The sequence below is a fragment of the Macaca nemestrina genome, chromosome 20, assembly GCF_043159975.1.
Source record: "Macaca nemestrina isolate mMacNem1 chromosome 20, mMacNem.hap1, whole genome shotgun sequence".
NCBI classification, from domain to species: Eukaryota; Metazoa; Chordata; class Mammalia; order Primates; family Cercopithecidae; genus Macaca; species Macaca nemestrina.
The window spans coordinates 44,342,154-44,461,731 of record NC_092144.1 but is presented as its reverse complement, the minus strand read 5'-3'; the positions used below and the strand labels follow the sequence as shown (position 1 = coordinate 44,461,731).

The 119,578-nt window shown below is 53.4% G+C and overlaps 5 protein-coding genes and 1 long non-coding RNA gene across 20 annotated transcripts; 1 reads left to right on the top strand and 5 right to left on the bottom strand.

Moving 5' to 3' along the window:
* Window positions 1–11,425: 11,425 nt before the first annotated feature.
* On the bottom strand, window positions 11,426–23,211 carry LOC105495545 (zonadhesin-like). Of its 2 annotated transcripts, none has more exons than XM_011765242.2 (4): window positions 23,106–23,211; window positions 15,995–16,184; window positions 15,586–15,703; window positions 11,426–14,428 (listed from the first exon to the last, which is right to left on the bottom strand). In XM_011765242.2, exons 1-4 carry the CDS (start codon window positions 23,209–23,211, stop codon window positions 13,892–13,894), a joined length of 951 nt encoding a protein of 316 aa, XP_011763544.2. In that variant the 3' UTR covers window positions 11,426–13,891. The 2 variants fall into 2 exon arrangements, with proteins under 2 accessions (XP_011763544.2, XP_070942406.1); XM_071086305.1 differs by having other exon boundaries at window positions 11,427–14,515.
* Window positions 23,212–26,402: 3,191 nt separating this feature from the next.
* On the bottom strand, window positions 26,403–39,741 carry LOC105495646 (uncharacterized). Of its 3 annotated transcripts, XM_071086306.1 has the most exons (6): window positions 34,389–39,741; window positions 33,739–33,854; window positions 28,476–28,595; window positions 27,781–27,976; window positions 27,662–27,700; window positions 26,403–27,467 (listed from the first exon to the last, which is right to left on the bottom strand). In XM_071086306.1, the coding sequence occupies exons 4-6, from the start codon at window positions 27,953–27,955 to the stop codon at window positions 26,758–26,760; spliced, it is 924 nt and encodes a 307-aa protein (XP_070942407.1). In that variant the 5' UTR covers window positions 27,956–27,976; window positions 28,476–28,595; window positions 33,739–33,854; window positions 34,389–39,741; the 3' UTR covers window positions 26,403–26,757. The 3 variants fall into 3 exon arrangements, with proteins under 3 accessions (XP_070942407.1, XP_011763705.2, XP_070942408.1); XM_011765403.2 differs by having other exon boundaries at window positions 26,758–27,467; window positions 27,781–28,595; XM_071086307.1 differs by lacking the exon at window positions 28,476–28,595 and having other exon boundaries at window positions 26,758–27,467.
* Window positions 39,742–41,445: 1,704 nt separating this feature from the next.
* Window positions 41,446–67,941, bottom strand: LOC105495546 (hepsin). 5 transcript variants are annotated; one of them, XM_011765250.2, is made up of 13 exons: window positions 67,763–67,941; window positions 67,115–67,184; window positions 59,740–59,841; window positions 59,615–59,656; window positions 49,256–49,385; window positions 49,062–49,184; window positions 48,891–48,931; window positions 48,548–48,713; window positions 48,244–48,434; window positions 42,675–42,770; window positions 42,339–42,481; window positions 41,987–42,151; window positions 41,446–41,770 (listed from the first exon to the last, which is right to left on the bottom strand). In XM_011765250.2, exons 2-13 carry the CDS (start codon window positions 67,128–67,130, stop codon window positions 41,732–41,734), a joined length of 1,254 nt encoding a protein of 417 aa, XP_011763552.1. In that variant the 5' UTR covers window positions 67,131–67,184; window positions 67,763–67,941; the 3' UTR covers window positions 41,446–41,731. The 5 variants fall into 5 exon arrangements, with proteins under 5 accessions (XP_011763552.1, XP_011763548.1, XP_011763547.1 ...); XM_011765246.2 differs by having other exon boundaries at window positions 67,115–67,329; window positions 67,763–67,915; XM_011765245.2 differs by lacking the exon at window positions 41,446–41,770 and having other exon boundaries at window positions 41,777–42,151; window positions 67,115–67,329; window positions 67,763–67,903.
* A 1,240-nt stretch (window positions 67,942–69,181) lies between these two features.
* LOC105495548 (sodium voltage-gated channel beta subunit 1) lies at window positions 69,182–79,806 on the bottom strand. Of its 2 annotated transcripts, none has more exons than XM_011765252.2 (6): window positions 79,415–79,806; window positions 77,574–77,740; window positions 76,511–76,751; window positions 70,367–70,508; window positions 69,924–69,995; window positions 69,182–69,833 (listed from the first exon to the last, which is right to left on the bottom strand). In XM_011765252.2, exons 1-5 carry the CDS (start codon window positions 79,452–79,454, stop codon window positions 69,929–69,931), a joined length of 657 nt encoding a protein of 218 aa, XP_011763554.1. In that variant the 5' UTR covers window positions 79,455–79,806; the 3' UTR covers window positions 69,182–69,833; window positions 69,924–69,928. The 2 variants fall into 2 exon arrangements, with proteins under 2 accessions (XP_011763554.1, XP_011763555.1); XM_011765253.2 differs by lacking the exon at window positions 79,415–79,806 and adding an exon at window positions 78,489–79,005.
* A 92-nt stretch (window positions 79,807–79,898) lies between these two features.
* On the top strand, window positions 79,899–83,616 carry LOC105495547 (uncharacterized). Of its 5 annotated transcripts, none has more exons than XR_011617440.1 (4): window positions 79,899–80,328; window positions 80,693–80,945; window positions 81,665–81,752; window positions 82,258–83,616. It is a non-coding gene; the product is annotated as an uncharacterized lncRNA (long non-coding RNA). The 5 variants fall into 5 exon arrangements; XR_011617441.1 differs by having other exon boundaries at window positions 80,689–80,945; XR_011617439.1 differs by adding an exon at window positions 81,477–81,541 and having other exon boundaries at window positions 79,899–80,945.
* A 133-nt stretch (window positions 83,617–83,749) lies between these two features.
* LOC105495550 (GRAM domain containing 1A) lies at window positions 83,750–114,605 on the bottom strand. Of its 3 annotated transcripts, none has more exons than XM_011765255.3 (19): window positions 114,322–114,605; window positions 100,765–100,975; window positions 100,650–100,670; window positions 100,121–100,205; window positions 99,897–100,000; window positions 99,713–99,808; window positions 98,540–98,620; window positions 96,774–96,886; window positions 96,451–96,601; window positions 95,796–95,994; window positions 94,211–94,354; window positions 91,018–91,136; window positions 90,794–90,936; window positions 88,888–88,991; window positions 88,629–88,802; window positions 88,456–88,543; window positions 87,141–87,248; window positions 86,937–87,057; window positions 83,750–84,170 (listed from the first exon to the last, which is right to left on the bottom strand). In XM_011765255.3, exons 1-19 carry the CDS (start codon window positions 114,588–114,590, stop codon window positions 84,078–84,080), a joined length of 2,424 nt encoding a protein of 807 aa, XP_011763557.2. In that variant the 5' UTR covers window positions 114,591–114,605; the 3' UTR covers window positions 83,750–84,077. The 3 variants fall into 3 exon arrangements, with proteins under 3 accessions (XP_011763557.2, XP_011763559.2, XP_070942396.1); XM_011765257.3 differs by lacking the exon at window positions 114,322–114,605 and adding an exon at window positions 110,108–110,272; XM_071086295.1 differs by lacking the exon at window positions 114,322–114,605 and adding an exon at window positions 109,761–109,911.
* Between the last annotated feature and the right edge of the window lie 4,973 nt (window positions 114,606–119,578).

Genomic DNA, 119,578 nt, shown 5'->3' with positions numbered 1-119,578 from the left:
GCCTCAGCCTCCCAGGCACCGGTCACCACACCCGGCTAATTTTGTATTTTTAGTAGAGAGGGGGTTGCACCATGTTGGCCACGCTGGTCTCCAACTCCTGACCTCAGGTGATCCACCTGCCTTGGCTTCTAAAGTGCTGGGATTACAGGCATGAGTCACCACGCCCGGCCTAATATTTTTATTTTTGTAGGGTGGAGTCTCACTGTGTTGCCCAGGCTAGTCTCAAACTCCTGGGCTCAAGCAATCTGCCTGCCTCGGCCTCCTAAAGTGCTGGGATTACAGGCGTGAACCACACCTGGCTCCTGAGTTCAGATTTTTTTTTTTTTTAAAGGTGGAGTTTCACTCTTGTTGCCCAGGTTGGAGTGCAATGGTGTGATCTCTGCTCACTGCAACCTCTGCCTCCTGGGTTCAAGCGATTCTCCTGTCTCAGCCTCCCGAGTAGCTGGGATTACAGGCTCATGCCACCACACCTGGCTAATTTTTGTATTTTTAGTAGAGACAGGGTTTCATCATATTGGTCAGGCTGGTCTCGAACTCCTGACCTCAGGTGATCCGCCTGCCTCAGCCTCCCAGAGTGCTGGGATTATAGGCATGAACCACCATGCCTGGCCTCAGACTTTTAAAGACTGCGTCTTTACTCTGCCTGCTGTGGGTGGGGACATGGCACTAGTGATACAAAGTTGACTTGACTTTGCAGTTATATGTTTTATTTATGGACTATTATTTTTAATTTTAAATGTAAATTTTAAATAGAGATAGGGTCTTGCTATGTTGCCTAGGCTGATCTTGAACTCCTGGGCTCAAGCAATCCTCCTGCCTCAGCCTCCCAAAGTGCTGGGATTAAAGGCATGAGCCACCACACTTCATCTGTGCTATTTATTGATTACATGCTTTTATGCCCTTACTAAATGCCTTCTCCTAGGCAATTCACACCTCTTAGTCCTCACACACAGGTAGGTCCCATTCACTTCCCTTTTACAGATGGGAAACTGAGGCACAGAGATGTAAAGCCACTAGGGCCAGGTCCACAGCTAGCAAATGGCACAGTGGGATTCAGTCCTGGCCCCCTGGGCCCATCACCACAGGATTCACCGTGTTACCACATGGCCAGCTAAAGCATCCACTGAGCCCCAGGTGGGCCCAACGTGCATCAACCCTGTGGGGCTCAGACAAGAGTAGAAATGGAGGCGCACACCTTATACATCTTCATGTTAAAATTACAAATAAAGCTGTCACACTATTACATGGAATATGTTCTATCCTCCCGCCTCGATGCATAAACCTCCCTAGTGTCCTGGTGGTCAGGTGCAAAATCAGAATTTCCAGCTTTTCCTGGATGGGATCTGGCATCCAAGGAGAGGCTGCCCTGGGCCCATCTCTTCTCTGTGCAGCCCCAGCTCTGGCCCTCTCTGCAAGAGGCACTGCATCCCCATACACCCAGCCTATACCGCTCTGCCCAGCTTGCTCCACACCTGCTTCCTGCAATGCTGCCTAGAATGTATCACGTCAGCCACATGGTCCACTCTTGTGAGGATGGACGTGGGGACGAGGCCGGCGTGGGCCCTGGAAGCAGCTCTGAGCCTCTTAGGCAGGGAATCCCCGTTCCTGAAGCATGGTCTAGAAGGGGAGGGCCATGCAGGGCCCAGACTTCAGGAGTCAGGGGCATTTCCCAGAGGACTCTAAAGCCCACGGAGTGGGGTGCAGCCAGCAGAGGCCAAAGTGGGTGGATCCTCTGAAGCTCAGGACTGGGGCCCTCTGCCCTGTTCTAAAGGTAACAGAGTCCTGCTGGGCGCGGTGGCTCACGCCTGTAATCCCAGCACTTTGGGAGGCCGAGGCGCGTGGATCACAAGGTCAGGCTTGTTACCTTCTGACAAATCAGATCAGGCAAGATGGTGAAACCCTGTGTCTACTAAAAATACAAAAATTAGCTGGGCATGGTGGCGGGCACCTGTAATCCCAGCTACTCGGGAGGCTGAGGCAGATAATTGCTTGAACCCAGGAGGTGAAGGTTTCAGTGAGCCGAGATTGCGCCGCAGCACTCCAGCCTGGGCGACAGAGGGAGACTCCATCTCAAAAAAAAAAAAAAAAAGAAAAAGAAAAAAAGTGACAGAGTCCTAATAGCTCTTTCTCCAAAAAAAACTGCCCTCAGGCCACCACCATTTATTTCTTTAGCCTGTTTGTGTTTTTCTTTGAGGTAGGGTCTCTGTTGCCCAGGCTAGAGTGCAGTGGCACAATCTTGGCTCATTGCAACCTTGACTTCCTGGGCTCAAGTGATCCTCCCACCTCAGCCTCCTGAGTAGCTGGGACTACAGGCACGTGCCACCACTTGTGGCTAAATTTTTAAATTTTTTATAGAGACGGGGTTTCGCCATGTTGGCCAGGCTTGAACCCCTGGCCTCAAGCGATCCTCCTGCCTCAGCCTCCTGATTGTTCTTGATGAAACTTTTAACCATGTGGTTTGTTATGCATGTCACGCCCACAGTCCACTTCAAACTTGTAGCACACAGTGAGCAACTCGGACAAATCAGGATCCAGTGTGGGGAGGTGAGAGGTAGGATTAGGAAGGGCCCAAGGGGAGCCCTGGTCTGGCTTGAAGCTTGGGTTAACATCCCAGGCAGGGCTGGGGTCTCCCTGGGGAGGAGGGTTTCTGATTCACCGGGGAAGGGGACATCCTAGCTAGCCAAGTGGGGAGGCCCTCGTTGGAGCTGGGGGCAGCAAAAGCAAAGGAGCACGTACTGCCTCCCAGGCTGGCTCGCCACGAGGGCAGGCGGACGTGGTGCTGGGCGCAGAGCTGGACGTAGGCCTCCAGTGCGGTGCACAGCATGCTGTTGCCTGTGCCATACTGCAGAGGTCAAAGACGCACGCCTGCGTGTAGGACACGGGGCCCTCGTACCTGTGGCACTTGGCCAAGGGCCCGGAGCGGTTTGTCAGAACGCTGTAGAGCTGCTCCCCTCCGGGCCTGTCCTGGCAGGGCTCAGCGCCGCCAGGGTCCCGCCCGCAGCTGAGGGATCACAGGACTCAGCACCGCCACCTCCAAGCCTCTTCCTCCTCCTGCCTCCTGCCTGGCCACCTTCGGCCAGTCCTCCTCCTCTGCCCTAGCCAGGCTCTCCCTCCCAGCTGCTGACAGCTCCTGATGCAGTTTTAGACACGTTTAAAAACCTCAACTCCGGCCGGGCGCGGTGGCTCAAGCCTGTAATCCCAGCACTTTGGGAGGCCGAGACGGGTGGATCACGAGGTCAGGAGATAGAGACTATCCTGGCTAACACGGTGAAACCCCGTCTCTACTAAAAAAATACAAAAAACTAGCCGGGCGAGGTGGCGGGCGCCTGTAGTCCCAGCTACTCGGGAGGCTGAGGCAGGAGAATGGCATGAACCCGGGAGGCGGAGCTTGCAGTGAGCTGAGATCCGGCCACTGCACTCCAGCCTGGGCGACAGAGCGAGACTCCATCTCAAAAAAAAAAAAAAAAAAAAAACCTCAACTCCGTAGTGACAAAAGATTTTCATACAGTCACTCAACATGAGGGAGTCATTAATTTCTTTTTTTTTTTTTTGTGATGGAGTCTCGCTCTGTCACCCAGGCTGGAGTGCAGTGGCACGATCTCGGCTCATGGCAACCTCTACCTCCCGGGTTCAAGCGATTCTCCTACCTCAGCCTTCCAAGTAGCTAGGATTACAGGTGTCTACCACCATGGCCGGCTAATTTTTGTATTTTTAGTAGAGAGGGGGTTTTGATATGTTGGCCAGCCTGGTCTCGAACTCCTGACTTCAGGTGACCCACTCACCTCAGCCTCCCAAATTGCTGGGATTACAGGTGTGAGCCACCTCACCCGGCCAGGATAGTTATTAGTTAGATCATGGATTCCGGAACCAACTTTGTTAGCTTCAGATCCCAGCTCTGCTACTTGGACGAATTCCCAAATCTGTGCCATCCAATACCACAGTCACTAGCAACCAGAGGCTACTGAGTATTTGAAATATAGGTAGTGTGACGGAAGATATTTAATTTATTTTACACATAAATTTAAACAGCACGTGTGATTGGTGCATTGGACTTTGCAGGACTAAGGTCTCAGTGAAGGGAGGCTGGCAAAGGGACTCATGCCTGTAATCCCAACACTCTGGGAGGCCCAGGTGGGTGGACCACATGAGGTCAGGAGTTCAAGACCAGCCTGGCCAACATGGTGAAACCTTGTCTCGACTAAAAATATAAATATTAGCCGGGTGTGGTGGCATGTGCCTGTAATCGTAGCTACTCGGGAGGCTAAGGCATGAGAATTGTTTGAATCTGAGAAGCAGAGAATGCAGTGAGCCGAGATCGTGTCACTGCACTCCAGCCTGGGCGACAGAGCAGGACTCAAATAAAAATAAATAAATAAATAAATAAGGTCTCTGTGGCAGGGAGTGCTTCCTGTCTCCCCTGTGAGAGGTGGGGGAGTGGAGTATTTAGGATTAGGGACCCTGAAGCCAGGATGCCTGGGCTCAAATCCCTGTTCCACCATTTTTTTTCCCCTCTTTTTGTGACAGGGTCTCGTTCTGTCACCCAGGATGGAGTGCAGTGGTGCCAGCACGGCTCACTGCAACCTCGAACTCCTGAACTCAAGTGATCCTCCGGCCTCAGCCTCCAGAGTAGCTGAGACTACAAGTGTGCACCACCACCAGGCCTAGCTATTTTTTTTTTTAAGTAGAGACGAGATCTTGGTATGTTGCCCAGACTGGTCTCAAACTCCTTAGCTCAAGTGATCCTCCTGCCTTGGCCTCCCAAAATGTTGGGATGACAGATAAGAACCACCATGCCCAGCCTGTTCCATCATTTCTTATTGTGGGAACTTAGACAGATGCTTCTCCCTTCCATGCCTCAGTCTTCCCCATCCGTGAATGGGTATAATCATTGTTCCTGATTCTACAGAGAGCCGTGTGTGCAGTTCGCACCCTCTTCTTCCACCTGTCTTTCCTCGAAGGCTGCCTGTCTGCCCACTGCTTTCCCCGAGTCCTGGATTTCTCCCAACCCGGGCCCTTCCTGGTCCCAGGCAGCCACTCACCCAGGCCGGCTGTCCTGGGTCCACCAGGTGTTGTCAAAGACGGCACACTGAGGGCGGGCACCCCGCTGGGCAGCACCTTGTCAGCACTGGGGTTGCCATTGAAGTTGCCACAGAGGCCACAGAGGTGGCCCCGGAACTCAGGCCCCACGCGCACCAACAGCGTATTGTGGCCGTTGAACTGCACCTGGAGCTGGGTGCCCACCTGCAGGAGCACCAGGCCCTGCTCCCGCCACACGCGGGCCACAGGGCCCAGCCGCACCGGGAGGCTCACTGCCTGGCCGTCCACCTGCAGTGCAGGGGAAAAGCTCAGGATCCACCTCCCCCACCACCTTCCACCCCCTAGTGCCGTCCACACGCTCCTCATGACCCCACGGCAGGTAAGGTGTACGAATCTCCGAGCCCAGCTGTCTGCTCCACGCCACCAAGGACCTCACACCTCACACTGCCGAGCTCACCTTAGCCCCTTCCCCTTCCTTTCCCCTCCCTTAGTTTTCTCATCCACCTGCCGGGCTGTAAACCCCAGCGGTATTCTGACAGCTCCCAAATGTCTACCGCCAGCCCTCACCCGTCCTAGAATTCCAGGCATCCGCATCCTGCCGCGCCCCAGCTCTGGGAGAAAAGAGGCACCTCGAACTCCCCACGTTCAACTCTGAACTCCTGATCTTACCCCAAGCCTCTTCTCCCACCTTCTCCATCTCAGGCAGAGGCAGCTCTGTCCAGGACACGGAGTTGGAACCTGCCCTTTCTCTCACCCCACAGCTGATCATTTCAAAATATTTCCAGAATCTAACCATTTCTCACTCCCTCTACTGCCCTCTTCCTGATTCCAGCCACTGCCATGTTCTGCCTGAACAATCATGTCAGCCTCCTCTCGTCTACCTGCTCCCCCCAGGTCCTCGGCCATCCGTCCCCTGCATGAAGCCAGAGGGATCTGCTAACACCTGAGTCAGATCAGGGCTCTCCTGGGCTCAGAGCCCTACCCGAAATCCCTGGAACTCCCAACCCATTCTGAGTGAAAGCCAAAGTCCTTACAGTGACCCACAAGGCCCTACAGGATCTGTCCCCATTAACGCTCCAACCTCACCCTACTCTCCCTGGGTGCCTGGGTTTACTCCACTCCAGCCACACTCGCCACTGGCTTCCCTTCCTTTCCCTTCCCTCCCCTTCCCTCCCCTCCCCTTCCCTTCCCTTCCCTCCCCTCCCCTCCCCTCCCCCCCCTCCTCCCCTCCCCCTCTCCTCCCCTCCCCTTCCCCCTTCCTTTTTTCTTTCTTTCTGTCTTGCTCCATTACCCAGGCTGGAGTGCAATAATGTGATCTCAGCTCACTGCAACTTCTACCTCCCAGGTTCAAGCGATTCTCCTGTCTCAGCCTGCTGAGTAGCTGAAACTACATGTGTGCCACCACTCCCATCTAATTTTTGTATTTTTAGTAGAGACGGGGTTTCACCATATTGGCCAGGATGCTCTCAATCTCTTGACCTCGTGATCTGACTGCCTCAGCCTCCCAAAGTACTTGGATTACAGGCGTGAGCCACCATGCCCAGTCTTTCTTTCTTTTTTAAAATTGTATTTTATTTTATTTTAGAGACAGAGCCTCACTCTGTCCCCCAGGCTGAAGTGCAGTGGCACCACCATGGCTCACTGCAGCCTCCAACTCCTGGGCTCAAGTGATCCTCCCATGTCAACCTCCCGAGTAGGTGGGACTACAAGCACGTGCCACCATGCCCGGCTAAATTTTTAATTTTTAGTAGCGACGGGGGTCTCACTATGTTGCCCAGGCTAGCCTTGAACTTCTGGCCTCAAGTGATCCACTTTGGCCTCCTAAACTGCTGGGATTATCCTGTTCTTTCTTAATAAGGCTAAGGACATTTCTGCATCTGGACTTTGCACCTAAGGTTCCCTGAGCCTGCAGGGCTCTTCCCTCATTGCTCATAAGGCTTCTCCTTCCCTCCAGCAAGTCTCTGCTCCAAAGTCACCTCCTCAATGAGGCCTTTCCCGCTCACTCTGTTTAAAAATTATGACTCCCACCCCATACGCACATGCACTCCTGGTTCTCCTTTCCAGCTTTATTTTTCTAGGATTCATCACCATCTGAAATATTATGTATTTCTTTTTTACTGTCTCTCACTATTATAATGTGCACTCTAGGAGAGAAGACACCTGTCTCTTTTGTTCTCTGCTGTGTCTCCAGGGCCTAGAACAGGGCCTGCTACAAAGTAGATACTCAGAAAAATTTTGTGAATGGATGGATGGAAGGATGGATGAGTGGATGGATGGATGGATGGATGAGTGGATGGATGGATGGATGGATGGAGATGGAAGGATGGATGAGTGGATGGATGGAAGGATGGATGAGTGGATGGATGGATGGATGGATGGATGGATGGATGGATGGAGATGGAAGGATGGATAAGTGGATGGATGGAAGGATGGATGAGTGGATGGATGGATGGATCGATGGATGAGTGGATGGATGGAAGGATGGATGAGTGGATGGATGGATGAATGGATGGATGGATGGATGGATGGATAAGTGGATGGATGAAAGGATGGATGAGTGGATGGATGGATGGATGGATGAGTGGATGGGTGGATGGATGGATGAGTGGATGGATGAAAGGACGGATGAGTGTATGGATGGATAGATAGATGGATGGATGGATGGATGGATGGATGAATGGATGAATGGATGGAAGGATGGATGAGTGGATGGATGGATGGATGGATGGATGGATGGATGGATGGATGGATGGATGGGTGGATGGATGGATGGATGAGTGGATGGATGGATGGATGGATGAATGGATGGAAGGATGGATAAGTAGATGGATGATAGATGGATGAATGGATGGATGGCATGGGCCAGGTGGTAGGTGCAGGTGCCCTGGAAGTGGGCTATGGCCCCATTGAAGGTGAAGTAATGAGGGTCTCCAGTGGCCACGCAGGTGCCCAGGGGGCTCCGGCAATCCAGCTGGCTGCCCTGCAGACCACAGATCTCCCCAGTGGGGCAGCACGCCGGGCTGCAGCAGAAATGCCCTGTTCCGTCACAGCTGCAGCGGCGGCGGGTGCATCGGTTCAGCCAGACCAGGTCCCCTACCTGGGGAGAGAGGCCAGATCAGCTTGCCCTGCCCAGCCCAGCCCAGGTGGACCCAAGCAGGGCCTCGTGGAGGCCCGAGGCTGGCCTGGCAGCTGACCCAGAAGAGCAGAGGCTCAGGGGCTGGCTCAGCATGGGATGGGCATGAATGCCATGCCCAGAGTCAACAACTGGGGTCTGACCATCACGACAGGCTACTGCCTTACCCAGAGGGCAGCAAACTTGTGACACCTGTTTTCTCTTAGTGGAAAGCACAGCCTAGTGGTTAGCAGCACAGTTTTGGGATCAGAGAGACCTGGAGTCCAGACCTAGCTCTGTCCCTTGAGATCTCTGTGCATCTTGTAGCCTCAGTTTACCCCTCTGCACATTGGGGGCAATCAAAGGCTGTTTGAAGGTCAGTGCGGTCATACGCCTGAGGCTCTCACCACCCCGCTAGCCTACAGTAACCAAGTTCTTGACATATATCTGATACCTTTATTAATAACATGCTGGCCCAGTGCTCAGGGCATAATATGCACTCAGAAAATATTACCTTTGATCCTGATGACAGGATTACACACGCAGCAAAGGACCAAAATATGTTCACAATGGTTATCATTATAGATCATTGAGTGGTTAGCACAGGAACGCAGCAAATGCCTGGTACATACTAGCCATTATTGTTAATATCACCATTATTTTAATATGCTTACACAAGGCACATTGTAAATGCCCAAACTCTTCATATATTAGCCATTATTATTATTACTATTCATAAAATGCTTAGCCCAGGTATGAACACAAAGTAAATATCCAACACATTATATTGTATTTTATTTGTTTACTTTTTGAGATGCAGTCTTGCTCTGTCACCCAGGCTGGAGTGCAGTGGTGTTAGCTCACTACAACCTCTGCCTCCCAGGTTCAAGCGATTCTTGTGCCTCAGCCTCCCAAGTAGCTGAGACTACAGGCATGTGCCACCATGCCCGGCTTAATTTTGTATTTTTCAGTAGAGACAGGGTTTCGACATGTTGCCTAGGCTGGTCTCCAACTCCTGACCTCAAATGATCCATCCACCTTGGCCTCCCACAGTGCTGGGATTACAAGTGTGAGTCACTGTGCCCAGGCCCCAATACATTTTAATTTTTTTTTTTTTTTTTTTTTTGAGACGAAGTCTCCTTCTTGTCCCCCAGGCTGGAGTGCAATGGCGCAATCTCGGCTCACTGCAACCTCTGCCTCCCGGGTTCAAGCAATTCTCCTGCCTCAAGCCCCCGAGTAGCTGGGATTACAGGCGCCTGCCACTAAGGGAGGAGACCACCACTCATGCTGTCTTATGCCCAACTTCTGCTTCCAAAGAAAGAAGAAGTAAAAACTAAAAGGCAGAAATGGAATCCACAGGCAGACAGCCCAGTGCCACACCCTGGGCCTGGCAGTTAAAGATTGACCCCTGACCTAATCGGTTATGTTATCTATAGATTACAGACATTGTATAGAAAAGCACTGTGAAAATCCCTGTTCCTGTTCTGTTTCATTCTTACCAGTGCATGCAACCTCCAGTCACGTACCCACTGCTTGCTCAATCAGTCACGACCCTCTCACGCAGACCCCCTTAGAGCTGTGAGCCCTTAAAAGGGACAGGAATTGCTCACTCAGGGAGTTTGGTTTTTGAGACGTGAGTCTTGCCAATGCTCCTGGCTGAATAAAGCCCTTCCTTCTTTTGGTCGGTGTCTGAGGGGTTTTGTCTGCAGCTAGTCCTGCTACACCACCACACCCAGCTAATTTTTGTATTTTAGTAGAGACGGGTTTCACCACGTTGGCCAGGTTGGTCTAGAACTCCTGACCTCAGGTGATCCACCCACCTTGGGATAAAGGAATAAAGCCCTTCCTTCTTTTGGTCGGTGTCTGAGGGGTTTTGTCTGCAGCTAGTCCTGCTACACCACCACACCCAGCTAATTTTTGTATTTTAGTAGAGACGGGTTTCACCATGTTGGCCAGGTTGGTCTAGAACTCCTGACCTCAAGTAATCCACCCACCTTGGCTTCCCAAAGTTCTGGGATTATTGGCGTGAGCTACCATGCCTGGCCACATTTTATTTTTTATTTTATTTTTATTTTTATTTTTTGACGGAGTCTCACTCTTATCACCCAGGCTGGAGTACAACAGCTCACAGAAACCTCTGCCTCCCAGGTTCAAGCAATTCTCCTGCCTCAGCCTCCCGAGTAGCTGGGATTACAGCATCTGCCACCATGCCCTGCTAATTTTTGTATTTTTGTAGAGACAGGGTCTCACCATGTTGGCCAGGCTGGTCTCGAACTCCCAGCCTCAGGTGATCCACCTGCCTCAGCCTCCCAAAGTGTTGGGATTACAGGCGTGAACCACCGCTCCCAGCCCACATTTTAATTATTATTAGTAGTAGTATGGGACCTGATGTGTGATCACTATTCAAATGTTGGCCATCAAAATAATACAAACGGTTTGGGTGTGGTGACTGACGCCTGTAATCCTAGTACTTTGCGAGGCTGAGGCAGAAGGATACCTTGAGGTCAGGAGTTTGAGACCAGCCTAGGCAATACAGTGAGGCCTCATCTCTACAAAAAATTTAAAAATTAGCCAGGCATGGTGGCACGCAACTGAAGTCCCAGCTACTCAGGTGGCTGAAGGGGAGGATCATTTGAGCCAGGGAGTTTGAGGCTGCAGTGAGCTAAGATGACGCCCCTGCACTCTAGCCCCAGCAACAGAGCAAGACCCTATCTCAAATAATAATAATAATAATAATAAAATACATAAATAAATGAATAAAAATAAATAAAAATAAAAAATAAAAAAATAGAAAATAGCACTGACCACAATACTAAAACATGTAGGACAGAGTCTTGTACCCATTAATGATAAATAAAATGAGCTGTTTTGATTATTGTTATTATTACTACTATTACATTGCCAAAGTGTGTAGTGGGGCCATGCACTCAATAAATAATGGCTAATATTTTAAAAAGTCAATAGTGCTAACAGTAATAATAATAATACATATATTTTTTGAGACAGAGTCTGGCTCTGTTGCCCAGGTTGGAGTACGGTGGAGCCATCTCGGCTCACTGCAGCTTCCTCCTCCCGAGCTCAAGCGATTCTCCTGCCTCAACCTTCCAAGTAGCTGGGATTACAGCCGTGGGCCACAACATGCAGCTAATTTTTGTATTTTTAGTAGAGACGGAGTTTCACCATGTTGGCCAGGCTGGTCTCAAACTCCTGACCTCAGGTGACCGCCGGCCTCGGCCTCCCAAAGTGCTGGGATTACAGGCGTGAGTCACCGCACCCAGCCAATAATAATATTATTAAGCACTTAGCACACAGGTAATGACCTTAGTAATTAGTAGCAGTATTGGAATCATCAGTAATAAAGCAGGTCAACACATTGTGAACCCACAATGTGCCATCCGCACAATTGAATATAGGTGTCCCGGATTGGGCGCCCATCCCTGGCATGTTTTGGGGGCTCCCTGACCCCCATGATGGAACGACCGCCTCACAACAGCAAGACCCTGCCCCCAGCTCACCTGGCCCTTGGCCACAGGTGCGCGTTATCGCAGGCGCTGCCCTGGGAGCAGGCAGGGCGGCCGCGGGGCGGAAGCAGCGCCGGGGGGGGGGGCACGCAGAGCCGCGCCCTGCGCGGATCCAAGCATTGCTGGTAGCTACTGTGCTTCGGACACGTGGCGGCTGTGCAGGGAGGAGAAACGGCGCGGGTAAGGAAACAGGATCTGCAGGCCACACTTGCCCAACTCCCTGACCGCGTGCTTAAAATCCCGGCTCTGTAGTGGTGCTTAACCTCTCCAGAACTCCGTACCCATCTCTCCAAAAAGAGTACTGACCTCAAACTGGCTTTGAAGGTTAAGCAAGTTAAAATAAATTAAGTGGTTGGGACAGCGCCCAGCACCCTGGCAGCCCTGGATAAATGCCACCTATTGTTATTCCAGAAATAACCCCTAGGTGGCCCACCTTTCTCACTCCAAGAACACTGTCTTACCCCCACTCCCCTACTCCAAACCCTTTGAGGGTTCCCTACGGCCCAGGTGTCAGAGATTCACATTTGGCTCTAATATAGGTGGGTTAGGACCTGGTTTTAGGGGTGTCCTGACCCCCAGGATGGTACCGGACAGGCTTTTGTTGCCTGTTGGTTGAGCAAGAAAGCGGCACCTTCCACCCCCACCCCGTAGAACATGACCTTGCCCCTATTGCGCACCTAATGTTGGAACCAGCTAGGAACCCTTAATGGGCAAGCATCAGGGGCCAGCAAAGCTTTGGTGCAAGGGAGGAAAGCAGGATGTTTTAGGAACAATCAGAAAAATCTGAACATGGACTAGGCTTTTCATGACATCTGGGAATTACTGCTTATTTTATTAGGTGTGAGCAAATCACAGCAGGTTGTTTTGTTTGTTTGTTTTGTCTTTGTTTTTTGAGACGGAGTTTCGCTCTTATTGCCCAGGCTGGAGTGCAATGGCGCTATCTCGGCTCACTACAACCTCCGTCTCCCAGGTTCAAGCTATCCTCCTGCCTCAGCCTCCTGAGTAGCTGGGATTACAGGCATGTACCACCACGCCCGGCTAATTTTGTATTTTTAGTAGAGACGGGGTTTCTTCATGTTGGTCGGGTTGGTCTCGAACTCCCGACCTCAGGCGATCTGCCTGCCTCGGCCTCCCAAAGTGCTGGGATTACAGGCATGAGCGTGAGCCCCGCACCCGGCCGCAGCAGGTTTTTTTCTTTTTAAAAGTCCTAATCTATTAGAAAATCATGCTGGAGTATTTACAGGTTTACACGATGTCTGGGATTCGCTTTACACAAAATGAATCAATAAGGGAGGGGTGGAGGTGGACACAGGTGGGCCACAACTTGGCTGTTGTTGAGGCTGCCTTCTGGGTACAGGGGCATTCAATAGGTTATTCTCTCTACTTTTATGTTGAAATTTTCCATAATAGTTAAATAAGAAAGAAAGAATTGGAGGATATGGCTATTAACAAAACTTGTCTCTAGAGAAAGAAAGTCTTGGTTCAAGTCTCAACTCTGTCTGTTGTGATTAGCTGTGGACAAATGGCTTTACCTCTGGGAGCCTCTGTTTTCCCAAATGTAAAATGGGAATAATAACAGTTATTGCCTCTCACTTGCAGGGTGGTTCTGAGACCGTGGTGGCAAGAGGTACACAGAACCTTCGGCCCCATGCCTGGAACATTGTAGATGTTCAGTAAGTATTAGCAGTTGTTGGGATTATTATTGTGGCATCTCAAGTCAGGCTTTCTGAGGGTGGAAAAGGACATCCCCTTGATGTCAGGGATCCAGTCACCCCAGGGTGGTATTCAAAATACATAGCGGACTGGTGCCATGGCTCATGCCTGTAATCCCAGCACTTTGGGAGGCTGAGGTAGGTGGATCACCTGAGGTCAGGAGTTCAAGACCAGCCTGGCCAACATGGTGAAACCCCATCTCTACTAAAAATACAAAAAATTAGCTGGGTGTGGTGGTGGGCACCTGTAATCCCAGCTACTTGGGAGGCTGAGGCAGGAGAATGGTTTGAACCCGGGAGGTAGAGGCTGCAGTGAGCTAAGAACATGTCACTGCACTCCAGCCTGGGCAACAGAGTGAGACTCTGTCTCAAAAACAAAAACAAAAAAAATAGCAATCAGTAGCAAACAGGCCCCCTACCAATCCACATGCATCCAGCTGGAGCCTAGGAGGAGGGCCCGGAAGACCTTCCCCGTGCTGGAATTGGAATATTGGAAGTGGCTGGGGCACTCAGGCAGCCCAGGAGGGCGGAAGGATGTCAGTCTGTGTGTGGCCGTACAGAGCATGCAGATGAATTCCTGCCCTGCTCAACCATGACACGCCACAGAAGGAAGAACTCCTCCCGTGCCTGAAGGTGACGTTAGCGCCCTGGCAGATGGCGGCATATGTCTGCACGGCCAGGCAGAGGATGTGGTCGTTGCCTCCGGCAAGACGCAAGTCATCGACACAGCTGGAAACATACGAGTCTGGGTTGATCTCCCAGTGGCAGTGGCTGAAGCATCCCTGGGGGTCCTGTAGGAGCCAGCACTGCCTCCTGGCTGACACAATCTGCCCCTGGTCATTGCAGACTGAGACTGGACAGGCAGCCCCACAGTTGTCCCTACAAGCCTTGCTCTGCTTCTCCAAGGTAATGTCAGCCTCAGCGTCGTCACTGGGGTCGCTGTTGAAGTTGCCGCAGAGCCCACAGGTGTGACCCTCGTAGAGGTGGGGCAGGGTGAGGGTGAGGCTGTAGGTGAGATCTGTGCTGAGCCAGTGGCCAGAGTCCCACTGCAGCAGGGAGAAGAGGCCATTCCAGTGGACAGCAAGGCTGCCCCCATTCAGACTTACGGGGAGCGCTGTTGTCTCACCATTTACCTAAGGAGCAGGCAGAATCAAAGGAAGGCTTGGGGGCATAGGACCACAGTTGGGTCAGTGTTGCTTGGCACATAGTAGGTGTTCAAATACATGTAAAAATGTTGGTATATTTTTGATATAGGGTCTCACTCTATGCCCCAGGCTGGATGCAGGGGCATGATCATGGCTCACTGCAGCCTCGAACTCCTGGGTTCGTGCGATCTTCCCACCTCAGCCTCCTAAGTAGCTGGGACTACGGGCATGTGCCAAGACACCCAGCTAATTCTTTTTTAGAGACGTGGTCTTGCTATATTGCCTGCTTGAGACAGGCTAGTCTTGAACTCCCGAGCTCAAGGGATCCACCCGCCTTGGCCTCTCAAAGTGTTAGGATAACAGATGTGAGCCACTGCACCTGGCCCAAATACATGTAAAACATTTTTAGATGATGGAACAAAGACAGAATTATAATAGCGACCATCTCTTGTTTTATCCTGCTCTGCATTCATTTCTCCTTTCTCTGGATTTCCCTGAGAACTCCCCCCTCCAAAATCAATCCATGTGGTTCACAGAAAGTCAACCCCACCCTAACTTCCAGCACATGACCCAGGCCCAGCCAATCAGCTAGTCCACCAGGGATTCAGGGGTGGTCACATGACTCAAGCTGGGCCAATGAGGGACACTTTTCTTCCAGTGACATTTGCTAACCTGGCAGCTGTCCTTGTCCCTACAAGGTGGGATGGGATGTTGCATGTCTGAAAATGAAGGAAAGGAGAGCCCAGAAATTGAGACAGATTTGAGACATATTGTTCAAGCATCTGGATCCAGCTATGCCTGAATCCATACACCTATAGTTTTTTTTCAATTGTGTAAATCAATAATTCTTTTTTTTTTTTCTTAAGCTGGTCTGAGAGTGTTTCTGTTATTTTAACTGAATGCATCTGATGGATATAGTAAAAAATGGGTGTATAATCAGGGAATAGAGGTAAAATGTAGAAATAATAGAGACAGAATAAGTTTTTCCCTTGGGGCTATGGGTTTGGGTGAAGGGTTGGGGTTCCTAGGAACGACATGTCCCCAAAGCTGGTGCTTACCTGAGTCATGCCTGGGCTGTCCCTCCGCAGGTGGACCTGGGTGCCATTAACCTGGACAGACACCTCCATGATAAGCGTGAGGGGGCTGCTGGATCTGTTCTCCTTTCCCAGCTGTACCCTGAAGAACGGCAGTGAGCTGGAGGAGCCACAGGATTCGGCAAAGACAGACACACAGGTACCCGAGGACTCAACAGTTTTCCCATCAAAGGTGATGATGTGTGAGTGCCCAGCTGCTTGGCAGGTGCCACGGGAGAGCAGGTGGCACCCAAAGATGCCCCTGATGGTCCCACATCTCTGCCCTGGCCCACAGGAGGAGGGGGAACAGCACATGGCGTGGGTGGAAGCCTCACGGTGGCAGAATTGCTCACAGTGCTCCCCAGCCCAGAAGGCCTCCCTGGCCGGGTGGTACCTGCCTCCAGTGGAGCAGCCGCACTGGATGGGGGACACACAGTCCGTGCCACTGAGCACAGACCCTGGGTCACACTGGCAGCCATCCTGGCATGGTGTTGGGCAGCTGTCGGGCAGGGCAGGCTCGGTGCAGGAGCTGGGACAGGAGAAGCCACACAGCTCGTAGTGGCTGTAGCGGGGACAGGTCAGCTCTGGAGGAACACAAGTCATTCAATGCAAGGACGTCAACTCTCTGCCCTACGTTCAAATTATGTTCCCTGCTATCTCCCCAGAGCCCAGCTCATGGCAAACCTCAATGCATATTTGTTGGAAGAATTAATGAATATATCGAAGCCTTCTCTATAGCACATATTTGTTCAACTTTAGCATCCACTATATGCCAGGATCATCCCAGGGCCTGGGGACACAGCAATGACCAAGACAGAGATCCCTGACCTCGTGAAACAGATGTTCTAGTGAGACATTGACAGGCTACACCCCGGGGCCCAAATCTGGCCCTCCACCTGTTTTGGCACAGCCTACAATCCAAGAATAGTCCTTACATGTTTAAGTGGTTAGAAAAAAAGAAACCAAAAGAAGAAATTTTGTGAGGTGTGAAAATCATGTAAAATTCAAATTCCAATGTCTATAAATAATGTCCTAATGGAAGCCAGCTTGTCGGTTCGTGTATTGTCTGTGACTGTTCTTGTGTTACAACAGAAGCTTTGTGTAGTTGTGGCAGAGTGTGGCCCTGAAAGCCTAAAATATTTATTATCTGGCCTTTTATCATAAAAGTCTGCTGACCTGTTCTAGAGTGGGGAAATGGGCAACAAACTAGCAATAAATAAAAGATAATTTCAGATTGAGAAACTGGGTCAGATCTGTGTTACCCAGCTTTAGGTAGCACAGAGTGGCCAAGCCCCATGGGCTGATTTGAGGACAGTGGCTAGGGAGGCCTTTCTGCAGAGGTGACATTGGAGCCGAGGCCTGAATGATGGAAGGAGCCAGCCATGTGTATGTCTGGGAAAGAGCATTCCAGGCCGGGGGGACAGCAGATGCAAAGGCCCAGGGGTGGGAAGGCATCTGGCCTGGTTCAGGGACAGCAGAGAGGCCAGTGTGGCTGGACCCTTGGTGTGGAGTGAGCTAGACAAAGACAGTGTAGGAGGAGGCAGGGTGAGCAGGGAGAGGCAGCCGTGGGGGCCTCTTAGGAAGAGGCCTGGAGGTCATCTTTCATCCCAGAGGCAAGGGGGACCCAATGATGCTTTTAATCAGGAATCTGATGAGATCTGACCTATGCTTTTTAATTTTTTTTGAGATGGAGTCCTGCTCTATCACCCAGGCTGGTGTGCAGTGGCACCATCTTGGCTGACTGCAGCCTCTACCTCCTGGGTTCAAGTGGTCCTCCCACCTCAGCCTCCCAAGTAGCTGGGATTACAGGCGTGCACCTGTTGTGGGAAGTCAGGGACCCCAAATGGAGGGACCGGCCAAAGCCGTGGCAGAAGAACATAAATTGTGACGATTTCACGGACATTTATTAGTTCCCCAAATTAATACTTTTATAATTTCATACACCTGTTTTTACTGCAATCTCTGAACATAAATTGTGAAGATTTCATGGACACTTATCACTTCCCCAATCAATACCCTTGTGATTTCCTATGCTAGTCTTTAGTTTAATCCCTTAATCCCGTCATCTTCATAAGATGAGGAGGATGTATGTCGCCTCAGGACCCTGTGATGATTGCATTCACTGAACAAATTGTGTGAAGAGCATGTGTGCTTGAACAATATGAAATCTGGGCACATTGAAAAAGGAACAGGATAACAACAATGTTCAGGGAACAAGGGAGATAGCCTTGGTCTCTGACTACCAGTGAGCCAGACAGAACAGAGCCGTATTTCTCTTCTTTCTAAAGCAAATAGGCGAAATATCGCTGAATTATTTTTCTCAGCAAGGAGCATCCCTGAGAAAGAGAATGCGCCCCTGAGGGTAGGCCTATGAACAGCCCCCATGGGGGCGGCCGTCTTTTACGGTTGAAGCCAAAGGGATGAAATAAGCCCCGGTCTCCTGTAGCGCTCCCAGGCTTATTAGGATGAGGAAAGTCCTGCCTAGTAAATTTTGGTCAGACAAGTTGTCTGCTCTCAAACTCTGTCTCCTGATAAGATGTTACCAATGATGATGTGTGCCCAAAACTTTATTAGCAATTTTAGTTTCGCCCCATCCTGTGGTCCTGTGATCTCGCCCTGCCTCCATCTGCTTTGTGATATTTTATTGCCTTGTGAAGTATATGATCTCTGTGACCCACACCCTGTTCGTACACTCCCTCCCCTTTTGAAAATCACTAATAAAAACTTGCTGGTTTTATGGCTCAGGGAGCATCACGGAACCTGCTGACATGTGATGTCTCCCCCGGACACCCAGCTTTTTTTTTTTTTTTTTTTTTTTTTGAGACGGAGTCTGGCTCTGTCACCCAGGCTGGAGTGCAGTGGCACCATCTCGTCTCACTGCAAGCTCCGCCTCCTGGGTTTACGCCATTCTCCTGCCTCAGCCTCCCGAGTAGCTGGGACTACAGGCGCCCGCCACCTCGCCTGGCTAGTTTTTTGTATTTTTAGTAGAGACGGGGTTTCACCGTGTTAGCCAGGATGGTCTCGATCTCCTGACCTCGTGATCCGCCCGTCTCGGCCTCCCAAAGTGCTGGGATTACAGGCTTGAGCCACCGCGCCCGGCCTCACCCAGCTTTAAAATTTCTCTCTCTTGTACTCTTTCGCTTTATTTCTCAGACCAGCTGATACTTAGGGAAATAGAAAAGAACCCACATTAAATATTGGGGGTGGAGTTTCCCCCAATATCCACCACCACACCCAGCTAATTTGTGTGTGTGTGTGTTTTTTTAGTAGAGACGAGGTTTCACCTGTTGGTCAGGTTGGTCTTGAACTCCCGACCTCAAGTGATCCACCCACCCTGGCCTCCCAAATTGCTGGAATTACAGGTGGGAGCCACTGTGCCCGGACCTGACCTATGCTTTTAAAGGCCTTATGGCAGGTTCTGGTGACACATTTGTGACCAAGACAGACCCCATCTTCAACCCTTGTCTTTGGGGGTTTCACAGATCAGGGGAAAAAACATACTGGAGGAGAGATTGCTGGGGGTGGGTGTGTGTGTGCGTGAGTGCTGGGGGTGGGGGCTGTCCCCCAGTCTCAGGATTAATAAAGTCAGAAAAGGAGAAATGTCCTGGCGTGGGATGTGGGAGATTTTCTAGCTCAAAGTTCCTCTTGATTTGGGCGCCCAGAGTCTGGGGGCTGGGGGAGATGCCTGCACCCTTCCTGGATGGGTTTCCTGGGTTCCCGCTGCCTGGAATGTCTCCCCTGCTCCCCCAGCTGGCTCGGCTCCCTTTCCCACCTCCTTCAGTCTCCACTCCCAGGGCACCTCCCTGCACTTCAGGGAACCCTGACCCCCTAGTTTAATACTGCATGCCCCTTCTCCAGCACTCCCCAGCACTGCCCCGCCTGACTTACTGTTTAATCACCTACTTATTGGCACTCTTTCTGTCTTCTCCACTGGAATGTCGCCTCCATGAGGGCAAGGTTTTGTCTGTTTGGATCACTGCTGTGTCCGCAGCGCCTAGAATGCTGCCTGGCGCTTAGTAGGTGTTCAGTTAACCTTAGTCAAAGCGTGTGATGCCCCCAGGGCTTGTCTCTGGCTTTGGGAGGAGGGGTGGGCCAGGCAGGCCAGAGGCCAGAGCACCCACCAACAGTCCCTTGTGTTGGCCTTTGGAGCTTGCAACGGGCTGTTTCCTTTGGACAAAGAGAGATTTTGTTTACAAGATGCTGAACTTGATTCCTGCTCTGAGAGGAGTGGGGGACTATGGGCAGAGAAAAGGAGTTGCGCCTCGGGGTCCTGGAAGTTAGGGGCCCAGTCCTTCAGGATAAAGTCCTCACCTTTTGCCTGCCATTCAAGGCCCCACAGACACAACCCATGCCTCAATCTCATCACTCTCCAGGTTCCCCCACCTCTGGCTGAACTCTACACAGCCGCTGGGCTTCTGAAAATCTTGTTCCTTCTCCCTAGAACATTTGGCGTCTCCTTGCTTATCTATTGGCTTTGACTTGTTATTCAGGCCTTAGCTCACGTGGCCCTTCCTCTGGGAAACTTGGCCTGACTTTCCAGGCTGGGCCAGCCCCTCCTCTGTGCTCCCATGTGGCCCTACGCTTCCATCAGCTGAGCCCTGATCACTCTGTCGTGGCTGCCCCACCTCAGACCCGGCCACCCTGGCAGCATGTGAGCCCTACGAGGTCCGAGACCCGGCACTTCTCAGTCCTGCCATGGCCCCTGCATCACCCAGGGCGAGATCAGGCTCAGGGGGACCCCTCCCTGCCACTCCCTGGCTGTGCAGCTCTGTGTCTGCTCTTCATCTGTGAGATGGTCCTATTGTCCCATTCACACCAAAGGAATAAAAAGATGACTCAGGACCATCTCAGCTGCCTGCTGGGCTGGGGAGGGTATAGGCCAGGCTGATCCCAGGCCCTCCCCAGGACAGGCTGACCCAGCCTCTGGGATAAGGCCTGCCAACAGCAGAACCCTGTGGTTCTCAGGACAGAGTGATGTTAACACAGGTTAAAAATCAATTTTAGGCTGGGCGGGGTGGCTCACATCTGTAATCCCAGCACTTTGGGAGGCAGAGGCAGGTGGATCACTTGAAGTCAGGAGTTTGAGACCAGCCTGGCCAACATGGCAAAATCCCGTCTCTACTGAAAATACAGAAATTAGCTAGGCATGGTGGCGTGTGTCTGTAATCCCAGACACTTGGGAGTCTGAGGCATGAGAACTGCTTGAACCCAGGAGGTGGAGGTTGCAGTGAGCCGAGATTATGCCACTGCACTCCAGCTTGGGTGACAGAGCAAGGCTCCATATCAAAAATAACAAAAAAAAATCAATTTCATAATGACAGCTGATACTTGTAGAGCATTCACTATATTCACTACATTGCCAGCTACTGTTTATTTGTTTGGCTTTCACAACAACCCCACAAGAGAAGTGCTATTATCACCATTCTTTCTCTTGTTAAAGGGGAAACTAAGGCACAGAGCGGTTAAGTGACTTCCCCAAGAGCACACAGCTGAAAATGGTGGTACTGTCATTCTAACCAAGGCAGCCAGACTTTGGGATCTGTGTTCTCAATCTCAATGCTATACAGATCGGTGGGAGCGTTCCCTGCTTTGAAAAATGAAATAGAATAGAAAAGAATGTAATGCAAAGTATTGAGTGCATTTTTCTATTTGGTGACACTTTGTGTGCTGTGTATGCATACATTGGTGTGGTCAGCTGAAGAACGGCCCCTCAAAGATGTCCACGGTCTAATTGCTGTATCCTATGTTACATTACATGGCAAAATGGACTTCGCAGATGTGATTAAGTTTCTAGACCTTGGGAAGGGAGAGATTAACCTGGATTATCTGGCTGGGCCCAGTGTAATCACATGGCCTCTTAAAAGTGGAAGACGGAGGCCAGACAGTCCATCAGAAAGAGGCAGGGGATTTCGAAGCATGACGGGGACTTGACCTGCTGTTAGTGGCCTTGAAAATGACAGAAGGGGCCATGAGTCAAGGCATGTGGTTGGTGTCTAGAAGCAGACACCAACCCTCAGGTTACAGCCAGCAGAGAGACAGGGCCCTCAGTCCTATAACCATCAGAAACCGAATTCGGCCAACAATTGAAATAATTAAGGAAACAGTTCACCCCTAGGGCCTCCAGAAAGAAATGCACTCCTGCAGACACCTTGATTTTTAGGCCAGTGAGAACTGTGTTGGAATTGTAAGAAAAAATTTGACATAGCAAGACCCCATCTGTACAAAACATTTTCAAAAAATTAGCTGGAGTTGGGCCGGGCGGGGTGGCTCATGCCTGTAATCCCAGGACTTTGGGAGGCCGAGGTGGGCAGGTCACGAGGTCAGGAGATTGAGACCATCTGACCAACATGGTGAAACCCCATCTCTACTGAAAATACAAAGGCATGGTGGTGGGTGCCTGTAGTCCCAGCTACTCAGGAGGCTGAGGCAGGAGAATTGCTTGAACCCGGGAGGCAGAGGTTGCAGTGAGGCAAGGTTGCACCATTGCACTCCAGCCTAGGCGACAGAGTGAGACTCAAAAAAATAAAAGAAAAAAAAAGAAAAAAAAAATTAGCTGGGTGCAGTGGCTCACGCCTGTAATCCCAGCACCTTGGGAGGCTGAGCAGGAGGATCGCTTGACACTAGGAGTTTGAGACCTGCCCGGGCAACATAGCAAGACTCTGTCTCTACAAATAAAATTTTAAAAATAGCCAAGTGTGGTGGTGTGTGCCTGTAGTTCGAGCTACTCAGGAGGCTGAGGCAGAAGGATCACTTAAGCCAGGAGTTGGAGGCTGCATGAGCCATGATTGCACCACTGCACTGTAGTCTGGGTGACAGAGCGAGATCCTGTCTCAAAAAAAAAAAAAAAAGTGTTTTTTTAAGCTGCTGAGTTTGTTGCAATTTGTTACAGCAGCAAGAGGTAGAAAACTAATAGAATTGGATCCTGAAATGAACTATATTTTGTATTGTGGGTCTCCATCAAAAATGTTTGAAAGACGGCTTAATGCTCTTGACAAAGATCGTTTGGCAGCAGGACAAGGATGAGAGGCAGCAGACATTTGTCCTTTGGGTACTAGCCAGTACTACTGCCCACTGCTAACCTCATCCCAACTTCTGCCTGGGCCCAAGGGCAGAGCCCGGAGTCAGGCAGAAGTCAACAGAGACTCACATTCCCCTGGCCACAGTGAGTGGTACAGGAAGGGGTCAATTAAAGCCACAGAGACGCAGTGCAAATCATGCTGGAGCTTCTGGGACCCACGGAGCTCTCTTTCCTGCTGGGCTGCAAAACCTGAGTGGCTGCAAGGTGTGGAGCCACTGTGGTCAGGGTGAGCCTGTCTGGGTGTGGAACCAATCTGGTGGGAAGCATGAAACCAGGGCCAGTGACGTCGAGCGTCTCACTGGGCCAGGCCTGAAGGAGCTACTCTGAGATCATTAATTATGCAGCCCCACAAAATGAGCAGAACTGGTTTTGTGGACCTGGCCGGGGGAATGTGCTGGCTGGCTGGCACAGAAAGGACACCACTCACCGCAGTCCACCAGGTGTCTCCAGGGCTTCGCTAGGAGGCCATGCAGCTGGCACTGCTGGGTACGGCTCCCCGGAGCCTCGCACAGGATCTGCCGCGAGCCCCTCATGGCACAGGTCGTGGATGCAGTTCTCCATGTGGACTTGGGCCTGGGTCAGCTCATCGCAGGCCTGGAAGGGCCTGTCATGGGCACCCAGCAGCCCACAGAAAGCCAGCAACTGGTACTGGCCTTCTTGCTTGTGGGGGCACCGAGGGACAGTGGAACAGCTGGCTGGGGAGTCTGGGTCCTTCCAGCTGAGTGCAAACACCTCCGGGTCTGGCAGGAGGGAGCTATCAGGGGCACAAAGTCATCATGGGGGTCCCCGTTGAAGTCCCCACACAGGCTGCAGAGAGTGCCAGCGTAGGTCGTGGGCACCATGACGGATATGTGGTGGCGCCAGTCATAGGAGACCAAGAGGCCAGCGTCAGTCTCCAGCATGGCTCCAGAATCGCTGAAATAGACGTGCACTTGGCCGCCGGCCAGGCTTAGGGCAGGTGGGCCTAGGTCCTGTTAACCTGGAGACACACCCAGGGCCATGTCCACATCAGACACCCCTAGGTGGGTCTGGGAATCCCTGAGAACCTTTGGGGTGAGGCTGTGTCCCCTCAAGTCTTCCTAGGATGTGACTGGGTCCTCTCCAGACTCCTGAGTCTAAGCCCACCCTTCTGGGGCCGGATCCCAGCCCCTGCCCAAGCTCACCTGTACCCTCCCAGGGGTCTGAGCCTCCATCATCACCTTCACCCTGTGCACGTCCACCTCGATCCACTGAGCCCCAGTCATGAGGGCTGTGGGGCTTAGGTACTCATTGTCGACCTACACTGTGAAAGCTGGTGCCCCCAGTCTGGCCCGACAGGTGCGGCTCAGCACATAACGACAGGCACCCTGGGCTGTGAAGGCTGCACTGTTGAAGGTGCAGTAACGGGGGTCACCTGACACCCAGCTGGTACCTCTCTGGACCCCACAGTGCCAGGCCCCAGTGCACAGGAGGCAGGCCTCCCTGTCCCCACTCGCCTGGGGACTGCAGTGGGGTGGCTGCCCAGCCTCCCTGCACTCACACAGCTCACCGCAGTTGGGGCTCAGCTCCTGTACCCCCAGGTGCAAAATGTGGCCTTGCCAGGGACAACCACAGAGAGCCAGGGACACACAAGTGCTACCGCTGAGCAGGTAGCCGGTGTCACACACGCAGCCCTCCCGACAGCGGCTGTGGCAGGTCAGAGACAGAGACACGTCCTCCTGGGGGCAGCTGGCCCTGCAGATGTCAGCACACGTCTCCCAGTGGCTGTTTTCAGGGCAGGAGGGCTCTGGGTTGAGCAGAGAGAGGAAGAGAAATGGGCACTTGACTCAAGACAAACACCCACACCCCCCACCCACAGCTCTAGGTCTCTGAAGGCCCTGACTGCTCCGAGCCCTAGAGCTGTGTTGTCTTCAGCCCTTTCCCCCAACCCCAGCCAGGGCAGGGCTGTGTCCTCTCAAACCTCAGGGCCAGATATTTTTGTGCAGTTCACAACCTGTGCAACTGTATGCAGTGGTCTCGAACCCAGCTCCCCTGCCATTTCGTTGCTACCTCCCTCCAGCTCACCACAGAAGGCAGGACTATGCCAGGTGCCCACGGGGATGTCAGTGGCTTGGCAGGCCTAGGCAAAGGCAGCCAGTGCCTGACAGAGGACAGGCAGGCTTCCGTTGGCTGCACACAGCTCCTCGACACAGCTGTCCACGAATGGGCCCACAGGGAGGGCCCAGGCACAGGCTGCAAAGGGGCCCCTCAGATCTGAGAGCCACCCTCACGTGGCCTGAGCAGCCCGGCTGATCTGCAGGTCGGTCCCTCCTGCCAGTTGGCTTGGAATGGCTCAGGCTCCAGCAGGGGCATCCAAGGGGGTCAAGGCATCACACCCACACAGGCCCCTGGTAACAGTGACCTCAGCTTCTGGCACCGTGGGTTCCCGATACCCATCTTGGATCCACAGTTCCAGACCTGTGTCTGTGACCAGGCAGATGGCTGAGCCTTGGAGTGCACGGCAAGCCCAGCCTCAGGGAGGGAGAGGGGCAGGAGAAGCAGGTGCCCATTCACCTGTGAGGACAGGAGCCAGCTCTGGGGTCGGGGTCTTGGCGTGGTGGCGCAGGCTCCCAGTGGGAGGCATTCGGATAGAAATGCACTTGTCAGCAAGAAGGAGAAGATGCCATGAGGCTCCGAAACATAGCTGGGACTACAGGTACAGACCACCACACTTGGCTACTTTTAAAATTCTTGTAGAAATGAGTTCTCACTATGTTTCCCAAGCTGGTCAGGAACTCCTAGACCCAAGCGATCCTCCCGCCTCGGCCTCCCAAAGCACTGGGATTACAGACATGAGCCACTGCACCCGGTCAGGTAAAATTCTTAAGAGGAAAAGTAGGAGCAGATTGGGGTGTTTCCAGCAGAAAGCCTGGATGAGTGCACAGGAATGGGTGAAGGTGGGGAGGAGAGGAGGGCAGGCCGAGCCCTGGGCACTCTGGTGTTTAGTGTGTGGGCTGATGGGGAGGCACGGCTGGAGGAAAACCAGGAGAGTGTGGGGTCTTGGAAGTTGGGAAGAGTGTCTCATGGAGAAGGGAGGGACAGGGCTGCGTCAGACATCACTGGCTGTCAAGCAGGATGTGGCCTGAAGATTGACCACTGTCCTGGGGGGACCTCATTGAGAGTGGTTTTGGCTGCCTGAAGTTGAAGGTGGAAAAAGCCTGACTAGAAAGGGTCAGAAACAGAATGAAGAGAGGAACTGATAGCCAGCCATGGTGGTGTGCGCCCGTGGTCCCAGCTACTTGGGAGGCTGAGGTAGGAGGATCATTTGAGCCTTGGAGGTCAAGGCTGCAGTGAGCCGTGATTGCACTACTGCACTCCATCCTGGGCCATGGCGTGAGACCCTGTCTCTCGAAGAAAGAAAAGAGAGGAATTGGAGGCGGTGAGCCTGACAACTCTTCTGTGTGCTTTTGTTGTACAGGGTGTCTGAGAAACGGGGCAGTGGCTAGAGACAGATGAAGGATTGAGGAGAAAGGTTTTTGAAGATAGCACAAATTGTAGCCTGTTGGAATGCAGTGAGAAAGATCTGGTAGAAAAGGGCAAATTGGCTAGGCGCAGGGTCTTATGTCTGTAATCCCAACACTTTGGGAGGCCGAGGTGGGCAAATCATTTGAGGTCAGGAGTTTGAGACCAGCCTGGCCAACATGGTGAAACCCCATCTCTACTAAAAATACACAGATTACCTGGGCGTGGTGGCACATGCCTGTAATCCCAGCTACTTGGGAGGCTGAAGCAGGAGAACTGCTTGAACCCGGGAGGCGGGGGTTGCAGTGAACCGAGATTGCACGACGGCACTTCAGCCTGGGTGACAGAGTGAGACTCCAAAAAGGGCAAATTGATGGTGTAGCTGCTCTCATCCCCTCTCTCCGCCTCTCTCTCCTTTTCCTATTCTCTGCCTCTCCATCTGATCATCTCACTCCTCTTGCTTGCTGTCTTGCCTCCTCTCTCTTGCCATTTCTCTCCCTGTTCGTGTCTTCCATCCTATTTCTCACCTGTTTTCTCTCCCTCGCTGCATCTCCATGCTTCCCTCTGTCTTTCTGTCTCTCTCTTCTCTCCCCTTCTTTCTATCTCTCTCTCGTTCCCCCATCTCCGTCTCTCCTTCGTGGTGTCTCCTTCTTGCCTAGGAATCCAAGCCCTTCTTCCCCAGAGGTTGGGTCAAACAGCCTCAGCCTGGGCCCTTCTCTGCTACCCGCTTCCTCACCTGGGGACCAAGTGCCCCGTAAAAGGGAATTTGGTCCCACGTGGCCACCAGCAGGGCGCAAGAGGTGGGTGGGGAGTGGGGCAAGGCCGAGGCCAGGTCTCGGGCCGCCTGCTGCAGCAGCTCTGGACACATCGGCCCAGAACGGGACTGCGAAGTCCTGGCCCGTCTCCCGAGGAAACGCCTCCAGTGTGAACAGCGCCACAGGCTCCCCAAAGGACACCAGCCCCTTGGTGCAGAACTGGGGGAAATGAGGAAGGACAAGACCTGCAGGGGGATGTTGGCAGGGCAGGGGGCCGAAGAGGGACAGGGCCCTCCCCAGCAAGACAGAGGATGAAGCCAGAAGGAGCCAGGAGCTATAGATATAGACAGGCTCTGAGTTAAGAGTGAGGTGGGGAGAAGAGAGCGAGCCCAGGGACCGCACGGTCAGGGCCAGTGCACTCACATAGGCCGTCCTGTGTGTGGCCTCGAAGAGCATGAAGGGATCCAGCAGCCACAGCTCCTCGGAGAAGTCATCGTCCTCTGCAGGGAGAACCTGATCCCCATGCTCCAGCCCGTAGGGGTACAGGAGCGAGGCTGGGGACACGAGACCACTGAGGCTATCCTCAGAGCCCCAAGTCAGGGCTGTGTCCCCTCAGTCCCCAAGTGAAAGCTCCAGGTCCCCTGAGGGACTCTGGGGTGGGGCCACACTCCTCAGACCCCTAGAGCCCTCCCTGCCTGTCCCCATGGCCCTGTCCTCTCTCCAGGTTAGGGAGCACATCCGTCCTCACCTCTGATCTCCTTGCTCCAAGTCACTTGTTTCTGTAGGACTGAGGGGAAGGATGTCAGCTAAGGGCTGGGGCCCACGCGCCACAGCCAACCCCCTTCTGGAGCCCCCACTCCTACTCACCCACCAGCAGAAGCCACAGCATCCCCGTGGTGGCTGCAGGTGCTGCAGGCCAGGCGGGCTTATACCAGGGCAGAGGTGGGGCCAGGGTGGGGATGGGGTGGCCGGAGCTCAGCTGCCATTGTTCGTAGGTCCAGGGGGCCTGGGAGTCTCCCAGGGATCCTGGTTCCCATCCCATCTGCCTGAGGCTGGGCCAGGTCTGGGAGTGGTGGGCAGGGCAAGGGAGGAAAGAGGGGATGGACATCTTCCAGGGCTTTCCCAGGGGGCCAGGTTGCCAGACCCTGGAGGAACCCCCCACCCGTTAGCAGGGCTGGGCACAAGTCAAGCAATCCACGGTGGGGAAGCTGAACCACTGCTTGGTGAGGGGCCGCTGCTGACAGACAGCTGAACATGCAGGGAGCCTCTTCCCATGGGGCCCTGCTGGTTCTCTTGGAGCAGGTTAGAGATGAGCGCACAGCGTCAGGGAACAGAGTGGGTGTGCATCAAGCGGGGCCAAGATATGCGGCTGGGCTGCAGGCCAGCCCCGGGGGCCCAGGGGTGGGCATCTGCAGGGCATGGCTGGGGCTGCCATGGTGGATACTCAAGGTCGGGCATTCAGGAGTGTGACTGGGGGACCCAGAAGGGGAGATTCGCCTGGAGAGGTGAACGGGGAGAGGGGGAGGAGGAGCATACAGGCAAGGGGGCTCAGTATTGTGCACCTGTGAGATTCACGGGCCACCCTGGTGGAGGAGGCTCAGAGTTAGGCACTGGGGACTCCATCTTCAAAGCTGTGTCCCAAAGGGGTACTCCAGACCCCCAAACCCCAGACAGCCCTTCACCTGGTCAAACCAGATGGGACAGAGGGTCACCTGTGTTCCCGGACCACGCTGAGGATTGGGCTATTTCTCATGACCCAGTAAAGAGATGCAATTGAACGGGGAGAAAAGGGAGGTGTGTGTTTGTTTGTTTTTTTGAGACAGAGTCTTGCCCTGTCGCCCAGGCTGGAGTGCAATGGCGCTGTCTCGGCTCACTGCAAGCTCCGCCTCCCGGGTTCAAGCAATTCTCCTGCCTCAGCCTCCCAAGTAGTTGGGATTACCAGCACCCACCACCACGCCCGCCTAATTTTTGTATTATTAGTAGAGACGGGGTTTCTCCATGTTGGTCAGGCTGGTCTCGAACTCCTGACCTTAGGTGATCCGCCCACCTCGTCCTCCCAAAGTGCTGGGATTACAGGCGTGAGCCACCGCACCCAGCAAAAAGGGAGTTTTTATTTCTGTAACTGGTTACAGGGCGAAAGCCTGGAACTCATCCCCAGACCAACTCAAAAGGACAAAGTTTTCCAGAGCTTATATACCTTCTAAGCTGTATGTCTGCGTGTAAGTGTGCATTCATCTAAAGACATAAGTGATTCACTTCTTGTAATCTATTATTAAGATCTGAGTCCTGAAGACCTTCCTCTGGAACCTCAGTAAATTTACTTCACCCAAATGGGTCCAGGTCCCTTATTTTGTGTCCTGCTAAATCAGGGAGGTTTAGGGAGCTCCTTCAGACTCCCAATGAACTTGTTTGTAGAGGCCTGGGGAGTTTCTTCAGACCTCCAATTAAACTTGTTTAATCCTTTTTTTTTTTTTTTTTTTTTGAGACGGAGTCTTGCTCTGTCGCCCAAGCTGGAGTGCAGTGGCGCGATCCTGGCTCACTGCAAGCTCCGCCTCCTGGGTTCTCACCATTCTCCTGCCCCAGCCTCCCGAGTAGCCGGGACTACAGGCGCCCGCCACTGCGCCCGGCTCATTTTTTTTGTATTTTTAGTAGAGACGGGGTTTCACCGTGGTCTCGATCTCCTGACCTTGTGATCCGCCCGCCTCGGCCTCCCAAAGTGCTGGGATTACAGGTGTGAGCCACCGCGCCCGGCCAAACTTGTTTAATCCTAAAAGGGTCCTGTTAAGAATTCCTTTGTTGGCCGGGCGCGGTGGCTCAAGCCTGTAATCCCAGCACTTTGGGAGGCCGAGACGGGCGGATCACGAGGTCAGGAGATCGAGACCATCCTGGCTAACACGGTGAAACCCTGTCTCTACTAAAAAAATACAAAAAAACTAGCCGGGTGAGGTGGTGGGCGCCTGTAGTCCCAGCTACTCAGGAGGCTGAGGCAGGAGAATGGCGTGAACCCGGGAGGCGGAGCTTGCAGTGAGCTGAGATCCGGCCACAGCACTCCAGCCTGGGTGACAGAGCGAGACTCCGTCTCAAAAAAAAAAAAAAAAAAAAAAAGAATTCCTTTGTTATCTTGTCATGCTTTAAAGCCCAGGAAAGGCCTGAGCAAAACTCTTGGTGGGCGTTTGTTACATCCCAGCCTCTGTATAGGGCACTGGCTCTATCAGCTTTTACTATTTAACTTAGCCACTCAGTTGGTGCTGAAACAGGTGTTATGGAGGCCTGCGTTAGTGAGACCTGGCCTGCCACGCCTGGGCCCCGTCCTGATTCGAGGGCTCCTTTTTGCACCACCAGTCCAAGAAGTGTTTGGGTTAAGGCATCCCATCTTTTTCCCTAGAACACCCCCAGCATCTGGAGACATGCACTTCCCTAGGGGGCCAGGAACCCCCCTCCAACCCCATCAGGGAGAAAGTGTCCGAACCTGCTCAGCAGAGAGAGACAGGAAGTGAGAGCTCAGTGCCATATCCCGAGCTGGTCCAGCCCCAGGTCCCAGCACCAGCCCTGCCCCTCGGATGTGGACCTTGGACGGACTACGCAGCCCCTCTGTAGGACAGCAAACCCCACAGCCGCTTCTTCCCAGCTTGCATGGAGATGAAACAAGTGTTTCCCGAAGGGCGGCACATGGGCTGCTGGTGGGACACCCCGGGAGAGTACAGGATGGCAGTGAGGAAGCAATCGTTATTATTTCACTAGTATTTGTTTATTTAATACGTTTGTTTTGATTTATATTGAAAAACATATGTCTGCCACCACCACATCAAACCCACAGTTTCATAAACACTGTTAAAAGTCAAGGCTGGGCCGGGCGCGGTGGCTCAAGCCTGTAATCCCAGCACTTTGGGAGGCCGAGACGGGCGGATCACGAGGTCAGGAGATCGAGACCATCCTGGCCAACCCGGTGAAACCCCGTCTCTACTAAAAAAATACAAAAAACTAGCTGGGCGGGGTGGCGGGCGCCTGTGGTCCCAGCTACTCAGGAGGCTGAGGCAGGAGAATGGCATGAACCCGGGAGGCGGAGCTTGCAGTGAGCTGAGATTGCACCACTGCACTCCAGCCAGGGCGACAGAGCAAGACTCCGTCTCAAAAAAAAAAAAAAAAAAAGTCAAGGCTGGCAGGGCGCAGTGGCTTATGCCTGTAATCGTAGCACTTTGGGTTGCCAAGGCAGGTGGATCGCTTGAGCCCAGGAGTCTAAGACCAGCCTGGGCAGCATAGTGAGACCCCATCACTACCAAAAATACAAAAATGAGCCAGTCTCATAACCCGGTCTCAAGATAAATAAATAAATCGATAAAAATAATAAATAAAGTCAAGGCTAAGTTAAAAAAAAGACACACACACACACAAAAGGCAAAGAGATAATTTGAATAAAATAATACAACTGGCACCGGTGGTATTTGTTCATTGTCTGTTTGCTCCTAAGCTCCATAGGGCAGGGATGCAGGTTTGTGTCAGGCCTCTGAGCCAAAGCCAAGCCATGGCATCCCCTGTGACTTGCACATATATGCCCAGATGGCCTGAAGTAACTGAAGAATCACAAAAGAAGTGAAAATGCCCTGTCCCTGCCTTTACCGATGACATTCCACCACAAAAGAAGTGAAAATGGCCAGTCCTTGCCTTCAGTGATGACATTACCTTGTGAAATTCCTTTTCCTGGCTCATCCTGGCTCAAAAACTCCCCCACTGAGCACCTTATGACCCCCCACTCCTGCCCGCCAGAGAACAACCCCCTTTGACTGTAATTTTCCTTTACCTACCCAAATCCTATACAACGGCCCCACCCCTATCTCCCTTTGCTGACTCTTTTTGGACTCAGCCCGCTTGCACCCAGGTGATTAAAAAGCTTTATTGCTCACACAAAGCCTGTTTGGTGGTCTCTTCACACGGACGCCCATGACATTTTGGTGCCGTGACTCGGATCGGGGAACTCCCTTGGGAGATCAATCCCCTGTCCTCCTGCTTTTTGCTCCATGAGAAAGATCCACCTACGACCTCGGGTCTCAGACTGACCAGCCCAAGGAACATCTCACCAATTTTAAATCTGATAATTGGCCTCTTTTTACTCTCTTCTCTAACCTATCTCACTATCCCTCAACCTCTTTCCCCTTTCAATCTTGGCGCCACACTTCAATCTCTCCCTTCTCTTAATTTCAGTTCCTTTCCTTTTCTGGTAGAGACAAAGGAGACGCGTTTTATCCGTGGACCCAAAACTCCGGTGCCGGTCACGGACTCGGGAAGACAGTCTTCCCTTGGTGTTTAATCACGCGGGGACGCCTGCCTGATTATTCACCCAAGTTTCAGAGGTGTCTGACCACACGGGGACGCCTGCCTTGGTCCTTCACCCTGAGCGGCAAGTACCGCTTTTCTGGGGGGGAGGGGCAAGAACCCTGACCCCTTCTCTCCCTGTCTCTACCCCTTCTCTGCTTTTCTGGGGGGCAAGAACCTCCTGATCCCTTCTCCGCTTTTCTGGGGGTCAAGAACCCCCCGACCCCTTATCTCCACACTCCGACCCCTTATCTCCGCATCCTGACCCCTTTCCCGCTTTTCTGGAGGGCAAGAACCCCCAAATCCCTTCTTTCCGTGTCTCTACTCTCTTTTTTCTGGGCTTGCCTCCTTCACTATGGGCAACCTTCCACCCTCCATTCTTCCTTCTTCTCTCTTAGCCTGCGTTCTCAAGAACTTAAAACCTCTTCAGCTCACACCTGACCTAAAACCTAAATGCCTTCTACTTTTCTTCTACAATGCAGCTTGACCCCAATACAAACTCGATAGTAGTTCCAAATAGCCAGAAAACGGCACTTTTGCTCTTTCCATCCTACAAGATCTAAATAATTCCTGTCATAAAATGGGCAAATGGTCTGAGGTGCCTGACGTCCAGGCATTCTTTTACACATCGGTCCCTCCCTAGTCTCTGTTCCCAATGCAGCTCGTCCCAAATCTTCCTTCTTTCCCTCCCACCTGTCCCCTCAGTCCCAACCCCAAGCGTCGCTGAGTCTTTCTAATCTTCCTTTTCTACAGACCTATCTGACCTCTCCCCTCCTCGCCAGGCTGAGCTAAGTCCCAATTTTTCCTCAGCCTCTGCTGCCCCACCCTATAATCCTTTTATCACCTCCCCTCATCACACTTGGTCTGGCATAGAGTTTCATTCTGTGACTAGCCCTCCCCCACCTGCCCAGCAAGTTCCTCTTAAAAAGGTGACTGGAGCTAAAGACATAGTCAAGGTTAATGCTCCTTTTTCTTTACCCGACCTCTCCCAAATCAGTTAGCGTTTAGGCTCTTTTTCATCAAATATGAAAAACCCAGCCCAGTTCATGGCTCGTTTGGCAGCAACCCTGAGATGCTTTCCAGCCCTAGACCCTAAAATGTCAAAAGGCCGTCTTATTCTCAATATATATTTTATTACCCAATCCACTCCCGACATTAAATAAAACCGCAAAAATTAAATACCAGCCCTCAAACCCCACAACAGGACTTAATTAACCTCACCTTCAAGGTGTACAATAGTAAAGTAGAGGCAGCCAAGTAGCAATGTATTTCTGAGTTGCAATTCCTTGCCTCCACTGTGAGAGAAACCCCAGCCACATCTCCAGCGCACTAGAACTTCCAAATGCCTGAAGTGCAGCAGCCAGGCGTTCCTCCAGGACCGCCTCCCCCAGGAACTTGCTACAAGTGCTGGAAATCTGGCCACTAGGCCAAGGAATGCCCACAGCTCAGGATTCCTCCTCTAAGCCGTGTCCCATCTGTGCGGGACCCCACTGAAAATCAGACTGTTCAACTCACCTGGCAGCCACTTCCAGAGCCCCTGGAACTGTGGCCCAAGGCTCCATGACTGACTCCTTCCCAGATCTTCTTGGCTTAGCAGCTGAAGACTGACACTGCCCGATTGCCTCAGAAGCCTACAGAACCATCACAGACACTCTAAGTAACTCTCACAGTGGAAGGAAGTCCGTCCCCTTCTTAATCCATATGGAGGCTACCAACTCCACATTACCTTCTTTTCAAAGGCCTTTTTCCTTTGCCTCCATAACTGTTGTGGGTATTGACGGCCAAGCTTCTAAACCTCTTAAAACTCCCCAACTCTGGTGCCAACTTAGACAAGATTATTTTATGCACTCCTTTTTAGTTATCCCCACCTTCCCGGTTCCCTTATTAGGCCCAGACATTTTAACTAAATTATCTGCTTCCCTGACTATTCCTAGGCTACAGCCACACCTCATTGCCCCCTTTTCCCCAGTTTAAAGCCTCCTTCGCATCCTCCCCTCGTATCTCCCCACCTTAACCCGCAAGTATAGGATACCTCTACACCCTCCTTGGTGACCGATCATGCACCCCTTACCATCTCATTAAAACCTAATCACCCTTACCCCACTCAATGCCAATATCCCATCTCACAGCACGCTTTAAAAGGATTAAAGCCTGTTATCACTCACCTGCTACAGCATGGCCTTTTAAAGCCTGTAAACTCCCCTTACAATTCCTCCATTTTACCTGTCCTAGACCCAGACGAGCCTTACAGGTTAGTTCAGGATCTCTGCCTTATCAACCAAATTGTTTTGCCTATCGACCCTCTGGTGCCAAACCCATATACTCTCCTATCCTCAATACCTCCCTCCACAACCCATTATTCTGTTCTGGATCTCAAACATGCTTTCTTTACTATTCCTTTGCACCCTTCATCCCAGCCTCTCTTCGCTTTCACTTGGACTGACCCTGACAGCCATCAGGCTCAGCAAATTACCTCGGCTATACTGCCGCAAGGCTTCACAGGCAGCCCCAATCACTTCAGTCAAGCCCCAATTTCTTCCTCATCTGTTACCTATCTCGGCATAATTCTTATAAAAACACACGTGCCCTCCCTGCTGATCGTATCCAGCTAATCTCCCAAACCCCAATCCCTTTTACAAAACAACAACTCCTTTCCTTCCTAGGCATAGTTAGCAAGGTCAGAATTCTTACACAAGAGCCGGGACCGCATCCTGTAGCCTTTCTGTCCCAACAACTTGACCTTACTGTTTTAGCCTAGCCCTCATGTCTGCGTGCAGTGGCTGCCACTGCTCTGCCTCAATACTGTTAGAGGCCCTAAAAATCACAAGCTGTGCTCAACTCACTCTCTACAGTTCTCTTAACTTCCAAAATCTATTTTCTTCCCCCCACCATCGCTCAAGACAACGCTTATGCTGATAAGGTAGCTAAAAAAGCAGCCATCAAAAGGCATCAGATCCCGTCTCTCAGGACAATGCTTATGCTGATAAGTTAGCTAAAAAAAGCAGCTAGCGTTCCAACTTCTATCCCTCACAGCCGTTTTCCGCCTTCACATCGGTCACTCCCACCTACTCCCCCGCTGAAACTTCCACCTATCAATCTCTTCCCACACAAGGCAAATGGTTCTTAGACCAAGGAAAATATCTCCTTCCAGCCTCACAGGCCCATTCTATTCTGTCGTCATTTCATAACCTCTTGCATGTAGGTTACAAGCCGCTAGCCCATCCCTTAGAACCTCTCATTTCCTTTCCATCGTGGAAATCGATCCTCAAGGAAATCACTTCTCAGTGTTCCATCTGCTATTCTACTACTCCTCAGGAATTTCTCAGGCCCCCTCCCTTCCCTACACATCAAGCTTGAGGTTTTGCCCCCACCCAGGATGGGCAAATTGACTTCACTCACATGCTCCAGTCAGGAAACTAAAATACCTCTTGGTCTGGGTAGACACTTTCACTGCATGGGTAGAGGCCTTTGCCACAGGGTCTGAGAAGGCCACTGTGGTCATTTCTTCCCTTCTGTCAGACATAATTCCTCGGTTTGGCCTTCCTACCTCTATACAGTCTGATGGCAGACTGGCCTTTATTAGTCTAATCACCCAAGCAGTTTCTCAGGCTCTTGGTATTCAGTGAAACCTTCATATCCTTTACCATCCTCAATCTTTAGGAAAGGTAGAATGGACTAATGGTCTTTTAAAAACACACCTCACCAAACTCAGTCACCAACTTAAAAAGGACTAGACAAATACTTTTACCACTTTCCCTTCTCAGAATTCAGGCCTGTCCTTGGAATGCTACAGGTTCCAGCCCATTTGAGCTCCTGGGTGGACACTCCTTTTTATTAGGTCCCAGTCTCATTCCAGACACCAGACCAACTTTAACCGCACCCCAAAAACTTGGCTAGAGCCTAAAAACTCACCAACCAAGCAAGTGATTATGCTGAACCCCCTTAGGCTCTGTCTAATTAGATGTCCTAGGTCCTCCCAATTCTTAGTCCTTTAATATCTGTTTTTTCTCCTTCTCTTATTCAGACCTTCTGTCTTCCGTTTAGTTTTTCAATTCATACAAAACCGCATCCAGGCCATCACCAATCATTCTATATGACAAATGCTCCTTCTAACAATCCCACAATATCAACCCTCACCACAAAATCTTCCTTCAGCTTGATCTCTCCCACTGCAGGTTCCCATGCCGCCCCTAATCCCACTTGAAGCAGCCCTGAGAAACATTGCCCATTATCTCTCCATACCAACCCCCCAAAATTTTTGCCACCCCAACACTTCAACACTATTTTGTTTTATTTTTCTTATTAATATAAGAAGACGGGAATGTCAGGCCTCTGAGCCCAAGCCAAGCTATTGTATCCCCTGTGACTTGCACATATATGCCCAGATGGCCTGAAGTAACTGAAGAATCACAAAAGAAGTGAAAATGCCCTGTCCCTGCCTTAACTGATGACATTCCACCACAAAAGAAGTGAAAATGGCTGGTCCTTGCCTTAAGTGATGATATTACCTTGTGAAATTCCTTCTCCTGGCTCAGAAGCTCCCCTGCTGAGCACCTTGTGGCCCCTGCCCCTGCCCGCCAGAGTACAACCCCCTTTGACTGTAATTTTCCACCACCTACCCAAATCCTATAAAAGGGCCCCATCCCTATCTCCTTTCGCTGACTCTCTTTTCAGACTCAGCCCGCCTGCACCCAGGTGATTAAAAAGTTTTATTGCTCACACAAAGCCTGTTTGGTGGTCTCTTCACATAGACGCACGTGACAGTTTGTTCTGTCCCCTATATTTCTCCAATACCTAGAACAGTGCCTGGCCTGACTTGGTCGTCGTGGAGCAGAGAGAAGCTGTGCCTGCTATTCCCTGTCCAACTTTCTGAGCCGCAGAATCCGTGAGCATTTACTGTACCCACTAGCTTTGGGTGGTTTGTCATGCAGCAAGAGCCAAAACAGCTCCTCGCTTCATAACTGCAGGACTGAAACAGTGTTACCATTTTTTTTTTTTTTTTGAGACGGAGTCTCGCTCTGTAGCCCAGGCTGGAGTGCAGTGGCCGGATCTCAGCTCACTGCAAGCTCCGCCTCCCGGGTTCACGCCATTCTCCGGCCTCAGCCTCCCGAGTAGCTGGGACTACAGGCGCTGCCACCTCGCCCGGCTATTTTTTGTATTTCTTAGTAGAGACGGGGTTTCACCGTGTTAGCCAGGATGGTCTCCATCTCCTGACCTCGTGATCCGCCCATCTCGGCCTCCCAAAGTGCTGGGATTACAGGCTTGAGCCACCGCGCCCGGCAGTGTTACCTTTTATGCAGAAACTAAAGTCCATCTCCCTACTTATGCCGCTATCTGAATGTTCACAATAATTATTTCTGAATATAAAATGAATGGCCTTCACGGTCATTGCTAATCATGGCCGTGATTTTATGTATGAAATAACTTTTGTGGCAGAGTAGCTGTACACTTCTCCTTCAACCCGACTGGGAGAATGCCAACTTATAACCACATATGGAGCTATCTGTTCCAAGTGACATCCAGAAAGCTTTTCTATATTTGAAAGGGACTATGTAGATATAAGTGCTAAATAGGAATGCAAAGCATGTCTTGGGTTCCTGATATAGTTGCACTAATTCCATAAGATGGGTCAAATATTTCTGATTCTGAGCAGCACCGCAATGACATGGAAGTAATTTTCATATTCAGCTCTTCTAAAGACCGAGACCCTGGCAGGACCTCAAAGCAACCTTGTCACTGTTATTATTCTTTTTTAATATCTTCCTGGCTCCTTGGGGTGAGTGGCAAGGTTGTTGGGAACAGGAGGAGAAACTGAGGCTCACTGACCCCTGGCATACAAGGGAAACTAGTGAATGGCTGTTGAGTGAATCACAATCTCCCCAGCCCCTCCACTCCTCCAACAAAGCAATAATGCAGACAGAACTCAGAATGGCTGTCAGAGGCATTTGAACCAGAGCAACTCCATCTTGAATAGGACCTGGATAAAGTAAGACTGAGACCTACTGGGCCGCATTCCCAGTAAATTAAGGCATTCTAAGTCAGAGGATGAGATAGAAGGTCCGCACAAGATACAAGTCATACAGACCTTTCTGATAAAACAGGCTGCAGTAAAGAAGTCAGGAAAACCCACCAAAACCAAGATGGCCCCGAAAGTGACCTCTGGTTGTCCTCACTGCTACACCCCCCACCAGCGCCATGACAGTTTACAAATGCCATGGCAACGTTGGGGAAGTTACCCTATATGGTCTAAAAAAGGGAGGCGTGAATAATCCACCCTTCGTCTAGCATAACTAAACAAGAAATCAAGACTAAATCAAAAAATAACCACAACAATTTGCAACCAGCAACCCTTGGGACTGCTCTGCCTATGGAGTAGCCATTCTTTTATTCCTTTACTTTCTTAATCAACTTGCTTTCACTTTACTCTGTGGACTTACCCTGAATTCTTTCTTGCACGAGATCCAAGAACCCTTGGGGTCTGGATTGGGACCCCTTTCCGGGAACATGGCCACCTGGTTTTTATTTTCCCAGCAGGCTGCCTGTTGACTTTTAATGACCAAATTTCCATCGGATCCCCTAGAATAAAGCCACATCCCCCCAGACTTCCCAGGGCAGGGCCAAGCCTTCTTCAGTGCCCCTCACACCCGCCCTCCTCCTCACCAAGGCGAACCGTGTCCCTCCAGGACATGGTCACGTCGGTTCAGAACCCCCAGGGTGGACCGTGTTCTCTCAGAGTCCCCAAACTTCCTAAAACATAGGTACAGTACGTTTCTCAGCTGGCAATTACAAAGGAAAACTCAGTCACTCCTTGTTGTAACTCAATATGTCTCCAGCAAAGCAAGCCTTAGGACAGGTCTCAAATTACATCCCACATCCTATGGGTAGAACACGACAGCCAGAGGTAGACGTTTGGGGAAACTGCACTGAGGCTCTGCTAACGAGATGTGGGCCTGGGGGTTCCTGACCAACAAAGCCGTGGTGGGGCTCAACCTCGCCAGGGGTGTGGGGGTCAGGGACTGACGCTGGGATCGTTTTCCAAATGCATAGTTTGTGTTTCTCAAAGGAGTTCTTGTAGGTTGTTTACATTTTAGGAAGTTGGGCTGGGCGCAGTGGCTTACGCTTGTACTAGGAGGCTGAGGTGAGCGGATCACCTGAGGTCATGAGTTCGAGACCAGCCTGCCAACATGGTGAAACCCTGTCTCTAGTAAAAATACAAAAATTAGCCAGGTGTGGTGGTGGACACCTGTAATCCTAGCACTTTGGGAAGCTGAGGTGGGTGGATCACCTGAGGTCAGGAGTTTGAGACCAGCTTCGCCAACATAGTGAAACCCCGTCTCTATTAAAAATACAAAAATTAGCTGGGTGTGGCGGCAGACACCTGTAATCCCAGTGTCAGGCCTCTGAGCCCAAGCCTGCACGCATCCAGATGGCCTGAAGTAACTGAAGAATCACAAAAGAAGTGAAAATGGCTGGCTCCTGCCTTAACTGATGACATTACCTTGTGAAATTCCTTCTCCTGGCTCAGAAGCTCCCCTACTGAGCACCTTGTGACCCCCGCCCCTGCCCGCCAGAGAACAACCCCCTTTGACCGTAATTTTCCACCACCTACCCAAATCCTATAAAATGGCCCCACCCCATCTCCCTTCGCTGACTCTCCCCGCCTGCACCCAGGTGATTAAAAAGTTTTATTGCTCACACAAAGCCTATTTGGTGGTCTCCTCACATGGACGTGCGTGACACTCAGCACTTTGGGAGGCCAAGGCAGGCGGATCACCTGAGGTCAGGAGTTTGACACCAGCCTGGCCAACATGGTGAAAGCCTGTCTCTACTAAAAATACAAAAATCAGCCGGGTGTGGTGGCGCACGCCTGTAATCTCAGCTACTCAGGAGGCGGAGGCAGGAGGCAGGAGAATTGCTTTAACCTGGGAGGCGGAGGTTGCAGTGAGCTAAGATCACGCAGCTGCACTCCAACCTGGGAGACAAGAGTGAAACTCTGTCTCAAAAAAAAAAAAAAAAAAAAGGAAAGTGCTTGGGAGCTGTGGCGGTTGGGTGATGTATTATAATTGTTATTATTGCCGGGCGCGGTGGCTCAAGCCTGTAATCCCAGCACTTTGGGAGGCCGAGGCGGGCGGATCACAAGGTCAGGAGATCGAGACCACAGTGAAACCCCGTCTCTACTAAAAATACAAAAAATTAGCCGGGCGCGGTGGCGGGCGCCTGTAGTCCCAGCTACTCAGGAGGCTGAGGCAGGAGAATGGCGGGAACCCAGGAGGCGTAGCTTGCAGTGAGCCGAGATCGCGCCACTGCACTCCAGCCTGGGCAACAGCGTGAGACTCCGTCTCAAAAAAAAAAAAAAAAAAAAAAAAAAAAATTGTTATTATTTAAAGTCGTGGTGAACAGGCCCCCCGCTGAGCCTTTCTTCAGCAGAACAGCAGGTTTTCAGCAACCCGTGGCCGATTCCAGGCAGAAAACCCCTTAATGTGTCACAATGTTGAGGCAGCAGTGCCCCCTGGTGGCCACCGGGGCTGCATGAGGCTCTGCAGAGGCTCTAGAGAAGGGGGTTCCCTCCCCAGAAGCTGCCCAGATGGAGAAAGGGTTGGCGGGGAGGCTGTGTTCCCAGCGTCTAGTGTCCCTGTCTCCACCCTGCAGGGCCCCATTTTCCGTCCTGGTTCAAGGTAGATGTCTTTTTTGCTCACTGAGCATCTACTTCCACTTCTGGAAATAGCACCCTATTTTTCTTTGGGATTCCCACACTCAGGTCACATGGTTCTTGAAGGCCTAGCTCCTCCCACTCCACCCTGCTCCGCCCCTACCCCATGCATCAGGTGCACAGTGATTTGCCTAGGGATGAGCACGTGACCCAAATCTGTACAATGGGAGCTGGGCCTAGAATTTTGTTGCCTGGGACTTTTTCTGCAGAATTGATTGGGAAAGAGTTTGTGTGGAAGGGGCCATCTCCCTCGCTGATTGTAGGAGAGGCTGCTTGGAAATGAAGCTACACAGAGTAAGGCAGATTTGAGAGAGCAGCTGGATCCAGCTGTACCTGAAGCCAATGTGCTCCAGGAAAATTCCAGTTAAGTGAACCAACTAAAATCTTATATCTAAAATCAGTGGTAACTGAGGGACCCACACTCTCTGCCTGATTTGCGCCAGGTCCTAATTCTTCTCCCTCCCGCCAAAACGTCCTCATTGCTGTGTACATTTGTAAGCTCAGAGGCCGCATTAATCAAAACCATCTTTATTATTTAAAGAGCATCCCGTCATCAGGGGCACCTAGAGAGGAGTCCCAGACAGCAGAACAATATTTACACGGGGGTCAGGAGGGTGAGGTCGGGTGGTCTCGGGGCTGAGTGGGCCCGCCACTGTGGAAGAAATGACCCTGGAGGGAGGGTGTCCTTGGACCTGTGGACCGGGCCCAAGAAGAAAAGTGTCCCATCCTAGGCCCAGCGTGGATCCCACCACCAAGATCACCTCGGGCCCTGGAGGCTGCGCAGCGAGAAGCCACCGGTCAGAGCTGGGTCACCATGCCGCTGGCTTCGGAGTGAGTCTGGGGAAAGACAGCTGGCGGCTCCCGAGGTCTGAGAGGCTTCCATATCCCACCACTGGCCTCCCTTCCCCAGGAGCCCTTCAAAGTCCATCTGTTCCCGAGGGGGGCCCTCTTCTAGGCCTGAGCGTAGGTCTCCTAAAACAAATCTCTGCCTCCCTTTCCCCATTAGAGGCCCAAACATCCCCACCCTGGTTCCCATCTGGGCCCAACTTTCACCTTTATGGCCTGGAAGATCCACTCCCGGAAGTCACTGACTTTGGTGTAGACGCCTGGCTTCTGGGCCAGGGCACAGCCAGTGCCCCAGCTCACAATGCCACACAGCCGCCAACGTGGCGTCCGAGAGATGCTGTCCTCACACACAAAGGGACCACCGCTGTCACCCTGGGAGGGGAGAGGGAGGCCTGGCTAGGGGCCAAGGTGGTTGGACAGGAGGCGCCCCTCGGGATGACCATGGGCTGTGGCCCCAGAGCCCTCAGGCTTTTAGATAGGGAGCCCAACCACCCACTCCCCTGCGTCTCCATCCCTGGGGTGGCAGCAGCCAGGGGGCTGCCCCTACAGAGTCCCTCACCTGGCAGGCATCAATGCCACCCTCGGGGTAGCCAGCACAGAACATCTTGGGCTTGATCTGGTTTCCATAGAAGTCAGCGCCATTGCAGACATCATTGCTGATTATGGGGACTCGAGCCTCCTGGAGTACCCCAGCCTGTTGGCCTGGGGGTGTGCAGGCAAGGCTGGCCAGAGCTGGGGGGTGTACATATCCCCCTTCCCTCCTGGTGCCCACCCCATTCCCCTCAGCATCCCTACTCCTCATGGTCAAGACTCATCCAACCGGCCACACTGCCCATCCCCAGCCCAGTTCAGAGTCTCCCAAACAGTGGCATCAGAGGCAGAGGACAGGACTCACCATAGTACTGCGTGTTGCCCCAGCCCGTCACGGTACAGATCTTGCCATCCACCAGGGCCTGGCCAGCAGCTGGGAGGCACACAGGCTGGATGTATTCTGTGAGAGAGACCATGCTGGTCCAGCCCCCGCTGGGCTGCCCCACCTGGTACAAACCTCTGTCTAGCTCCCACCATGGCCCCTAACACACCCTGCCCTCTGTCCTTTTAAAATAACCACAATAGGCCAGGCACGGTGGCTCATGCCTGTAATCCCAGCACTTTGGGAGGCCGAGACAGGAGGATCACTTGAGGTCAGGAGTTTGAGACCAGCCTGGCCAACATGGCGAAACCTCGTCTCTACTAAAAATACAAAAATTAGCCGGGCATGGTGGCACACACCTGTAATCCCCGCTACCTGGGAGGCTGAGGCAGGAGAATCACCTGAACCCAGAAGGTGGAGGTTGCAGTGAGCCGAGATCGCGCCATTGCACTCCAGCCTGGGCGACAGAGCAAGACTCTGTCTCAAAAACAAACACACAAACAAACAAAAAAACCACAACAGAAGTTGCCATCTACCGAGAACTCATTGCATACTAGGCGCCTTCCTGCACCATTTTCTTTAATCTTCCATCAGTCCAGAGAGGTAAGGTCTGTATTATCCCATTTTACAGAGGGGGAAAATGAGGCCAAGTCATGTGTCCAAAGTTTTATAACAAGTCTGTTTTAACACAGCTTTTCTTTTTCTTTTTCTTTTTTTTTTTTTTTTTTTTGAGACAGAGTCTCGCTCTGTTGCCCAGGCTGGAGTGCAGTGGCGCGATCCCGGCTCACGGCAAGCTCTGCCTCCCGGGTTCAAGAGATTCTCCTGCCTCAGCCTCCAGAGAAGCTGGGACTATAGGCGCCCGCCACCACGCCTGGCTAATTTTTTTGTATTTTTAGTAGAGATGGGGTTTCACCATGTTAGCCAGGATGGTCTCGATCTCCTGACCTTGTGATCTGCCCACCTCGGCCTCCCAAAGTGCTGGGATTACAGGTGTGAGCCACCACGTCTGGCCACTTGTTTTCATTTCTAAGCCTGCAGTGTCACCCAGGCCAGAGTGCAGTGGCAGGAACATGGCTCACTGCAGCCTCGACCTCCTGGGCTCTAGCAATCCTCCTGCCTCAGCCTCCCAAAGCATTGGTATTACAGGTGGCAGGTGCCTGTAATCCCAGCTACTCGGGAGGCTGAGGCAGGAGAATCGCTTGAACCTGGGAGGCAGAGGTTGAAGGGAGCCAAGAGTGCACCATTGCACTCCAGGCTGGGCAACAGAGCAAGACTCTGTCAAAGAAAGAAGGAAAGAAGGAAAGAAAAGAAAGAGACTCCTGGCCGGGCGCGGTGGCTCAAGCCTGTAATCTCAGCACTTTGGGAGGCCGAGACGGGCGGATCACGAGGTCAGGAGTTCGAGACCATCCTGGCTAACACGGTGAAACCCCGTCTCTACTAAAAAATACAAAAAACTAGCCGGGCGAGGTGGCGGGCGCCTGTAGTCCTGGCTACTCGGGAGGCTGAGGCAGGAGAATGGCGTAAAAACCCGGGAGGCAGAGCTTGCAGTGAGCTGAGATCCGGCCACTGCACTCCAGCCTGGGCGACACAGCGAGACTCCGTCTAAAAAAAAAAAAAAAAAAGAAAGAGACTCCTATCTTGAGACATTTGACTTCCACCTGTCAGAAGATCATAATAATAAATACACAGGTCTACACAGAGAATGGCACCCCTGAGATGTGGTGTCCTTGTGCTGTGCACAACCTATGCAAGGGTTCCTGGCAGCCCTGCCTGTTGCCTACAGCCTGCTGATGACATCACCTGCCTGAGTCTTCCAGCTCTCAGACGTATAATGGAAATAATAATCACTTATCCCCAGAAGTTGTAGTGAGAAATTGGTGAGTCATTGAGTAGCATGCCAGGCAAACAGCAAGTGTTCATATAACTAGTAAAAGTATTAACAACAGTAGCAATTGCTGCTAACATTTACCAGTGTTCACTATGTGCCGGCAGTCCTCTAAGCTCTTTACTCATATTAACCCTTTTAATTGTCTCGATAACCCTGGGAAGTCATTTTACAGATAAGGGAAACTGAGGCACAGTGAGGCGAAGCCCTGTGTCCAAAATCACGCAGTTGGCAAATACCTGAATCTGACCCCAAAGCCCATGCTGTGACCCCCTCGGCCCTGTGTCTGAAACCCCAGTGGCTTCCACCTGTCTACCTGTGTCCTCAAAGACACGTTCTTACTTCAGGGTTAACTCCCTCACTCTTTTCACTAAGTCTGAGAAGGGTGTGGCAACAATCTTGGCTCACTGCAACCTCCACCTCCCGGGTTCAAGTGATTCTCCTGCCTCAGCCTCCAGGGTAGCTGGGATTGCAGGCCCCTGCCACCACGCCTGGCTAATTTTTGTATTTTTAGTAGAGATGCGGTTTCACCACGTTGGTCAGGCTGGCTTCGAACTCCTGACCTCAAGTGATCTGCCTGCCTCAGCCTCCCAAAGTGCTGCGATTACAGGCGTGAGCCACTATGTCAGGACAGGGTTTGGTTTTAAAGAAAAGCATGTATCACTCCCTTCAATGGGAAACCAGTATCACAGATCATGAAAAAGAAAATAAACATAAAAATAAACATAATGCCAACCCCAGCATGGCCGGATTCTCCGTCACCACAGCGTGGGGGCCACAAGCACAGATTCCAGTGCCAGTCCACCTGGACGCAAATCTTTCCGTTTACCAGCTGTATGAATTCCTGGCATTGTTTGCCTTCTTTGGGTTGGGACCTTTTCCCAGGTGGTAAAACAGGATCTAAAGAGAACGCCCCCTTACCAGGGTGTGCTGGGGTTGCTGTGAGAACTAAGTGAGTCCATACACAGAACATGTTTTGAATGGTGCCTGGCACACAGGAGGCTGCGTGCCAGCATTGGTGTTCACTGCTATGTTTACCAGATTATTTTACTGTGTTGTGTACACTCATCATGATCGCTATTACTACTTCATGATCATCATTATCACCGTCATTATTATTATGTTTTGAGACAGGGTCTCGCTCTATTGCCCAGACTAGAATGCAGTAGTGTGATCATGGCTCACTGCCGCCTTGATCTCCTGGGTGACCAGCTGATTCTCCTGCCTCTGCCTCCCAAGTAGCTGGGACCACAGGCACGCACCACCATGGCCAGCTAATTTTTTTTATTGTTTGTAGAGACAGGGTTTTGCCATGTTTCCCTGGCGAGTCTTGAACTCCTGAGCTCAAGCGATCCCCCTGCCTTGGCCTGGGATTACATGCCCGGCCTATTTTTATTATTATTATTACAGTGTGGGCTGCTGAAATCTGAAGCCCAAGGCCTGTTTTTAATCCAAAAGGAAGATGTACGTGTTGGAGAGGTGTTAAGGACACATTGGCACCCAAGTGAGTCTTTCTCAGTAAGACCAAGGAAGTACTCCAGGGAATTGCAGAGGGAATGACTCCTAACTTACTTTCTAACTCTGATTCATTCATTTTTTAACAAATTTTCTTCTTATTTTATTAGTTTTTTGGTAACAGCTTCATTGAACTATTATTCACATATTACGCAATTCCTTTCAAAGGAACCAAGTCACTGAATTTTTGTATAGTCACAGACAAGTGCAACCATCATCATGATCGACTTAGAATCTTTCATCACCCAGACAAGAAACCTTGTGTCCTTCACCAGTCACCTCCCAATCTCCCATCCCCACCTCCCACCCTGCCACCATCAATCAACTTTCTATCTCTACCGGTGTGCCTATTCTAGATATTTTTCTCTCTTTTTTTCTTTTTTTCCTTTTTAACAGACAGGGTTTTGCTCTGTTACCCATGCTGGAGTGCAGTGGCACAATCCTAGCTCACTGCAGCCTGGAACTCCTGGGCTCAAGTGATCCTCCTGCCTTAGCCTCCTGAGTAACTGGAACTACAGGTATGCGCCACCTCACCTAGCTCATTTTTTTTTTTTTTTTTTTTTTTTGAGACAGAGTCTCGCTCTGTTGCCCAGGCTGGAGTGCAGTGGCGCAATCTCGGCTCACTGCAAGCTCCGCCTCCCGGGTTCACGCCATTCTCCTGCCTCAGCCTCCCAAGTAGCTGGGACTACAGGCGCCCACCACCGCGTCCAGCTAATTTTTTGTATTTTTAGTAGAGACGGGGTTTCACCATGTTAGCCAGGATGGTCTCGATCTCCTGACCTCGTGATCCACCCGCCTCAGTCTCCCAAAGTGCTGGGATTACAGGCGTGAGCCACCGCGCCCGGCCAGCTCATTTTTTTAAAGTGTTGGGGTCTTGCTATATTGCCCAGACTGGTCTTTTTTTTTTTTTTTTTTTTTTGAGACGGAGTCTCACGCTGTTGCCCAGGCTGGAGTGCAGTGGCGCGATCTCGGCTCACTGCAAGCTCCGCCTCCCAGGTTCCTGCCATTCTCCTGCCTCAGCCTCCTGAGTAGCTGGGACTACAGGCGCCCGGCTAATTTTTTGTATTTTTAGTAGAGACGGGGTTTCACTGTGGTCTCGATCTCCTGACCTTGTGATCCGCCCACCTCGGCCTCCCAAAGTGCTGGGATTACAGGCTTGAGCCACCGCGCCCGGCCCCAGACTGGTCTTAAACTCCTGAGCACAAACAATCCTCCCATCTCAGCTGGCCAAAGTGCCAGGATTACAGGCATGAGCCACCATGCCCAGCCTTGGACATTTCATACAAGTGGCATCCTATAGTACGTGGCCTTTGTGGCTGGCTTGTCTCATTCAGCACTGTTCTCAAGGTTCATCCTTGTGGTAGCATGAATCAGTACCTCATTCATTTCTATGGTCCAATATTCGCCCGTTGTATGGATATACCACATTTTATTTTTTTGTTATTTATTTATTTATTTTGTTATTTATTTATTTTCGAGATGGAGTCTTGCTCCACCCAGGCTGGAGTGCAGTGGTGCGATCTCGGCTCACTGCAATCTCCACCTCCCCGGTTCAAGTGATTCTCCTGCCTCAGCCTCCCGAGTAGCTGGGATTACAGACACCTGCCACCACGCCCGGCTAATTTTTGTATTTTTAGTAGACATGGAATTTCACCATGTTGGCCAGGCTGGTCTCAAACTCCTGACCTCATGATCCGCCCAACTCGGCCTCCCAAAGTGCTGGGATTACAGGCTTGAGCCACCATGCCCAGCCAATATACCACATTTTCTTTATGCATTTGTCCGATGAAACGCACTTGGGCTGTTTCCATCTTCGGGCTATTATGAATAATGCTGCTATGAACATTGATGTACAAGTTTTGGTGTAGACGCAGTTTTCATTTGTCTTAGGTATATATCTCCTACGCTAGGAGTGGAAGCGTTGGGTCCAATGGTAACTTCATGTTTGCTTCTTGGGGAAATGCCGGTAAGTTTTCCAAATTGACTGCACTGACCATTGATAGTTAAGGCTCACTTTGTGCTCCCTCGAGATCATTCCCCTTATTGCCAGGGATGCCTGAACCATAAGTTGATTCCCCTGTGCCCGTGGTCCCCTCCTCTGTCCTCCTGGCCTCAGGTCCCCAAGTCCCAAGGCTTACCCCTCAGACTTACCTGTGAGGGGCAGGGGACTGGAGAGGTGGACCAGGGCAATATCATTGCTGTTCTCCTCGCTGTTGGGGTCCCGAAAGGGAAGATAGCCCCCGTGGTAGACCACAGCCTGCACCCCCAGCTGCAGGCCGTGGGGAGAGGCCTGGGCCACGGCACCGGCAAACACTCGCCATCGGGACAGGACCCGGTTCCGCCTACCAGGGAAAGGGGTGGAGGGTGGCCACCTGCCTGGGCACAATCCGCCCCCCTCCCCACTGTCTCTCCGCTCCTCTGCCTCCCCCTCATCAGCACCATGGGGGGCACTCACTCCGGGAAGCAGTGGGCAGCTGTCAGCACCCAGTCCCCGGAGAGCAGGGACCCCCCGCAGAGGTGTGCTCCATCATAGCGAAGGCTGACTTGCCAGGGCCACCGGCCCAAGCTGGTGTCCCGGCCTCCCACGATGCGGTCCACGGGCAGCTTCCTGCGGCCACAGTCTGTGGGACAGGGGTCAGCCGGGGGCGGCGACAGGGGACTGGAGCCCAGGTCCCCAGAGCCCAGGTTTGGCCCCGCCCTAGGGGGTCTGAAAGGACACAGCCCCATCCTGGGGAGCCTGAGGGGACGTGGCCTCCCCGAGGGTCTAAAGGAGAGGGTTCTGAGTTTTAGGGTCTCACCTTGGCAGACGGTGGCCAAGAAACGGCCTCTGGGACAGTCACTGGGAGAGACGGGATTGGAGACACAGAAAAAAAGGAAATAGACCAATTAAGACAGGTGGAAGGAAAACGGGGAGAGGGAGTGCCTTGGGGGTCCGAGGTGTTGCCCCACCTGCCCGCTGCCCTCCTCACCACACGGAGATGACCTCCAGCAGCCTCTGGGTGTGTGGCAGCCTCCCCTCATCCACACAGAAGAAGCCTGACGTGCCGTTGGCGCCCGCCGTTCGCACGTCCAACTCGGAGTGGGTCAGTGCCCTGGGCAGGGCCGGGGTTAGGCCTGCTCCCCCACCCCTCCCGGCTCGCACCCCTCTGAGGGCCCCCAGTACCTGAGGAAGCCCATCTCCTCGCAGCTGAGTCCGGCTACCCTGGTGTTGGAGCGTGAGGAGCATAGCAGCCGCCACGTCCCTTCCGTCTTGTCAAAGACCATGAGCCGAGCGTCCGCAGAGCTGACCTGCACTGCAGGGTGACAGGGCCCGGGGCCGCCTGGGTCCCACAGCCAGGCTCCCCATGTGCTTCTCCAGCCAGAGCCCCTCCTGGCCTGTGCTACGGCCGTGTGGTGTAGACGTGAACCCCAGCCCACTGGAGGGCTGCAGCCCCCACATCCGTGATTGCATCTGGAATCGTGACTCAAGGACTTTTTTTTTTTTTTTTTTAAAGACAGGGTCTCGCTCTGTTGCCCAGGCTGGAGTGTAGTGGTATGATCTTGGCTCACTGTAGCCTTGACCTCCCAGACTCAAGAAATCCTCCCACCTCAACCTCCTGAGCAGCTGGGACCACAAGCGTGCACCACCACACCTGGCTAATTTTTGTATATTTTTTGTAGAGACGAGTCTTGCCATGTTGCCCAGGCTGGTCTCAAACTCCTGGGCTCAAGCAATCCTCCTGCCTCAGCCTCCTAAAATGCTGAGATTACAGGTGGGATTACAGAGCGCCATGGCACTCTGCCAGACCTAAGGACTCAGGACCGACCAATGAACAGCAGCCTTGGGGCTGTGGCCGGCCCCTCGGCAAACCAGGGGAACTTCCCTTTCCCCTAGAAGTCCCAAATTGGCTGCTCAGGAGCTGCAGGTCTGGAAGGTGACTTGGATATTCAGGAAGATAAAAAGACATTTAACCAAGTTCCCAAGAGAATCCAGCACAGAAGGCTGGATCTGTTAAGGGTCATCTTCACTCTCTTGAGGGAGAAAGTAAGCTAATATGGAGGAGAGCCAAGAGATTTCTGATAACATTTTATTTTATTATTGTATTTTTTTGTGGAGAAACTGGAGCTGTTTATTAGTATGTTTATCATTTGTCTTTGGCCACACTCTTAACTCATATAAAAAGACCTCTCACTTTATATGTACACAGATAGCATATGGAAAATAGAAGAACAAATTTGTTGCTAGTCTGTAGGTCGTAGCCTGATTTCTTCATATGAACTTTTCCATAGCTATATGGAGTATTATTATTATTGTTATATCCAACAGATTAACTCTCCTTCCAGAGTGATTTCTCTTTTAAAATATGTATTTATTTAGAAGGCCGAGATGGGTGGATCACCAGGTCAGGAATTCAAGACCAGCCTGGCCAAGATGGTGAAACCTCGTCTCTACTAAAACTACAAAAATTAGCTGGGCGTGATGGCAGGTGCCTGTAATTGCAGCTACTCAGGAGGCTGAGGCAGGAGAATAGCTTGAACCCGAGCGGCAGAGGTTGCAGTGAGCTGAGATCTTGCCACTGCACTCCAGTTTGGGCGACGGAGTGAGACTCCATCTCAAAAAAGTATATATATGTATTTATTTTATTTTTATTTATTTATTTTTTTGAGACAGAGTCTCACTCTGTTGTCCAGGCTGGTGTGCAATGGTGTAATCTCAGCTCACTGCAACCTCTGCCTCCTAGGCTCAAGTGATTCTTCTGCCTCAGCCTCCTGAGTAGCTGGGATTACAGACATGCACCACCATGCCTGGCTAATTTTTTTATATTTTAAGTAGAGATGGGGGTTTCACCAAGTTGGCCAGGCTAGTCTCGAACTCCTGACCTCAGGTGATCTGCCTGCCTCGGCCTCCCAAAGTGCTGGGATTATAGGTATGAGCCACTGCGCCCGGCCTTAAGGTATGTATTTACTTTAATTGACAAAAATTATATAGATTGATAGTGTACAAGATGATATGAAATAAGTATACATTGTGGAATGGCTAAATCAAGCTAATTAACACATGCACTACCCTTTGTGTGTGGTGAGAACACTTAAATTCTCTTTTAGCAATGTTCAAGTATATAATATATTGTTATTAACTATAATCACCATGTTGTTCAACATACCTCTTGAACTTATTTTTCCTGTCTAATGGAAATTTTGATTTCTTTGTCCAACAAGACATTTACATCTTTAAATTAAATAATATTTAATAGTTTTGGTATAAATACTTCTCATTTCTTAAACTTACCCTTCTACATTTTATGAAAAATAACTTTAATAATATAGTATACATAAACATCAGTTTTTAATATCAGAATTCATTCCCCATCTGATAAATATTTTTTTTTTTTTTTTGGAGACAGAGTCTCACTCTGTCACCCAGGCTGGAATGCAGTGGTGCAATCTTGGGTCACTGTAACCTCCGCCTCCCAGATTCAAGCCATTCTCCCTCCTGAGTAGCTAGGGCTACAGACACGCGCCACCACACCCGGCTAATTTTTTGTATTTTTAGTAGAGACGGGGGTTTCACCGTGTTGGCCAGGCTGGTCTCGAACTCCTGACCTCAAGTAATCTGCCTGTCTCGGCCTCCCAAAAAGTGCTGGGATGACAGGCGTGAGCCACCGCACCTGGCCCCCATCTGATAACATTTTTTTTTTTTTTTTTTGAGACGGAGTCTCGCTTTGTTGCCCAGGCTGGAGTGCAGTGGCCGGATCTCAGCTCACTGCAAGCTCCGCCTCCCGGGTTTACGCCATTCTCCTGCCTCAGCCTCCCGAGTAGCTGGGACTACAGGCGCCCACCACCTCGCCCGGCTAGTTTTTTGTGTTTTTAGTAGAGACAGGGTTTCACCATATTAGCCAGGATGGTCTCGATCTCCTGACCTCGTGATCCGCCCGTCTCGGCCTCCCAAAGTGCTGGGATTACAGGCTTGAGCCACATCTGATAACATTTTAAAGCCCCTTGATGCAGCCAGGTTTGAAGAATCTATGTGATTGTCAGTTAAGTGAGTTAATCATATCCCCTTTTGTTTTTAGCCTGTTTATTTTTTCTTTTTGTCTTTTGTAGGCTGAAGACCCTTGACTAATACACCAGATTGCCAATCTTGACTATTGCCAGATTGCTAATCAATATCTTGTAGTCAGAAAGAAAAGAAGAAGGAAAGAAAGAGAGAAAGAAAGAAAACAATAATGATCTTTTCTGCAGGACTTGTCAGAGCCTTGAATATGCTAACGTGCATAATTCTCCAAGCAGTGAATGGAGTATTCATTCACTCAGCAAGCGTTAACTGGACACATACTCCATGCCCAGTGAGGGGTGATGCTGGAGACACAGAGATGACCGAGACAGCCCTGGGCTTTGCTTTTGGCAAACCACATTATGGGGGATAGGGAGACAGATGGCCATAGAAATGTCATCCAGCCAAACACATCATTACAAATTGTGACATGAGGCAGGGCTGGAATATACGAGAAGGCTACAGGGAGCTCCCGGGAGACTGTTCATGTCTGGGGCTGGTTGGGGGGCAATTTGTGGTGAGAACAGATGTTCCCTGAAATCCCTCAGTCTGCTCCCCACACACCTCAGAGGAACCTGTTAACACCTAAGTCAGGTCACAGCCCCTGGGATATTGATTTCTATTTATCAAACACTTTGTACCTGCCAAGCTCTATTTTAGGCAGTGAACAAATCACCACTGCAATGAACAAATCAGACAAAAACCCTGACCCCTGTGGAACTCAAAGCCCAGTAGGTGAGACAGATCATGAACGGGACAAATAAGTAGGATATATTGTGTGTCACAAGATAGGAAGGGGCCACGGAGAAAAATAAAATGCCACCGAGGGAGGAGAGTGCCAGTGTGGGGGGTGGGGTGAGGTTGCACTTTTCAATCGCAGCAAGGAGAGTGTCCCTGGGAAGGTGGTGCAGGAACAAAGACCTGCAGGGGGTGAGAAAGTGTCAGGAGGTGTGTGAGATCAGCATGGAGACAGATAGACTTGCAGGTGCAAAGATCCCAAGGCTGGTGCGGGGGATTGGGGGGAGTTCTCCAGGAACAGCGGGAGGCCGGAGCAGAGTGAGCCAGGGAGGGGGAGATGAGGTGGGAGCTAGAAATAGAGCAATATCAGGGCTTTGCTGGTACCTGGTGTGAGGTGCAGCCAGGAGAGGGCCCTGACCTGACTCAGGTGGTCACCAGCTCCCTCTGGCGGCAGCACGAGCCACTACACCCGGTCCCCGTCTGATAACGTTTTAAAGCCCCTTGAGGCAGCCAGGTTTTAAGACCCTCCAGAATTGCCGGTTAAGTGAGTGAGTAATATCCCCTTTGTGGGATATGATTGGGGGGCAGGGATGGGAGCAGAGAGGCCAGGGAGGAGGTTCTGGAATGTCCAGCAGGCAGCAGGAAGGGAAAGGGGGCTGGAGCAAGGTGGGGGCAGTCGAGGGGAAGAAGAGTTCAGCTTTTGGAGAGGTTCTGTAGGTGGAGCTGAGAGGGCTTCCTGCAAGATCTGATTCATGGGTGGCTGGAGGAACTGGGAGGGTAACCGAGGGGTTTGGTCTGAGCCTGAAAAGATGGCTCGGACAGAGATGGGGACAGAGGGAGCAGGTTCGGGGAGAGATCAGCTGTGAACGTCTTTGTCCTTTCCTTTCCTTCTCCCCGCCATCTTTTTTTTTTTTTTTTTCTTTTTTGAGACAGGGTCTTGCTGCATCACCCAGGCTGCAGTGCAGTGGCACGATCATAGCTCATTGCAGCCTCAACCTCCTGGGCTCAAACGATCCTCCTGCCTCAACCTCCCAAGTAGCTAGGACCACAGGTGCATACCACTGCACCCTGCTAGTTTGTTTACTTTTTTATGTTAGGATAGAGCTGAGTGACAATAGCCAGGTTAGAATCCAGCAAAGCCTGAGCTAAAAACACCTTTTAAATTTATTTTTTTCTGTAGAGACAGGGTATTGCTATATTATCCAGGCTGGTCTCAAACTCCTGGCCTCAAGCAATCCTCCCACCTTGGCCTCCCAAAGTACTGGGATGACAGGTGGGAGCCACCACGCCCAGCCTTTTTGTCCTTTTCTCAGGAGCCTCCCGCCTGGCCTGGGCTCTGAGAGCACATTCTGGGAAACTGAGTCATATGAAAACTTGCTTTTGCATCCTCTTAGAAGGAACCTGGTGAGGCTACACACCAGCTGAGGGATCTTCCCACAGCCCCACAGGTCAGGATAAGGAGAAGCAGGACTTCCAAGTAGAACTGTCCCCAGCTGAGGACCTACTGTGTGCCCCCACCATCAACCAAGGCCTCATCGCACGCCCTAGGAGCCACAAAGATCATCCCCCATTTCCAGATGGGGAAGCTGAAGCTCAGAGAGGTGGAGTGGCTTCCCCACCACCACCAAGTGCATGAGAAGCAGGGAGAGAGGATTCGAAATCAGGTCTGAGTGACTTCAAACCCCAAGTTTTAACATTGCCCTGGACAGCTTCTCAAGAGACTTCCCCTCTGGAGGGTTAAACAACAGCACAGTAATTATAGCACTGGCTATGTTTACTGGGGGTGTCAGTGGGCTGGCCCCATGCTATGCATCCTATCCAAGTGGCTCTTTCAATCCCACAACCATTTTTTTTTTTTTTTTGAGACATAATCTCGCTCTGTTGCCCAGGCTGGAGTGCAGTGGCGCCATCTTGGCTCACTGCAACCTCTGCCTCCCGGGTCCAAGCGATCCTCCTGCCTCAGCCTCCCAAGTAGCTGGGACTACAGGCACCCACCACCACGCCCGGCTAACTTTTGTGTTCTTAGTAGAAATGGGGTTTCACCATGTTGGCCAGGCTGGTCTCGAACTCCTGGCCTCAGGTGATCCACCTGCCTCGGCCTCCAAAAGTGCTGGGATTACAGGTGTGAGCCACCATGCCGGGCCAACAGTGACCACTTCTATGCCCATCTTACAGATGGGAAAACTGAGCCTCAGAGGAATAAAGTTGCCCAGGGGCCATGGCTAACCAGCAAAACCAGGACTTGAACCCAGACCTGCATATTCCCTCTTCCTTCTGTGGGTCTCATACAAACCCTTGCATGTCTCCCTGCCTAATGTATTCAGCTATGGCTGGGACTGAAAAGCCACCTGGCTGGCCTGCCTTAATTATGGCCTCCTGCTCTGGGGTTGGGGCAGGGAACGCCTGGCGTCTCTGGCTGTGGGGTCCTCATCACACCATGAATTCCAAGGTCAAGGCCCAGGGTTTGAAACACCAACTGGGGCGGGGAGGGGGTTGGATTCTTATTTTATTTTATTCTATTTTAAGTTTGTTTTGAGATGGAGTCTTGCTCTGTCTCCCAGGCTAGAGTGCAGTGGCAGGATCTCAGCTCACTGCAACCTCTGCCTCCTAAGTTCAAGCGATTCTCATACCTCAGCCTCCCAAGTAGCTGGGATTACAGGCACCAGCCACCACGCCTGGCTAATTTTTGTATTTTAAGTAGAGATGGGGTTTTGCCATGTTGGTCAGGCTGGTTTCCTGACCTCAAGCGATCTGCCCATTTGAGCCTCCCAAAGTGCTGGGATTACAGGCGTGAGCCCCCGAACTGGCTTGGCCTGCCTTAATTGCGGACTCTTGCTCTCGGGTTGGGACAGGGAACGCCCGGCACCTCCAGCTTGGGGGTCCTCATCGCCCCATGAATTCCAAAGCCAAGGCTTGGAGTTTGAAACACCAGCTGGGGCGGGGAGAGGGGTGGATTCTTATTTTAAAATGACTGCTAACTGCTCTGGAAATGTGATTTCCAGAAAGTGTGAGGTTTTGGGCGGGGGGAATCACTTTATAGATGTGTGTTGGGGGAGACGGGAGTGGGGAGAGAACATCAAATGTCCCCTCTGGCTATTTTTAAAGTCACACTCTCTGCCGCTGTTTCTCACTTTTCAATTCTTTATTCTTGTTCCCATCATTTCAGACAACACAAAAAGGATGTTCTGGGTCACCTGGTGTGCCTGCCAAGTTGTTGGATATATTTAGAAGTGTGAAAATCCCAGGAAAAAAAAAAAAAAAAAAAAAAAAACGAGGTGGGGATACAAGCTTGGGGTTGCTTTTGTTTGTTTGTGTTGGTTTATCATTTCCCTGAGTTGTTGAAAAACCCAAGTACCACTACAGGGCGGGGGCGTGGCGCCGGCCAGAGCCCGGTATGAGTGCTCACCTCACGCCCGTCCAGCTGGAGGCCCATGACTCTCTAGTTCATCTCAGTGTTTTGGCTTTGGGTGCACTCACAACTCAAGGATTTCCTGAGCACCTACTATGTGCCAGGCACTGTCTGACCACAAAAGGTCCCTGCCCTCCTGGAGTTCGCCAGGAGTAAATAATTCACAGTGAGTGAGGAGGGTTTTACCGGAGTGGCAGGGACACCACCATAGGGTGAGAGGCCGTAGAGTCTGGAAGATCAGGAAGATCTTGCTCAATAAATTTCAAGAAAGAATTTCAAGAGTGAGAAACAAAAGCCAATGTCCACTGTGCTGGTTAAGAGCCAAGTACTGCATGGCTTTTTGTTGTTGTTGTTGAGACAGTCTCACTCTGTTGCTTAGGCTGGAGTGCAGTGGCGTGATCTCAGCTCACTGCAACCTGCAACCTGTGCCTCCCGGGTTCAAACAGTTCTCCTGCCTCAGCCTCCTGAGTAGCTGGGATTATAGGCGCCCACCACCATGCCCAGCTAATTTTTGTGTTTTTAGTAGAGATGAGGTTTCACCATGTTGGCTGGTCTCGAACTCCTCACCTCAGGTGATCTGCCTGCCTCAGCCTCCCAAAGTGCTGGGATTATAGGTGTGAGCCACCGCGCCCCGCCCAAGTACTGCACAGATTTTTATCTCCTCTTATTCTCACTGATTCTTCTTACCCCCATCTCACAGATGAGGAAACTGAGGCTGGGAGAGGGTAGGGACTGGTGGGAGGCCCTACAGCTCAGAAGGAACTGTGCAGAACTGAAATCTGCCTCCAGCTGTGAGCTAGAAAGAAGTGGGTGAGTAGAGACTTCTGTGTGAACACATCATTTGAGCGAGGTACTGGGCCCCGAGGGTGCTCGAAGCCAGTGTGAGGTGGGGGTAGAGAGGGGCCCCCACACTAGAAGCCTTGGAGCCTGTGATGGGTTGGGATTTTATCTCAATGCCACGTGTTGTCATGGAGGAGCTTTTGGCAGGGGCATGATCTCTTCGCTCTGTCTCTTATCTGATGTGTGGTCTCGGGCAAGTCAGTTTGCTTCACTGGGACTCAATTTCCCCCACATGCAAAATGTTGTGACATTAACAGCCCCAACTTCATAGGCCTATTGGGTAAAGGCTGCAGCCAGGGCCCGGCATACGTTAGTCTTCACTATGGCAATGAATTCAGCTGTTCTTTTTTTTTTTAACAAGTAATCAAGTGTAGACATTATATACAGTTGCTACGCAGGCTGCCTGGGTTCAAATCCCAGTCCTGACACTGACTAGCTCCATGACCTAGGGCAAGTCACTCAGCCTTTCTGTGCCTCAGCGTCCCCATAGGAAAATGGGTTGTGGTGGTGCGCACCTGTAATCCCTGCACTTTGGGAGGCCAATCTGAGAGGACTGCTTTGAGCTCGGGAGTTCAAGACCAGGCTGGGCAACATAGCAAGATCCCATCTCTACTAAAAATTTTTTAAATGAGGTTGGGTGCAGTGGCTCATGCCTGTAGTCTGAGCACTTTGGGAGGCCGAGATGGGTGGATGGGAGGTCAAAATGGGCGGATCACCTGAGGTCAGGAGTTTGAGACCAGCCTGGCCAACATGGTGAAACCCTGTCTCTACTGAAAATACAAAAATTAGCTGGGCATGGTGGCACGTGCCTGTAGTCCCAACTACTTGGGAGGCTGAGGCAGGAGAATCGCTTGAACCTGGGAGGTGGAGATTGCAGTGAGCCAAGATTGCGCCAAAGCACTTCTGCCTGGGTGACAGAGTGAGACTCCAGCTCAAAAGATAAAAATAATAATAATTTAGAAAATATATATTAGATGGGCATGGTGGCATTAGCCTATAGTCCCAGCTACTCAGAAGGCTGAGGTGGGAGAATTGCTGGAGCCTGGGAGATGTAGGTTACAATAAGCTAAGATCATGCCACTGCACTCCAGCCTGGGCGACAGAGCAAGACCCTATCTCAAAAATAAAAAACAAAAACAGGCTGTTGTGAAGACTTCATGAGTTGATACCATAAGATCCCAAGGCCTTGCCTGGTGCATACAAATGCCAAGTGCTGGTAATGATGATTAATGTTGATGTTGGCTTTCCTTGTCTGGATTTTCATTTCTGATTTTCGTGTGAACTGAATCCTTTATGGAATTAGATGAGGCTCATAGACATGAAAAATATATCCCACCACCCAGCCTCCCCTTTTTTCCTGCTGTCCTGTATCAGGGAACGGCAGCTTGAAGTTGGCATTTGGGAATATTCATTCATTCATCCCACAGTTAGTTTCTTTATCTATTTATTTGTGTGGCCATTCGTTCCACATGCCTGCAGACACACCTGCAGTGGGTAAGTCTAAGATCTGTTCCTGGCCCCTCATTCCCCAGCTGCATGTCCTCTCTGGTCCTCGTTTTGCATATCTGTAAAATGGAACTAATAACAGCAACTACCAGGGACAGGCGCAGTGGCTCACGCCTGTAATCCCAGCACTTTGGGAGGCTGAGGCAGGTGGATTGCTTGAAGTAAGGAGATTGAGACCAGCCTGGCCAACATGGTGAAACCCTGTCTCTACTAAAAATACAAAAATTAGCCAGGCATGGTGGTACATGCCTGCATTCCTAGCTACTTGGGAGGCTGAGGCAGGAGAATCGCTAGAACCTGGGAGGCGGAGGTTGCAGTGAGCCAAGACTGCACCATTGCACTCCAGCCTGGGTGACAGAGCAAGACTTTTTTTTTTTTTTTTTTTTTTTTTAAATAAACCCTGCCTCCTAGGAGAGTTCGAAGGGCCCACTGAATTTATACCATGCCTCCCCAACATGTTTTCACCATGCCCTGCAGTAAGAAACACATTTTTACATCCTGATGTAGCCCGTAGCTCTGTAGTCTGTGGCAGACTATCACATTGCTCGAAGCCTCAGTTTCCCCAACTGTAAAATGGGGAGAATAACAGTCCCACCCTCACAGCGTGGGGATGCAGTGGGATTATATGTATTTGGATGCAAAAACAAAACAAAACAAAAATTAGCGTAACCTTTGCTTACTGCGAGATGCACTGTGATAGTCCGTAATCTAATCTATTTCATACTTAAAAAAAAAAAAGTGGTTTTCCAACTCACTAATTTAATTTTATGAGGCACTCATGAGTAATACACTGGTGTCTGAAAAAGTCTGGGTTAGACATGTGGGGTGCTTAGAATAGTGCCTGGTACATAGCAGGCACTCGATACAAATGCACTATTATGATTCGCATTTCTGCATGCATTTGTACATTTATTCAACAAATACGTTGTTGAGCTCCCGCCAGATACAGGTGTCCTCCAGGGCTCCCCCAGAGGGTCCCAGCCTGCTCCACTCACCTGGGTAGAGCGGCTCCTGGTCACTCCTGAGGAGAACAGCCACTGCAGAGAAGGGAGGGGTGAGGGCAGGCAGGCTGGAGTCTGCAGGGGCCAGGGGAGGTCAGAAGCACAGGAACCACTCTCACCAATGGCCCAGGATGCCGCCCCGATGGCTGTCAGAAGTAGCAGGGTCCCTGCAGTGAGAGCTGCCACCTTGGGTCCGGAGCAGCATGGCACAGTCCGGCCACCTGCAACAGACACCATGCTGGGGCCACAGCCAGGCCTGTCCTCATTGCAGCAGGGTCTGGGCACGAGGCCAGCTCTGCCCTGCCCCCAGGGCTAACTTACTATGCCCAAGCTTGCCCTCCCTGGGCCCAGTTTTCAGAGGCCGGCAGTTGACAGGGCTGTCCCTCCCCTGCCACGTGAACAACCAGGTGCCCAGCTCCCCCAGGGTTCCAGCTGGGAGGCGGGCATGGCCGGGCCACCTGCCACCGTCTCTGCCTCCGCCCTGCGCTTACTGGCACTTAGGGAATGTCTCCTCCCCAGTGACACTGTGCTTTTGTATTTCTGTCTTTGCTTTGGGTCGTCTCTTCTTGGGACTGTGACTCCCAACCTTTGCCCTCTTGGTAGCTCTCTTTCCTGCCGCTGGCATTTCCTTGCTGCCTCAGTTGTATCTGCTGTTCTAGATACTTTGCCCCTAGATACCCCCTGAATCAGACCTCTCTCACGGTACCCAGTTGCAAGATCAAATTTGCCCCTCCACTTGAAAATCTGCCAGCCTCATTTGATTTTATGTGTTTATTTTTTAGAGACATGGTCTTGCTATGTTGTCCAGGCTGGTCTCAAACTCCTGTGCCGAAGCGATCTTCCTTCCTCAGCCTCCCAAAGTGCTGAGACTACAGGAGTGAGCCATTGCACCTGGCCAGCCCCATTTAAAAATATTGACCCAACCCCTTCCTAGCTGGGATGCAAGCCAGGTGCCATCCTATCTTTGAGCCTCAACTTTCTTATCTATTAAATGGGCATCCACTGAGCACCTACTTGTAAAAATAATAATTTAAAGTTATTTTCAAGAAGAAGAAGAATAGCCCAAATTGTATAGATACCTCCTAGGTGCTAAGCACTGCTCTAAATACATCAGCTCATTTAGTCCTTATTTCAATCCCACAGCTATGATTCCTGTCTTTCAGATAGCTCAGAGAAGGGGGGTCACGTGCCCACGGTGACAGCCTGGAAGAGGCAGAACAGCGTCCTGAACCCTGAGCAGGTTTGATGCCAGGTCCCCTGTGTACAACCACGAAGCCATCCAGTCTGTCACTGTGCGGAAGTGCCTGGCACATAGCAAGTGCTTTATAAATGCTTTATAAATCATTAGAGCTGTGTGGGCCTGAGCGACTCCCCTCCCCTCTCTGAGCCTCAGCCTCAGCCTCAGTTTTTTCTTTTTTTCTTTTCTTTTTTTTTTTTTTGAGACGGAGTCTCGCTCTGTCGCCCAGGCTGGAGTGCAGCGGCCGGATCTCGGCTCACTGCAAGCTCCGCCTCCTGGGTTGGCGCCATTCTCCTGCCTCAGCCTCCTGAGTAGCTGGGACTACAGGCGCCCGCCACCTCGCCCGGCTATTTTTTTGTATTTTTTTAGTAGAAACGGGGTTTCACTGTGTTAGCCAGGATGGTCTCGATCTCCTGACCTCATGATCCGCCCGTCTCGGCCTCCCAAAGTGCTGGGATTACAGGCTTGAGCCACCGTGCCCGGCCAGTTATTTCTTTTCTTTTTTTCTTTTTTTTTTTTTTTTTTTTTTTTTTTTTTGAGACGGAGTCTCGCTCTGTCACCCAGGCTGGAGTGCTGTGGCCGGATCTCAGCTCACTGCAAGCTCCGCCTCCCGGGTTCCCGCCATTCTCCTGCCTCAGCCTCCCGAGTAGCCGGGACTACAGGTGCCCGCCACCGCGCCCAGCTAGTTTTTTTTTGTATTTTTTAGTAGAGACGGGGTTTCACCGTGTTAGCCAGGATGGTCTCGATCTCCTGACCTCGTGATCCGCCCGTCTCGGCCTCCCAAAGTGCTGGGATTACAGGCTTGAGCCACCGCGCCCGGCCAGTTTTTTCTTTTCTTTTTTTCTTTTTCTTTCTTTTTTTTTTGGAGACAGGGTCTCACTGTGCTGCACAGGCTGGAGTGCAGTGGCGTGATCATGGCACGCTGCAGTCCCAAGCTCTCGGGCTCAGGTAATTCTCCCACCTGTCAGTCTCCTGAGTAGCTGGGATTATAGGCGCACACCACCACATCCGGCTAATTATTGTATTTTTTGTAGAGACGGGGTTTGCCATGTTGGCCAGGCTGGTCATGAACTCCTAGACTCAAGCTATCTGCTTGCCTCAGCCTCCCAAACAAAGTGTTGAGATTGCAGGTGTGAGCCACCACGCCTGACCCTCAGTTTTTTCATCAGCCTAATGGAGCTTTATTTGTTTACCATCCTACTGAGCATCCGCTGTGTGCCTGGCACCTTTCTAGGTTCCGGGAACATAACCCAAAGAAGACAGATAAGGTTACGGCTCTCAGGGGTTCACATTCTCATGCGTGTGGGTGGGGAGTGGGAGACATTAACAAGGAAAAAAGTAAATGAACCCGATAATTTCCAGATTGTGGCAGAGGCTGTGAGGAAAACCGTGCAGGCTGGGGGCAGCAAATGGGCTGCTGCAGGGGGATCAGGGATCAGAGGGCCTCCCCTAGAAGAGACTTCTGAGCTAAGCTCTGAAAGGTGAGGTGCCAGCCATGCACAGACCGCAAGGAAGGGCACTGTGGGCAGAGGGAACAGCACAGGCAAAGGCCTTGAGGCAAGAATAAGCAGGCTCTGTTATGTCAGAGGCTGGAGAGGCCATCGAGACGACCAGATGGCCGGAGCTTGGGGAAGGTAGTGGGAACCAAGGCTGGGGCCAGCTGGGGAGGCCTGGTGGCACAGGAAAAGGGATTTTATTCCCAGCGCAAAGAGGTCCTGGAGATTAAAAGCCAACCGCTTCACTAGGGATTATAAGAGGACCAAAGAGTAAAGGCTGCTGAAAGCCTTCAGCTGGGCCTGGCTTGGGCTCAACTGCCCTTGGCAGCCTCAAAGCACCCCCGGGGCAGCAGAAGCTCCCAGCTCTCCCATCTGTGCCCATGGTGGTGTGGTTGGTGAGCACGGCACCAGGCCAGTGCCCGGAACAGAGCAGGGAGTGGTATAGGACCTTCCCGGGGTGGACATTATCTGGGTGTCTTAAGAATTTGAGAGCTCAGCTGGGCGCGGTGGCTCACGCCTGTAATCACAGCACTTTGGGAGGCTGAGGTAGGCAGATCACAAGGTCAGGAGTTCAAGACCAGCCTGGCCAATATGGCAAAACCCCATGTCTGCTGGGAATACAAAGATTAGCCGAGCATGGTGATGGACGCCTGTAGTCCCAGCTACTTGAGAGGCTGAGGCAGGAGAAATGCTTGAATCCGGGAGGCGGAGGTTGCAGTGAGCCGAGATCGGGCCACTGCACTCCAGCCTGGGAGACAGAGCGAGACTCTATCTCCAAAAAAAAAAAAAAAAAAAAAAAAGAATTTGAGAGCTCAGGTGGGGCACGGTGGCTCATGCCTGTAATCCCAGCACTTTGTTTGGGAGGCTGAGGCAGGTGGATCACTTGAGGTCAGGAGTTTGAGATCAGCCTGGCCAACATGGTGAAACCCTGACTCTACTAAAAATACAAAAATTAGCTGGGCGTGGTGGCAGGAACCTGTAGTCCCAGCTACTTGGGAAGCTGAGGCAGGAGAATCGCTTGAACCCAGGAGGTTGGAGGTTGCAGTGAACCAAGATTGCACCACTGTACTGTAGCCTGGGCAACAGAGCAAGATTCTGTCTCAAAAAAAAAAAAATTTGAGAGCTCAGTGGCTCCCATCAAGGCATGAGGGAACACTGTCTTCCCCAAAGAGGCCCCAGTGGGCCAGACTGGCCCAGCTACTGCTGGCTGACCCCTGCCTGTCCTGCAAGGGGCTCTCAGGCCTGCCACCCCCAACTCTGCCCAGGACCATTCTCCAGGTTCCGGCGGGAGGTCTTGCCTCCCCACAGCCATGGGGCTGGTCTTGCTTCCTTTGTTTTCAGCTGTGCCTGCCAGGGCTCTAGGCCACGCAGAATGCAGCCTAGAGGCCTTGGCACATCTGGTGGGACAGGAAGCAATGCCACTATGTATGTGTCTCCTAGGGTGAGAGGAAGAACCTCCTTCCATGCTGCATGGTTCAGAGGACTTCAGTGTCTCCAGTGGGACAGGAAGCATCTGCATCCTGGAGTTCCCCCAGTACGACAGGCATCCTCCCTGCATGTCTCTACAGGGACAGGCAGCATCCTCATCTGGCCCAGGGTGTGGGACGCATCCTCATCCTCCTCCCTGCGTGTCTCTACTGGGACAGGCGACATGTCATCATCAATTATTTGATCCCAGCAGCAGGGCCATTTCCCTCGGTAAGCCAGACCTCCGCCACCCCCATGTCTCCCTGAGACTCTCTGCCCCTGCTTTCTCCAGGCCCCTCTGGCTGCCTTGGGTCTTGCCACAGGTCAGTTCTTCCACCTCCACCATTTGGCTGCAAAGACCCCCACACGTGACACCTTTGGCTCTCTGGCTCTGAAAATCCACTCAACTGGTGGCTGTGTGTCTCGGGCCTCATCTTACATGACTGCAGCTTCCTGAATCTCCTCTTTGGACTTCCGGGACACTACGTACATCTGATTTTCCTTCCTGTCTCTGTCTCCACCCACGCTCTACCTACTCAGTAAAATGTGGAGTTTGTAGGGCTGGCCGCAGCCTCCCCCTACTGCTCCCTACCCCTAAGTCTGTCTCATCCACCTCTGTGGACTCAGTTTCCCCTCTGTCCCCAGCCCTAGACGGTCTTCCAGGTCCCAGGTCAGGGTTCCTGCAGTCCTTTAAATACCTTTTTAATACCTTTCCCTGGGACCTCCTAGGCTCTTTGCTCCTACCAGGTCCCAGAATGACCTCAATGTCTCCCTAAGTATATTCTTCCTCCCAGGTCCTGTCTCAGAGGCCGGCCCTCACTCCTAGGACCATCCTCGTCTGCATAACATTCCCCTCCCCCCACAGCCTGCCAATCCTCCTGAGTGACTCTCCTTCTCCCGGTTCCTTCTCTCCCTCCATCTCCACCTTGCTCCAGCCCCATCCAACTGGTGGGCTCAATCTCCCTTCTAGCCCACCCTCCACACGGAGGTTTGGGGAACCTACTGAGACACCAAATCCAACCTGTCCCCTCTTTACCTATAGAGCCCTCTGTGACTCCTTAGTACCCCCAGGACAGCTTAAGTCCCTCAGCCTGGCATTTCCAGCCCCACTAGGGTATAAGCATGGCTTTTAGAGAATTGGAAGTATGTTTACCCCAATTCCCAGACAACCATGTGGCTCATTATCAGGCACCAGAGAGAGCTTCCAAAAACAACCCAAACAGTAGAACTTGTGAAATACAAGTTAGACAAGAGAAGCAGGGACTAACCACTGGCGCCACCTTGTGGAGAGACCTGGCACTGCGAGGAATTGGCCGGCTCTTCCTCAAAGCAGTCCCACCCCTGCCTGGTCCAGCTTGCACACCTCTTCTCCCACCCAGCTCCACTTCCAACTTCACCTCCAGAATTACCACAACTGGCTATGTGCACACCAGCACTGTGTCACCTCCCAGCTTCCCACAGAAGAGCAAGAGCCTTGCTCTTCCCTCTGCCTGGCATCTTTGGAATTGCAACTCCAATATCACCTCCTCCAATTCCAAGTTCCCAGGCAGCACCCAGAGGCCAGCAGCAATAACAGTGACACCACCAACAGCAGCCACTGCAGCCACAACGGATCTCAGAACCACACACGGACACACCGCCCTGCCCTAACCCCGTCCAGTCCTGCACAGCATCCTTAAATCCTTGCAGCTGTTCATGAGGAAGGCGCCGTTGCCATCACCCCCAGTTTATAGATGAGAAAAGGAGGCCCAAAGTCTGGCAGCCACCAAACCTGGGTCACCCGGCAAGTAAGTGCCGAATTGGAACGCTTCAGCATCTGTGTCCAGGTTTGACTCCCACATCCCCAGCCCTGACAGCAGGACTCCCCTCCGAGACCAGCCAGGAGCTGCCGGGGAGGCACCAGAGCCCACTTTGTGTCTGTTTCTCTTTGTACCCAGACCGTCTCTGTCTATCCAGACATTTTCTGCTTTTCTTCCCTGGCTCATTCACCCATAGGCCCAAGCCCAGGTGCTGTCCTTCCGGCAGCTCCAGGAAAGACGTTGTCCCCAAGGAGCTGGACTCTGTCATCCACCTGCTCAGCTAGGGGTGCAGTGCCTTCTCCTGAGTAACTGGGAGCCTGGGTGCCCTCTGGACCGCAGTTGAATGGTTTGGGGTCTGAATTGCCAGCTCTGCTGAGACCCGAGGAGGCCAAAGATCTGAACTAATCATTTCAGCCAACGCGCTCAGTGCTTCCTGCCCATCCTGGCATTTCAGGCCTCTCCCCACACTGTCGGACATGCACTGTCACCCTCTCCGTTTCACAGATGAGAGAATGGAGGCCCAGAGAGAACATGCTGCCTGCCCAGGGCCATACAGCTAGAAAATGCTACTGCCTGGGACTGAGCCCAGCTAGCCTGGTTGCAGGAAGAAGAGAGGGAGTCAGCCTTAGCTAGGAGAAGGCGGAAAGAACAGGCCACCCCTCCATGCGCCCCTCCAGCTGGGTCCCGTGTGTGAGAGGTAGAAAGGAAGCCAGGCTAGCTGGGGGCTGCCCGGAGCCTCCCAAGAGCCAGCAACTCCATCACGCAGTCTCTCTCTGTCATCCTTATGGTGGTTTATCTGCCGCCTCTCCCCTCTCCATCCATCCAGGCCCAGTCCAAAGTCCTCCCTCTGCTCTTTTGCCCACAGTGCCAGGAGGTGGAGGAATGTCTGGAATCGGTGGGGGTCCTGGGTCTCTGGGACTCTGAGTCTGCCAACCTCTGTCATGACAGCTCTGGTTGACGGCATGTGTCTTATATGCAGAGCCCCAGCCAGTGCCTGGTGTGTCTCATGCACTCAGCAACCTCATGGAGGGAGGACTGGGATCCATGCTTGACCCAGAGGGAGACCAAAGCCCTGAGAATAATGTCACTTGCATAAGATCACACAGCAAAAAAGGTGGCAAGAGCAAATTCAAATGCAAGCCTGTGTGTTTGACTCCAAATCTGTGTCCTTAACCATGACAGCTACAGCCTCCCCGCCTCAGCCCCAGTAAAGGACAAGTCCAGGGTTAGCTGAGAAATCACTGGGGGATGAGGGGAAACTGAGGCAGCATGCCAGGAAGGTCATATAGGGTAGAAGGGAGGCTGGTGGTGGCACAGCTGCACAGAAAATGTAGTTAATAGTTAATCAGGTGGAGGAGGACTAAGAGGGGGTGGGGATACGTCTGGGAGGGGTGCCCAGAGAGAGGGGGCTCCGAAGAGTAGAGGGTAGAGAAGAGAGCACAGAGGGCGGGGCGCCAGGCAGAACCAAAGCTGGGGCTCAGGGAAGGGGACTCACCCTCCTTCTGCGCCATGTCACCGCCTCTTGTTAATGATTCCCTGGCTGACCTCCTGGGCCAGGGTGGGACCTGTGAGGAGATGGACGGGGAGGCAGGGCCTGGGGGAGCCCAGCCCAGCCCAGTCCTGGCGCCCCCAGTCCCAGGCGTCCATCCAGGCAGGCTGTAGGGACTGGGCATTGGCCAGAGCACGCCGTGATCACGGACGCAGATTGGGCTGGGTTCAAGGATGGGGTCAGTGTCTGACCAGCAGCGGGGGGACGCCTGGATTTGCAGGGCTGGGGACCCCCATGCCTAAGCCTAGTGGAGCAGGGGACTGAGGATCGGGTTTGAGGGAGAAGACAGCTGAGGACCTGAAATCATAAGTCCTGGGAAAGGAGGAATTTGGGGGCCAGGACTCCTTAGTATGAGGGAGGAGGGGCCTGAGGGCTGGAATTCCTGGGTCTGGGGAGGAAGGACTGGGATTCAACCGCTGAGTCTGAAGGAAGAGCAGGCCAGAACACCTAGGTGCTTGGGGGAACGTCACAGTGCACCCTCTTCAGGTCCCCGGGAACCCCTCCATTAGGAGGTGGGCATTAGGCTGGGTGGGGGTATGAGGGAACCCCTGTCCTCAGGGCTGGAACTGTGAGTCTGGGGGCCCTGGTCCTTACCCTGGGGTCCGGCAGGTGAGGGCGGAGCCTGGAGGTGGTTCCGGGGTCGGGTCAGTCTCCAGGCCTGGGCAGGAGCATGGTGGCCCCGCAGCAGCGGGTGGCCTGGAGGCAGAAGCGGTGGCGTGGGGCCTGCTAGGCCAGGCTGCCTCACCTGAGGAGGAGGGGGCTGGGCAAGGGGCGGGGGAAGGGGCGGGGAGGGGCCGTACCATTCGATTGGCAGCGCTGGAGGCCACCTAGCTGATGGGGCCGTGCTTGCGGGGGCTGGACCAGGCGGGCCCAGCTATGGGGCTCGCCTTGGACTTCCAGGGGGACCCAGGTGTGCCTGTCTGCGGGGGTGTGGGAACAGGGACACGCCTGGCTGACGACTGGGGGTTTAGGGAGAAAGTGCAGGCTGAAGGGTGGGGGTGTGACCAGAAGAGATCAGATGGAGGGCCCCAGTTGCCCTAAGCCCACTCCATCCCCACCCGGTGACCCCTTCCCCCTCGGCCTGTCTGCACTCTCCAGCCCCAGGTCCAGGCTGCGCCCGCCACTTACTGCACCTCTGCCTACTTCCCTGCTCAATTCCTGGGCCCCGACCCCAGCCCCAGCCTCTCCCGCCTGCCCTGCTCATCCTCCCCCGGCCCCTCCCCCGCTGCCTTCCTACAAGTCACGGGGCTGGTTTGCTTTGGCAGCCTCCGCCCGGCCGCAGTGACCTCTGGAGCCAGAAAGTCCTAGCACTAGATAGGGGGGGATGGGGGGCTTGGCCCGGAAAACACAGCGCTAAGGGCAGAGGCCCAGGCCAAGTGGCCGGAAGCGTCCGCAGGCAGATAACACACTGTCCCGCCAGCAGCCAGGCGCGGTCCACGTCAGACCCAGGGCCAGGTAAACACCAGACGCGCAGGGTCACTGCCAGACACCTGCCCGTGCTCAACCACACGCCGGACACAGTCAGCCTCGGCTGCTTGCTCCAGATAGGCCTCCCGCAAAACCGGCCCCACCCGCTTACCCACACGTGCCCGCTGTGCCCAGCCAAACCCATCTCCACCGCACCCATTTCCTCCACTCAGCCCAGGGCCCCTCACTGGGACACGCTGGTTTAGCCTGGCTTCCTCTGCTTTTCCATCCATACCTGTCTCTCCAGCGCCCACCTCTCCAGAGACCCACACTGCTGGGCACACCGCACACCCCATGCCACCCCTGCACCCCAGCATCTGCCTCCATTCTCTTCCCTCCACAGCACCCCCTCGCTTCCTGGCTCCGTTCTACTCTCCCTCACCCCTCATGGTCCCCGCCGAGCGAATGGCTCCCCCAACCCCGACACGGATCAGACATTAGTGTCTTCACCTGTGGGCCCTCGGGTAGGGTCCCTGGAAAGCGGGCTCTAGGATTCGGGGACGGGGATGGGGGGAAGGTGACGGGGCTCACACTCGAAACTATGCATCAAGTCCAAGAGTCTTTATTTCATGAACAAAACTACTTCTGTAAAGAGAGACGAGGCTGAAAGGGCCCCTTTCTAGGTGGCCACAGTTCAAGGCTGGTGAGAGAGGGCGAGGTTGGGCCGGGGCAGGAGTGCATTACAGGGAGGGGGGACCCCAGGTCCAGCCGGAGGAAGCGGGAGAGGAAATGATGCCGGGGAAGGGGAGTCGGAGTGGGTCCCAGAACCCCCTGCCCCAGACTGCTCCAGCCCATCATCGCGATCCCTGCCGCCGGGCAGGGAGGAGGCGGGGAGGGGCTGGCCCCAGAAGTGCATGTCTGAAGCGGCCAATGTGTGCAAATCAGCAAGGAGGAGGGGTGCGGGGCCGCTGCCCCCACCTCACCGCCCCCCTCCCCAAACAGGCAGCAGAAGCAGGGTGGGGGCAGCGGCAGTATTGCTTTACCCATCATGCATGGCGGTGCGCGGCCGGCGGGGCAGGAGCTGGGGGAGGCCAAGGCGGGGGTGCGAGCCAATCCCCCTGCCCCTCCCACCCCAGCGGCTCCGTCGGCAGGACTCAGGCTTTCCGGGGCCCAGGAGTGGCCACCCCCACACTGGGCGCAGGCGGTGCCTGGAGAGTCCCCATTAGGGCTGGCTCTTCCTTGAGGCGGGGCCCAGGGCCTGAAGGGGAACAAGAGAGGGGGAATTAGGGACCTGGGGGACTTCGGCCCCTCCCAATCCCCTTCTCCTCTGCCCGCGCATCCGCCTTACTGGGGCTATTCGGCCACCTGGACGCCCGTGCAGTTCTCTTTGCTTTCGGAGGTGATGGCCAGGTATTCCGAGCTGTGGGGGAAAGGCCAGGTATACAGTGACCCCATTATCAGACCGACCCAACCCCCAGGGGATGGGGGAAGGTAGCGGGCTCCACCCCAAGTACACAGGGCTCCTTAGTTAGAGGAAGGGGCTACGGGTGGACTCCTCAGGGTCTTTGAGGAATCTGGCTGGGAGCCTGGGCTCCTGGGTTTGAGGGAGGAAGGGACTGGGTCTGACACCCCTATCCCATGTCTGACAGGGAGCGCTCCCCTCTGGGTGGTGCTGAGAGATGGCGCCCTGGGCCGCTCCACTGCCTCCTCCCCGCCTGGCTCCGGGTGTTCCTCTCTGGCAAGTGCGAAGCTGCCCTGTGTGCCCTCACTCCTCGCAGCCACCCCACTCACGCGTTCTCTTGTGCAGCAGTCTCCGTGGCGGCAGCGATCTTCTTGTAGCAGTAAACCATCTCTGCCACGAGCCATATGGTCAACACGACGATGAGCACATACATCATGATCTCAGACACGATGGATGCCATGTCTCTGTTGGCTGCAGGGGCCAGGCAGGGTTAAGGGGGTAGCCGAGACTGCATGACAGCCTGAGTGTGCTGTGAGCTTGCTGTGTGAGCTTGGGCAAGTGGCTCGACCTCCCTGGGCCTGGTGTATGCACTGTGATTATTAATGCCCAGCCTTGGGTGGGCCTGGTGGGCGTCACCCTCAACCTGCCTCCCTGTGTAACTCGAGGGCACATCTGTGTCATTCCAGAGGCCCTCAGCACAGTGCCTAAAAGCCGTAGCTCTGCAACCAGAAGGCTCAGGTTCAAAGGCTGGCTCTGCCACTGGCCAGCTGTGTGACCTTGGGCAAGTGACTCAGTGTCTCTGGGCCTCTTTTTTTTTTTTTTTTGAGACGGAGTCTCGCTCTGTCGCCCAGGCTGGAGTGCAGTGGCTGGATCTCAGCTCACTGCAAGCTCCGCCTCCCAGGTTTATGCCATTCTCCTGCCTCAGCCTCCCGAGTAGCTGGGACTACAGGCGCCCGCCACCTCGGCCGGCTAGTTTTTTGTATTTTTTAGTAGAGACGGGGTTTCACCAGATTAGCCAGGATGGTCTTGATCTCCTGACCTCGTGATCCGCCCGTCTCGGCCTCCCAAAGTGCTGGGATTACAGGCTTGAGCCACCGCGCCCAGCCGCCTCTGTTTCTTCAATTGTACAATTAATACTTCCTTCATCAGAGTGCTGTGAGAATTAAATATGCTTTAAAATCATTAGAATAGTGCTTGATCTATAAATAGCATTCAATGAAGGTTCACTTTTATGAATGTTATTATAACTGGGGCAGTAAAGCCTAGTGGTTAACAGCCAGGGCTCTGGGGCCAGACTGCCAGGGTTCAAATCCCGGCTCTGCCTCTTACTAGCTGTGTGACCTCAGGCAAAGGACTGCACCTCTCTGAGCCTCTGTAAAATGGAGGTGGGAATACACAGACCCTCTCACAGGGTTGCTGGGAGAGGAAATGAGTTAACATCCATAACATGCTTGGATGAGCACATAGTCAGCACTGCTGAAGTGCTGGCTATTTTCCGGAAACTCTACATTCTCTCTACAGCACTGGCCCCGCCAATTGCCAGCTTCTCCTTGAGCCTAAATTTAAACTGTAAAGGGAACGCGTTCAGCCAGGGGACCAGAGTCAAAAGCCACTCTGGTGTCCTCGGCTGGATTTCCTAGGTGTCCATCCCACATCTCTGGCCCCCTCCTGGATGGCTGAGATCCCATTTTCCCTGCTGTCCTCAAATGGCCTCCCTCTGCTGCGAGTGGGGCACTTTCTGTGGCTCCACCCTGTGCAGATGGCACCAGTGCTTTCTGGGCCAGAGTGAGGGAGGGAGTGGGGCTGGATGCTCCCCCTGCCTGCCCCAGCTTCCCTGTGGGAGGAGCTGGGACAGGGTTTCCTTCTCATTCCTTCCTTCCTTCATTCATTCTTTTCAACAGACTTCTTTATTTTTATAAGAGACAGGGTCTTGCTCTATTGCCCAGGCCGGAGCGCAGTGATGCAGTCATAGCTCACTGCAGCCTGGAACTCCTGAGCTCAAGCCATCTCCTGCCTCAGCCTCCTGAGCAGTGGGGACTACAAGTGTGCACCACCAGGCTCCGTGAATTTTTTCCTTTTTTTTTTTTTTTTTTTTTTTTTGGTAGAGATGAGGTCTCGCTGTGTTGCTCAGGCTGGTCTTGAACTCCTGGCCTCAAGAAATCTTCCCACCAAAGTGCTGGGATGACAGGCATGAGCCACTGCACCCGGCCTCCACAGACATTATTAGTGTGTCTCATGTAGTGGGCACCTGCTGTCAGTCAAGCTCTGTGCTAAATTCTTTATCCAACCATCTCCTTGATGCCTCCGAAAACCTCAAGGACGAGCGCATCCTGGCTGCCCACAGTGGCTGGCCTCAGGAACCACTCTGAGCTGGATGCACACCGGATAAAGCCCCATCATCGGAATTCATGCCCCCGCTCCTGGAACTCAGTGCCCAAATGGGTTTAGGTAACATGGCATCTCACAGGCAGCCCGCAGATCTGAAGGCCAGCCGCGACTCTGCAGGCCGGATTTCTCACCCGCCTCAGACACTGCTGCGCCTCAAGGTATTTTCCACTCATGTTGTGTGGATCCAAAATAGGATTACTGTCCCCATGGGTCCCCATCTGCCTGCTCCTACCACCAGTGGGCAGCCCCCAGCAGCTTCCCAGCATCTTCTCCACCTCTTCCAGGTCAGTGAAGTTCTCACCACCATGACCCGTCGCCTCCTCCTATGGAAATGACATGGCTCGTTCCTCAGGGGTCATTACCAGGGGGCAATAGAGGTTGATAGGCAATATTGAAACTGCAGCGAGATGGTGGATAAAAATAATAAAAAGGTCAGTGTGGTGGCTCCCATGTGTCATCCCAGCATTTTGGGAGGCCAAGGTGGGTGAATCAATGGAGGCCAGGAGTTCAAGACCAGCCTGGTCTACATAGCGAAACCCCATCTGTACTAAAAATAAAAAAGAATTAGCCAGGCATGGTGGCATGCGCCCGTAATCCCAGCTACTTCGAAGGCTGAGGCAGGAGAATCGCTTGAACTCGGGAGGTAAAGGCTGCAATGAGCCAAGATCGTGCCACTGCACTCCAGTCTAGGCGACAGAGTGAGACTCTGACTCAAAATAATAATAATAATAATAGGCCGGGCACAGTAGCTCACACCTGTAATCACAGCACTTTGGGAGGCTGAGGCGGGTGATCACCTGAGGTCAGGAGTTCGAGACCAGCCTGGCCAACATGGTAAAACCCCGTCTCTACTACAGGTACAAAAATTAGCTGGGCATGGTGGAGTGCACCTGTAATCCCACCTACTTGGGAGGCTGAGGCAGGAGAATCGCTTGAGCCCGGGAGGTGCGGTGAGCCGAGATTGTGCCACTGCACTCCAGCCTGCCTGGGTGACAGAGCAAGACTCCATCACAAAAATAATAATAATAAGGAATGGCAGGCAGTGCTAACAAATAATATTGTGGTATTGTGGGTAATGAAAAAATACAGTAGCACAGTGAGCCATGTTAAAAATACTGTAGTATCGGGTGATGATGAATATAGTATAGTATAGAATGGAATATTTTTAAATGCTACAATAGGATTGATTTTTAAAATACTATAGCACAGCATGGTGGATAATAAAAATACCCACCATGGTGGGGAATGTTAAAAATACTCTAGCATGATGGATTATAATAAAAATACTGGCCGGGCGCGGTGGCTTAAGCCTGTAATCCTAGCACTTTGGGAGGCCGAGACGGGCGGATCACGAGGTCAGGAGATCGAGACCATCCTGGCTAACACGGTGAAACCCCGTCTCTACTAAAAATACAAGAAAATTAGCCAGGCGAGGTGGCAGGCACCTGTAGTCCCGGCTACTCGGGAGGCTGAGGCAGGAGAATGGCGTGAACCCGGGGGGGCGGAGCTTGCAGTGAGCCGAGATCGCGCCACTGCACTCCAGCCTGGGGCACAGAGCAAGACTCCGTCTCAAAAAAAATAAAAATAAAAATAAAAATAAAAATAAAAAAAAAAAAAATACTGCAGGCCAGGTGTGGAGGCTCACTCCTATAATCCCAGCACTTACGGCGGCCAACGAGGGAAGATTGTTTGAGGCCAGGAGTTCAAGACCATCCTGGGCAACATAGCAAGATCCAGTCTCTACAAAAAAAAGACATATATATATATATATATATATATATATATATATATATAGCTGGGCATAGTGACTCACACCTGTAGTCCCAGATACTTGGGAGGCTCAAGCAGGAGGATCGCTGGATTTGGGGAGTTTGAGGCTGCAGTGGGCTATGATTATGCCACAGTATCGCAGCCTGGGCAACAGAATGAGACTTGGTCTCTCTTTAACAAAAAACAAAAAACTGCTGTGTTTGGCAATATTATGATAGTATAATATATTGTGTAATATAAAATATACTATAGTGGGTAATATAAAATACTATAATATAGTGGGTGATGTTTAAAAGGCAATACTACATATGGTGGGTAAAAAACACTAGAACTGGGTGGATAGTACAGAAAACAAACTCTGCAGGGCCAACATAAGGAACTGCATACAACGGTAAATGCTGGTAAAAATACGGGCTCTGGGATGTAGTGTGATAACAGTGGACAATCCTAAAAAAGAGAGGCTCAGGCCGGGTGCGGTGGCTCATGCCTGTAATCCCAGCACTTTGGGAGGCCAAGGCAGGTGGATCATCACCTAAGGTCAGGAGTTCGAGACCAGCCTGGCCAATGTGGGGAAACCCCATATCTACTAAAAATACAAAAATTAGCTGGGCGTGGTGGCGCATGCCTGTAATCCCAGCTACTCGGGAGGCCGAAGCAGGAGAATCACTTGAACCCGGGAGGTGGAGGTTGCAGTGAGCCGAGATCACGCCATTGCACTCCAGCCTGGGCACCAAGAGCAAAATTCTGTATCAAAAAATAAAAATGTAAATTAAAAAAAAAAAAAGAGAGAGGCTCTACTGGGTCATGGTGTACAGAGGACACAACACCCTGGCCAATTGCCAATAACAAGATGGAAAGCACCTAGGTGGCTGAACAGTGCCCTGGGGCCTCCCACCCTCTCCCATCTCACCTCTACAGATTTGCAAGAGCAATAACAGGTTTTGTAAAGCCCCAGTACCGGGGGCGTCTTTGTCACAGCAACTCCACGGGTGGGGCTCCATCGTCCACGTCTGCGGCTGACCCCCACCCCCCAGCAGCATGACGAACACCAGAGTGGCTCAGACATGCCTGCTGAATTGCATTTGGCTACACCACTTTGACAATAAACGTAAAAATGCTCATTATAAAAAGAAACCCACAGGCTCTGGCTGATCACAGAGTACAGTGAATCATGCCAAGAACGGAAACACAGTCACCCAAGCTCCTCTGGGTTCAAGTCCAGCTCCCAATCACATGACTTTGGCCACATAACTTTCCCTCCCTGAACCGTGGTTTTCTCATCTGTAAAATGGGGATAGGAAGAGCCCCTACCCCGAGGGCGGGGAGAGGATTCACTAAGGAACTCCTTGTAAGGCACTGAGGCCGGCATCCATCTCACGGAAAAGACGGGCAGTGCATGTTGCCCATGAGGATGTGTGTGCCGTGGCCCCGAGAGACCTTCCTGCCACGGCTTGTAGCTGGTTCAAACCTGGGCTATCTCCCCGCCTCTAAGCCAGTGGCCACAGGGCCCTGGACAATTGCAATTGATGCTGAGCAGAAGATGGTTCAGAGAAGGGGTGGACCTCCCTCAAACAAGGAGTCCAGGGCAGCTGAGGCAAAATGATGAGACATCCGAAAGCGCTGTAGATCCTTGCTGCTCAGAGGGTGGGCCCCACACCTGTGGCCCCACACTGCCTCACCTGAGAGTTTTAGAAAGGACCCCTGGGCCCGCCTCAGAGGTGTTGAGTGAGACTCTGCAGGCCAGCGCGGCTCCCCTGTGGCAGGAGTGCAGAGGGGTGTGCGGACCTCTGCTCTAGGTGGCACACTCTCTTGTCTCATCACGACAGAGGGCAGCAGGGCTGAGTTACTCAAACAGTAAGAACCGCCACCCTCACCACCACGTGCAAGGCTCTTCTGGAAGCCGGGCATGTGCCTGCAGTTGCTCAATCCTCATGACGCCCGTGATGGAATAATGGCTCAAACTACACCCCGAGAAACACATCAGATTATTATCCTGGGCGAGCCGAGGACAACCCTTTGGCTCAGAGACAGAAGGCACCTGCCAGAGATCACGCAGCACAGGTGACAGAGCTGGGTTCTGTACCCGGAGCATCTGTGGGGGAGATGCATGCTTTGACCTCTCCGTGGGCTGGAGGGAACAGAGGCCAGAGCTGGAGTGGGCGGGAGAGGCTGCTCCCCTCTTCCCCCAGGCCGCTGCTGTGGGCGGATGGCTGGCCAGGCACAGAGCCAGCCTGTCCTGTCCGCTACCTGCCATCTGTCCCTCCATCTGGCTCGCCGGTGGGTGACGGCAAAGGGGCAGGCAGCGCCCAACTCACCTTTGTCCACTACCTCAATGTGGATCTTCTTGACAACGCTGGTGTTGTGCTCGTAGTTTTCGAAGAAGAGCAGGCGGTAGACGTGGCACTCGTAGTCGCCCGAGTGGTTGTAGGTGACGTTGGTGATGAAGATAGACAGATCCTGCAGGTCCTTGGTGCCCCGGCTGCCGTTCCACACCACGCGGCCCTCGAAGCGCTCGTCCTCCTCCAGCTGCAACACCTCATTCTCATAGCGCAGGATCTAGGGGTAGCCAGGGAGGGGGAGGTGTCGCTGCCTGGGCCTCTCTTCCCTCACCTGACCCTGATTCTCTCCCCTGCCGTGACACCCACAGACACAGATGGTCCATAGATGGGCTCAGACGCCTTGACCTCAGGCAGAGAGGGCACAGGGGTGGGGGGCGGGGGCTAGGATCATGCCTGGAGTCATCCAGACCCCGCTTTTGCCTCCAGCGGAGATGCACATGTGCACACACACGTTCCTCAGTCATCCTCTCAAGCCCCATCTGGCCTCTAGGCCATCATTCTCTGCAGTTCTTTCCCAGCCACCAGATACACTCCTCCAGCAGGGACAGGGCAGTCTGATCCTCGCAGCTGGAGACCCCAATTCTCCAGCATGTCATCGAAGTTTATGGTTCCCTCTCCCATATGTAATGCAAAATACACACGTATTTCAAAGGAGGTTAAAAAAAAAAGAAAAAAGTTCTGTCTTCCCTCTGTAATGACTATCCGAGACATTGTTTGCTGGTGCCAAATAAGTCCATTGACATTTATTTCGTGCCAACCATGTGCCAGGTGCGTCAATGCATTCGGTCCTCACGCAAACCTATGGGCTAGAGACCACTGCCACCCCATCTTTACTGAGGAGGAAACTGACTTTCAGAGAGGCTCACTGATTTGGCCAAGGTCACCAGCAGGCCACTGGCAGAGCCAGAATCTGAATCCAGGTCAGCAATCACAGCATATTATTAAAACAAACAAACAAGCCCCCTCCCTGAGATCCAGCCCCACTGCCTCCCACACGCGGATTCCCGCCATCCCACACCCGTGCCCGGCACCCACACACCTTGACAAACTCCTCAGTGCCCTTCTGGCGGAAGGTCCACTCGGTGAAGGTCTCAGCGGTGGTCTCGCTGCGGCGCTTGCAGGAGATGCAAAGAATTTTGAAGGTCATCCCATACACGGCCTCGGTCTCCGAGTCCACCTCCACGCAGCCCCCCCAGGCTGAGGACACTGTGGGGACAGCAGGCTCAGGTCAGGCAGAGGCACCCATTGCCCTAAGCAATGCCAGACCCCTCACAAACCATCTGTTCCCCCCTCAATGATTACCAGCAGATGGGACTGGATGCCAGGCTAAGCCCTGTCACTCACTGTGTGACCTCAGCAAGTCATTCGTCTCTGGGTCTCAGTTTCCCTCTCTCTTGTTGAAAGAAATGGTCCTCTGCTTCCAGCATTGGCTGGGCCCATTTTCATACATTAGGTAGGGCCTTGTACATGGGAGGCCCCATAGGGACTGTCAACGTTGCCAGTAACTCAGACTTTTTGCTACCCGAGTGCCCCTTCCTCAGAAAGTCCCTTGCTGGAGGAACCCAAGCACCTAGGTGGTAGAATGACACTTCCAGCTAAGTTAGAAGTTCAAGGTGGCAGTCGTTTTCACCATTAAATTGCAAAACCAGCTAGCTCCAGGAGAAACGGGTTGGGAGAAAAGAAGGTCTGAAGGTGGGGGATTCTGGGGAGGTGGGCACTGGAATTGGGGCTGATCCACACTCAGCCCCTCTTCCCAGCCCCACAAGCCCCTGTGTGAGCCATCCCCTCCCCAGCCTCTCCTGCTTCCATCATCCCCTCTTCCCCAGGGTCCTCGCCTCTAGAGCTCTTCCCACCCCAACCCCATCCACTACTCAAAGCTTTCCTGAGCTCTCTCCTGCCCCAGGGCCTTTGCACCCCATGGAATTCCAGTCTTAGAATTCCTTCACTCTCTTACCTGGCACCTCCTTCCTGCCTCCCAGCACTCTGTAGCTAACGCGGTGTCTCTTCTGCTGCAGCCCTGTGCTGTCCTTGTCTCCTGATCCTCAGGACTTCTCATCCATCCGCCCCTGCTGCGGTCCCTTTCAGACTCCCTGAGGGCCTCTGTCTCAGTCCCTCCCATCTTTGTCCCTCTCAGGGGTCTCTCTGAAGGTCCCTCCACTTTGTGTCCACTCTCTGGGCTCAGAAGGAGACCTCTCCTAATCCCTTTCCACCTTTCCACGTCTATCCCTTTTAAAACTCCATGCCAGATTCTCTCCCGGTGTTCACGGGCACCCCCATCTCCCTCTTCTCTCCATCTCCTTCTGCCTCTCTCAAGTTTCCCTTTCTCTATCGCGCTCAGTCTCTTAACTCTCTTTCTTTTTCTTTCTCTCTCTCTGTCTCCAATACCCCTCTCTCTGTCTCCGTCTCCCCCTTGACCCCCACGTCCCCAGCCTCCCAGCGGACCACTCAGGTGCGCTCTGAGTCCTTCTCTGTCTCTCGCCCCCTTCCTCCCGTCTCCATCTCTCCCTGTCCCTCCGTCTTTCCTGTCCCAGTCTCCCGGCGCCGCCTTCCCCCCACCCCCCTCCCGCGGCTGTGGGTGTCACATTGCAGCCTGCGGGGCTACGGGAGCAGCTGACTCCGCGTTTTCTCGCCCCCGGCTGGGCGCCTGCAGCCGCGAGGCTGTGCCAGCCCGGCCCCCGCCCGCTGGAGCCCACCCGCACCTCCACCGCCCTCCCCAAGCCCGGCTCCCGCGCGCACAACTTCTGAAGCTGACTTGGCGGGGCCCGGGGTTGGGCCGGGGGCGGCCCTCGCGCGGCTGCTCCGAGTCCCGAGCGCCACTCCCGCCGCCCCACCAAGCGACCCCGCGGTGCCCCCGGCCGCGCGCGCCCCCTGTGCACTCACCCAGTGCCGCGCCGACCACTAAGGCCAGCAGCCTCCCCATGGCTGCGCGGCGCGTGCTGCGCCCCCCTCCCGGGCCGCCGGTATTAATAGCGGGGCGAGAGGCGGCGGGACCCGGCGGCGGTTAGAATGTCCCCGGGAGCGCGCGGGCGCAGCAGCTGCGGCTCTGGGACCGGCGAGGGGGGAAGAGGGGGGGCGCGGCCCCCCCGCTCCGGTTACCGCCGGGGGCCCAGCCCCGGGGCCCGGCGTCCGGGCATCCCCGCCGCGCGGGCGGCGGCCGCTGCTCGGGCTGCTGCGCTGGCGCGCACAGACGGGCACATCCGCTAGGTGCACCGACCCAGGTCCCGCTTCGGCTCGGGCGCGCTCGGGCGCGGACCGCCGTCTCCTGCGCACTGCAGCGACGGCGGCGGCGGCCTAGGGAGGGAGGAGGGAGAAGAGGGAGGGGGCGGGATGAATCACCGCGGGGGGAGGGCGCGGTCGCCCAGCCTTTGCCGCAGCGGCCCGGGAAGCGGCCGCTGCACGGGCCTCTCCGGGTGGCGCAGGGACAGCGGCTTCTGGGAACGCGGCGGATGGTCCGGGTGTCTCCGACTCCGCTGGGGCTCTGAGGACCACCCCGCCACCTTCCCAGGGAGTCTGGAAAGGTCACCCCCAGAGTCACAAGAGGACTTGGAGCGCAGTTTGGGGGCCGGGTTTCCCATTTCAAATCATGGAGGTCATCCTTAGGAGTTCAAGGAAGCGAACCTCCGAGTGATCTCCCCTCAGAGCCCTGATATCCAGGCCTGGGGGTCACTGTGCAGGGACCCCCAAATAGGCATTAGAGGAAGGTGGGGGCCGTCAAGCTAAGACTACAGCTACAATCCAGACCTCACCCAAGCAGGCGGGGCACCCTGGGCAGAAGCAGCCCCGGGGATCTGGAGGTGCTGTTTCAGGAGGATGACCCCTACAATCCCCTGCACCCCTTTATGTCCCTGATGTCACCTTCTACCCCTCTTTCCTCCCACTCCACTCTGGCTGTTCAGGCCCTCCTGCTGTTCCCAACACAGGGAACCCATTCCTGCCTCGGGACCTTGGCCCCTGCCCTCCCCTCTACCCCTGCTCTCCCTGCTGCCCCGCCACTCTCCCTCCGCCTCCATGGCTCCAATGTCACCTTCGTTAGGTCTTGTGTCGCTTCAGGGCAAACTGCCTCCCCCGCTCCTAACTTGACCTCCTTTACTCTTGTTGAATGTTTTTCATAGCAGCCTCACTACCTGACATTTTGTTTTTGTTTTTTTTCTTAGACAGGGTCTGGCTCTGTTGCCCAGGATGAAGTACAGTGGCGTGATCTCGGCTCACTGCAACCTCTGCCTCCCGGGTTCAAGAGATTCTCCTGCCACAACCTCCGGAGCAGCTGGGAGTACAGGCGCGAACCATCATGCCTGGCTACTTTTAAAATTTTTTAGTAGAGACAGGGTTTCACCATGTTGGTCAGGCTCGTCTGGAACGCCTGCCCTCGGATGATCCGTCCGCATCAGCCTCCCAAATGCTGGGATTACAGGTATGAGCCACCCGTCGCCTTCCCAGCACTTTGGGAGGCCAAGGGCGGGGGGCGGGGAAGATCACCTGAGAGCAGGAGTTCGGGACCAGCCTGACCAATATGGTGAAACCCCATCTCTACTAAAAATACCAAAAAATTAGCCGGGAGTGGTGGTGGGCACCTGTAAACCCTGGACGACAAGAGCGAAACTCCCTCTCAAAAAAAAAAAAAAAAAGGCCAGGCGCGGTAGCTCAGGCGTGTAATGACAGCATGCTAGGAGGCTGAGGTGGGCGGATCATGAGGTCAAGAGATCGAGACCATCCTGGCCAACATGGTGAAACCCCATCTCTACTAAAAATACAAAAATTAGCTGGGCATGGTGGCGTGTGCCTGTAATCCCAGCTACTCGGGAAGCTGAGGCAGGAGAATCGCTTGAACCCAGGAGGTGGAGGTTGCAGTGAGCCGAGATCACGCCACTGCCCTCCAGCCTGGCGACAGAATGAGACTGTCTAAAAAATAAAAAATAAAAATAAATTTTAAAAAATCCCCCAGGTGAGGACACTGTCTTGTGTACCACCATGTCTCTTGCACCTTGAACTGTTCCTGGCACATTGCAGGTACTCAATCAATATTTGTCAAACAAATAAATGAAAGTCAATGTTCACTAAGCCCTTGGGATTTGCTGAACCCACTTCTACTGCCCCAAATCTTCAGTGAGTTCTATTATCCCCATTTCACAGATGAAGAAACTAAGGATGGGAGGGCCACTCCCTTGCCCACAGTCATGTAGCTGGCCTAGGATGGATGTGGAATCCTGCCCCAGCAGTGGTAAGTGGCCTGTCCTACCAGTAGGTTCTGCCAAATGGAGAAAATGGAGGTGGGAGTTCTGGTCTGTCAGGACCAGGGTGGGAGTGAGACTCTCAGCTGAAGGGTCACTACCTAGGTCCTAGCCTCCAATTCTGGGTGGGGTAAGGTCTCAGAATCCCCCTGGCCCAGCCCTGCCAGACAAGAGGAGCTAGGGTGTTGGGCAGGACCATGGCAGAGGGGCAGGGAGCCAGGGACATCCGACACCTCTGTGGTCTAGACTTTTATGCCAGCGCCTCCTGAGCTGTGAAATTCCCCTGCAGAGAATAACCGTCTTGCTGTTCCGGGCCCTTCCACTGGTGGGGGATGGTAGGTGAAGGCACAGTGAGGACAGGCCTCAGCACTGGACAGGAGGCACCTCACAGCCCTATAAGCTATGTTCAGTGAGCACCTACTATGTATGGGCTTGGTGCTGTTCTAAGCATTCTAAGCACTTTACTAACATTAGCTCATTTAATTCTTCCTATAGGTGGTATTATTATACCCATGTTACAGATACAGAAGACTGAGGCTCAGCATGGGTACCTTGCCATGATCACACAGCTAGAGGGTAAGAGGGGCTGGCTCTGCCTCCTATGCCACTCCTGATCCACTCTCCAATCCCTCCTCCAGTCCCCTGCCCCAAGCCATCAGTTAGGATGATTCTTATAGCCAGAGGTGTGACATGCCAAAGGTGTCTCTTTACCCCATACACTCGCTCTGGAACCGGGACAAGGTTTCAGTGAGGTGGACCTGCGTTCTATCTGGACCAGGGACTTTGCCTCCAAGCTCATTTCCTCATCTGTAAAACAGGGATCCAACAAACCATCAGCCTGAATGGGCTGTGGTGGGGTCCTGAGGGGGTTAGGACTTTGCATCTAAATGTGGAGACCCCAGGGGTCAGGCCTGGAGTCTGCCTCCCTGCTGGGTAGCCTCAGGCGTGTACATCTTTGTCTCCACCTCATGGAGTCACTGTGAGAATAAAATGAACATCAGATCTTGGCACAGAGCTCAGTACGTACGTACTTGGTACTCACTACACGAGTTACTTTTTTCCCTCTATTTTTATGCAATAAGTGTAACATTTATTGAATACTTACTCCATTCCATCTGTGCCAGGCCCTGTTGTAAGTAGCCACATTTATGAACTCCTTGAACCTGTAACAGCGGTTCTCAAAGTGTGGTCTGGGGCTGGGCATGACGGCTCACGCCTGTAATCCCAACACTTTGGGAAGCTGAGGCAGGAGGGATCACTTGAGGCCAGGAGTTCGAGACTAGCCTGAGCAACATAGTCAGATCCCATCTCCAAAAAGAAATAAAAAATTAGCCGGCCATGGTGGCTTACACCTGTAGTTCCAGCTACTCAGAAGGCTGAGGTGAGAGGATGGCTTGAGCACAGGAAGTCGAGGTTGCTGTGAGCCATGTTAGTGCCACTGCACTCCAGCCTGGGCGACAGAGAAACCCTAACTTAAACAAACAAAAAAACAAAGTGTGGTCTGGGATGGCACCATGAGCATCCCCTGGGAACTCATTATAAAGGCAGAATCCCAGCCCTGCCCCAGACCTACTGAACCAGAAATTTGGAGGGAGGGGCCCCACAGTCTGTTTTTCATCAAGCCCTCCAGGAGATTCGAACGCAGCTCAAGTTTGAGAACCACTCCCTTCTAACAGCCCTGAGAGACAGGTACTGTCATTCTGCCCATTGCACAGGAAAGGGCACTGGAGCTCCAGGGGTTGACCTGCTGCAGTTACACCACTGCTAGGAAGCAGGATTTGAACTCTGGCTCCCAGAGTCTGTCCCCGGACTTCCTGCGTTGACCTCAGATGATGTAAAGCTTGTGTAAGATGCTGGGGGAATTCCAGATCGTTTCAGTGACTATGGCCCCAGAACACAGACAGAGGTCCCCTCCCCACCACGGCAGGATCTGAGTGTAACAGGAGGCTCCCACCCACTCCCAGGGCCCCACAGGCACAGCCACAGCCACTTCTGACCCTTTATTGGGGCACCATCAGCCCCAAATAAATATAATACATTAAACCCAGAGCTGAGGGAACCGTGCACCCCAGGAGGCGCCCCCCACAACCTCAGCCGGGCAAAATAAGTTAGTGGGGGGCCTGCCAGAGGCCGGGCCAGCTCCCTGGTCTAAAGTGCATCTCGGTTCCATGGCCCCCACGTCTGCACAGCCCCCGGTCGGGCCGTCGGGAGGGGCGGGTGGGAGATGCCTGGCGCTCACACCGTGCCAGCAGTGGCCGCCGAGGCTCTGTGTGTCCATCTGTCCATGTAGGGGAACAGTTGCGTGGCTGGGGACCTCAGGAAAAGCTGTCTTCGGGCCGGGGCTGGGTGTCGAAGGGAGGATCTGAGACTGTGATGCCTTGGTGCAGCTTCTCCAGCGAGAACTTCATCTGTGGGGGGGAGGTGAGCAGGGTTGGGGGTGAACGCTGGAGGTTGGGGGGTGATGTCGCCCACCCCCATCCTGCCATTGAGAAACTGAGGATGGTCTAGAGGCCATACTGCCCCACCCCAGGGTCCCTCAGTGAAAAGAGCACAGCCACGCTGCACCCAGTTTAAATTCTCAGAGGCAGCAGAGGAAGGGGCTTAGTGTGTGCCTGGCACCCCGATGGCCTGGGTTCAAATCCTGGCTCTGATCTCGTTACCTCAGTTAACCTTAGGCACGTCCTGTAACCACCCTGAGTCAAAATCCCCTCATTTGAAATACGGGTCTGTAACACATCTGATCCACAGGATTATTTCAGGGTTCTGAAGAGCACTGAGAACCCGGTGTACACTAAGTGCTCAGCACATGTTAGCTGTCACCATTACCCCATCTGTGACCTCGGGCAAGCTCCTGAGCTCCTCGAACCTGTGGATGCCTCATACCGCCTACCTATGTATAAAACCGGGATAACGGCCGGGCGCAGTGGCTCATGCCTATAATCCCAGCACTTTCGGAGGCCGAGACCAGTGGATCACTCAAGGTCAGGAGTTCAAGACCAGCCTGGCCAACATGGTGAAACCCTATCTCTACTAAAAATACAAAAATTAGCCAGGTGTGGTGGCAGGTGCCTGTAATCCCAGCTACTTGGGAGGCTGAGGCACGAGAATCGCTTTAACCTGGGAGGCAGAGGTTACAGTGAGGCAAGATCACGCCACTGCACGCCAGCCCGGGTGACAGATTGAGACTCTGTCTCAAAAAACCTGGGATAACAAAAGCATCTTCCTCAAAGGCTGGCTGTGGGGATAAGGCAGTCATGCTTAAAACTTAGAACAGGCCGGGCATGGTGGCTCACATCTGTAATCCCAGCACTTTGGGAGGCCGAGGCAGGCAGATCATGAGGTCAGGAGATCGAGACCATCCTGGCTAACATGGTGAAACCCCGTCTCTACTAAAAAATACAAAAAATTAGCTGGGTGTGGTGGCGGGCGCCTGTAGTCCCAACTACTTGGGAGGCTGAGGCAGGAGAATGGCATGAACCTGGGAGGCGGAGCTTGCGGTGAGCCGAGATCATGCCACTGCACTCCAGCCTGGGCAACAGAGAGAGAGACCCAGTCTAAAAAAAAAAAAAAAAAAAAATTGGAATAGCCCAGCCACAGGTAAGTGCTCAGTCTGCATCCACTGTGAGTACCAATCTGTGACATCAACTCTGCACCCTTGGCAGTTTGAGAGGGAGGAAAATGATAAAAATTTAACTCAGGGCCAGGTGTGGTGGATCACACCTGCAATCCCAGGACTTTGGGAGGCCGAGGCGGGAGGATTGCCCGAGGCCAGGAGTTTGAGACCAGCCTGGGCAACATGGTGAGACTCTGGTCTCTACAAAAAAATTTTAAATTGGCCAAGCATGGTGGTGTGTGCCTATAGTCCCAGCTACTCAGGAGGCTGAGGCAGGAGGATCACTTGAGCCAGGAGTTCGAGGCAGCGATAAGCCATGATCGTGCCACTGCACCCCAGCCTGGGCAACAGAATGAGACCCTGTCTCAAAATAAAATAAAATAACGCAGGATGGGGGGCCCTGCCCACCCTCTCTGAGTGATGGGGCCTCAGCCTTCATCCTTTCCCAACCCCGTCCTGCCCCACCCTTCCCAGTGTGAGCCTCTCCCAAGCTTGATTTCAGGGGGGGAATGAGACCCCTAAAGATGAGCCTTCTGATATGGAAGGGTCTGATGAAACAAGGTTTTCACCGTCACCCACAGCTTCAGCTCTGATGGCCTTGGAAATGCAGGCAATGCCAGACTCTCTGTTTCCCAACCGCCTTCCCACTTCGACACCTTCCCCAGTGCCCAACACTTGCTCTGACCCACCGCAACTGCTGGCCTGAGTCTACTGGGGCCTGAGGGCATTGCTGTGTGATGACATCACATTTATTGGGCATCTGCTTTGTCCCTGGCACTAGGCTCACACTCAGGACACCCAGCCCACATCCAGTGTTTCCTGTGGGCCTGGCACCATTCCCAATGTCAACTTGTCTCATCCTCACAACAGTCTTTGAAGTAGCATCAGCCATTATCCTGTGCACAGAGGTGGCCACGGCCACCATGGCAAAATCGCTTGCAAGAGGTCACACACCGGAATTGGAACCTGGTTGTCTGAGTAGACATTGTCCCTGAACTACACTGGGTGTCTGGGTGTCTGGATCCACTCCGTTTTGGAGATGAGACCTCAGGTCCTTTGAAGAGTCTCTCCCCTTCAGACCATGTGACCCCTTAGCTACCCCAGAGGGGGTAGGGGGTAGAGGGACCACACCTGGCCTGCCCTGGCTGCTGTGATGGGTCAGGGGTGGGCCTGAGACCCCAGCAGGCAATGAGAGTAAGCGCCGGGGTCCCCAGTGGGGGGAAAAGTGTGGCCTCCAATGAAGCCAACCCTGGAGATGGGCACAGGGCAGAATGAGCACGAGACTGACTCTTACTGCCATTGAGTGACCAAACCCAGCCGTGCCTAACGTGAGATGCCTCTGGACTTTTCTCCAGGATGTGAGCCAATCAATTCTTTCTTCCATTCACACTTCCGTGCTTTCCCCTGCAATGCTGTGGGGTGGGGACTCTGAGTGGTTTCCTCATTTTACAGAGGAGGACACTGAGACACGGAGAAGGGAGGTGCCTGCCGCATGGTGGGGTTTCAACACAGGACCCTACAGCTCTGTAGCCCTGGGCCCTGCCCGAGTGGCGCCTCCTACCTCATCCAGGAGCTCCACGGAGGCCCGCAGGATCTGCCTCCACTTGTGCACCTCCACGCTGTGGAATTGCTTCTGTAGCGCCAGGATCTCGGCCCACTCTGTGGCCGTCTGGGGGAACTTGCTGTGGGGATGCCGGGCCTGAGCAGGGCCTTGGCCTCCCGCAGTGTGCCCAAGCCCCCCCATTTCCCCAGGCTACCCACTCACCCCTTGGCCAGGGCCAGGCTGTGCCAGGACTCAAAGGTGTGGGCTGTCCTTTCCAGGGACCAGAGGCGGTAGAAAAGCAGGACGTTGAGGGCGATGAGGATGATAAGGCTGGGGACAGGGGTCAGAGGTCAGGATTCCTGGGGTCTGATGCTCTGAACCTCCCCATATAGCTACACCTTGTAGGGACACCTCTATTCCCCATTGCAGAGGAGGAGAATGAGGCTCAGAGAGGGTGAGACATGCCAGGGTTGCACAGTCCATAGCAGGAAGGTCAGGGTTCAAATCCAGGCCTGTCTGATGCCCATACCCTTGATTGCCATGCCAGGTCACCTCCCTGGGGGAGCCGGGGGGCGTGGGGTGGGGAGAAGAGGCTGCAACAGGGGTTGCAGGGAGGGGAGGTGCAGAGAGGGGAGGGCAGGGGGAGGACTCAGGACCCTACCTCACACAGATCCTGCAGCAGCAGCAGTGAGGGGAGACAGAGAGATGAGCACCGCCCGGCCTGCCCCCGATACCCCCAGCCCTCCTCGCCCTGGGCAGCTCTGGGCCGAGCGCACCATACCCCCTCACTGGATGAGAGCTGAGAGCTGAGGTTCAGAGGCTGAGCACGTAGCCGGGCTGACCCTCACCTCCCAGGGTCTGCTCAACCCCAGGATCCAGCTTCTGTTTCCTCCCAGCATCCTGCCCGCCAACTCCTGCAGGCTTCTGGGCAGGCGTGTGGATTCTCCCTGCCCAAGCCCTTCTCAGCCTAGACGGTCTCCAGTCTCTCAGGACGCCCATCCTGACTGCCCGCTGTGGCCTGGGAGGAAGCTGCTGCTGGCCTCCCAGGGCTTTCCCACTCCTGGCCCTGATCCCTCTGCCCATGCATCCTCCATCCCGGCCCAGACCACTCTGGTCTGGTGTCAGGTCTATCTTTTCCTCAAGGTCACTGCTGTGTCCTCAGCATCGCCCAGCTTAGAGGTGGGCACAGAGAATGCAACGTGCATAAATGACCTCACTGGTTAGGCACACCTCTCCCTGTGCACCTAATTCCAGAATCTTTGTGTGCCTGCTCCTCCAGAGAGCCCCCCTTGATCCTTGGGTGAGGTCAGGCCCCTCTGATCTCCCATAGCTCCCCCGGGCTCTGCTCTTCTAGCAGGGAAGGCTTCTCCATGACAAACCGACACATCCCAAACATTGCCTCATCTAATCCTTGCTGTGAGCAAATCCACGCTCCCACTTAAGCAGAGAGCCCAGAGAGGCCATGCACTTGCCCAAGGTCACACAGCCAGGAGGCAGGTTCAGGCCTGTGTGGCCACTGCTCCTGTCTCTTACTCACACGATGCTGATGAGAACCAGGGCATTGGGGATGCCTGCCCCGGGGCCCTGGTCCACAGATGGTTCGGAGAAGCGGGAGCTGAGGGAGCCTGCAGGAGAGCAGCTTGGAGTCAGAGGGCCTGGTCCAGGCCCCCAGTCCTCCGCCCACCCCGACCCGGCCCCAACGGAACGCACCCGAGGTGTGCATGCCAGCCCGGGCACAGGGGTCAGGATCTGGGTGCTGGGGCCCGTCCCCGTGAGCCCGCCAGCTCAGGGGCCGCTTCCGCCGCCGCAGGCCGGATAGCAAGCTCCGGGCATCCTTCCCGCCTTCCTCCAGAGACAGCTTCTCGGCCTTGGTGAGCTCTCGCTCTGCATAGAAGAGAGGGGGCTCTGGATGCCCATCCCTGGCCAGGCCACCCCCCAACCCGTGCCCCGGCCAGCCTTCTGTCCCTACCCAGATGGTGGAAATAGTCTTCAATGCCGCTCCACGAGTTCTTCTCAATGAGCGACTTCACCAGGCTCCATGGCTGCTTTCGGTAGCGGATCTCAGAGGACACTCTGGGGTTGGGAGATCAGGGGAAGGAGGTCAGGGTCTGACTCCAGCCCTGGCTGTTCCATCCCCCAAGTTGAGTTCTTTCCTTCCCCTAATTCAGAGAGGGCCCCTTGTCACTCACAGACAAAACAGATGGGTTCCCTACCCTCCGTGGCTTCCCTGGATACCCCATACACCACCCCGCTCAGCCCGAATGCCAGCCAACTCAGCCTTCGGTCCTTCTCCACCCATGCCCAGTACATGGGCAAGGCTCCTGGTGGCCTGAGCCCTGTCCACCCACTGACCGACGTCTTAGCCAGACCTTGCCCCTGAACCTCTTCCATCCAGCGTCTGCACCCCAACTCCACACGGGCTCAGCTCCACACAGACAGCTCAGTCCCACATTGACCTCCTGGTCGTTCCCCAAACCCATTCCTCCTTGCCATCCCCATCTGGGTCAACGGCAGCTCTGTGGTTGTAGTGGCTCGGGCCAAACGCCTCGGGGTATTCCTTGAGCTCTCTTTCCCTCACTCCCACATCCAATCTCTCTGCAAATCCTGTCAGCTAAACCTACAAAATCTCTCCGGAATCTAACTCTTCCCCCTCCATTTCCCCACCCTGATTCAGCCTCCGTCCCCTCCAGCCTGGGTGACGCCAGCAGCCTCCTCCTCCCTGCTCCTGTCCCTGTCCTTGCAGTCTATTCCCAGCAGAACAGAGGCAGCCAGAAGGAGCCTGGGACCACCTGAGTCAGGTCAGCCCCTCCTGGCTCAGAGCCCTGGCCTGGTTGCCCTTCCCTCCAGGTAAAAGTAAAGTCTTCACCACGAGCCACATCTGGTTCACCTTTTTTTTTTTTTTTTGAGACAGGGTCTTGCTCTGTCGCCCAGGCTGAAGTGCAACGGCATGATCACGGCTCACTGAAATCTCCACCATGTCTGGCCAATCTTTTTATTTGTTTTTTTGTTTGTTTGTTTGAGACAGAGTTTCACTCTGTCACCCAGGCTGAAGTGCAGTGGCCCGATCTCGGCTCACTGTAACCTCCGCCTCCTAGGTTCAAATGATTCTTGTGCCTCAGCCTCCCAAATAGTAGAGATTACAGACATGCGCCACCACCCCCGACTAATTTTGTATTTTTAGTAGAGATGGGGTTTCACCATGTTGGCCAGGCTGGTCTAAAACTCCTGACCTCAAGTGATCCACCTGCCTCGGCCTCCCAAAGTCCTGGGATTACAGGTGTGAGCCACTGCGCTGGGCCCTGGTTCACCGCTTTAATCTCAGCTCCTTCTCACCCAATCTTACTCCACTCCAGTCACTGCCCCCACCCCTGCCTCAGGGCCTTTGCACCTGCTGTCCCAAATGAGTTGCTCTCAGCTCCTTCAAGTTCTTGGTGAAAAATTTCTTTCCCAGCGGGCCCTTCCCTGACCAGCGTATCGGGTGTAAAAGCCTCCATGCCCTGCTTCTTCAGCCTGCTGTGTTTTCCTTGTTTTTCTCCATAGGCCTAACTGCCAGTGAATGCTCTGCAGATTTTCCTAATTATTTCTCTATTGTCCAATTCCCTACTAGACTATGAGCTCCCTGAGAGAAGTGATACTGCCTGGCTTTGCTGTATCCTCAGAGTCTTGAGGCTCAAACACCCTCTGCAGATGGGAGGAGCCATCCCTGGGCCACTCTTTCTCTACCCTCCACTATTCGGAGCGCAGGGTCCTCAGGAACCCCACGCTTCTGTTCCTCCACCAGGGTGGGAACCAACGCTCTGCTGTTGACTTGAGAAGTGGACAGGAGGCCCTGGGGCCACCAGGGCATCGGGTGGAGGGGCCCAGTCACCACGCACCGGAGCCGCGCCTTGTTCCGAGCCACACCCAGGATGCAATAGCGGTGGGCAGTGTAGAAGTAGTCCTGGTAGGGGATGCCCTGCGTCAGCACCTCGGAGTCCACCACACACCCGCCGGCCTGGGGGCCGCGCCGGAACAGCGTCTGCAGGGACAGAGCTGGCGCAGTCAGGGCCACCCCACCCACCCAGCTGCCCCACCTGCCCGGCTGCCCCGCCTGGCCCACCTGTGTCTCCACCACAGAGGCGCTCTTGGGGCCCAGTGGGTTGCTGATGGGGATGGTGTACGTCAGCACCCGGCGCTGGTGGCACTTGCTGTCCCCGCTCCAGGGGCTCAGGGTCACGTCTAGGGGAGGGAGGAGTAGCATGAGGAGGCCACACCCCAGTCCTTTGCCCACAGGCCGCAGGAGACTCAGCCTTCTGGGAGGTCTCTCTCTGAGGACTTGTCCCAATCCACACCCCTCCTCTGTGTCCCCACCTTCCTTCCAGGAGCCTAAAACCTTAGCTGTTGGGGTAGGGCCATCCCATCCACTGCTGCAGCCTCAGTTTCCCCCTCTGCACCCATCCTGGCTTCTGCCCTGAGCGTTGGACCTGCAATCTTTTGAACACCTTCTCCTGGAAGGTCCTTGGACCCCTCGAACCCACTGAGCTCCACACGGCCTCAGCATCTCCCCAAACCTGCTGCATCTCTCAGGCCCCCACTCGGGGGTGGTCCAGGGTCCTCCAGGCTCCCACTGGAGCACCAGGCCTTGCCATGGACACCCCCTAGTCAGACCCCTAGTTTGTTACCTACACTGTGTGTTCACCAAACCTCCCAAGCGTCACTCCTGGTTCAGCCCATCTTTGCCTGCCCAGTGCCCCTCCCAGCCTTCCCTTGAGTGTCTGGCCTCAGTCTCCTCATCTGGTCCAGGGGCATCTTGTTAAAGCCAAGCCTGACTCTATCCCTTCTCTGCCTAGAACACTCCATGGCTCCCCAGTATCCCTAGAACAGAGTCTGAGTTTGGTACAGTTTGGCTATTTGTCGCCACCCAAATCTCATGCTGAATTGTAATCCCCCGTGCTGGACGTGGGGCCTGGTGAGAGGTGTTTGGATCATGAGGGTGGATCCCTCATGGTTTGCTGCTGTCTTCATGATAGTGAGTTCTTCCGAGATCTGGTCATTTAAGTGTGTGGCACCACCCCTCCACTCTCTCTCACTTGCTCCCCCTTTGCCTTCCACCATGATCAAAAGCTCCCTGAGACAGCTGGGTATGGTGGCTCATGCCTGTAATCCCAGCACTTTGGGAAATTTGGGAGGCCGAGGCAGGAGGATCACTTGAGGTCAAGAGTTCAAAACCAGCCTGGCCAACATGGTGAAACCCCGTCTCTACTAAAAATACAAAAATTAGCCGGGCGTGGTGGTGGGCGCCTATAATCCCAGCTACTCAGGAGGCTGAGGCAGGAGAATCACTTGAACCCCGGAGGCAGAGGCTACAGTGACCCAAGATTGTGCCACTGCATTCCAGCTGGGGTGACAGCAAGACCCCGACTCAAAAATAAATACATAAATACATGTTAATGATCACACACTTAATGTCCACTCTGTCAGGCCTATGCAGAGCTTGGAGGCCAGTGGGAGACCAGGATAGATGAACTCCTGTCCTTAGCACCCAGAATCTTTTGAGAACAACAGGAAACATCTAAAAATAAAGACCACACACTACCGGCGTGGTGTGAGTTAAGGGCAGAGGCTGAGTATCTGGGGGTATATGGGGTCTGAGGAAGGTCAGGGAAGGCTGCCAGGAGGATGTGAAATCAAAACCAAGGCCTGAAGAAGGAACTGAGGAAGGAAGGGGGTGGGGGCGGAGAAGTCCCCTGAGGCTAGGACGGAGCAGCCAGGTATGGAAAGGGGCAGCCACAGCACTGGTTGAGGCTGGAAGGGTTGACATGGGACCAGTCAAGGAACCTGGGAGGCTACCAAAGAGATTCAAGCAGGGGAGGAGCACGTAAGATGGGAGTTTCTCTTTGTTTCTTTTTCTATATTGATGAGACATGTAGTATCTCCTGCCGAGTCAGGACGACTGTGCCACGTGTTGTGGGGCTACAAGGCCCCCAAAACTATGCTTATGTCCTAAAGGGGCTGGCATGTCAGGCTGAGGAGCTCTGTATTAGGCTGTTTTTACATTACTATATATACCTGAGGCTCGGTGGCTCAAGCCTGCAATCCCAGCACTTTGGGAGGCCGAGACGGGTGGATCACGAGGTCAGGAGATCGAGACCATCCTGGCTAACACAGTGAAACCCTGTCTCTACTAAAAAATACAAAAAACTAGCCGGGCAAGGTGGCGGGCGCCTGTAGTCCCAGCTACTCGGGAGGCTGAGGCAGGAGAATGGCGTGAACCTGGGAGGCGGAGCTTGCAGTGAGCTGAGATCTGGCCACTGCACTCCAGCCTGGGCGACAGAGCGAGACTCTATCTCAAAAAAAAAAAAAAAAAAAGAAAAGAGGTTAATGGGTTCACAGTTCCACAGGCTGTACAGGAAGCGTGATGCCGGCATCTGCTTGGCTTCGGGGAGGCCTCTGGAGTGCAGTGGCATGATCTCAGCTCACTGCAACTTCCACCTCCTGGGTTCAAGCAATTGTCCTGCCTGAGCCTCCAAAGTAGCTGGGATTACAGGTGTGCAGCACCATGCTCAGCTAATTTTTTTTTTATTTTTGTAAAGACTTAGTCCCATTATGTCACCCAGGCTGGTCTCCAGCTTCTGAGCTGACATGACCTTCCCGCCTTGGCCCCACTCCTGCTTTTCTTTTTTTTTTCTTTTTGAGACAGAGTCTCGCTCTGTCCCCCAGGCTGGAGTGCAACAGCACGATCTCAGCTCACTGCAACCTCTGCCTCCCAGGTTCAAGCGATTCTCCTGCCTCAGCCTCCTGAGTAGCTGGGATTACAGGTGCCCGCCACTATGCCCAGCTAATTTTTTTGTATTTTTAGTAGAGACGGGGTTTCGCCATGTTGGCCAGGCTGGTCTCGAACTCCTGACTTCAGGTGATCCACCTGCCTCAGCCTCCCAAAGTGCTGGGATTACAGGTGTGAGCCACCGCGCCCAGCCCTGCCTCAGCCTCTTAACTTGTATTTATTAAACGCTTACTATATGGTATTACTCCAGGCACTTTTCTAGTATGAACTCACTTAGATCTCATGATAACCAATAAGCCAGGTACTATTATCATACCCCCATTATTCAGAAGGAGAAACTGAGGCACAGAGTCTCAGAACCCCTCCCAAGCCTACCCAGCTAGTAAGAGGCAGAACTGCTTCTGGTCTCAGAAACGTTGCTTTTCAGCACCCCACCCAGCCGCACTGGCTTCCCCTGTCCTGGGCTACCCTTTCTCACCCCTCCCCTGCACCTGGGTAACCTCGGCCTCTCCTTCATGCACCTGCTGACCTGTGAACTTGCACTGCTGTAGGAAGCCCTGGAGGAAGGGCGAGTCCGAGAAGAGCATCTGCTGGAGCCGCTCAGCGCCCACATGGAAGACGGAGTTGATGAGGAGGCGGCCGGAGAGGTCGGGAAGCAGGGCAGCCAGGTCCGCTAGAGACAGAGGAGAGCTGGGGATGACGACTGCCTCCACTCTTCCCTCCCTCCGCGGGCCACGCCTCCCCACTCCCAGGCCTTGTAGGGCGCATGGGCAGACCCAACCTCCTGGAGCAGAGCAGGACACTGACCCAGAGCCCTCCTGTGACTCAGGGATGGGCTGAGGGTTGGCATGTGCTCCAGGTCCAGACAGTCAGAGCCACTGTGCTTGGTTCTGGGTGGAGAACACACCTAGGCCCTGAGACTTAACTCACAGGGATTCATTACGGGATAGCACGCACTCCTGGGAGCATCAGCCTAGGAGCACAGCAATTGGTTCAGGGGTGAGTCGGTGGCCCAGGTCTAGCTGATCAACCACAGTGATTGGTTCAGGGGCAGGCATGCTCTCAAGTTGGCCCAATCAGAGCCAACCCTAGGGTGTTCGCTGTAGACACTGGGAGAAATAGGCTGCTCTCTCTCACTGGGCTGGACTGGGGCAGGGCTGAGGCCATCTCTGCCCCATAAGACACAAGAGTAGAGGCTACCTGAGACTTAGTGGAGAGAGAAAATGAATATAATAATGATAATAGAAATACTAATAGTCAACACTTACTAACTGGCACAAGTGCTTTAGATGTATGAAATCACTTAATTCTCTCCCCCTTTGTTTGTTTTAGAGACAGGGTCTCACTCTATTGCCCAGGCTGGAGTACAGTGGTGCAATCATAGCTCACTGCAGCCTCCAACTCCTGGGCTCCAGCGATCCTCCTGCCTCAGCCTCCCCAGTAGCTGAGACTACACAGGGTGCATGACACCATGCCTGGCTAATTTTTTAATTTTTTGTAAAGACAGGGGTCTCACTATGTTGCCCAGGCTTGTCTCAAACTCTTGGCCTCAAGGGATCCTCTTGCCTTGGTCTGCCAAGTAGCTGAGACTATAGGTGTGCACCACCACAACTAGCTTTTTCGTTTTTTTTCTTTTTTGTACAGAATGGGGTCTTGCTTTGCTGCCCAGGCTGTTCTCCAACTCCTGGCCTCAAGCAACCTTCCCACCTTGGCCTCCCAAAGTGCTGGGATTACAGGTGTGAGCCATCGCACCCAGCCTCATTTATAGTCTCTTGACAACAACCCTATGAAGTGAGTATTATCATTGTTAGCCCCGTTTTCAGAGGAGGAAAGCAAAGCTCAGAGAAGTTACACAATTTGCCCATGTGACATGGTCAGGAAGTGGTGTGACCAGGATCTGAATCCTGGCAAGCTGCCTTCAGTCTGTGCTCATGTTCACCCTGCCATGCTGCCTTCAAAGCAGGGTGAAGACAGAGATTTCTAGCAACAGTGCCTGAACGCCATCCGCCTGCCCCTGGATTCTCAGTGCCGCCAGCTAATCCATCCCCTCTTGCTTAAGACTAAGAGAGGCTTGCAAGTACGGGAGGCAAATGAATCGGGCCCGCCTGCCTCACCTTCCTCCCCAGTGGACGAAGAGGAGTTACTCGTGTCTGTCAACAGCTCCTCGCTGGGCAGCAGATCCAAGGGGCCCAGGGTGGTGGGCCCGTCAGGCTGGGTGGGCTCTGTGCTCGGGGGTTCAGCCACCGGGGTCACTGTCTGGCTGGAGGAGGCATCTGGCTGGCTGTCTACCTGCTCCTCCTTGTCCTCCTCTGCCTGCAGAGAAATGCCTAATGCAGCCTTGGCCACCTCCATCCCAGCCCCAGGGCTCCCAAGTCCACACTGGCCACAAGGATTCCAGAGCCTGTGCAGATCCTGGGTGGTGTGTGCACCAAGGGCTCGTGGCTGAGCTGCGAGTGGCCTGGGGCCACCCAGATGAGGGCCCCTCTCAGCCCCTGCCAGGCTTGTTTCAGATGCTCGGGCCATAAGCTTTCTTACCTGTCCTGTTTGTCTGTCTGCTGCTTCATCTATCCACCCATCTCCCACCCCTCTGTCCTTTCTGTCTGTCCCCTCTCTTCCCTGTCTCTCTTTTCCTATCTGTTCCATGCCCGTCTTCCCCTCCCCATCCCATCACTCCATCCAGGCCTCCCCTGTCCCTCTCCCACTGCACCCCCCCCAGCCCTCCTGTCTCTTCCTATCAGTATCCCACCCCGCTTCCACCCCACCACTCACCCCATGGTCTGCGTCGCTGCTGGCTCGGGAAAGGTTGGGCGTGACGCGGCCACGGCGCGAACCCACTGGACTTGGCTCCTGGCTTCGGTCAGCTGCCCCCGAGGAGGTGATGTCGCTCAGGGCGATCACATCTCCCACTTCCTTGGGGGCCCTGTGGGGAAGGGGAGGAAGCAGGACTGCTGTGTCCTTGAGACCCCACACACCCTCCTGAATCCCCCAGACTTCGTACCACCACCTCAGGCCCCCCAGCACTCCAGTAACTCTGCACGCTGGCCGTCCAGTTCTCCCCTGAACCCTTCAACCTCCCTTGACCTCCAACTCACCCCAAACCGTTCAGCTGCAAGGGGCAGACATAGTCCTCATCCTCACTGGTGAGGCCCAGCTCTGAGCCATAGCACTGATGTACCAGGTGCCAGAGCTCGCGAGGACTCAGCGTCTGGGGAGGCAGGATCTGGGGTTGGCTTCCATCTCACCCCAGCCAGAGCCCGGCCCACCAGATTCCCCACCAGCCCTCGGCCTCTGCAGTTCCCCTGGCTTCCACAAGGAGGCAGCCACGATCTCCCGCACCAGATCTGGCCCCAGCAAGCAGGAAACCCCTGCTACAGCCCCTCCAGGCCCTGCGCCCAGAACTCAAACCTCCCACCTCCCAAGTCCCCACAATACTCTGGCCAGAAAATGTTCCCATTTTTTTAATAACTTTTTTTTATTTTATTTTTTTGAGATGGAGTCTGGCTCTGTCGCTCAGGCTGGAGTGCAGTGGTATGATCTCAGCTCACTGCAATCTCTGCCTCCTGGGTTTAAGTGATTTTCCTATCTCAGTTTCCCAAGGAGCTGGGATTACAGGTGCCCGCCACCACACCCAGCTAATTTTTGCATTTTTAGTAGAGATGGGGTTTCATCACATTGGCCAGGCTGGACTCGAACTCCTGACCTCGTGGGCACCATGATCTGCCCATCTCAGCCTCCCAAAGTGCTGGGATTACAGGCATGAGCCACCGCGCCCAGCCATGAATGTTCCCATTTTTACAGAGAATATGGAGGCCCAGGAAGGGGAAGTCATGTAGGGAGTCATGCGCTCAGGTCACCAAGTGACTTGGTCAAGCCCTGCCAGACTCCAGGGCTGAGGCTCCCACCCCTATGCCATCCCGGCTCCCCGAATCTCTTCCCAAGTGTCCTCAGGCGCCTTGGGCTTTCACCCACCCACGGTCAGAGTGGCTGAATGACAGTGATGACAGATAACAGTAAGTGATCATAGCAGCAGACATTTGCTGCCTTGTCAACTAGGCGCATTCTTCTAAGGTCTTTACAGATGTGCTAACTCACTGTGTCTTCATAACCATCTGGAAATTAGGTGCTAACCTCATCATCCTTTTAAGACAATGGTGCTGAGAAGTGCAAGGTGACATGCCAAGGTCCTGCCAGGAAGTGGCAGTGCTGAGATGTGACCCTACTCTGGGCTACTCTGCTCCTAAGAGCTGACATGACTGAGTATATATTCTGGGCACAATTCTGGGTGCTGTGAAGTGGGGATGGCTCCCATTTGACAGATGGGGTTCAATCACTTGCCCCAGGGGATGGAGCTGGAACTCCGGGGATCTGCCCTGTCCTCCTTAGGGTCTGACTGTGCTCTGTCCCTCTCAGGATGCTGAATGGGACCCTCAGCACGCCTGCCTGCCCCAGGGAGATCGGAGCCTCTGAGAAGGCAGCACGTGAGTGCCGCTCAGCCAGAGGACGGGGCTGGGGCTCTCTGAGGTGCTGTGGGCCAGCCATAGCCGGTATCCTATGATGACCACCCAACCTCTATCCACGCTCCACGCTCCCCCACTGCCAACGGAACCTGGACTTCCTTCAGGGTGAAAATCATTCCCAGCCCCAGGGAAGAATTATGACAGTTTACACCAATTCATGTCCCTTTGCCAGAGACTCAGCTTCAGGGTCAGGTGGGGCCCAGGGAGGAGCTGCAGGGGCACCGGGCCTGGTGCCCATGGAGAAGAGCTGGGCTGCCTACAGCTTGGCAAGTTCTGGGGTCCCTGGCTCCATGAACCCCCTGGGAACTCCCCATCCCCACCCAGGCCTCACCCAGGCCCACCTTTTCAAGCAGCGCATTCTGCCAGAGGCGGAAGATGAGGAGGAAGCAGCGGTCACGGGCCCCGAAGGAAGTGAAGAAATGCTGTCAGGGAGAGAGACAGAGGTGTGAGCAGGCTGGGGAGAGACCAGGACAGAGGAGGAGAAGCGGCACCCTCATCTGCGCTGATGCCACATCTTTGTCCCCGTGAATCCACTAATTCACCTCTGCATTAGTTCCACAGAACGTCTGTCCTGCGCCCAGCCCTGCGCTGGACAATGCCAGAATCACTGGGATGGGGAGACGGCCGCTGGCCCTGTCCTTGGAGTTCCCAGTCCAGGGAGGGGACAGATGCATCTCTAGACAGGGTCAGCCCAGAGAGGCTGGGATATGATGGAGGAAGCCCAAGGAACTTTCCCAGCCTCCTTTGCCACTAAGAATGGTCAGTTGATCTTTTTTTTTTTTTTTTTGAGACAGGGTCTGGCTTTGTCACCTAGGCTGGAGTGCAGTGGTGTGATCCCGGCTCACTATAGCCTCAACCTCCTGGGCTCAAGCCATCCTCCCGTCTTAGCCTCCTGAGTGAGTAGCTGGGACTACAGGTGTGTGCTACCACACCCGGTTAATTTTGGGGGGTTTTTTAAGAGACAGGGTCTCACTATGTTGCCCTGGCTAGCCTCGATCTCCTAGACCCAAGCAATCTTCCCACCTCAGCCTCCCCAAAATGCTGGGATTACAGGCATGAGCCACTGCACCTGGCCAGATCCACTTTTAACCAACAAAACACAAAGGGAAGTCTGCTGGGAAGTGTCCCCTACACCTGTCCCCCTTCTTATTGGACCGCTGGTGAGAAAGCCATCTTGCAACCAACGGACATGAGGCCACAATGACAGGGACAGGACACAGCATCAGGGGAGACTTACGAAGGGAGGGGCGGCTGAGGTGCCACATGCATGGAAGAGTTTTACTATTTCTGCTGTTCCTGAGCAGCTGTGTGAGGTGACAGGTTGCAGGGAAAGAGAGGAGAGGCTGGTGCAGGGATCAGGTCAGGGGTGATGGGCGCCTGGGCCGGGAGAACAGAGAGAAGGGGACAGCACGGAGAGAACTCAGGATGCAGCACAAACGGGGCTCTGCATGGTTGGGGGAGGCGGCCTGCTGAGAGGGGGGACCGCGTGGTCCCGTCACCGGGTCCTCCGTCACCTTCTCGCTCTCTGTACAGATCTGGATGGCATTGGGGATCAGCTTGGCCGTCTTTTCCTTCTTCAGGCATGTCACTTCCTTCAGCTGGATGGAGATCTGAGGACAGCAGAATGATCAATAGGAGCGGGGTGGGGCCTGGATGTGAGGGCCCCTGCCCCTGCACCCCGCCCCGCCGTGGGCTCACGGTGGTCTCCCAGCGGAAGATGTTGCTGTAGAAGCAGATCCAGTTCTCGGAGAGGTAGAGGCGGCCCTGGAGCAGGATCTCGCGCTGCAGGGCGCAGGAGTAATCTGAGAGTGGTCGGAGAGAGACAGGAGGACACCCGAGTCACGAGGCTGTGCTGGCGCCCGCGGGCTGGCGGGGAGTCACAGGGCCAGGCTAGGAGCTGGGACTGGGGGTCCGGGACTCACCCACAATGAGGCGTTCTGCTTCGGGCAGTTTGCTAAACAGTTTCCGGAAGTCCTCATTACGCTGCTTGTAAGTGGGGCTCAGCATCTGAGGAAGTTTGGGAGGTGAGAATCTGGATGGGGGTTCACACTCCCAATTCTGCCCCACAAAGCTCCTGGAACCCCCTCAGCCTCTTAAGTCCCTGACAGATTCCAATGCACACAACACACCAGTAACCGCAGTGACAGCTGCCATTTACAGATTTCTTACGTAAGCCAGGCCCTGCACCAAGCACCCACCAGCATCACTGACTCATTCAATGTTCCCTCCAGCCTTGTAAGGTGGAGCTGTTTCTCAAGGACAGAGAGAGGCCCAGAGAGGTTAAGTAACTCACCCAAGGTCACACAGCACATAAATAACAGCACAGAATGTGACCCTAGGTCTGCACCCACTCCATCTCAGCACGCACTCCTTGACTGCTGCAGCCTGGGGCTCCTGGCCCAGCACCCTGTCCTCCCAACCCTCCAGCAAGCCCCTTGCCCAGACACTTACACTGTACCAGCTCTGCATCTTCTGCAAAGGAAAGGAGAGGAGTCAGGATGAGCCCCTAGATCACCGGCCAGCTCCCCCCCAGCCCTCTCCCCACCCGACCTGGGTTTGCACCAACCTTGCTGTTTCGGATGAAGTTCCGGCTGCCTAGGCTCTGGGTGCTGGGGGTACCAGGCACCCCACCCTTCTCTGAGGAGCTATCCGACCCCTTCTCCACCATGGTGCCTGGTTCTGGCTCAGGTGGGGGCCGGCTTGGGGGCAGGAGCTGCAGCCGCTTCCGGAGCGATGGGGAGCTGCTTGGCGTGCTCCGGCCGGAGTGGGGTGTGGTGCTGGGGGCAGGAAGAGGAAGAGAAGTGTTAACTGGAAGAAACAGGCTGGGGTTCAGGGACAGGCCTATTTTCAGAGGCCCACCCGAATACACACCCATCCACCCAGCCATCCCGTTCCTCTTCCCAGCAGTGAGACTCAGAACATGCTCCTTAACGTCCCTGTGCTACGGTTACTTCATCAGTAATCCAGGGATAATAAATACATGTCCTCATCTGGTTGTTTTGGGGCTTAAACACATCAGGACATGTAAAGCACTTCCTTTATTTTACTTTATTTATTTTTTGTGACAGAGTCTTGCTCTGTTGCCCAGGCTGGCATCAGTGGCATGATCTCGGCTCACTGCAACCTCCACCTCCTGGGTTCAACTGATTCTCCTGCCTCAGCCTCCCAAGTAGCTGGGACTACAGGTTCCTGCCACTACACATGGCTAACTTTTGTATTTTTAGTAGATGGGGTTTCACCATGTTGGCCAGGCTGGTCTCGAACGATCCGCCCACCTTGGCCTCCCAAGTGCTGGGATTACAGGTGCGAGCCACCATGCCCAGCCCACTTTAATTTTTTTTGAGATGGGGTCTTCCTAAGTTGCCCAAGCTGGTCTCAAAATCCTGGCCTCAAACAATCCTCTGGCCTCAGCCTCCCAAAGTGCTGGAATTACAAGCATGAGCCACCATGCCCAGCCCACATAAAGTAATTCTATCAGACTGTGGCACATAGAGAGCTCTCGACGACGACACCTGCTATGTTTTGTTTTATTTTGAGACGGAGTTTTTCGCTCTGTCGCCCAGGCTGGAGTGCAGTGGTGTGATCTCAGCTCACTGTAACCTTCTCCTCCTGGGTTCAAGTGATTCTCCTGCCTCAACTTCCCGAGTAGCTGGGATTACAGGATCACACTACCATGCCTGGCTAATTTTTGTATTTTTAGTAGAGACACAGGTTCACCATGTCAGCCAGGCTGGTCTCAAACTCCTGACCTCAAGTGATCCGCCCACCTCAGCCTACCAAAATGCTGGGATTACAGGCGTGAGCCACCATGCCTGGCCTATACCTGCTATTAACTTCCTAATTCATACAACAAATATGTTAACTTCCTAATTCATACAACAAATATGTATTGAAGGCCGGGCGCGGTGGCTCAAGCCTGTAATCCCAGCACTTTGGGAGGCCGAGACGGGCGGATCACGAGGTCAGGAGATCGAGACCATCCTGGTTAACACGGTGAAACCCCGTCTCTACTAAAAAATACAAAAAACTAGCCGGGCCAGGTGGCAGGCGCCTGTAGTCCCAGCTACTCGGGAGGCGGAGGCAGGAGAATGGCGTGAACCCGGGAGGCGGAGCTTGCAGTGAGCTGAGATCCGGCCACTGCACTCCAGCCTGGGTGACAGCGCAAGACTCCGTCTCAAAAAAAAAAAAAAAAAAAAAAAAATATGTATTGAACAGCAACTTTCCACTCAGTTGTTGGAGCTAAACCCTAATCATCTTTCTTAATTTATTTTCCTCACCTCTCACTTCAAAATCTATTTCCATTATTTATTCTTATTTTTATTTTTAGAGATAGGGTCTCGCTCTGTCACCCAGGATGGAGTGTAGTGGCACAATCATGGCTCACTGCAGCCTCGAGCTCCTGGGCTCTAGAGATCCTCCCGCCTCAGCCTCCCGGGTAGCTGGGACTACGGGTGCACCCCCCCACATCAGTTTTATTTTTAAAACATTTTTGTACAGATAGGGTCTAGTTATGTTGCCCAGGTTGTTCTCAAACTCCTGGCCTCAAGTGATCCTCCCACTTTGGACACTACCATAGGTGCTGGTATTACAGGTGTGAGCCACTGCACCCAGCCCTATTTCCTTTTTTTTTTTTTTTTTTTTTTTTGAGACGGAGTCTCGCTCTGCCACCCAGGCTGGAGTGCAGTGGCCGGATCTCAGCTCACTGCAAGCTCCGCCTCCCGGGTTCGCGCCATTCTCCTGCCTCAGCCTCCCGAGTAGCTGGGACTACAGGCGCCCGCCACCTCGCCCGGCTAGTTTTTTGTATTTTTTAAGTAGAGACGGGGTTTCACCGTGTTAGCCAGGATGGTCTCGATCTCCTGACCTCGTGATCCGCCCATATTATTTTTAGTTTGAGATGGAGTCTCGCTCTGTCGCCCAGGCTGGATTGCAATGGCACAATCTCAGCTCACTGCAACCTCTGCCTCCCAGGTTCAAGCGATTCTTCTGCCCCAGCCTCCCTAGTAGCTGAGATTACAGGCGCCTACCATCATGCCTGGCTAATTTTTGTAGAGACGGGGTTGCACCATGTTGGCCAGGCTGGTCTTGAACTCCTGACCTCAGGTTATCCGCCCGCCTCAGCCTCCCAAAATTTTGGGATTACAGGTGTGAGCCACCGTGCCTGGCATCCATTATTTTTATTATACCCATTTCTCCCTGCTCCAGCCTCTATCACCTCCAGCCTGGACATCCCAGCAGCCTCTTCCCTGGTGTCCGACAACCAGAGGGGGCCTGTAACTGTCTAGTCAGGTCTGAGCCCTGCCCTGGTTGCATCTCACTCCAGATAAAAGCAGAGACCTCACCCTGGTGTGGTGATTTGGCCCTGGAACCTCGCTGACCCCATGTCCTCCCTCTCCCTGTCCTCCCTCCACCCTGGCCATCCCAGCCTGCTTTTGTCCCTAAGCTCTCCAACCTCATTCCCATGCCAAGGCCTCCACACTAGTAGTCCCTCCACCTGAATGTCCTTCCATGGCCCGGCATCACTGGCTCTGTCCTCTTCAGCTCAAATGCTCTCCTTCCCCATTATCCAGCCTAAGGCAGTCACCTCCGTTGCCACACCTCAGGTTATCTGGAGTGTCCTGCTTATTTATTGTTTGTTTACTGTCTACCCAGACTGTGACCTTCAGGAGGTCTTGGTTACCACCGGGTCCCTACAGCCCAAAACTCTAGGCACAAAGCAAATGCTCAATAAACACCAGAGGCTAAATGAGTAATCTGCACGCTGGCTGGAGATGGCATCAGCAGAGCCCGCCGGACACAGCCCCTGCCCTTGGGGAATGAGCCTTCTGGTGGGGAGGCAGACACTGAACAAACAGGACACTCCCAACTTGACTGTGCAAACACGAACTGTAATAAGGACTGTGGGGATGGCGTCGGGAACCTTAAAAGGACATTCTTTGTTGACTCCTTATCAGGAACTATGTCAAGCTCTCCGTATGATTAACTGTATTATTTCTCAAGCCGGTGCCTTTGATACTATTAACCATGCCTGCGTTACAGAGGAGGAAACTAGCTCCAAGCGGCAAACCACTTGCCGTAGGATACAGGCCTGGCTTATTTTTCTTTCTTTCTTTTTTGGAGACAAAGAGTCACCCAGGCTGGAGTGCAGTGGCACTATCTCAGCTCACTGCAACCTGCACCTCCCAGGTTCAAGTTCTGCTGCCTCAGCCTCCCGAGTAGCTGGGATTACAGGCACCCACCACCACGCCTGGCTAATTTTTTGTATTTTAGTAGAGACAGGGTTCCACCACGTTGCCCGGGCTGGTCTCGAACTCCTGAGCTCACGCAGTCCACCTGCCTCAGTCTCCCAAAGAGCTAGGAGATTACAGGTGTGAGCCACTGCACCTGGCCACAGCCTTGGTTTATTTCAAGGCAGGATTCCCATTTGGGGGCCTCGATGTATTCTGGGGTGCAGGTGGGATTCCCTCCACCACCTGGGGCAACTCAAAGTTGTCTCTCTTAACTCCAAGCCTTAATATATGCCATTCTGTCTGTCCAGACCATAGTTCTTCTTTGTCTAGCAAATCCTTATTTGCCTTCAGGACTTTGGCTCATTCGTGACCCCACAGTCCCCTGGGCAGCTCCCATCCCAGACTACTCTGGGCCGTCACTCTCCGACGACAGGTCCAAGTCCCTCATGGGTCTGTGGGTCACTGCTCTGTCCCCAGCACAGTGTGGGACAGGATGCAGGGTAGGCAACACTTACAATGTAACACTTGTAAAATAAACGTGTGGAATAAAATAAATGAATAAAATAATTAAATAGCCAGTGGCCCAGGCCACTGCTTTTCCCCTGGGCCATCCCAGCAGCCTCCTCCCTGGTCTCCCTGTTCCCGTCCCTGCCCCCATCTGCAGTCGGAGGGAGCCGGGGATCACCTAAGTCCATCAGGGCCCTCCTGCCTGGTCCCTCTCTGCCCTCATCAGCCCTGCACTCCCTCTCCCAGCTCCTGCCTTGGCCGGTGCCTCTGCTCAAAATGCCCTTCCTCCCAGACATCCACATCCACAGGGCTCCCCGACCTCCCTCAGGTCTCTGCTCAGTGGACACCTTCCCCACCTCCCTATTTAACACCCCCTACCCCGCCCTCCCGATCCCCCTCCTCCCTGCTCTCTTTCTGCAAAGCGCATCTCCCTGCTGCCTCCCGGGACCTTCAGTATTTCCCCTAGTTCTTATCCATCTCTCCCCACCACACCCCCCCACCCACGATGTGAGTGTCCCCATCACCTAGAGCAGGGCCTGGCGCACAGGAGGTGCTCCGTGAGCACTTACTGTTGAGGATGGCCTGGGTGATCGGCCCTCCTCCCCCACCCCTCATAGAACTTAGGTCCAGCAGGTGCACGACTCCTTGGACCCACAGGTCTCCGGGGCAGCAGCCTGGAGTGTGGGCCCCACGGTCCAAGGAGCTTCCAGTCAAGTACAGCCACGTCCTTTCCATGTGACCCTGAGCCAGTGTCTGAAGCCTCCTGTGCCTCAGTTTCCTCTTGGGTATGATGGGAATTACAGTGCTCACCTCCTAGGGTTGCACAGAGATGGAGGTGAGGCGAATCCACAAAGCCCAGTACCTGAAAGGCACCTGGTTTAACTATGCTGCTTCCCCTCCCGCGGGGACTGGCGGACTAAAATGGAGTGTACGGCCCGGCTGCCAGCCCAGTGCACCACTGTCCATGACGCTCTGCTGACCCTGACCGGGACCTCACAAGCACTACGCCTGATGTTAGGAGCCTCCATGACTGACCCTCAACTCCAGCCTGTCACCTCTACATACCGTGCACCTGCCACAAGGAAGTGAGCAAAGCCAATACAAGTCCCTGCCTGCAGGGACCTGATGCTGTAACAGGGAAACACAGACCATCAGTAAGAAAACAAATGAGCAGGGATGGCGACCTCAGACACTGGTGAACGCCATAAAACAATGCTGCTCAGAATGGTCCCCAGAGAGCAGCAGGCAGGACTTGGAAGGTGTTCAAAAGGCAGAGTCCAGGACCACTCCCAACCTCCTGAATCAGAACTGGGGTGGGGCCAGAGATGCTGATGCACATTCAAGTTTGAGGACCACAGAGACAAGGGATGGGACAACTAGGGGGGCAGAGATGCTTTTAAAATTTTTTTTAGAGACAGGGTCATACTCTGTCACCCACTCTGTCACTGCAGTACACTGGCGAAATCATGGTTAACTGCAGCTCCGCACTCCTGGGCTCAAGCAATTCTCAAGCCTCAGCCTCCCAGGTCACTCCAGGACCGAACTCTTGGGCTCAAGTAATCCTCCAGCCTTAGCTTCCCAAGTAGCTGGGACTACAGTCTCACACCACCACGCCTAGCTGAAATTTAAAGTTTTTGTAGAGGTGGGGTCTTGCTATGTTACCCAGGCTGGTCTCAAACTCCTGAACTCAAGTGATCCTCCCACCTTGGCCTCCTAAAGTGCTGGGATTAAAGGCATGAGCCACTGTGCCCAACCAATTTCTTTAGTAAGAGTCAGCAAAAGCCTCCCTGAACAAAGCCCACTTGTTCACCTGAGGACAAAGAACAGATGTGGCAAAGGCTGGGAGACTGTTCCAGGTGCAGAACATCAAGTTCAGGGACAGGACTGAGCCTGGCAGGTCTGAGCATGAGTGAGGTGGCCAGTGGGGCTGGGGGAGCAGCGGAGGTGCACAGGCCTGGTGATCCTGGTTGGGAGTTTGGCTTCACCCAGACAGCACTGGTGAGCAGGGAGGGACTCTTAAGTATCAGGGACCACATCCTCCCCTGTCTGCTTTTCTCAGCCCTCTAGCCTGAAACACAGACCTGCCCTACTTTCCCACAACCACAGGTCTAGGGGCAGGGCCTGGGGGAAGGAAGCTTGAGGAGAGGCTCAAGGCACACAGACAGGGCAAGGACCACGCCCCCAGTTTTTGCTCCAGGGCTGGGCAAAGAGGAAGTACTCAAGGGCGGGCCCTGGGGTTGCCCAACCGGGCTAGCTGAAGGCAGAGTGAAGGGAGGAGCCTGGGGGCAGTTATAGGGGTGGGGAGACTCGGAAGGGATGGGGTTTTGCTACAGCAGGCACCTGACCTCCAACTTCCTAGGCCCCAATGGGCCTAGAGCTGCCTCTGATCAGAAAAGGGCAGATGCATCCACAGGTGTGCATAAATGGGAACCTCGATGATGAGAGTCACACAGTAGGTGTCAGGGGTAAACTGCATTTCCCTACAATTGCAAGGAGTCTCTTTCCTCTCTCTCATGTGCGCGTGCGCACGCACGCACAGAGCAACAGCATCACAGGTATGCTACAGAGAGCCACAAATTACACACACACACACACCTGCAGCATTGCTAGTCTGCTACAGTTACATGGCAATTTCCCAGAAAAGTTATCCAGACACATGCATGTGTGCACACAGACACAGAGCTGCAGAGGGTCACAGAAACAAACAGCGACCCACAGAAAGTCCCCGATAAATTATATTCACACACACAGGCAGGAGGAAATCTCAGCCAAGAGCTGAAGACAGCCATACTGTGAGACTGGTCCCAAAAGACCCCAGGTGACACATACATAGTCCCAGGTAAATCAGGTCCCACGGTCGGCCAACATCCCCACTGAGTTGTCCCTGTGCCTGCATGGGGCTCACTGTCTGGCAGGGAAGACAGAGCAAAGGCTACTTCTAAAGTGGCAAGGGGCTGGGCGCAGTGGCTGATGCCTGTAATCCCAGCACTTTGGGAGGCTGAGGTGGGTGGATCACTCGAGGTCGGGAGTTCGAGACCAGCCTGACCAACATAGTGAAACCCCATCTCTACTAAAAATACAAAAATTAGCCAGGTGTGGTAGCAAGCGCCTGTAATCCCAGCTACTCAGGAGGCTGAGGCAGGAGAATCGCTTGAACCCAGGAGGCGGAGGTTGCAGTGAGCCGAGATCGTGTCACAGCACTCCAGCCTGGGCGACAGAGCAAGACTGCGTCTAAAAAAAAGAAGAAAAGAAAAAGAAAAAATACAGTGGCAAGAGGTGGAGGTGTCAGTGGCTGTCGCTGGTGGAGAGCCCGGGCGCTCACACAGTCAAGCAGGACTTGGGAATAATGCAGCCCAGCGGGGTGTGGATCTCGAGGACACAGCGGCCAGGTAGTGGAATAATGTGTGGCACATGCTATACTAACTGTAACAGGTGGACATCGTCAGTTATCATTATGCCCTCCAAAGTGCCCTAGGTACTCCCAGGATCTTAGAAGGGAGGGTCCCAAGCCCACAGAGAGCCACAAGAGGTCTCACACTGTTCACACACACACACAAAACCACAGAGGGTCTCAGCTGTACACAGAGTGGCCTAGGTACCACTCAATACGTCACAAAGGGATACACAAGGGAATGTTCACACAAAGATGGAATCAGATGTAAGTTACAGTCACACTCACAGAGCCCCAGACACACAACAATGTCACAAATGGACACACACAGGTAACTTACATTGGCACACAGAGCTAAATGAGTTTCAAGCCAGGCACGGTGGCTCATGCCTGTAATCTCAGCACTATGGGAGGCCGAGGCGGGTGGACCACCTGAGGACAGGAGTTCAAGACCAGCCTGGCCAATGTGGGGAAACGCCATCTCTACCAAAAATACAAAAATTAGCCAGGCGTGGTGGCACGCGCCTGTAATCCCAGCTACTAGGGAGGCTGAGGCTGGAGAATCGCTTGAACCCAGGAGGCGGAGGTTGCAGTGAGCTGAGATCGCGCCACTGCACTCCAGCCTGGGCGACAGAGCCAGACTCTGTTTCAAAAAAAAAAGAGTTTCAGAGCTAAATTACAAGCATATGCAGGCACAGAGGGTCACGGTAGAACCCGGAGCCCCAGGCACACTTGTACACACACCACTAAGTCACAATGGGAAGCACACTGGTAACTTACAGCGACGTTTGGAGCCACAGATGGAATTAATGGTAAAACACACACAGCCCAAGAGGGATCAGGGCTGCTACACACAGTAGCTCCAGACACACGTACACACACTCCAACGTCACACTCAGACACACAGGGGTAATTTATATTTGCACAGGGAGCCACAGATGGAATGAGACACAGGACACGCGGACACAACCAGCTGCTCACAGCCACAGACTTGGAACCCCAGACACACACAGGTAACTTACAGTAACATACAGAGCCGCGGTCGGAATTAATGGTAAGTTACACACAGGAACCCTATCAGAGGCCCAAAGCTGCTACAGGCTAGCAGCCCCAGACACATGGACACACACTGGCAAGACAATTCAGAGTCGGAAGCACATGCGCCCACCTGGACCGGAAGGGGAGTAAGAAGTCAATTCCAAGCACACAGGACCCCCCGCCCCCCATGATCTCAAGCACGGGGGAGACGCAGGAAGCCCCCACCCCCGGCAGCCGCGAGACCCACAACAGTCGAGGACGGTGGGAGGGGGCCCAGCCAGGAAGGGGCTGCTCCGGGCGCCCCCAGAGCTCCGCGGCCTGTGGGCCTGGGCTGGTCCCGATACTCCCTCCATCCCAGGCCAGAGCCCCAGTTCTGCCTCGCGTTCACCCCTCGCTTACCAGGCAGGGGGGTGCCAGGCCTGGGGGCCCTCCCCGCAGGCCGCCCTCCCCGCCAGATGAGCTGGCGGGCCCCCAGCCAAACCCCGCAATCCAGTGCGTCGCTGGCCGGCAGTGGCGACCCAGATCTCAGGCCCTGCCCTGCGTCCGCGCCCCACCCCCCAACTGCACCCCTCGCCCGGGGGCCCCCTGCCCCGCCCCCACCTCCATCGCCCCGGCCAGGGCCACGTGCAGAGGCCCCCGACCTCTGCAGCGGCCGCGCCGCCTCCTCCCCGAGCCCGCGGCGCCCCCTCCCTCCGGTGGCCTCCCCGGCGCGCCCGGTCCCTGAGCCCCGGCCGCCAGGTCCTTACTCGAACATGGATGCGGCGCGGCGGGCGCGCCCCGGGCGCAGGGCAGGGCAGGGCAGGGCAGGGCCGGGCTGCGCGGGGCTGGGCTGCGCTGGGCGTCCCCGCAGGGCACCGGCCTGGCCTTCCGCGGCCGCCGCCCCCACCCGACCCAACCGCCCGCACAAAAGGCCGGAGCCGCCGGAGGCCGCCGCGGCGTCAGCGACACCCCCTTCCTTCCCCCGCCCCGCCGCGTCACGGCGCCGCCCCCCGCCCGGGAGGGAAGGCGGGGAGGGGCCGCCGAGGCCTAGAAGGAGGGAGAAGCCGGGGAGAGAGGGACTGGACAGAGAAGGGGCGACAGAGGGGCAGAGAGACAGAGAAGGAGACAAAGAGACTTTATTAAAACCAAACATCGTGGAGGCAGCTGCCTGCCGCAGGCTGGGGAGCCACCTCCCCTAGTACCTAGAAAAGGGTCCCCAGCAACTACTATGCCCCTGGCCAGGAGCTCCCGGACCTCCCAAGGAGGAACCTGAGAGCCGGGGCGAAGGTGGGGGAGGACTGGAGATGCTGGGAAACTGAGGTGTGTGTATTGGGGAAGGAGCCCGAAGCTGGCGGGAAGGGGTGGGGCCTTTTGGCCTCCTCCTTCCCTCTCCCAGTCTCTGAGCCCGGGTTCCTGGTCCCAGGAGGTCCTGTGCCTCCGTTTCTAGGGACTTCCCAGTCTCGGTCGGCCAGTCCAAGTACTAAGTCAGAATCCAGCCTCCCTAGCTCTTATCTGTGCTAAGACCTTGGGCTCATCATCCCAATGCTGGGAGTCCCACTGACTAGGTGGTAAGGGCTTTTCCCGGGGACAGCGCAGGAACGGGCAAAAGCAGTCCTTTTACGGAAGGAGAAGCCCGGCCTGTAAGCTGGGAAGTGACTTGGGGTCACCCGGTAGGTAGCCGGCAGAGTTGGATTCGATCCTGCCCTGACGCCATAACTTGCGTCCCCCACTCTGCAAGAGGTCAGAGTCGTGGTGTCCTGGACTTCTGGCCCAACCGCTCAGAAATGCGAGTCCCACCTCACAGCTCCGGGCCGTGGCTCCCCAGCGCTCTCCAGGGTACGCTGTCCCTGCCTCTTTTGAAAAAACGCCCTTCCCATCGCTCTACATCAACCCTTCCCCTCCTCCTGCAAGAGAACCCCACCTGACTTCTCCATTTTGATGAATGGCAGGCCCAGAACTTCGGAGTCTTTCCTGACCTTCTCCTTTCCTTCACACCACATCCAATCTGTCACAAACTCTGTGGGCTCCACGTATAAAATCAAATCGCTCCAGATTCTAAACTCTTCTTCCTCCACTGCCCACACCCTGGCCCAGCCTCCATCCTCTCCTGCCTGGACATCCCAGCAGTCTCCTGCCTGATCTCCCTGCTCCCATCCCTGCCTCTACTGTCTGTTCTCACCTGCAGCCAGAGAGCGCCTGGGACCACCTGAGTCAGGTAACAACCCTCCTGGCTCAGAGCTCTGCCCCAGCTGTACCTCACTCCAGGTAAAAGCAAAGTCCTCACCTTGGCACCCAAGGCCCCTGTCAGCTGTCTGACTTCAGCTCCTCATCTCACCCCCCAACCCCGCTCATGCCCTCCATCCCGCATTCCCGCTGTTCTAACTCACCAGGCACCTTCCTGCCTCCTACCCAAGACCTTTGCACCGGCTATTCCCTCTGCTTGGACAGCACCACCCCCCCCCCCACCTCACCCCGGCCATGCCCTACCTCCCGTGCTACTCCCCATCCCCCAAACCCCCCATCCCGCATCTGACATTTGCTGCCTCCCACCCACCAATGTCAAAGAGGCCCTCCTCCCACCACCTTCCTCTATCCAACTGATCTCTTTAGATTTCTCTTTGGTCTGTTTCTTCTGTAATGCTTTTACTTTGTTAATTAAAGAATATTTATTTCAGGTCGGGCGCAGTAGCTCATGCCTGTAATCCCAGCACTTTGGGAGGCCAAGGCAGGTGGATCATCTGAGATCAGGAGTTCGAGACCAGCCTGGCCAACATGGTGAAACCCCATCTCTACTAAAAATACAAAAAAGTTAGCCAGGTGTAGTGACTTGCGCCTAAAATCCCAGTTACCCAGAAGGCTGAGGCAGGAGAATTGCCTGAACTCGGGAGGTGGAGGTTGCAGTGAGCCAAGATCACGCCACTGCACTCCAGCCTGGACAACAGAGCAAGACTCCATCTCAAAAAAAAAAAAAAAAGGAAAAAAATATAACGGTCCTCTGTGTCCCCTGTACCTATATAGAATAGATGTGGACATTTTGCCATTTTGCTTCAGGTCCTTGTTTTAAAAGAAATAAGTGATTACAGTTACAACCAAAGGCCTGGCTCCCCATCCCTCCTTTCCCTTCCCGTGTCCGCCAAGGAGCCTGCTGCCTGCCCTGCAGTTAGTGTGTTTCCTTCCTGTGCTTTTTTTTTTTTTTTTTTTTTTTTTTTTTGAGACAAGGTCTTGCTCAGTCGCTCAGGCTGGAGTAATTCAGTGGCTCGATCTCGGCTCACTGCAGCCTCCACCTCCTGGGTTCAAGCCATTCTCTCACCCCAGCTTCCTGAATAGCTGGGATTACAGGCACGCGCTACCACGCCTGGCTAATTTTTGTGTTTTTAGTAGAGATGGGATTTCACCATGTTGGCCAGGCTGGTCTCGAACTCCTGACTTCAGGTGATCTGTCTGCCTTGGCCTCCCAAAGTGCTGGGATTACAGGCGTGAGCCAGCACGCCTGGCCCCTGTGCACTTTTCTGTCCTTTTGCTACATCAGGAGGCATCCACCAACAATATCGCCCATTATCCAGTGTCCTTTTTAAAAGATACATGATTAGGCTTCCTCTGTTTCATTTGCAACTTGCTCTCCCCCATCATCAGCATTTCTGCAATTTCTCCACATCCATGCACAAAGCTCTGCTTCATAAACTTTAACTCTTATCGAGTGTCCCTTGTTGGAAGAAACCACAGTGGCTACTTCTGTTCAGGGTCAGTAGAGTTCTTTCCTCTTCCCCCTATGGCCCTGAACCTCCCATTTTCTGTCTCCTTGTACCAGAGGTAGTGTTTCTTTGCAGAAGTTGTGTTTAAACTTTCTTTTTTTCTTTGTTTTCTTCTTCTTCTTCTCTTGCTCCTTTTTTTTTTTTGCCTGTGATCTATAGCAGGAAATACCTTTCACATGGGCTTCCAGCACGCACTTAGAAATACACATAATGCCACGGAAGTTGTAAGAAACCACACTTACCCTCACTAGGCCTTATGCATGGTGTTATTTGCAATTCTATTTTATGCTGATTTGGATAAAGAAGTGCTGATTGCGGTCGGGTGCTGCGTCTCACAATCTCAGCACTTTGGGAGGCTGAGGAGGGTGCATCACCTGAGCTCAGGAGTTCAAGACCAGCCTGGGCAACATGGTCAGACCTCGTCGCTACTAAAAATACAAAAAAATAGACGGGTGTGGTGGTGCACATCTGTGGTCCCAGCTACTGGGTGGAGGGGGGAGCGATGGAAGTTGCAGTGAGCCAAGATCGTGCCACTGCACTTCAGCCTGGGTGACAGAGAGGGATGCTGTCTCAAAAAGGAAAGAAAGGGCTGATTGCAATTCACTATATTAGTTTTATGGCCCTTAAATGGGTCTTGACCCACAGTTTGAAAAACACTGGGTGGGGTTCCCCTCCACCCATCCACTCGTTTTTTGTTTGTTTGTTTGTTTGTTTTTTGAGACAGAGTCTTGCTCTGTCGCCCAGGATGGAGCAGTGGCGCAATCTCGGCTCACTGCAACCTCTGCCTGCCAGGTTCAAGCGAACCGCCTGCCCCAGCCTCCTGAATAACTGGAATTACAGATGCCCACCACCATTGCTGGCTAATTTTGTATTTTTAGTCAAGATAGGGTTTCACCATGTTGGCCAGGCTGATCTTGAACTGCTGACCTCAGGTGATCCACCAGCTTCGGCCTCCCAAAGTGCTGGGATTATAGGCATGAACCACTGCGCCCAGCTTCCCCTCCATTCTTACTAGGCAGGGCTCAGCTGAGCTCACTCATAGCTGGTTGTCCCAATGCACACCCTCAGTTTTTACCTTTTGTTTGTGCATCTGTTTCGTGGCTTTGAGTCAGCGCTCTGTGGGACTAAGGTTGCGCTCTGACCCGCAGCCACAAGGAACCCACCCTTGACAGAGAGAACCCTCCCTAGACAGAGAGACTCTCTTTCCCGTCCCACTGCCCAAGTCTGACCTGTCCTGGGACGGACTCTGTGGGTCTGGCGTCCTCAGCTGCTGCCGGCGTTGGAGGGTTGGGGTGCAGGCAGGGGACTCCCCATCACTGGATGGTGTTATGTGAATGATGGGCACTTCCAGGAGCTTCCAGGACTCAGAGGCCAGGCCCTGGGCCCTGTCACCCTGTGGCTGCTGCTTCCGCTGCCCAGCTGGGAGGGCAGGCGAGCCCTGGGGACTCCCCTGTGCCAACAGGGTCTCCCAAGGCATCAGGGGCAGGACCTCATCCATGAGGAGAGTCTGGAACAGCGGTGTGGTCTCTGGGAGACAGAAAAGAGAGGTGAGAGGTAGAGTTCCTGCTTAAGCCCCTTACCACCTTCCCCTGTGGCTCCACTAAGAGAAATGAGCTATGATTAAGAGCACAGTTGGGGACCAGGCGCGGTGGCGTATGCCTATAATCCCGGCTCTCTGGGAGACTGAGGTAGAAGGATCACTTGAAGCCAGGAGTTTGAGACTAGTCTGGGCAGCATAGCAAGACCCTATCTCTACAAAAAGTTAAAAATTAGCTAGGCATGGTGGCACATCCCTATAGCCCTGGCTACTCGGGAGGCTGAGGCGGTAGGATCGTATGAGAGTCCCAGAATTTGAGGCTGCAGTGAGCTATAATTGTGCCACTGCACTCCAACCTGGGCAACAGAGCGAGACCCTGTCTCAGGGAAAAAAAAAAAAAAAGATCATGATCTTGGGGTCAGAGAGATCTGCATGGGATTACCACCTCTGCTACCTTCCTTCCCTTATGACCCCAAGCCTGTTTCCTCTTTTGGAAACTTGAGATCCTGATAGGACCCCGTAGGATGGCCAGACAGTATCTGGAGGGCTCTGACATGCAAGGCGCTAGGCCAGGGCCCCAACACAGTAAGTGCCCAGTTAATCCCATTTGCCTGTAGCTGGAACTGAGGTTTACCGAACCACATAGCTCCTATCTCATCTGTGGGGGGCCTGGGCAATTTTTTCGGAAAGCCCTGGGTGCTCTCTGTACCCACTCGTGCCCTGTGTCCCTTCCACACAAAGGGCCAGGAAGGAGCCAGGCCTCAGTGGGCACCAGAGGCCCGGGCCTGGGTAACAGCTGGCTGAACAGACAGAGAGGCCGAACAGGGATTCCCCTTCCCTGTTTGCCTAGCAGTTGCGCCTCCCAAGACAAACAAAGGGAGGTGGCCAGCTGGGGCCTTCTGGGCCCGGGAGGAAGCCAGGCCAGTTCCTGAGCTGTGGCGGTGATGTTGGAGACTGCCTGGGTCTGGGGAGGCCAGACTGCAGTCTCTCTGTCCTCAAGACAGGGGCTTCTTGGCACCCAGCTGTTCAGGGAATAGGGAAGGGAGGACCTTCAGGAACCAGAGAGGGTTTCCCCTGTTTTGGAAAAGACCTTGACCCCTACAGGCCAGGCCTGGCTCTTCCCAGGCACCTGAGTATCCCAATACCCCTACCTTATGGGGTCCTCCTCCTGTCCACACAGGGTTCAGACTTGCAGGGAAAGGGCGGTAGACCAGGCACTTCCTTTCCCCTAGGAGTCCTAGCTGGGCCGGAGTCATGACCTTGCAGGCTGGAATAGTCATGACCATGTCCGGCTAGAGTCATGTTACTCTCTGGCCAGCTGCTCCTGGGAGAAAGGACAGAGTGGGGATGGAGGTGGGGGTGCTTGTACTAAGGAGGAGGCAGAAGGAACCCCTCTCATCCTTCCATTCTTAGCTGTACAGGGAGGATAGGCTACCTACCCCAGGCCTCTTGTGGTCCATCTCTCGTGTTGGTCTGTGGCCAGCCACAGTGTAGCACATCCAACTACACTGGAGCCCAGGTCCCTAGACAGAGAGGCCCCCTTTCCCATCCCACTGCCCAGGTCTGACCTGTTTCAGGACAGACTCTGCAGGTTTGGAGTCCTCAGCTGTTGCAAACATCGTAGGGGCGTCCCCCAACTCCAACTCCCCAAGAATGCTCCTCCAAGTTCAGAAAATACCGCCAGGTGGCCGAATCCAAATACCAGTCCTTGTCTTCCCCAACTGCTCTTAGAAGCCCTGACCCTGGGAGATGCTTCTTCCTCCTGGAAGGCTCCCTTGGCCACTGTGATGTCACAGTTTCCTCTTCTCCCACCTCGGGCAGCTCCATCTCGTTTCATGCACAACTCCTGCGCCTCTCCCTGGTCCGTAAAAGCTGGCATTCCGCATGGCTGAGGTCTGGGAACTTCTCTCTTACTTTTCCAGTTTCTTTTTTTTTTTTCGAGATGGAGTCTTGCTCTGTTGCCCAGACTGGAGTGCAATGGCACGATCTTGGCTCACTGCAACCTCTACTGCCCAGATTCTAGCAATTCTCTGACTTCAGCTTCCCAAGTAGCTGGGATTACAGGCATGCATCACCATGCCTGGCTAATTTTTGTATTTTTTTTAGTAGAGACAGGGTTTCACCATGTTGGCCAGGTTGGTGCCAAACTCCTGACCTCAAGTGATTCGCCCGCCTCGGCCTCCCAAAGTGATAGGATTACAGGCATGAGCCACCGTGCATGGCCATTTTCCAGTTTTATTATATGAGAATTGACATATACCCATAGATGTGGGTTATAATGTATAACAATAAAATGTTATAAGATATGGGGTGTATAACAATAAAACGACCCCCTAACTCCATCCACCAATTCAGTTTGAGAACCAGCACATCACCAGGGAGTACCCTGTGACTGCCTTGGGCCCCTCCCCATTCCACTTTTGTCTCGCTTTCAGAAGTCTCCATTGCCCTTTGTTTGATGGTTATCATTCCCTTACATTTTTATTTTTATTTATTTATTTGTTAGAGACAGGGTTTCACTCTCTCTCCAGACTGCCATCATACTCATTACAGCCTCCAACTCCTGGACTCAAGCAATCCTCCTGCCTCAGCCTCCTGAGTAGCTGGGACTACAGATTTGTACTGTCACTCTTGGCCAATTTTTAAATTTTTGGTAGAGATGAGGTCTCCCTATATTGCTCAGGCTGATCTTCAACTCCTGGGCTCAAGTGATTCTCCTGCTTCAGCTTCCCCAAGTGATGAGATTACAGGCACACACCACCACACATGGCTAATTTTTAAAATTTTTTGTAGAAGTGGGGTTTTGCCATGTTGCCGAGGCTGCTCTTGAACTCCTGGGCTCAAGCGATTCTCCTGCCTCAGCCTCCCAAAGTGCTGGGATTACAGGCATGCACCACCACACCTGGCTACTTTTTTTTTTTTGTAGAGATAGGGTTTTGCCATATTGCCCAGGCTCATCTTAAACTCCTGGGCTCAAGTGATCCTCCTGCCTCAGCCTCCCAAAGTGCTGAGATTACAGGCATGATCTCCCATGCCAAGCCCAGTCCCTTACTTTTTTTTCTTTTTTTTGAGACGGAGTCTCGCTCTGTCGCCCAGGCTGGAGTGCAGTGGTGCCATCTCGGCTCACTGCAAGCTCCGCCTCCCGGGTTCACCGCCATTCTCCTGCCTCAGCCTCCTGAGTAGCTGGAACTACAGGTGCCTGCCACCACGCCCAGCTAATTTTTTTGTATTTTTAGTAGAGATGGGGTTTCACCATGTTAGCCAGGACGGTCTCGATCTTCTAACCTCGTGATCTGCTCGCCTCGGCCTCCCAAAGCCAGTCCCTTACTTTTTAAATAGTTATTATCATATTGGTATGCATCTCTAAACAATATGATTTTTAGTTTTCCTTGCTTTTGAGCATTTATTTATTTATTTATTTAAGACAGAGTTTCATTCTTGTTGCCCAGGCTGGAATACAATGGCGTGATCTTGGCTGACTGAAACTTCTGCCTCCTGGGTTCAAGTGATTCTCCTGCCTCGGCCTCCTGAGTAGCTGGGATTACAGGCATGCACCATCACGCCAGGCTAATTTTGTATTTTTAGTAGAGACGGGGTTTCTCCATGTTGATCAGGCTGGCCTGGAACTCCTGTCATGCGCGTCCGTGTGAAGAGACAACCAAACAGGCTTTGTGTGAGCAACAAGGCTGTTTATTTCACCTGGGTGCAGGCGGGCTGAGTCAGTGAAGGGAGATAAGGGTGGGGCCGTTTTATAGGATTTGGGTAGGTAAAGGAAAATTACAGTCAAAGGGGGGTTGTTCTCTGGCGGGCAGGAGTGGAGGTCACAAGGTGCTCAGTGGGGGAGCTTTTTGAGCCGGGATGAGCCAGGAAAAGGAATTTCACAAGATAATATCATCGCTTAAGGCAAGGACCAGCCATTTTCACTTCTTTTGTGGTGGAATGTCATCGGTTAAGGTGAGGCAGGGCATTTGCACTTCTTTTGTGATTCTTCAGTTACTTCAGGCCATCTGACGTGCAAGTCGCAGGGGATGTGATGGCTTGGCTTGGGCTCAGAGGCCTGACACTGACCTTAGGTAATCTGCCTGCCTTGACCTCTCAAAGTGCTGGGATTACAGGCATGAGTCACTGCACCTGGTTGAGCTTTTAAAAATAAAATCATACCATTTGTCATCTTTTGTGACTTGGTTTTCTTACATTATTCCTAAGATTCATCCACATGGCTGCAGGTTAACTACACTTCATCAATTTTTGCTGGTTGTATTGGTCCATTTCACACTGTTATAAAGACATACCCGAGACTGGGTAATTTATTTTTTTTTAAAAAAAAAAGAGGTTTAGGCTGGGCACGGTGGCTCAAGCCTGTAATCCCAGCACTTTGGGAGGCCGAGACGGGCGGATCACGAGGTCAGGAGATCGAGACCATCCTGGCTAACACGGTGAAACCCCGTCTCTACTAAAAAATACAAAAAACTAGCCGGGCGAGGTGGCGGGCGCCTGTAGTCCCAGCTACTTGGGAGGCTGAGGCAGGAGAATGGCGTAAACCCGGGAGGCGGAGCTTGCAGTGAGCTGAGATCCGGCCACTGCACTCCAGCCTGGGTGGCAGAGCGAGACTCCGTCTAAAAAAAAAAAAAAAAAAAAAAAAGAGGTTTAATTGACTCACAGTTCCCCATGACTGGGGAGACCTCAGGAAACTTACAGTCATGGTGGAAGTGGAAGTGTAAGGAAGCACATCTTACATGGTGGCTGAGAAAGAGTGCATGTTAGCACAGAAAAAACTATCTATTTTTAAAACCATCAGGTCTTGGGAGAATTCACTCACTATCACGGGAACAGCATAGAGGAAACCGCCCCCATAATCTAATCATTTCCCACCAGGTCTCTCCCTAAGCTGGGAATTACAATTCAATGGGAGATTTGGGGGGAGTCACAAAGCCTAACCATATCATTGG

Excerpts from the sequence above, each read along its gene's own strand:
- LOC105495548 (XM_011765252.2), bottom strand. The coding sequence starts at position 79,454 with ATGGGGAGGCTGCTGGCCTTAGTGGTCGGCGCGGCACTGG. Across the intron at positions 77,741-79,414 it reads AGTGGTCGGCGCGGCACTGG|TGTCCTCAGCCTGGGGGGGC; the intron begins GTGAGTGCACAG and ends CTGTCCCCACAG. Across the intron at positions 70,509-76,510 it reads CATTGAGGTAGTGGACAAAG|CCAACAGAGACATGGCATCC; the intron begins GTGAGTTGGGCG and ends TGGCCCCTGCAG.
- LOC105495550 (XM_011765255.3), bottom strand. The coding sequence starts at position 114,590 with ATGGATGAGGTCCTGCCCCTGATGCCTTGGGAGACCCTGTTGGCACAG. Across the intron at positions 99,809-99,896 it reads TCTTCCGCTGGGAGACCACC|ATCTCCATCCAGCTGAAGGA; the intron begins GTGAGCCCACGG and ends TGCTGTCCTCAG. Across the intron at positions 87,249-88,455 it reads CTGGTTCTCATCAGCATCGT|CCTTATCATCCTCATCGCCC; the intron begins GTGAGTAAGAGA and ends CCCTGTCCCCAG.
- LOC105495646 (XM_011765403.2), bottom strand. The coding sequence starts at position 28,021 with ATGTCCATCCCCTCTTTCCTCCCTTGCCCTGCCCACCACTCCCAGACC. Across the intron at positions 27,701-27,780 it reads GCTGTGGCTTCTGCTGGTGG|TCCTACAGAAACAAGTGACT; the intron begins GTGAGTAGGAGT and ends CCTTCCCCTCAG. Across the intron at positions 27,468-27,661 it reads TTGGAGCAAGGAGATCAGAG|CCTCGCTCCTGTACCCCTAC; the intron begins GTGAGGACGGAT and ends TCGTGTCCCCAG.
- LOC105495545 (XM_071086305.1), bottom strand. The coding sequence starts at position 23,211 with ATGAGGGGCTCGCGGCAGATCCTGTGCGAGGCTCCGGGGAGCCGTACC. Across the intron at positions 15,704-15,994 it reads GGCTGCTCCACTGGAGGCAG|GGTACAGCTGGGAAAGGAGA; the intron begins GTACCACCCGGC and ends GCCGTTCTTCAG. Across the intron at positions 14,516-15,585 it reads ACAGCCCAGGCATGACTCAG|GTAAATGGTGAGACAACAGC; the intron begins GTAAGCACCAGC and ends CCTGCTCCTTAG.
- LOC105495546 (XM_011765245.2), bottom strand. The coding sequence starts at position 67,292 with ATGCCCAGTCCCTACAGCCTGCCTGGATGGACGCCTGGGACTGGGGGC. Across the intron at positions 49,386-59,614 it reads CCAGGAGCCGCTCTACCCAG|TGCAGGTCAGCTCTGCGGAC; the intron begins GTGAGTGGAGCA and ends GTCACCCTGCAG. Across the intron at positions 49,185-49,255 it reads GAGGAGATGGGCTTCCTCAG|GGCACTGACCCACTCCGAGT; the intron begins GTACTGGGGGCC and ends GGCCCTGCCCAG.